The sequence below is a fragment of the Daphnia pulex genome, chromosome 3 (assembly GCF_021134715.1).
Source record: "Daphnia pulex isolate KAP4 chromosome 3, ASM2113471v1".
In the NCBI taxonomy this organism is placed as follows: Eukaryota; Metazoa; Arthropoda; class Branchiopoda; order Diplostraca; family Daphniidae; genus Daphnia; species Daphnia pulex.
Window position 1 is genome coordinate 8,024,310 of NC_060019.1, and position 122,794 is coordinate 8,147,103.

The window sequence follows — 122,794 nt, forward strand, 5'->3', positions numbered from 1 at the left end:
CCCTCAAAAACAATTTAATTGATGCGTGCAAAAGAAAAAAGCCAGTTAAAAATCTTTCTGCTGCAGCGATTGACGTGATGCGCGCCCAGTGCGTTGATATAATCCCGCGTGACTGCCATATGCACTGATCCGCTCATTACGCACGCCTTATCATGGAAAGAGATATAAAGGGGAGGAGGGGGGATTTATTAACTAACATTGGTTCGATGACGCAACCCACTTCATCCGGCCACTGTTTAAAATAACGTAAGATGAGCGAGAGCCAATGGTTATATGGACAAGGCAACATCGGACGTCCTAAGAAAAAAACAAAAATACAGTCCCCTCCATAAGTATGGGATCACCCCGCGCCGTTCCATAAGGCGGCGTGTATTTTTCATATGGGTTTTTCGGTTGGCAAAAATCGAAAAAATGACATAAATTCACCAAACTTGGGATTTATGTCATATTACGTCTTTTCTATTGTCTGAATTTTTTTCAGATTTTTTCCCCTATTTTTTATGCCTAGAAAAGTGGCGCACAAAGTATCAGATCACTCCGACGCCGCCCGTGTTGTCTTATGGCGCAAATGGGCTTTTCATATTGCTTTTTATATATTTAATTTTCTAGAAGGAATTTTTATTTTCAAACCGTGTATACAATACCCTTTCGTCAATTAACTGTCAGTTTTTCATGATGATCTGAATTATTTTCGAATTTTCCCAGATTTATTCGTTTCCCGAGTTTCTGAAATAAGAGACTGCAGAAGACTTCATTTGCGGTTTACAACCTCTATCAGCTGGCGTAGGCCGGAAAATTAGTTTCGTTTCTATACACCACTGGCGCTCTTCTTCCTTTTTTACTTAAGGGGCGTATATAAACGACACTAATTTTCCGGCCTACGCCAGCTGATAGAGGTTGTAAACCATAAATGAAGTCTTCTGCAGTCTCTTATTTCAGAAACTCGGGAAACGAATAAATCTGGGAAAATTCGAAAATAATTCAGATCATCATGAAAAACTGACAGTTAATTGACGAAAGGGTATTGTATACACGGTTTGAAAATAAAAATTCCTTCTAGAAAATTAAATATATAAAAAGCAATATGAAAAGCCCATTTGCGCCATAAGACAACACGGGCGGCGTCGGAGTGATCCGATACTTTGTGTGCCAATTTTCTAGGCATAAAAAATAGGGGAAAAAATCTGAAAAAAATTCAGACCATAGAAAAGACGTAATATGACATAAATCTTAAGTTTAGTGAATTTATGTTATTTTTTCGATTTTTGCCAACCGAAAAACCCATATGAAAAATACACGCCGCCTTATGGAACGGCGTGGGGTGATCCCATACTTATGGAGGGGACTGTATGTGCTGTCATAATGGCTTTTTTGCAGGATCAACGTTTTAAGAAAAACTGCACGGAAGCATTTCCCAGTAGTTCTCCTCCTTCAGGACCGCCCCTACCGCCAAGTAAGGCAAAGCTTCCGGAGCTCGCCGAAAGGAGCAGCGCAGTCGAATTCGCCGTCTGAGGAGGGGGAGGGGGCAAAATGTCGACTGCTGGACTTTACACAGAGTGGCCCATCTCCTTATCTCTGCGTAGTCCTGCCAATCCCAGATTATTTCAGTGGTTTAAAACCTTGCCCACGCTAAACTTTTAAAATTTTAGATTCAATTTGAAATGCTTATGTAGCTGGGGCTTTTCTTTAGTCTGAAAATTTGTTTTTAATCTTTTCGTATCTTTATAATTTGGAGCGTCCGCCGTCCGGAAGCGAATAAAATTGTGTTATAACCTATTTAAGTTATTACTGTTAAATCTAAAGCTGAAATATTAATATTAAAAAATCAGTAACATTATTTAAAGCATACTGATATCGTTAGTTCGTTACTCTTTGAAAAGGATATTTGAAAAATTCCTAACTCGCAAAGAAACGGCTTCGCTCTGTCATGTTATTATGGGCGTTAAGGGGCGGGGCCTATTCTAGAGTGTCAGATGTCTTTCTGAATTTCAGCAGAAGAAAAATAATAACTGTGAGCAGTCATACCGAAAAAAGTAACCCAAATTTTTCATTAAATTGCCCCGTTGGCTTGTATATTTTGTCAGCCCAACGGGTTGCGAAGGAAATCTCCCCTATAACTTGAAAAATGGGAACAGTCATTCCAGAAAATCAAGAGATATCTAGTTTTTTAGTGACAAAGCTTTCAAACTGGCGAGGAAAGTATAAACGAATCTTTACGATCGGCACTCACGCTATTACTACTTACAATCCGAATAATTTAGAAGTGACCAATCAATGGCCATACGCTGAAGTCATTGGAATTAAAGCCGTCGAAAAATCAGAGTTCATTCTCAACATTATTAGAAAGAAGAAACGAGATTCTATGAGATTCACTTGTGATCATCGTTCAGAATTTTTATTTGAATTTCTACGTGTCAAGTTGAATTGTGATCAGCAGCGTAAAGAGTGCTGTAAGTATGATGCTTACAAGCATCATTGGTCAGGTATTAAACTTCCAGTGATTTTGGAAGTCAATCCGTATGGAGTTCTTCAGCTTGAACCAACCACAAAACAACAACTTGCAGTCTATCCCTTTTATGAAATTGAAGGCATTGCACTAATAGAAGATAGTCCACAAGCAATTGTTTTTAGAAGAGTAGGTTTTAGTAGGCTTCATATTTTTGAAATTCCTGGACGCAGTGATATCCTCTCAAAAATCCAAGAAACCGCACTTGCCAATGTTGTCATTCCAATTAAGCAACTGAAATCATTCAATACTTTAAATCAAGCAGTTTTGGAGAGGCTTGGTAACTATAGCTCAGATGAGCATTTAACTTCTCTTATTGAATTTCCCGTCCACAAAATCACTCCTCGCCATCCTGATGCTGTCCGGAGACTACTGTGTTTATCAGAAACTTGCCTTCTCGAACGAGATCCCGATACCTACAGGTAATAAGGAATAAAACGAGTTAAATGCTCAAACAACTTGACAATTAATTTAAATTTTGTTTTTAGCGTTTGCACTCTCAAGCCGTTGGAAGATGTTTTTGCCATGGTCCGTAATCCGGATGATCAACAAAGCTTCTCTGTTGAATTTCTTCGTGGAGGAACACGTAGCTACCGCGCCACGGAGCGGGATGCTCTCTTGGCCACTTTATTAGATGGTGTAAGGTCATCAGGCAATCGAGATATTCACGTTCGATCAACGTTAACGAATAGAGCTCTGAGGCTTACTCCTTTACGTCAACCACCAGATGAAGAGGCAAGTAAAATATCTAAACGAAAGTTTATTCAGTTTTTTATTCTCTTAATTTTTGTTTTTAGATTGAGTCGATGCATTTGCGTTGGCTGGTCCAACCTCCACCTTCCGTTCCTCTTTCATTGGCTACGCTCCGCTTTAATTGTAGTGTAAACTATGGTGGACTTCAATTTGCTAATACCCAAGAAGGTATTTTCTTTACGGAAAACAAAGAAAAATCCATTCATGCTGCCCTTTCAGCTTTGGTGGAAGAGGATTCACCAGGAAATCAGGTTTGTTAACTAAATTAATTTCTCGTCGATGTCTACTGTTGTTCATGTATTTTTATTGTTTTTCTAGGATAAAGCTGATACTGAACAAGAATTTTTGGCGTTACGTCGCTTAGTGGCGTCCAGAGCAGGCTTCGCCGCATTCACTCATTTGGTTGGGTTTCGAGAAAAACTTGGGCTTAAAGTAGTGAGAGCTTTGCAGCGGGACCGTGACCATGTTACCCAAGCGGCTATCGACGTCCTTTGTGCGCTAATGGAGCCCATGTATGATGAGAGCGATTTACGTCAAGAACAACTCAATAAAAGCTCCCTGCTTTCTTCACCTAAATTTCTTGAAGGTACTTGTATAGCTCAGTTGAACAATTTAAAAAATCTTATTTCACGCTGTTGTATGAATAGGTATTTTGGAGCGGTGGACGCAGCATGTGCTTCGTGGAACTGGGGCATTAGTGGTGATATCTGTTCTAGATTTTCTCACGTTTGCTCTTTGTGCACCGTATAGCGAAACAACTGATGGAGCTCATTTTGACGCTCTGTTGGCTATTATCGCAAAACGGGGCAAGGAACTCTTCCGTCTTTTACAACACCCATCTCTTTCAGTCGTTAAAGGTTTGAATCTACTTTACCTCGTACATGATAGCTGCAATTTAAATAACTCGTCATTTTTATTTTCACGCTTCCAGGAGCAGGATTGCTTATGAAAGCTGTAGTTGAAGAGGGGGACGAAACCTTGGCTGCTCGAATGCAACATTTGGCCCTCTCCGAAGCTGCCTTGCCACGCCACTTACTAACAGCATTTTACACAAAGAAACCAGCGGGTCTGAAATTAATATATGTTTCTCCTTATTTGAACACTTTCGAAATATTTATAATTATTATACAGGATCTGTTGGAGATGGCCGTCTTTTACTTAACCGCCAACTGTCACGGAAGTTGGTTGCATTATGGACATCCAACAACCCAGAAGCGTTGAAACTTTTCCAAAGAATCCTTCCGGCAGGACTTTTAAGTTTTTTAGAATCCACTGAAAGTGTCCCCGAAACAGCCGATGAAGAATTAGGCGAGGGCGTTCCAAACCGTGATAATCTAAAAGTAACACCATTACATTTAAGAACTATATTAGAATCAATTTCCTAACTTGGTATATAATAAACTTTCACACAGATTGCTAGCGATGAGTACGGCCGCAAGCAGAATCCTCAATGGCAGAAGTCAGTAGAGCGCCATGTTAAGACAGCACACAAGATGTTGGCCAAACATGTGGAAGGAGCTTTACAGCACTGGAGATCTAGAGATCATGCAACCAGACGTCAAGAAAAACCAAAAGAACGCCCTGTTGTCCTTAGAAGAAGAAGGCAACGAGTAAAAGCAGAGGGAAATTGGGAACTATTGTGTTACCAGTTCTGGAAAGAACACGCCCTTCCCAACTTGATATGGAACGCTAAAACGAGAGAAGAACTTAGAGAAGCATTGGAAAATCAGCTTCGAACATGCATTCAAGATCGAGAACTATCTGGTAATTTCATACAAAATATTTTACTCTTATTGTCTTTATTTTTATTGCCGATTTTTATGATTCGATAGGAATGGAATCCATCGCTTGGAACCATTCGGAATTTGAAGTAAGCTATCCGTCCCTAGTGGATGAGGTCCGAGTTGGTGACTACTATTTAAGAGTCTTACTGCAACATAACCAACCTACGGGATGCCTAGCAATTGACATTAAAGATCCTGTTGCTTTTTTTGATGAGCTCTATCGCCGTTTCTTAACTGCTCCCAAACCAGCATTACGGTTAGAACATTTTATCATTTATTCGTAACTCGATATACAAATGATTTTTCTTTTATCAGCTTACCCTGCTTACAAGCTATGGCACTGGTTTACGGCCGTCATCGGGACGTCATCGGGTCTTTTCCAGATACGGGTTACCTAGTAACACTGTTGGAGCGTTGTATCGACTACGAAGAACGTGACCGGTTGGTCTGCCTTTTGGCACAGTTGGTCAACGAGCCACTCAACGTCAAGGGCCTGCTCGACGCTGATGGCCTTCGCTATCTTATTGATCTTCTTCCGTTGGCGCACCTTCACACTCGTCGAGCTGTGCTAGTCAGTCAGAGTAACGTGATTGAAGCTGGAAACGACATGCAGCAACCCGGAGAAAAAGAGAAAGAATGGTACTATGGTAATGCAGCGGGGGAGCGCCTAGGGCCCTTCAGCTTTGTCGAAATGAAAGAGTTGTTCAAAAAGGTTTGTGATTTGTCAAATCTATACAGGAAAATATCTTAAACTTTTTGTTGCTATTTCTAGGGTAATTTGAATGCAAAAAGTCGTTGCTGGGCGCAAGGACTGGATGGCTGGAAATCGCTACAAAACGTGGCCGTATTTAAATGGAGTATTTTGGCTACGGGTTCGCCTTTACTCAACGAAAGCGATTTGGCTGCTTTGATTCTCAATCTTCTTATTCGCATCTGCGAATACTTTCCTAGTCGTGATAACGAAGGATCTGTAATTCGGCCCCTACCAAGGGTAAAGCGGATTCTGAGTGATGCGCTTTCTTTGCCACATGTGGTCCAGTTACTTTTAACATTCGATCCTATCTTGGTTGAAAAAGTTGCCACTCTTCTCAGCCTCGTAATGAGCGACAATCCAATACTCTCTCGCCTATTCAACAGCGGAGTTTTCTTCTTTGTCATGATGTATACAGGTCTGTTTTCTTAAAAATGTTCAACATTCTGCCGAATTTCTTAACAAAGCTACTTTAACCTTTAAAGGCTCCAATGTTCTCCCCATTGCAAAGTTCTTGAAGATGACCCATACGACCCAAGCACTCAGCTTAGAGGATAGTACGGATCAGCTACCACGGAGCGTACTCTCACCTCTTTTACCGGAAGCTATGATTCGCTATTTGGATACCTACGGACCAGAAGAGTTTTCCCAAGTTTTCTTGGGCGAATTCGATACTCCGGAGGTGATCTGGGGATCCGAAATGAGGCGTTTGCTGATCGAAAAAATTGCTGCTCATTTGGCCGATTTCAGTCCTCGCTTACAAAGCAATCCACGTGCCTTGTACCAGTTCTGTCCTATTCCTGCCATTGCCTACCCACAACTGGAAGCAGAATTGTTTTGCCATGCCTACTACCTCCGTCACCTGTGTGACACGCTTCGGTTCCCTAACTGGCCCATCAAAGAACCAGTTAACTTGCTGCGGGAGTTATTGGAGTCTTGGAGAAGGGAAGTGGAAAAGAAACCTTCGGGAATGACAGAAGATGACGCCTTAACAACTCTCGGCCTTCCCACGTCAACACCTTTCAACGATGCCACCATACGCAAAGCCTATTTCAAACTTGCTCAGCAGTTTCATCCAGATAAAAATCCTGAAGGTCGTTATTTCCATTTTTGTCTTTAATCGAATGTTTCTAATTTCTCTCCTTTTCTTGGAACAGGTCGTGTTATGTTTGAAAAAGTTGCTGTTGCTTACCAGTGGCTTTGTAATCGCAATCTTCGCGCAACAGACGGACCGGATGCGCATAATATGTTGCTACTTTTACAAGCCCAAACTATCGTCTTTGATCGGTACGGTGTTGAACTCGAGCCCTTCAAGTACCCTGGCTACCCACAGTTACTCCAAACGGTTCGGCTCGAAACAGAAGATAGTCAGCTATTTAGCAAGTAATAGTCAACACAAAATGTTCCTAGGAGATATATTTCAATTAATCGTTCGGCTAATTCTTACAGAACGACTTCACTTTTGGGCGCCGGAGTGGCTTTGGCTTACCAAACAGTACGTTGTTCCGCTCTGAATGCAGAAGAGTTGAGAAGGGAAGGAGGGCTGGAATCACTTTTAGAGGCCATTACTCGATGCATACCAATGATTGGATCATCCTCAAAAACTGAGGATGTAGCGGTCCAGGTAAAATTTTACTAGTTTTTTTGGTTTGCTTTTGTTTTGTTAGTTTACCGTTTTACTTATTATTATAATTATTATTTTTTGTGTATTTCAGGTTTGCATGCATGCTTCCAGATGTCTGGCGGTAGCTGGTCGTTTCCAAGCATGTCGCGATCGATTAGCTGAACTGAAAATGTTGACTCCGGAAATTTGCCGTTTACTAAGTCATCGTCATTTACCTAAGTTGTGCCAAGCAGCTTGTGAGTGTGTGGCTTCTTTGGCTCAAGATTCGGTGCTGCAGCTCCAACTTCTTCAAGCCGGAGCTCTGTGGCATTTATTAATCATGCTCTTTGATTATGACTTCACTCTGGATGAGGGTGGAGTTCAGCGGTCTGAGTCCTCGAACAAGCAAGAGGTAATGAACTAAAAGTTGTAATAACATATCGAGTGATTTCATTTCGATTTTCTGCAGGTTTCGAACACTTTGGCTAAAGCGGCTTTGTTCGCTTGCGCTAGACTCGGCGGTTACCTAAAAGGCCCCGAAGCTTCACCTCCCAACACCGCAGTCCAAGAAGCTCTCTGTGCCATGTTAACACCTTATCTGGTCGGTCGGCTAGGTGTTTGGACTGCAGAAGAATTTCTTAAAGTCCTGACCAACAACACAGAAAATCCTGTCCTAATTTGGGATAATAGTACACGCTCTCAACTGTTGGAGTTTCTATTGGAGCAGCAACGAACTCATATTCGGTCGGGCGAAAGTGATTTAACGTATGGTGCAACCTACTTGCACGAAACTTACACCAAAGAGTTGATTATTGGCGGCATTTTCGCTCGTGTTTATAACCGCCAGCCTGATTTTCAACTGGAAAATCCAGCTAACTTTGTTGTTCATCTCCTCAATTATTTGACGCAACACTCCCAGCAGGTACTGTGCCATCATTAGTATTTCAGTGACAAAAAAATGTCAACTACTTTTTATAATTAAAGGTCGACCTGGAGAATACCAACTCAGCTTTGCAAGCGTTGTTTAATGTGATGAAAGCAGCGCCAGTCGTAGCTTTGCAGTGCCTTGGACGTTTTCAATGTCTTTTCCAACTAGCAATAAATTCACCTACTACTGGGCACTTAGCTCTACAGGTAACAATTTTTTGTTCCATTCGGAAAGAGAAGTTCATTGCAAGTAAAATATTTATATGACGCAGGTAATTCATCTAGCATCCCAACAAAACGAATGCGTTGTTGACATAGGCTCGTCTCAACTTATTAATTACCTGCTATGTGTTCTTCGATCGCCGAACTCCAACAGTGTGGGGTTGTGTCTCGACACAATCTACACACTTTTGTCACACACTCCCATTGTTAAAGAAGCCTTAGCGAAAGGAGGTAATATTTAAAAAACATAATTAATTCTGGGCTTCTGGCGATATTGATTATTATTTTGATTCTTTTTTTCTTTTTTATAGGTGTTGTGTTTGTATTGGACGTCTTTTGCAATGAAACCAACATGGAACTGAGAATTCGATCTGCCGAACTTTTGGCCCGGATGGCAGCCGATCGTCTTGTGGGTGGCAGAGTTCGCATCCAGATGGGCAAATTTCTGCCGGTTCTTTTCGCTGATGCCATGCGAGATGCTCCGGCAACGGCGGTTCAACTTTTTGAATCGAGTTCAGAAAATCCAGAAATTATTTGGACCGAGGATATGCGACTGAGACTGTCAGCTGTAAGTACTTAACTCGATTTTGACTGTTGCCTACGTTCAACTATTATTACAAGGAATTTGTATTATTCAAAGGTTCTTCGACAAATAATCAAGCGTCAATTGGCTGTGATAAACCAAGATTCAAATGCAGAATGGCCAGGCATTGACCCTCACGACGAATCAGAGCTGCCCAATTTGGATTCTGAAATATGCGTTGGTGGCATTTATCTGCGACTATTGGTGGCGAATCCCGGTTGGGTTCTACGAAAGCCAAAGGAAATTCTTGGCGAATTACTGGAAGCTGGACTTCAAGGCTTGCAAAAAGAAGGAGTAAGGGAAATCATTTCTCCGCGTTATTGACTTCATTTCTCGACAGTTAGATAGGAATTTGCTGATTGAAAATGTTCCTTTTCTACGTGTGCAACAGTGGAGATTGGTATCAACTGGAAATAATTTATTGTATTTCTTTTTTTTAACAGGAAACGGAGAAAACCAAGCTTATCATTTCGTCCATCTCAGGACTATTGCATAGTCAACCCGTTCTATCGGAACACATTCCGGCGCTGGGTCCGCTACCTCGGTTGTTACGTCTTTTGTCATCTTCCAGCAGTTCGAGTGCAGTGACTGCTCGATTGCTTAGGCTCTTGAATCCGATGGCGAGTAGTAGTACTTGCGTGGAGGCGTTTTCTAGGTTAGAATGCATTGCACCGATTGCCTCTGCTATGCAACATCACCCAGAGCACGTAACCATTGCGTTGGAAACTCTTGAGAAGCTTACAACATCGTTCTCAGGAGCAGAAGAATTTGCGCAGCAAGCAATCAATGCTGAACTGGTGCCGCAATTGTTGAAATTATTGGAAGAGTCTGTCAATCCACATTTGTCGTCTTCTGGACGAGCTCTAGTGGTTTCCATTTTAAAAGCTCTTGCCGGAAGCCGCTTACATGGAAGTCGGATAACCTCTCTCCTAGATCAGTCATCTTGCTGGGCTTCCTATCGGGATCAGCGACACGATCTTTTCCTACAAGCCTCCGGTTCTGCATTGCCAATTGCTGCCGGAGCTGGGGTTGCCGGTTACATCACTCATCATAATCGCGGTACTGTGGGAGGGCAGCATCAATCGCCTCCGCCTCCTCCGTCATTCGACCCTCTACAGTCACGTGATTAAATTTCTCGAAAACCCCACAAGTGCCAATTGTTTAATTGTATTATTCTTGTTTAGCGTTTGCACAGCGATGCACGCATATATAATTCTTCTTCCCTATCCGTTGTACTAATACGTGTAGGTCATACTTTCACCCTACATAAATTTCATTCTTCTTCTTACTGCCAGTGATGCCAGATGTTTGGAAATACAATGGAAAAATTCATGATTACACTAGTTCCATTAAACCTTAACTGGCGTTCAACTGGGAATGCGTATCATGACTTTGCATAGGGCGGAGTCTCTTTTAAGAGAGGCCATCGCCCTTTCATATGTATATATGTCGGTTCATAAGGCGCTTTAAGCGAGATGGATTTAGACTGATGAATTTTCCAGCCCATCGCCGTAAGCGCTAAACAGTAATAATTAATAGGGAAGATATATGTTTTAAAATTGTGATCGTCAAAGATGAAATTACTGTAGGTGAATTCGGCAGAGGTTCCAGCGCTCAAGTTAAGTCCTGAACGTTAAGGGCGGTTCTTTAATGAGCCTCCTATTTTACGGTATAACTAATCGGCGTCGGAGGGGTTAAACCTTTGGAAGGTGGGGAAGAGGGATGGAGGAAAATTAGGAAGAGGAGTGGGGTGAATGATGAAAAGCGGAAGAAAAAGGGAACGGAGAATGAGGTCACGTGATCAGTTTCGATTGGCCGGCCCATAGACAATCGTAGATATGACACGCACATTACGAATTTCGACGGCAACGTCATCTCTGAATTAGGGGCCGCACTAGATATTTTATAGATGCTCCACACTATGAAACCTCCAGCCTAGATTTCAAAAGAAATAGTAAAAAACCACTCTTTTTAACGTAAATAACATGAAAATAAAATCAAGCTCTATCATTTGGATCAACACCTAACTCGAACGTAGACATTAATTCTCTATGGTGTAATATAATAAAGCATTACGTATGACAAAATTCGGGATTCCCAAATGTTGCAAGCTGTTACATTTGGATGCCTAAGCAAAGCTTCAACCTTTAATCACGTGGGGCGCCACTTGAGATCAGGGAATCGTAACTCCATAAAGAAGTCGAACCTAATGTTGTCTAGGGGTTGTCCGTACTCCCTTAACTACAAGCTACACTTTACACTAAAAAGAGACCTTAAGCGTGGTCGCCATTTTCAGGCTTCGAATTTCCACTCCACTCAGCTGGTATTTCCATGGATTAAACTTGTGCATATGCAAACTATTTTTTGCAGTCCTCCATGGGAAAATTGAACCAATTCCGCAATTGATTTTCATTTTAAACGGTGAGGAGTTAATTATCAACCTTTCGTAAACTACAGCTAGCCCTCTGCTGTTTGACAATCGTGGCGGGAATGAATTCGTCTGGGCTTTTGTACATGTAAAATGTGAAAATGGTTACTTTGCTGTATTACTTTTAGTTTCCTTGTACTGCTCTCTCACTAGATGGATAATTTCTTATCCAAATTAACATCAAATGAAACAATTTTTAGTGTTTGTTTATGTTTGGTAGTTCATTCAAAATCTGCTTGGTTGATAGTTGTTGTCATTTGAACTTGGTTGTCTAACCTATTCTTTTATATTAGGCTTTCAATATGAATTCTGACCCAGAGGATTGCAGCAAAACCAATGATATCCCAGAAGATGAAGAAATGAAAGTGGAAGTTAATGGTGAAGTGAACATCCCACAAGAAAATGGAAAACATTCGGTTGTTGTGCCAGATGACTCCTCGCTTCTGGATGAGCAGACTGCTGGCAAATCTAAAAGTGAAACATCCTGTGAACATCCCAAATCTGTGATTAAAGTTAACACAGGAGAGCTAAACCAAGATGGCCAGGAAAAAGAACTTGTCTGTGAGGAAGTTGATTCTACTCAATCATCGCAGAAAGCAGAACCTGTAGATGAGACAAAGGTTGATGCAAATGGGGAAGCCAAGAGTGTTCCGGCCCTTGCGAAAGACGGGAAGCCTGTTATTCAAAGGAGAATGTCCTTAAGACACCGAGCTGCACCAAAGAAATATGCTGAGGCAGATAAAAGCAGTGATGATGACATAAAAGATTCAACAGCTCCTGCAAAAGACCCTTTGGAAATACCTCTAGGAAAAAATTCATCAACAGTGCTCATTAGGAAATCGCCCGTTGCAGCAGTAGTAGTGAAATCCCCACCCAAATCCGTCTCTCCTGTCAAAATGACCAAAGTGACGAGACCTCCACCAGAGCTTATCAAAGCTCCGATTCTGTCCAAAATTTCCATCTCTTCAGCCACAAGTGTGACCGTGGTGCCACGGTCTAAAGAGAACAATTCCAACTCAGGATTTGTTGTTGTTGACACACAATCCATTTTGAAAGGAAAAAATGCTGCACCAGTCAGCAATGTTCCTGCATCTGTGACAGTTTCTGCTGTTCCTCCCACCCCAAAAGCAATGCCCAAGCCTATTCCCCCGCCTGTTACTTCGAGTGCAAGCCGAAAGAGCACCAACTCCTCCATTTCTAACTCAACCAGTCTTCCAGATCCATTTGAATCATTAGGTATATACGCTTTATTTATTTCGTCGATCTTTGATGTGTTTGGTATCTATAGTGTTTTTTATTTGAACAGGTTTGGCAGATGACTCCTTCATCGTCGAAGCCCCGTCGTTTGTCGTCCCGTACCTGATAGAGAAATCGGCTTCTCAGAATTTGAAAAAGACAGTCCAATCAATGGATCCCCATCCCGCTTCTGAAAAGAAAGAAGACGTCGTAGTTCTGAGCGAAGAAGATTCGAACGATTCGGAAAAGAAAGAGAAAGATGACGTCAAATCTACTAGTGCAACAGCTACGTTAGGAGCAACTCCGCTCGATAAGTCGTCGATGAAATCGGAAATGGAAAAATCAATAAGGCTGAAGAAGGAAGAAGATGAATATTTTTCAGGGCCAATCGGGCGCTTTTTTCTTGATATTGGACTGTCACTAGTTCAGGAATATGTTCAAGGAGATCTCCTCCGAGTCCAGAAGAGGAAAGTCCACAAGGGAACAAAGATAACTGACCCCAGCCTGTCCGTAAACGCCTTGACCAAAGGTAAAATATCCTACTACACCATTCAATCGTATGTGATATAATATTCTGTATGTGATTTTGTTATAGGGCTTGATGTTACTCGCGCTAAAAATGATCCTTATCGATTGCCTTGGCGCTCTTGCAACCAGTGCAGTTTCAAGAGCGAATCATCATTAATGATGGCTCACCACAAGAGCCTTCCTTTAGCCCTTGGATCTGGGTCATCGGCACGATATGGATGCCATTGGTGTTCGTTCGAAGCCAAAGAATCACATTTGGTATCGTTGCACATCGAAACAGATCACGGTGTGAAGACGCGGACAGGACCTGATCTGCCGTCGCACCAGTGCCCACTTTGTCCATTTGAAGATAACGTCAAGTCCAAAGTAACACGTCATATGATGAGCTGCCAGAAAAGATTCGTCGCCGACCGCAATCTAGAACCTCCACTAGACTGGGAACCACCAGCTAAAATACCGAGGATGCCCACGCGTTACATGCGAGCGTACACTCCTGGCATGAATGCGGGAACAGGGTTGCATGGCTACTCTCTTACGTCGACCAAAGGACTAAATCTGCCTTACCACCCACTTCTACCCAAATCGGCCTTGATGAATTCTCTGGGATATAACAGTGGTTTGTCGTCAACCGGAACCGGTAATATATTGTCGATCCATTACTCTCTTGACAAGTGTTGCTCCCTACTGCGAATCAGTGTTTTTTATTCGCGGTTGTCTAAAAATCTTTTTTTTTTTATTCCTAGGTCAAAACACTTACTTGGGCAATATGGCTGCAGCAGTTCAAGGCAAAGGAGGCAAGGGAGGCAGCCCTTCACAGGCAGCTCTTGCTGGTTTGCGTTTGCCGGCTGAATTGCATGTTGTATCCGGTGCATCTCAACGTGTTTCAGGAACGCCATCAGGGTCAACACCTCAACCTAAGGGGCGTGACTATCGTCAGCAGGCCTCTAATCAGTCGTCTTCTTATTTAAATCCTTCCTCGTATGGTGTTCCCAACAATCAAATTTATCAGGTAATGGTTTATCTTCAATTTTCCCAATTATCATCAATTTCATAGACGTCTATTTCTTTTTTGCAGGCTATTGCCAAGTCCTTTCAACTGTTACAAGGACATGGGTCTTCAATGTCGGTCTTACCGTCAAATGTGTCCAAGAATCAGTCGGCAGGTGCTAGCGCAATTGATAAGTTGAAGAAAAATACCAGCTCCATTAGTTTACTGCCTGGCTTAGTGAACACGAGCGGATTGACAATTCAAAGCTCAACTACTCCCACGACCAATAAGGCCAAGACCAACCAGCAGCCAAGCATCTCCATTACTCCTCTGCCACGTACGAGCACGTCGACACTTTCAAACAAACCCTCTCTATCCGTCAGCCCGGTCACTCCTGCGGCCACGAATGCAATGGCGGCAATTGGTAACAATACCTTGGCAGCAAAAGCTGGACAACCGGCAACACCAGGGCAGAAAGGGGCGGTTGTCTGTGAAATATGTGACAGTTCCATTAAGGTTAGAAATATTTTTTTTTTTTTATTTTTTTTACGGTTTCTCTAATTTACCGAACATCTGAATTAGGATTTGGAGCAATTGCGTCATCATATGCAGTGGATTCATAAAGTGAAGATTCACCCCAAAATGATTCACAATCGACCGCCGCTGAACTGCCAGAAATGCCAGTGTCGTTTTTTTACAGACCAAGGCCTTGAGAGACATTTGTTGGGATCCCATGGGTTGGTTACATCATCCATGCAGGAAGCGGCCAACCGAGGACAAGATGGTGGTCGTTGCCCCATATGCGGAAAGGTACTGAGTTACACCTTTCATAGGACCTTTGCAACCTAGGTGTAAGTTGTTTTATAATTTCAATTGAATATTTTTTTTTTAAATATTAGGTTCATCAGTGGAAACTGCTCAGTCACGTGGTGAAGGATCACGGTCTGAGTTTGAAACCTGCTCATCTCTCGTACAAGTGTACGGTTTGCACAGCCACCTTCACTATGTACAAACTGTTTGAGAACCATGTGTATACAGCTCATTCGGTGGTAGCTAGAAAAGTTCTGGACAAGGACAAGGCAGACACCAAGAAAGGAAGTTCGGGCTCGACCAATACCAGCACAACTGGGGCCTTGAGAATCAATGACGAGATCACCATCATACCACAAACGACTCGTCACGATTCATCTGATCAGAATGTGTGCCGGCCCTCCAGGGGCGAGAAAAGGAGTCGGGTTGACATCATTGACTTGTCTGATGACGAACAAGACAACAAAGACGGTCTAACTCTTCCCAAATCCCAAGTGACGATTACGAAAGTGCCCGCCCCTAAAGGCTACCTAAGCAGAAATAGTAGAGAGTCCATGTCCAAGCGCAGCAGGACGGACGACAACGATACCGAGTGAATTATTTTTTTTTTTTGGAGGGAGCTTTCGTTTCAAATGTGCTCCCTAGCATCTTTTCCCTTCCCTACAATTTCGTTTGAGGCAATCCAATTGAACATTGGATGGTATGAATGTGAAGCGAATATTCTTATGAAACAAAATTCAGAAACAATACAGGATTATTTACTTTTACACATTTGGATTAGTGTTTACCATGTCGTGTCTGGAAAAAAAAACTGAGCCATGTTTAGGTGCATTACGAACATAAAAGATGTTGATACTCGAGATCATGTTCTCAGCCCGCCATGTCTTGATATCGCAAATCTGCCAGCCCCCCTCTACTTTTCTTTCTTTATTTCCCGGAAAATTTAAAATACGTTTAGTTTTCGCTGTTGACTAATTGTTATTTGTTTCTTTTACCAAACCATCCGCTCCCAACACCTCCTTCAATTAAGAAAGTTTATTCTGTATATTTTCTTCCCTACTCAAACCCTGGTTATTCGCCGTTCACACCGATACCTCTTTTTATTTCCTTTCCACTCCATCTCACGAGGAATGTCTAAATGGTCATATCGACATGACCACGTTTTCATGTCGCCATCTGTTAAAAATATAACAATAATAAACTGCGTTTAGTACCTCCATACAGAATTGGGCTACCATCATTGATTTGTAATGTTTTAACTGGAAAAATTGTTTATTGACGGATAAAGACATCCTCATTTGTAGAAAGAAACATAACATAAGAAAACAACTGAACTGTATAATTGGCTTACAAGTCTGACAGCTCGGAAGGGAGCATACCATTATGATCTCGGATGTTTTGGTTTGCGTGAAGTTGTTCCAAAAATCGAATGCACTCATCGTGGCCACAAGCGAAAGCATAATGCAAGGGGGTTTGTCCATCACCGTCTGTAACGTTCACGTCCGCACCTTTCTTCGCGAGCAGATTGATCATTGACGTATCGCCTCTATCCGCCGCCCAATGAATCAATGCCATTTCGTTTTCGTCCCGTTGATCTATAAGTGATGGATTTACACTTAACATGGATGAAACGTGTTCGATTTTTCCCTCTTTCAACCAATCAAAAATTGTCTTGTCACTGTCGTCCAGCTCTTGATCCATTTTGGCCATACAGCTGACTGTTACTCCGAAAGCTGATGTTTTTTTAACACTTGACGTTCCTTTCTTATGGTTCGATGCCAAACTATCCACTAGTTCGATATACTGGGATTTGGCATCATTGAGGCTGGTGGTTCCAAGAGCATTCCACGCTTCCCATTTCTGACGTGCTGTGTAGTTAAATATTCCTGGTTTGGAAATATTACATGTTCCTAGCGTTGCTTGTTTGTATAGTCCATAGAGCCGCAGCATGGTGGTTGTATCAATGTTCACAAATTCCTTCACTGTCTCTGAAGCTTCACTGAAAGCAGAATCCAGATCCATTATTGATTCCATATTGCAGAACTGGAACAACTAGGAAGCACGATGAATTTCGAAGAGTTGTATAGTATTATCCTGAGTGAGTTCAGCGACATCAACAACTGAGCTTGAAATAATGCTTGCCACTTCAAGAGTCTTGCAGCATAATTTCCACTTTGACAAGTAAGGTTCAAAACTCCAATCTGAACTCCTTTCCTTGTAGGAGCACACAAAACTTGCAGATGGATTCTTTTCCAGCAGATAGGATACAGTCATGAGAATTGGTTCAAAAACAGTTGGGTCATAGAAGCAGTCTGAACTTATGATGAGGTCAACTGGTTCAAGTTTTAAAAGTTGTGGTTCAAATGTACCCCATGTGAGTCCAATTATTTTTACCTTTCAAATAATAAATAAAATATTACTAAAAATTAAAATTTGTCTCACATTTATAAAAGCAATACATTGAAGGGATAAATTATTTTTACCTTATCGCCCACACCATTAGTTACAGCACTTGTTCTACAGTTTTCTAAACATTTAGTGAAGCGAGAACAATCACTTAGTGTAACATTAGCTCCACATTTAGCAGCAACCACTCCTGGAAGTGAAGTTCCAGCACCCAATTCAATTACGTGCTTCCCGATTAATTCAGGTCTCTGACTCCATAAATACCATGCTAGGACTGGAGCACAGGGCCACGTATACATGCCATAGCTTGCATGAAGTTGCTATGTGTAAGTTGAAAATCGTACAGTTTATTGAAATTCAATTTTTAAAAAACCAAACTCACCTCAGGTATAATAACGGCTAAGGTTTCAGCTGGATTATCAGGACACGAGAAAAAGAAATGCTTATGAGTCGGTTTTGATGAATCTGTACCAATTGAATTAATGTCCATTCCACATTACAATGTGGATTTTTTACACTTTACGAATTCTGGAACGCTAAATATATCAAGTTACAATTTTTAAACAGAATATGTTTTATATGAATTCTACGTGAAGCAGAAACACAGTTGATAACACGAAAAATGCAACGATGATCAAACCAACGGTCTGTCAGATGAGGTAGGTAGACAAACAGATAAGCATTACTAGCAGAATGATAAGCGAACAGCCGGAGGACCTAGAAGGTTCCCCCCAATTCCGCTATGATCGCTAGTACGGAATTGTGTATGGCGGGAATACGAATTATGAACTATGATGATAAAACTGATAATGTGTGTGCGCCAGTGTGCATAAGTGCATTTCCAATCTCAAATACAACGTCATTACCTCAAAATTATTTTATTTCTTTTTTTTACACTGTATTCTACTTTTCATGTCCCGAAACAATTTACATGGCACATAAATAAGTAGTTGGAAGAAAAATAAATCCCTCCCTCCTTCGGCTGCCGGTTACGCTCTGCTCAAGTTGTAGTCTCACTTAAGTGCTAGAGTTTCTGTCCAGCAGATGTTATTAGCAAGAAAGGTTAGACAGTTATAAGTTGTTGGGTAAAATTAAGTTAACCAGGATATTTCATAACTTTTCAGGCATGGCGCGTCCCAGACATGCAGGCAGCCAAGGTCAATTGACAATTTTGACACCAATGCCCCTGGTAGCCGAGGGAAATAGGTGTGGCGGTGGCCGGCCGCCAAGCAAATAAATGTTTGACAGAATTGTTAAAAGAACTTGACCAACTAAGAATATATTGTACATATTTAAATATTCTAGCAGCCTATAGGTTGCACTTACTACAGTGTTTACAACACGATACCCCCTTCAAAACGTCCAACTGTCAGTTTTGTAAAAATTATTTCCTGTTCTTAGTAGGTAGGATTTGCCTTTCTTTTTCAATGTTAGCCGACAGCAACACAAAGGTGGCCATAAAATTGACGTAATACCTGTCTCAACAAGTGAAAGGTATGAATTATTCATACAACCGCACAGCTGGCTGATAAAGTGATAAATTTCTAAAATAAATAATACAAAAGGAATTCGGAAAACTGGTATAGATAGAATGTTTTTTTTAGAAATTGGTTGCCCATATTTTAAGACCTTGTACTTGTTTAACACATTTAGACCGAGCGATGATATTGGATAATGTAGGCTACAACCCGTTGCATAACAGTATAAAAAGCCTGCCGTTATTCGTTTTAGCTTTCATGTTCAACAAATAAATTCCATAGAATTTCCAACTCATCAGCTGCTTATAACTACTGCTTAACACAAAGAAAAAAATATGTATGCACGGCTTCTGCGGTTACATATCTCATCTTAAAAGAAAGACTACAGCAATCACTTTCTTATTTTATGCCAATTTTGGTATAAATATTTGAAAACTGGTTGTGTGTAATGTTTATACTTGCATCACTTAAAATATTTTCTATAATTTGAAAGCGGTATTCTGGAAAGTTCTAAACAATTGTTTAAAAAAAATCAAAAGACAAGCATGCGGTATGCTGTCTTTAATCGAATTTCGGTGAATGTCTAATAATTGGGTATAGAACGGGTTCTGTGTCTTTGGCTAGGGAGGAGGAGCTAATAAGGAAATTTAAGGTCGTTTGGTATGTGTATCTTTGATAATGACTTTTTAACCAGGAACTCGATTTTACCAGTTTGAACTAGTTTGATGCGTGTACCTTGATGGTCGACTTGAACTACACCCCACCCATGCAATTATTTGACTTCTCGGTACGCGACTATAAAAGATATTGACGAGGGATTGTACGGCGTTCAGTGCGTTCAAATACCTTTATGCATACGGGCCGTGTGTTAAGACTGTGTAGTTTCGAGCGTTTCATTTCCCTGCGAGTATTTCATTTTAGATGGTTAGATTTCAAGAATTTGAATTGTGTAACATTATTTAGTTCAGTCTGAATAGTCTTATACACCTGACCAACCAAAAATGGATAGTAAATTTGCAGGTCGCTTTTCCGTCGTCGTTTTCATTTTGATAACCTTGACAACCGGGCTAATGAAAGCCCTTTTCCCTGCGGTGTACGATTTAATCGGATCTTCCTGTTTGGTGCTGGCAGGGTTGTCTGTGATAGCAATTTGCATTATTTACTGTGTGATCCCCAATATTCACTCCAACTCTCGTGAGTATATATCGTTCACTTTCTTATATGTCTTCTGTTGTCAAATAATTCTTTATTAATTGATTTTCACAGTTTCCAACAAGTCAAAGGCTGATTCTACACCAAGAACCAGTAAAGAAAGTCACACATACAATAATTGTAAGCCATCTCTTTATCTGCTATTTCCTAGTAAGAACTGTTCCTACCTGCTAAAAATCGGATCACACGGTACAAAGCGCGAGTCATGCTCGAAAGTCGCGCAATTTTACCCAACTGTTAACTTCATTTTTCTTTGACGTATAATAACCTTGAAAAGTAAGTTATACTATCTGCAATTCTTAAGTCAGCAACACGCGATGGACATGATAGAAAGGGCGGGAAGGGCTATTTTGCGGCTATTTTTTTGTTTCATCAGTAAACAAACCTTCGTGAAAACAACCAATGAAACCATGCAGCAACGAGAGATATAATTTCACCTATGGCCTGCGACTGATGCATTTAAAAAAAATTAGGTTAGGCATACTGCTGTCTGTTGTTTTTTAACCTTCTCTCTACTTCTGAGAATGTTTTCTTTCAATGTTGCTTCAACGTATTGTGTGATACGTATGTCAACGTTTGTTCTCCCCCCCTTTTCTTGAGTCGAGACTAGTGTCGTCTTGCTTGCTACTCACTCACTCTCTTTTGTCTCAACAAAGAATGCAGTTCATTCTTTCTTAGCACCAAAGTGTTTCAACTAAACTAAAAGGTATTGCACCATAGTTTCTAATCTCAACAGGTTATGGGCCCAGAGATTGACGTTTATTTACCACTGTCGTATTTATAATCTGTACAAGTTCCCCAGTTGAACGGAATACTCAATGACACCATTGAATGCCCAAGTTGGACGGAATACTCAATGCACCATTGAATGCCCAGTACACATTCTGGATGACAACAAATGCCCCTACATTTAATGTCGAGGGAAGATCAACAGAGCAAACACACCCACACTTGCTGTGCTATATGGTGACCGAAAAAGAGTCAAACGTCCCAAGTTGAAGAAAAAGCTAAACGAATTAAAAACAGAGTCAACGTGTACGCACTTTTACAATCTACTGAACAAACAAGAAAGAAAAATGATAGCCAAAATTTTACTTGCTGAATCCATGTTTGATCATCGCGAATCTCAAGAGTAGGCCTAATGAGGACGTGAAATGGCTCTGTTTATTGCAGCACAAACGTCGACGTCCTCACAACTCACATTCGCAAGACTTAGCCTATGTTCTTTCTCTGGTTTAAATAATCATGTTCTTGCCAATTGTCACGAGCGTAAACGCGAACAAGGTGAATCTCACGAATCTCAGCATGTAACAAACGCAAACCAAGTTCAAAAACCAAGAAATCTAAAGTAAAAATTGGATTTAGTCTAAATCAAACATTGAATTATCGTTTCTCACGCTCCGTTCAGTTTAAGGGGTTGTGTTGTTTTTTAACCTTCTCTCTACTTCTGAGAATGTTTTCTTTCAATGTTGCTTCAACGTATTGTGTGATACGTATGTCAACGTTTGTTCTCCCCCCCTTTTCTTGAGTCGAGACTAGTGTCGTCTTGCTTGCTACTCACTCACTCTCTTTTGTCTCAACAAAGAATGCAGTTCATTCTTTCTTAGCACCAAAGTGTTTCAACTAAACTAAAAGGTATTGCACCATAGTTTCTAATCTCAACACTGTCCTTGTCTTTGTTGTTTAACCGTCTGGAGCCGATTTTCCCTATCCAGAATAATAAATTAGAATTAAATACTAGCAAATATAATTCAGAATGTGCGATAAATGGAAATATCAAATATAACTTAATAACTAACGCACCCACTAAGGCTCGCACGCCCTTATTATTCAGTCATATTTAATAACCGTCACCGCATAATTACGCATGTTTTTACTCTCCTGTCAGCACCCACCGCCTGAACCTATCACCATTGTGAGCGTATAAACGAAGTCGCAGAGTCAAGTAATTAACTTGTTTATCTTTTTTTACTTGCAGCTACGACGGTGTTGATGGAAGAGAAACCGCAATTGTTGGTGATTAACGGCGCAACATGTTTACACATGTAAATAGCTTACTAGCTCACTCTTGATAGCCCTCACCTATGGACAAATACCAACGTTTTGTTAAGCGCGTTAGGTCGGTACCTCGCTAAAATTGTTAAACTGTATAAAACTGAAATACTGAAATATAGGCTACTCTTTTTGGATTTCTCGACTGCTCCATCAATTGTTTTTTTTTCAAAGAATTTTTGTTGCAGAATGTTGTTGTTGTTGTTGATGTTGTTGGCCAATGTGGGCCTTTCATTCGAGTACAAATAAAAATACATATGGAAGTAATGGGACATCGTTAGTTCACGTTATTTTAAAATTTGGTACTGTATAGATGGGGTAGTTCGGGACAAAGAATAAGGCGGAGCAGTAGGGGTAATGACCGGAGTCAACTTGAACACTCGAGTGACTGGAAAAGCAGAAAATCCCCAAAGATAAGTGCTGTCAAAAACTCAAAATAATAATTTAAAATAAGGAGCCATTGGGTGCCCACAAAGATTTTGTAATTTTTTTGTTTGTGAAAAGGTTTTTATCCCCGGGTCTTACCTACCTTCAGGTGAGAAGCGAGGGCTTCCACGGATTTATCGGTCCGTCGAATCAAAATAGAAGGAAACAAAACCTTGGATATTGCGGAAACTATTTCTTTAGCTTTTATTTTTATTTTTTTGTTCTCCCACTAGATGGCGTTGGGGGAAAAATGAGCGGTAGAATAGTTACATATGGGGAATAGTAAAATACAAAACAAATAAATATTAGCCCTCCCCCTAAATCGTTTTTAAAATGTTATGCAACACATCACGATCACTTCAATTTGGTTTATTTTATTCCTTCATTTTTTTCCATATTTGGAAGACATACACACTATGAAATAATCGATATTTACTTTTAATTTTTAATATGCTTGAATGCTTCAACTAATAAAGGCTACACAGCCGTGGTTGTTTTAAATATTTAGAAATTCGTACTTTTCAATGTTTTCCATTTACATGTTGTTCATTTCTCTTAAGCACGCTCCTCTTCTGACTCATTGTTATACGATTGAGCGGTAGTTTTATAACCTTGATGACGGCCAGCTTTCACAGGGCCGTATCCATCATGTCCGTCATGTCCGACAGATTCATATGTTTCAGGAACACCTGATGGGGATCCAGTTGGCCCTTTCGGGCCAATGGGACCTCTTGCTCCTGGAGCACCAGTTTCCCCCTGTTTTCCAGAAGGTCCAATAGGGCCAATTGGTCCCGCTGGCCCCTTAGCTCCGGTTGCACCAGTTTCACCATCACGGCCAGTTTCTCCTTGTGGCCCAACAGGGCCGACAGGGCCTACTTCTCCGATGGGGCCAGGAAGCCCTTGTGGGCCAGCAATCCCGGATTCGCCTTGCGGTCCTTGAGGTCCTGTTTCGCCTTTTTCACCAATTGGACCCGGTGAACCATTCTCCCCAGATTTGCCATCATCTCCCTTAGGACCTGATTAATATTGACATTTATCAAATAAGATATTTTTAAAAAATGGTGCCATTGTTTGATATGTTGGACAAATGGACAGTCTTCAAATTAAACAAAATTTTACAAACCTGGAGATCCTGGAGCACCATCCTTTCCGTTTTTGCCTGGAGCACCTGGTAAGCCGTTGAGACCATCTTTCCCAGGTAAACCAGCTTCACCGTTAACTCCATTGGGGCCAATTGGTCCCTGTGGCCCAGCTTGTTTGCTCGGAGCACCGGGAAGACCGTCCTTGCCAGGAGTTCCCGGGGATCCAGAAATTCCATTTTCTCCTTTAGCACCTTTAGCGCCGTTGAATCCTGGAGACCCGTTTTTACCAGATAAACCTTGAGGACCCACTGGACCGATTGGGCCGACTTCACCAACGGGACCTGGAGCGCCTGGAGCGCCATCTTTTCCAGGAGCACCTGGAGCACCTGCTGGCCCAGGAATCTTGGACGGTATGCTTTGACCTGGTGCACCCGTTTCACCCTTCTCTCCTTGCGGACCAGTCAATCCTGGTTTTCCGTCATTTCCAGGAGCACCTGGAGCACCTACAAAGCCTGGTTGTCCGTTTATTCCTGGTTCTCCTTTACTTCCATTAGATCCTGGTAGACCGCGGGCTCCTGGAGCTCCATCGTTTCCTCGGGCACCTGTCAAACCCTGACTTCCAGGGGTTCCATTAGAACCGGGCTGGCCTTTAGGTCCAGTAGAACCAGGAGCTCCGGGTGATCCCTGATCTCCAGTGTCTCCCTTCTGTCCGGCTGGACCTACTGCTCCAATTGGGCCTGGAGCTCCTGGGACTGGGACAAATTTTGCATCTGCGCCTGGGGCACCAGCCGGTCCTTGTTTTCCAGAAGGTCCGATAGGTCCCGTTAACCAAGGAAGGTAACTGAAAGAAGTACATTTTTCTTTAGTTGGGTTTGTTGTCTTTTAATGATGTGTTTATTAATACTTACCGCAGAAAACTGGCCCATTGTCTTTGGATTTCGTCATTTTCATATTTGTTTGCAGATATAATAGGATTCAAAGCTGCCCATTGTTCATCGGTATATTGGGCAACTACTTGTGAACGCTGTTCAAAAATGCCATATTGAGGTGGAGCAGCTAGTGCCGCTGCCAAGAGGATAGATAAAATAGCCTAAAAATAGGGAAATGGTTTGGGTATAAATGTTGCAAATTAGTCGTCTACCTCCAAGTAAAATAAAACGTTTGTTAATTAAGTTACCGTTGTTTTCATTGCGCTTTCTTATGAAATCTGCCGTTTCCGTTGATGCAGCTGTTTATCTTTAAATTCAAAATGATTTTGTTTTAGCAAACAATCACGTTCGTAAGAGTTTATTAAATAAGGATATTTAATAAATTTTACCTTTTTTATTTTCTGTAGAACCTACGTTGTTCCCTAATCCACCTCTTAATGGTGAATGGTGAACATCGACTGCTGATCTTTTCTTTTTAAACTGTAGCTCGCCTCTCAAAGAATTTCAACAATCACTTCAAATTCCAGTAAAACCTGTCTATAAGTAGTAAAGGTTATAGATCATTTATACTTCTGTAGCGATATACTGTACAGTCAACCACAATTTTCGTCGGACCCGGCCAGACGTTCTCTTATTCTCCCCATCAAGTGAAAGGAGGGCCGGTACCTCGCCACCCCAGTTTCGTGGGACAATAACACGATAAAATATACATGTGGATAAAGCTGACAAACCCGATCAACCACACCCGATGTTATCCTGGCAGCTTTCATCATACCTAGTTTTTTAAGCGATGGGTTGGCAATTTCAGACGACGCTGTGAGAGATTACCAATTTAAACTTCCCAGAAACATTCAAATTTTTCAGTAAATTGATGGTATTTCATTAAACCTCTAAAAGCAATGACATCCCTAGCTCTCCATATCATATACTTGATACAGTTTTAGCCATATCAACAATGGCTTCTTTACCATTTAAATTGACAACTTTAACCTAATTTACATTTTACGCTGATGTCACTCTCCCATGCACATCAAGGATCAAGGACATTAGAGAGATCAAACATGTTTATTTTCTCTAAAACTAAACCAAATTGAACTTTTTTTTTGAGGGGGGACTAATTCCTTCAACTTATTCGGTTATTCCTTTATCGTTTTTCAGCGGTTTGGATTTTGAGGGAAGAATTTAATTTTTTTTTCATTTATAATTTCTATCGATATCGTATCGTATCGTAAGCATGCTGATTCGCTGATTAGAAGAAAATTGGACAAGTGTCGTCTGCTGCTTTCGTTTAGTTTAAAATTTCGAAAAAGTCAGAGACAAAGAACAAGATTTGTTTTTGATAACCGTCATACTCCATGCTGTTTAGCGGGTAAATATATTAAACTAAGAATAGAAATAGAATGATTCTAAGAGTTATAGGAAGAGTTGTTTAAAAATAGTGAAATGTTAGTTCCTGACTAGCATTTATCATGTGATTGGCTGATTGCCCTGTCGATGCATGGCAGTTTGTTTGTAGGCTACTATGTAACATTTTTCTTTTCTGCAGATTTGAGGCCAGAGCCAGCCATCATAACCACACAATGTGAAAGCTTTTATTTTGCAGGTGTTAACCTGTCACCAGCAAAAATCTCATGATCATCGCTTGGGTATAATGATTTCTTTTACTTTAATTGAACTGTGACCTGCTAGATATTTAATGCTGCATTGCTGCATTATCTGCATCAATGCATTGTATTACTAGTAAACCTTTCATTCTCTCATTTGTTAAAAATTAGGGATTACCCAGTGTCTCATTTTCAACTTTTCTTGACTTTTGTTTCTGTCAATGATATTTTTTCGTAACCCATTTTCTATTTTTTTTTTAGATAAAAAGCATCCCATTGCATTGGAATGCATTATCAATCGAGTTACGGATATCTCTTTTCCCCCTTTCTTGAAATGTCCTCGTGTACGTCCATGTGAATGTGGGTGTATTTTCACACCCTTTTGCCTTTTACCCTATCCTGTCTGGTGTAATTGAACTCTTCAGCGGATGGATGGAGCAACTGGAGATGCCTGGCTGTATTTCCCAGGCACAAAGGTAGGATCAAATTGAACTTCCTTTTTGACAATTTTTGGTGGCGTGTTGATTATAAATCGTTACGTAGTCATGGGGGGGGGGGTATGTTTATTCCTGAGCTAGGCGACTGTTTTCTCTCTCCGTTTTTGTTTTTTCTCAGTAAGGGTAAATTCACTAAAAATCCCATTTGTCGAACGACTGCAGATCATGCTCGGTTTTGTAGAATCTCACAACTTTTTAACCATCACATTTTGAAAATATTTGAAGTTCTTTAAACACTTTAAGCAAAATGCAACAAGAACATTTTTGACTAAGAGGGACCTGCCACCACACAGGCAATTTTTCCTCGTTACCTATATGGAACTGCTCCAGGTGAATTTGATGCTAAAGTGAAATTGATGCTGCAGCATCAATCGGTATTATTCCGGCATGCCCATGCCATTGCGGCGCATTGCGGCTGCCCGACTCGGAAAATCTCGGCACCGTTGAGCATTTACTGTAAATGATGTCAAGCTTAATTTTATATTTTATCGTCAATTATTACGTAACAATTGAGGGCAAGATATAGCCCTAAAAAGAAATCAGTTATATGTCCTATGTATTCGTTCTTTTCTGTTTCCTCTTAGGATAAGACAATCAAAAGAAAGCACGAATTTTTAACAGAAAACTTAAAATTTTTAACAATAAAGGCTTATGTATAAAAATAGTTCTTACTTTTACCCGAAATTAAATGCAAAAGAAATTCAATTCTTTTAAATTTTAACTAATAAGCGATTTTTTTTATGAGGATATATATAATTTTGTATAGGAATGCAGGGAAAACAGAACAACACAATGGTGCTGAAAAAAATCTGCAACTCAAGTGGAAAAACGACTAAAGCCATGTCTTGTACAGCAGTTTGTGTCATGCAAATTTAACTGGAAGGGAATGTGTAGCTGTCATATCTGTTAAAATCCATTAAGCGTTTACGCTTGAGTGCAAATTTCCATCATACTTTTCATCCGGGTATTTCCACTTGAGCGCCGTATTCACAAAAAAACCTATGCATAACACAATCATAATTTTAAATTGCTGCATTGAAAGAGAATCTCATTTCAATTTCAAGCTCAACAAGTCTACGCATTTAAATACGCACAAATAGATTATTCTATATGGTCAGAGATAGCTGAATAACCGGATATCACTTTTGTACAAGTAAAACTGGATTTCCACATTTTTCCTTCCAAATTTGGTAATCACCAAGTGATCCATTCTTTGAAATCGCGCCTCTTTTAGAAGTAGTACAAGTCTAAAGATCATTGCGTCATACGGCGCCATATTCGCACATAAATTGTGCCATTTATATGAAAATCTTTTTTAATGCTGTGATGAGACCCGTCTGTATGTAAGAGATATAAGATTAATAATAATCCAAATATCTACTTGGCTTGTTAAGAATCTATCCATTTACGCGTAAACCGCGTCGAAAAAATCGCGTCTTAAAATTGAGTTAATACCTAATTTATTTGTATAAAAGTAACTGAACAAGAAAGCGCAAAAAAAATTTATAAATATAAACAAATAAGGAGAAATTTTTTATCGCCAGCAGATGCTGGAAAATCCAAATTTCAAGAAGTTTGGGTGTTTTACTTAAAGTTCAGATGCTTGAAGGCCCGTGTCCGTAGGGACCGTTTTCAGGTGTCTTTCATCTACTACAGACCATAGCAGTTCACAGCCCAGCAAGACTGCGACCAAGAGTGAGCCTATCAAATAGCCTGTGCTGTGTCCTGGGTGTCCTTATCATCATTCTTCTTTTTGTTTGACTGCAAATCCGTGCTAATCCCACAAGCAGCATTAAACTTAGAAACTCGTAATGTATTAAAGATATTTTCATTTTTCAAATCGTCTCTTTATAGAATTATAAAACGAGCTCTGCTGGTTGCTGGCTCATTTTTTAAAATATAGCTTAGAATATTCCTACTGATTCTTTTGCGATATTACTGATCAAAGGTGAAAATGAAGTTCTCTAGAATTGGTGAATTTTTTGTAGGGCCAAAATTGACTTGAACGCACGCATACCGTGGTAATTTATTTTATAGCTAATAATTTGAATCAGCACATTTCTTTTTTTTTTCTTTTTTTCTTTTTGCTTTTCTTTCTTTCATGTGATGTTGAAAAGAAATTTGATGTACCAGTACCACAACAATTCGTGATTGAAACAAGTGAAATGCTACTAATCAAAATTTTCTGTTTCGTGATGATCGGTGATGATAATATGACCCAATTAAAAAATGACGAGAAATCACTATTTGTTCGTGGTTTCTCGTCTCATCTCTTTTGGAACTTTCACAAATGTCAGATCTAACGAGAAAAGCCAGTAAGTTGTTATCATCGGGTGTTTTACTTTCGTTTTAATTGGTCTGTCGGGTTTACCGTATTCTTATTATGTTTCCGATCTTGATATTCATTTATTGAAAAGTATCAATAATGATGACGCATACGGTGAAGCATAACGTTACACAATATTGACATAGGACCAAACGGTCCAAATATGGTCATCTCGAAAATTATAGGTTACAATGTGAAATGAGAGCTTCTATAAAATTTAGGCGCGGCACAGTGTAGGGCACACTTATATCCTTGAAATTAGAAACAGCAATATGTTTACAAACAACCGACTGTGTATAAATGTGGTCACGCCACTCCACGTTGAATTGGCTCCTCCCACATTTGCACTCCTTTCAATTTTTGGGTTCTTTGGCAAAGCAAAAGTATACGGTGCATACATTTGTCTGTGTGACAACAATTCTTAACTTGGAAATAGCCATTGTAAATTGCCGGGATCTTGTATGCGTCACACGTGTTATTTTCCGGTTCTTGTTCAGAGCAGCCATTCAAGTTTTAAAAATAATCCAGACTGCTAAATACTTTTTGAATCTAAAATACAGAAAATGCAATACGAAATACAATTTTGCTATAAAAAAAAACAGACAGTGAATGGTGTAAACGAGTTTCTTCGGACTGATATGGCAAGCCGCGTTCGTGCCACTTTTCTTACGTTTAAAAAAAAAGTGTCTAGGACGGCTTGTCAAAATTCCACCTTTACGAAATGCAATAAAATTAAACTCAATTCTAGAAAATGAAACCTTGCTACGTGTGACAAACAATAACCCGAATTGGTGTTATATGGCGGATGCAAATTAGTGTGATATAGTGTGATATAAAGAATATCGTTCGTGTCAAAAAAGAGTTTCGCTGTTTTATTATCCGAACTTATATAATTATAACAATAGGATGCAAATGATTGAATAACGTAAACGAATTGATCGCTTATTTCAGTTTCAGTTTCATTTCAAAGATTAAGCAAAAGGTCATTTTGCTTTGGAAAAGACTACAAAATCGGTGGAATGACGTTAATTTGTTAATTTGTTGTCTGCTGAGCCAGTCTGAACTTTCACGTGCAGCGGTGATGTCGTTGGGTCCACTTAGGAAAAAAAAAAGTTGTGCGTCATAGTGGCCAAAGTGAGAGTCCAGTGACCGCTATCAATGCTTGTGTTTTTGTTTTTGGAAAACAACTTAACATGCAGATTTATGCAGACATTTAAGCTTGACGATATATGGATAGTTAGGCTAATTGTTTGTGAAACCAGTTAGTTATAAATGGCATTTGTTTGTTTCTTTTTTTTTCTTTTTTTAATTACACTTTTTGGAACTTTACTTACTAAAATCTTGCAGAACGTATTATTTGTGTTTATGGGTCTACAATAGGCCCATATAAGTTTTCTAAATTCAAAGAGCCTGTGCCTATCTATCTAATTTATATGATGTAGTGCTCTTGTTGAAATCCTAGTTCTAATTGTCATTCTAGTTTCTATTTCTTTAAGGATTGCACACAGGATGTCTCTTTTAATTTGCTGAAGTATCTGCCTTGATAACATTGAAGATTTCCTCTCCGATTTATCTGATAATAACACAACACTTCTTGAATAAAAGCGTCTGTTGTGTTCAAAATAAATTCCGCAAATTTGCTGAATTTCGATCGAAACAAATTGAATCTCCTCATTTTGTACCAACGAAAAAATTGCGATAGATACGTGTGAATTGCCATCTATCCCCTACTTCTTTCTTTTTTCTCGGTGCCAAATTAAATCATTTAAGATTTAAAAAAAAAAGCCGTAAACCTGAAGGATTGTACTATATTTTGTATAAGGTAGCAGTATGGACAAGCCAATCGTTTTTAATGTACGGGAGAATAGAGCACAGACGCGCGTCTTCGAGAGCTTCAACTCACGCTATCCCAGCAATATAAGACTGTAGCAGGAAACACGCCTCATGTAGCCTGGCCTATATGTTCTAACGTCAATGAAGAATGCGAAGCCGGGGCAGGACGGATAGGAGGAGTAGCCAAGGAAAAAATAAAGGAGCTCTATACACACAGAGGCTGGTCCTTGTAGAGGAAACTCTACGAGTAAAATAGAAAAGGACGTTGAAGCAGTCACGATTTGTTTTGAGTCTTAGCAGTTCGCTTACTCAACGAGACTTGTTCGGCAGTGGCGCAATATAGTGTTCAAGTTAACTTAATATGTGCAGTTCGGGCTTCATGTAGACTTACTGTTCGAATAAAGGATTTTCTAATGACGGTGATTCCTACAGACGTTTAGCGACGTTCGAAAAGCAAAGAAGACTGAGAAGTCGTTGTAGAGTGACCAGCAGCAGTTAAAAGTTAATTGAGTTCAATTTAGTTTTGGTCTATTAGTAAACAGCATCCACGGAAATCGTAGTGTAACCTACTCAAAGTGATCTACTGACATTCATGAATTAATGACCGAAATTATGAAACGTCTAACTTGTAAGGTAAAATTTAATTCACTTGTGTACCGTCCAAAATTATTTCAAAGTCCTCCATGCGTTATTTTTTTTCCTGAATTAAAAGATGAAATATGCGGAAGTATTTCATGTATAAGTGTATAACTGCTGTGTGTGCATGTTAATTTAATAATAACTTCCTTGCTATTGATTTGGTATAGTCCTAAATGTGTTCCTGCGTGCATGATTAAGTAAAATTTGCAGTACGCAATGTGTATAGAAAGTATTTTAAGTACGATGATTTTTTTTTCTCAGTACAGTTACGTTAATAGTTTTGCATTCTATAATTTGTTTTGCACGGTATTATCTCGTTGCTATTAATTTAGAAATAAAATACGTAATAGATACAACAACATGTACCGGCCGGGTATTCCAACATTACGCGATGATGCTGCATTGAGCAACGCAATAAACTGGAAATAAATCAACGAGAAATGGGAGGTTGCACAAAGGAAGTGGTGATCATAGCCCAATTTATGACTGGATGGGAAAGAAAACTTAACGAAGCCTTCTCATCTTAAGTGGCCCGTTGATGTCTGTGATGGGATCAATCTATGCGGGAAACAGCTGATCACTCGAGATCTACTATGACTCCTATATAGCTTTCCAGCCCACCTACTTATAGGCCAGCAGTGGTTACTTTTTTTTGTGTGTTTGCTAGTAAACAACAACCAATTCAATCCGCGAAGGCTATACACAATTTGTTTCACTATTTTCAAATGCGGGTTTAGGTTTCCCAACTAGCCTTTAGTTAAAAACATGCTGTCTCGATTTATTTAACTACAACAATCGCTTATTTTCGTTATCTTTTGGAATTCTAGATTTACTTACTCCGAATGACGTAATCCGCTGAGGCGCGAATAATTCTGTTTTTGAATTTCTACACATACATACACACAATCATCGCTTACAAAAAAAAATACTTCAATCTCAGGTAATATACTTATTCTTGTCTCCGTGTTTAAACGAGTCCTCTATCTGTAAACGAATCTACCCAATCCTATCCTGGAAACCAATCCATCACTTTGACCATTTGACTGTCTTGGCGGAACTCGGATGACGCAATGATTTGACAGGATATAATACTGTTTTGTACTATTATAGCTGGGCCAAAATAACATGATTTAATTACCAATTAACTTTTAATTATCTTTCAAAATGATTGATGTAGGGCATAGGTACTACTGAGCGACAATGGCTTCAATTGACTTCGATTCTGTCTTGGAGTATTTGGGAGCCGAGGGTCGATATCAAACAGTTCTCTACTATTTGCTGTGCATTCCGGCCACGGTACCAGCGGCCTTCCTCGCGTTCAATCAAGTCTTTTTATCGGCGACTCCCGGTCATTGGTGCCAAATCCCAGAGCTGGCAAATCTGACGGTTGACTACCGCAAGTCCTTGGGAATCCCGCACGATGGCACCAAATATTCCTCGTGCTCCATGTATCACGTTGATTTCAGTCAAGTACTGCCGGAAGTCATTTTGGCTGGTAATTGGCCATCCAACACGACGCTCCCGCTGCTGCCAGTGGCCAACTCCGCATGGCCAGTCACCAACTGCCTTCACGGCTGGGAATATGACAAAACCCAGTATGATGCCACCCTAGTTACAGAGGTCAGTTGAAACACAACTTTATTTAGACTATAATTACCATCAGTGTTCATCATGTTTTTTTTTTTTATGTTGAAAATTAATTTGCAAATGATAGGAGTGTTAGAAAATATGTCCCTGAGCTCTTATTATTATATTCCACCAAATAATAAGAAATGTAAAAAAAAAATGTATATTATGGCGAATTTATTCAGTTGAATTTAGTATGCGACAACAAGTGGTTACCATCTTTTTCCACAACCCTTTTTTATGTGGGGTCTCTTTTTGGAAATCTTCTCTTCGGCTGGATCGCTGACAAGTAAAGACATTTCTGATCACAACATTTTAAAAATTATTATTTTATTTATTTATTTATTTTTTGGCTTATTGTTCCAATTAAAATTTTCAGATGGGGACGTCGAATTTCTTTCCTGTTAATGATCTATATGGCTGTAACCCTCTCAATTGCTACAGCCTTTTCACCAAATTACACAGTATACATGGTTTTTCGGGCAGTCAATGGATTGACCTTCCCAGCTCTATTTCAGATACCCTATATTTTAGGTAATTCAAAAACATTTTATACTTTAAATTTACTGAAAGATTAAATATTCACGCGATATTGATTTGCCATGAATGCGCATAATCGTATACAGGCAAAATACCATTAACATGAATTCTTCTTTAAATGCACATAGTGATGGAGTTAGTGGGCCCCGAATTCAGGACTTTTGCTGGGAACGGAATCAGCATGTTCTTTGGCTTGTCACTTGCTCTACTGGCCGGGCTGGCTCATTTCCTGCGCCATTGGTTTCATCTCGCATTAGCGACATCGGTTCCATTTCTCCCCTTGTTTGGGTGGGTATTTCAGTCCTATCGATTTCTGGCTAGAATTATTTTTGTTTAACTTTTTCCTTTTTATGATTCAAAGATATTACTGGGTGGTACCCGAATCTCCACGGTGGCTCCTTAGCAGAGATCGAATCGACGAAGCAGAGGCCATCGTTCAGCGGATCGCTCGCATCAATAAGCGGAGCATACCAGCAAATTATTTGCGAAGCTTAAAGCAGGTATAACATTGTTGATGCCTTGGCGCATAGTTAATGGGTTGTACTAAGTTTACCGACTCTTTTGGTGTTGTAACTGTATTAAACTTTTTTTGTTGTATTATGCGCCCTCAATTTGATAGGAGAATACCAACGTGAAGCTATCGATGGAAGAACAACAGGAAGTGACACAATCTACTCATCCATCTCAGCAGCCCAGTAAAGGAACAATGCTGGAACTGTTACGCTATCCCAACATGCGCCGCAAATTTTACATTTTGACTTTCTTGTGGCTGGCCAATTCAGTGGCGTATAACGGCCTCTCGTACAACTCGTCGAATCTTGGCGTTTCCGACACGCTCGCCTTTTTCATCAATGCAATTGTTGAAGCCCCGGCCTACGTCCTGACGTGGTGGGCTATGGGGAGATGGGGTCGTCGGTGGGTCACCTGTTTAACTATGCTGCTGGGCGGCCTAGCCTGTTGCTGCTGCATGCTGGTTCCAGAAGGTAAAAAGAACAAGTTTCTATTTCGAAGACTAAATTCTAAAGAGATTTGATTTTACTTTTGCGGAGTACAGATCCGCTGTGGATTTCGGTAACGTTGGCGATGATTGGCAAGTTCGGGATCGCCGCCTCGTTTGGAATCATTTTCCTTTACGCCAGTGAATTATTGCCAACTGTTGTTCGAAGCCAAGCAATGGCGATCGCCTCCTTTGTGGCTGGAATAGGACTTATTGCGTTTCCCTACATAGTTTTCTTGGTAAGCATAAATCTTCTCATATCATTCGCAAAAGTTTAGTCATTTTGGATAAAAGATTCCTGTCTGAAATCAAATAATTTCTTAATTTTATAGGCAGTTTATTCTCGTCTGTTACCCTTGCTGATCATGGGTTTGTTAGCCACAGCCGGAGCTCTTTGCTCGGTTTTATTGCCAGAGACGTTGGGAGTAAGCCTGCCGCAAACTTTGGAAGAAGGAGAAGCTTTTGGCTTGCGGTCTCGGATTTGGAGTTGTCCTGCAGAAAGCAGAAAGTAATCAGCCATTTATACGCCTACATAATAATAATAATGCGCATTTTTCATTTGCCAAGACATTCAAAAACACGAAACGAAATCAATAGTTCCTCAACAATAAATTAAAACTAAATAACTTTAATTTTCTTATAGATGTCGAACAGTCGATGATACTAAGACGAGTGTCATCGAAAGTGGAGTCGAATCCCTAGTTCTTCTTGAGCCAAACGGTGCGGCAATTAAGTCGACGGAGTTTTTGCAACCGACCCTGTAATCTACGTCGTGTAGTGTGTAAAGTTTCCCTTCATTATCACTAAACATGCGCATAACTCAGATGTATTGGTTACTCTATTCTATTCTTACATTTTTTTATGACATCCAATCACAACGGGAAATATTCTTTATCGATGAATCTGAAATATATAAGACATATTTTCTTTCCTATCTCATGAATCGTTTAAGACGATTCAAAAACTGATTTCAAATACCGATTTGGCAGAGTTTTTCGATACATTGGAGCCATCTTAAAAAGGGAGAAAAATAGTTTTGCTAATTGTTTTTAGACTTGTGAATGAACTTGCAGGACAGAAATCGTGTAAGTTTACAGCAAACGTTTCATGTATTTGGTTTGCGGTTTAGAAAATATTAGATGTACAAGTTTCCAGTCTTTGCGCTCTGAATACGAATTGGGAAACGTCCAGTCCGGCTGACTGGCAGTTGACGGGTAGATTCAACCGAGCCTAAAAATTTTGTGAATCCCTCCACCATATCTGCTTCTAGGTTAAGAGTGGAGGAGAAAACAACACAGGCTATGGCTGGAACTTCTTTTATATCGCACACCGTCAATACTGGAAACAATTTTTTTTTAAACGTTAAGGTTTGCTTCTTTCAAAACACCGAAAATTATTTAATACTTCCTGCTGCAACTCCTCCTAAGATATTGGGCTGCTCGAGTCTGGTACCTTTCAAAAAGTCAGAGCAACTGTAGTTTGAAGTTGCTAATGTTCTCATCAATGGTGTCTCCATGAAAGTTGGATGGTCATCACTTTTGAAATTTGAGCTGGCAGATACTGTTAATATCAGCACTGTTGTGGTGCTCTTGAAGCTATTTATAACCTGATGCAATGAACAGCAAAGATTGCAATCTCACAATACAAGACCATCATTGGAGAAATTATTATACTACTTACAGTTTGGGAAAACAGATAAAAATCTTCAGAGGACATTGTTGAACTACAAGTGCAGAGTAAAATGTCCTGACTTATTTGGAAAAACAAGGACGGCTCAGGCTCCTTGTACTGCAAGCCCCAAATCTCAATATCAGATTTATCCAACTGTGTTTGTTTAATCAGTTTCCCAATAGGATCAGGGCTAACAAGAGGAAGGTGATTCTTAGCAAACTCTAAAATACAAAATATTAAATAGATTTGAATGTGAAAAAATAGCTCAACTTTCTCACCTGTCGCCTGTAATCCTTCAGAGAGGATAACTGTTTTACATTTTTCACGTATGTTTTCATCTAATTGAATTGTGTAAGTTGGTATTCTAAAATTGAGAAATAATGTCATGAGAATAACACAACCACTGATAAAGAATCAAAGCAATATTCTATTACTAAATCAATATTACTTTGTAGTGGCAAATGAAATGAAACCTTCATCATCATCGTCTTCAGGAATTTCTTCGGTTTTGGGATCCTCAAGGATTCGAAGTGATGTTGATTCCATCTCAAAAACTTCTGAAAAGTAAGCAAATCACAGCTGAATTTCAGTGAATTGCGTGAAATTAACGTTTACACTATTTATAACGCTTTAAGCTTAAGGCGTTTAAAAATTCAATAATTTTCAACCTACAATTCAAACTTCTCACGACTTACGTCACTTTCAAAGCAGACGACTTTACATTACTCGACATCTTTCAAGTTATGTTTTGCCAATTTTTATTTTATTTTACGAATTGCATATTTTCCCGATAAAATCCATACAATTAATATTGAAAACGTTAACTAAGCTTATTTCTGATTTTCCAACACATTTGTTTATTATTTATTTGGTATTATGTTGAAATTTGGCGTCGTTGATTGCTATGGTAACAACGTCAATCGATTGAGAAAAAATTGTCAAATTTTATCGTCATACGGTCATTCTCGTGCAGTTCGGCCCACTGATAAATTGTGTGTGTAGTCTAATTTTGAGTTATGTTGGAGTAAGAATCTGAATTATTCAATGTTCAATAACTGCTAAAGTCCTTTAAGGTCACAGAGTGTATTACGATTTGCATAGTGTCAAAACCTGTGTTGCCGAACATGGATCCGTTCGTCATTTTACCACAAGAAAAAGCTCGTTATGTAGAACAATTCAACTCATTGAAACCGGCTGGTGGATTTGTTAGCGGCGACCAAGCCAAAGGGTTTCTTTTGCAATCTCAACTCCCACCTGTAATCCTGGGACATATTTGGTACAATGTTAAAGACATTGATGATAAAAACCAACAACTAATCCATTTGTTTTCATGTTCAGGGAACTTGCTGACATAAATTCTGATGGCAAGCTTGATTTCACTGAATTTAGCATTGCTTGCAAGTTGATAAATGCTAAACTTCGAGGATTTGATATTCCAAAAGTCTTGCCACCCAATTTGAAAAATTCTGCTTCTGCTGGTGTTGGTTAGTGGAACATCCCTACTCTCTATTTGTATTTACCTGGGTATTTCATTCTGATTTTTTTTTTGTTTTCTTTATTGTAAGCTTCATCTGCTGGAACTCCTCCTTCATCTATGATGGGTGCTCCACTAGTCCCACTTGGAATGGTTTCAACTGGAGCAGTCCCTCCCATGACCATGCATTCAGCTGCACCAGTTCTGGCTGCAGGGCCCCAGCCAACCAATCAACCTTTGGTTCAGCCTATGATGCAGCCATTGATGCAACCAATGATGCAGCCAGTAATGCAGCCAGTAATGCAGCCCATGATGCAGAATATGATGCAGCCAACGATGCAGCCCGCTATGCAGCCCTCTATGCAACCCACGATGCAACCCACGATGCAGCCCATGATGCAGCCCATGATGCAGCCTATGATGCAGCCTATGATGCAACCCATGGTGCAGCCAATAATATCATCAAATCTTCCACTACTTATGCAAGGCGCAGGGTCTCCTGTTGGTTTACCTTTAATGGCAACCAATATGCAAAGTCCAACTGGAATGATTTCACCTCCTTCGGCTAATGCCGCTGCTGTTATTGGATCAGGATTTCCCACTTCGGCAGCAAGTTTCGACGGTTCGAAGCCAAGTACTCCTGACTCGTCAAAAACAGTGGTTCGGGCTCCATCAGTCGCTAGCAGAGAGTCGTAAGATCAATTCGACAACTATTTCAGTAATTTCACTTTAAATTTTTATTTTTATCTGAAAAATCCGAAGGTCAACTGAATGGGCAGTTCCGCATTCCTCAAAGTTGAAGTATGCCCAAGTTTTTAATAGTCATGATCGAGGAAAAACGGGCTTCTTGACAGGTGTTCAAGCTCGTGGAATTCTAGTTCAAACTCAGCTGCCACAGCATTTATTGGCCCGCATCTGGTAATAATACTTTTGATATGTTACAACTTGCAATCACAAATTTGACGCGCTTTCAAACAGGGGATTGTCGGACATTGATATGGATGGGCGCTTGTCGTGCGACGAGTTCGTATTAGCTATGCATTTATGCGACGTTGTACGAGCTGGAGATAAATTGCCAGATACATTACCGCAAGAACTCGTGCCGCCAACGTTTCGTCGTCCTAGTTTAGTGAATGCGGCATCCGGTTCGCTAACCAGTCCAAAAGGACCATCAACACCCGAGTCCAATGTACAAGGTTTGATCGCCACGTCACCACCACCTACCGACGACATGAAAATGATGTCTCCAGTTTCTTTCGAAGACAAGCGAAAAGAGAATTTCGATAAAGGTGTGTTTTTCCATTAACTTTGGCACGTAGCAAGACTTAAAAATTGTGGAATATCTGGTTGGTTTTAGGGCAAGCTGAGCTTGATAAAAGAAGAAAAGCTTTGGCTGAACAGCAGCGTCGTGAGCAAGAAGAAAGAGAGAGAAAGGAGCGCGAAGAATATGAAAGAAAAGAGAAGTTGCGGCTGGAACAAGAACGCCGCCAACAAGCCGAACTGGAGAAGAAGTTGGCCAAACAACGCGAAATAGAAATGGTGAGTTGGTTGTTTTTCAAAGAAGAAAAAAGCATTTGATTTGATTGGTCATCACCGACTGCTGTAACAGGAAAAAGAAGAGCAGCGTCGTAAAATGTTGGAGCAGCGCGAAGCCGCAAGAAAAGAGATGGAAAGGCAAAGGCAGTTGGAGTGGCAGAAACAGAGACTTCAAGAACTTCTACAGCAGAGGCAAAAAGAGCAGGAAAAAGTGGCGCTACTTCGGGCGAACCACCAACGTCTTCAGACGGAACTCTCTGTTCTGGTAATAACTGGCCTTCTGATTGTTTTCTTTTGGCTTTAACTCAAATACATTTATTTTTTTCAGGATGACAGAGTAATGGAATTATCTTCCAAGATAATTGAAACTCGAACAGGCGTTGCCGAGACTAAGAATACAATCGACGGGATGCGTACTACTCGTGACACACAAATGGCTCAACTTTCGACACTAAAGACGCAGCTTCGTGAGCAAAATCAACGTCTTCTTACTGTTAGCCAAGAGAAAGTAAGGTTGGAAGCTAAAAATCGAATGAATGCAGCCACTACACCTAACGCCAGTACGAACAAGCATTGCCATTATAATTTTTCTCTCTTAAAAGTTTAGTTACTAAGCGTTTACCTTTGGTTTATGCTAGATGAAGCTGAAACGATACAGAATACTACTGCTCGTCAAATTGCGTTGAATCAGACAAAAGAGAAGCTCGATGCATTAACAGAAGAGGTTTGTTTCTGGGAAAATAATTTTCAAAACGATCAAAATAACAATGTTTCACGTTGTTCGATTATACAGCTGAATAGTAAGCTTGAAGATTCTGAAAATAACAACGCCCAATTAAGCAGTTTGAGAACGGAGATGTCCATGCTAGCTCGTACCTGCCAAGAAACTCACAAGTCATATCTTAAGAAGCGAGAGGAAGTTCTACTATTGCGTGCCACGGGTGGCAAGCAACAGTCTTGGAGTAACGATTCCTGGTCTGATTCAACTAATAGTTGGCCAGTTAGTGCAGGAACAACTCCTGCCATAGTAGACAACAGTTCCAAGTCAGGTCTCACTCGTTATCGGGCATTGTATGAGTTCGTGGCCCGTAATGGAGACGAAATCTCTTTCCAACCGGGCGATATAATCATGGTAATCGTTCAATTTCATTCATTTTCTTCGTTTAACTAAGAGTTTTATCAAAATCAGGTAACGGAGTCACTTTCAAACGAACCTGGTTGGCTGAGCGGTGAAGTGCGAGGCCATGTCGGTTGGTTCCCAGAGGCCTATGTGGAGAAAATGGATCAAGCAGGATGGTCAGATGCTGGTGGTACTGTAGCTGTCAGTAGTATTGATAGTCCCATGGCTGGAGCAAAACGACATCCCCTGGAAGGTATTCAGGAACTGCCAGAAAATGTCAGTGACAACGGATCCATCGCGGATGCGGGTGCAGCTGTATCTTTGGCATTAGAGGCGGCTCATTCCGCTTTTATGCCAGTTACAACTAAAGTATCGGAAGAATCATCTTCTCCCATCCTTGGCCAAGTATGCGATTGTTCATTTTTTGGTTTTTTGCAAACGAATACTAATGCAGTTTGAGAAACTCTTTAGGGAGAAATCGTCGATAATTTGAAAGCGGAAGCCATTTACGTTTGGCAAGGCAAAAAGGACAACCATCTCTCCTTCAACAAAGGAGACGTTATTCTTGTTCGCGAACAGCAAGACCTTTGGTGGTTTGGCCAGTGTAATGACCGAAGTGGTTGGTTCCCCAAGTCATTTGTTTCACTCTTCCACACCGATACTGCCCCACAATCTCCAAAGGCAGTTATTTCTGCGCAAAATAGCAAAGGTATAGTTGGAAAATTTCAAATGATTGAAATTTAAATAATTAACCATATTTGTAATGCATTATTCAGGTTTAGAAGAAAATTACTACATTGCTATGTACCCATACGAATCGAACGAGCCTGGAGATTTATCTTTCGTGGCTGGCGAAATGGTGACCATCATTAAAAAGGACGGAGACTGGTGGACTGGAACTATTGGAGCTCGAACCGGTGTGTTCCCTTCCAACTACGTGCAAAAAGCTGAGCTTCAATATGAAGCGGCAGCTGATTCCGAAGTTGAAGCTGCCTCAGCCGCTGCTGATGCTGCCGCGGCCGCTGCTGTTGCCAAAACAGTTGCTCCGGCAGTGAAGACAACGACTCAAGCAGATTCCAAGCGGCCTAATACTGCTCCAATCGATAGCGAATTTGAGGTATTTCATTATTGATATTTGTACCTTTAGCCACGTAAAGTATCAAACTGCTAGCGCTAATGCTCCCTTCGACCCATCTCCCCTGCAAATGTCAATGTGCATATGTCAAGAAGTCGTTTTTTGTGTGTTGTTTCCATGTATTCCCGGATGAAATAGTCGTCTGTTAGTGGAATTCCTCGAGCCGCTTCCGCAGCTTCTAGCGGTGCACCTTCACCTTCTAATATGGTATTCTTTCATCAAGCCAATTTACCAACCCATATCTCTTTAATGAGATTTCTTGCCATGAATGTATTTACTGATAAGTTACTACTTCAACAGGGACGGGGAAGCAAAAAGCCTGAAATTGCCACAGTAATAGCCCCTTACTCGGCAACTAGTAGTGAGCAGCTATCGCTACAACGAGGACAACTTATCATGATCCGGAAAAAATCTGCTTCTGGTTGGTGGGAAGGTGAACTTCAGGTACTACAATGTTATTTCTGAATGTCAACGCGGCTTACGCTTAACTCATTAAATCGTCATCCTAGGCAAAAGGTCGAAAACGTCAGTTAGGATGGTTCCCAGCGTCGTACGTTAAAGTATTGAGTAGTTCGGGAGGCAGTAGCCGCACTACACCTGTGCCCGCCGAAATGGAGGATGAAATGCCGCAAATCCCTCCTGCCGCTCCAACTGAAACTGAAATTAGCGCAGCGTTTGAAGTCAATAATGGTTCTGCGTTAGGTACAACCTCGTGCAACAACTATAGATAACATCCCATTTGTATTAATATTTCTTTTTCTCGCATTGCAGATCAAGTAGTAGCTCTGTTTCCATATACTGCCCAAAACGAAGATGAACTGAGCTTCCTTCAAGGCGATGTCCTGATTATAATTGATCGTGAAGACCCGGCTTGGTGGCGTGGGGAATTAAAGGGCCAGGTATTATTTACAGAAAGTTGCATGGACAAATTTAGCCTTTTCATCATATATGTTTTATCGCAACAGACCGGACTCTTCCCGTCTAACTATGTGGAAGTCATGGGTAGTTTGGCTGCCTCAGCAGCTCTTGGAGCAGCAGCTAGTTCTGCTAGTTCCAACATCACTTCCACCTCTACTTCTCAGTGTAAGTGAGAGCTTCAGAGCTCGGACGCTTCAATTCTATTCCTTTCTATAGTGGGAAACTTGTTCTTCCATTTTCTCATTACTAGTTGTCCTTTTTTGTCCTTGATGCTTTCATATCACCTCTCTTGTTATCTGTCTATTCCTGAGACTATGGGTAGAGCTTTCACAGGAACGGCAAATCAATTCACCCTTCTTTTCTCTTCTCTACACTGAAACATTTAAACATTGCATTGATGGATAATGTTACTCTATTTTATGGTCGTTTTTGTTTCTCTTGATTTCATTAATTTTCTAATGAAATTTTCATCTTTTACTTACATTCTTGCCTTTTCTTTCTTTATTTATTGTTTTGTTGTCGTTTACTTTATACAAAACTTTACTTTTTGTGGTGTGGGCGGCTTTTTAAGTAGAGTGTATTTGTCCTTATTGTAGGAAAGAGAAAGGACTGACGCGATGAGCCATCCATCCGGGGGGAAAGGGCAGCCGCACACCACGCCGTGCTTCCGTGTTAAAGGAAACTTAGGAAAGAAAATCAGCCAGAAACGCTTCTGTTTTTTTTTCCCCCTTTTTCTAAATTCTGTTTCTTTCTCAATTAATTTCTTACCACTTAATCAACATCAAACTTCAGTTTTGTAGGTGTGCACTCCTTAAAACTAGTTCTGACGACGTGCCTTTCTTTTTTCCCCCTCTTCAATAAGTCTTTGAGTCCATTTCACAATTCATTCAGTTCTCGTCGATGCAGTCTGCCCTCATGGACTATATTCAATTTCTTGAGTTGCGTTTCGACTTTCTGATTTTTAAGTTTGACTCGGCTTTGAATGGCACGGTGTGGTAGCGAGTCAATATTCCTTTTGTCGTCGTAAGAAACCCTCGTGATGTTACATCTTACCTGGGATCATGGATTCCATGCTAGCGATTCTTACTAGCGTCTTGTACTCATCCTCCGATTGATGTGCACTTTAGGTTCGTTGTTTTTCTACACTGCAGAAGGAAAAAGAGATAGCTCTGTACAGCATTTTGCTTGCTCCTTCCTTATTTCCGACTTGTGTCGAATTATCATTAGTAGTAGCTTGTCTGTCCTTTTTTTTTTGGCTAGTATCTGTCATACTCATCCGTAACCCATATAAAATCGCCGCACACTCTACGTGTGCATCTTTACTCTTATTCTTGTAACTTGAATCCATTCGATGCTGCTTTATGGCCATCGAGCGATTCAGCAAGAATAAGCTGTTTGAGCGAATCATCGTTCATCGTCTTCTTAGTGACCCGAAAAAGCATAAGAGCAAGCATTATTTCCCACAGTCTCCTAGTCTCTCTGTGCTAAAAAGACATAATCGATCGTCAGTTGCACTGAGCCGAGGAACGACGTTTCTCGCGCCTTAGTTTTGTTGTGTTTTCGATAGAGAGAGAGCGTCTAGTGTCGTTGTTACCTTTAATCTCCTTTCTCGGTAGTTGGACTACGCAACAGAATCTCTTTTTAAAATTAGTTTATTTCACTCGTTTGTGTCACCTTTATTTTCCGTTTAAAGTAATTTGAATACTCGTCGGTGGTTTGTGTCATCTATTTCCCCCCCTGATCGCTGGGTGTCCTCCGTTTCCAGTGCTCTTTTGGATTTTCATAATACTTTAAAAAAGTCTTAGAAAACGATTAGCTTTTCATCTGATCCGTGTGTGTTTTACTTGTTCATCATTGCAGTGCAGTTTTCCTTACTGTTAGTCTGTAATGAACATCTGGCAAGGTCGAATGTTTTTCTCTTTACTTATTATCATTCTTCGCTATGGATTCCAGTAGCTGAAATACATCGTTTGTCTTTGTGAAACACGAAACAGTTTTCTACGGATACATTTCTTGGTACCTTATACAACAGTTCTTGTGCTGTTTTGATCACCACACTTGTTTTTAGACACACATTCTTTTAAATAGTGCACTCAACGCAACTTCCGATGAATGTCCTTCTTATGTCGATACAAGATTATCTAATATGTCAGAAAATAGCTCGATTTTGTTTGTATGGTCGAGATTATTTCTGAGCTGCTGCTGCTTCATCTTAGGGGCGACAATGAGGAAGGCCGAAACTGCAGACCTTTCCAGTCTTTCTCCTACTGAGCAAAAGCGACAGATTGTCATTCAAGAACTAATGAACACAGAGGAAAACTATATGGAGGACATGTCAATCGTCAATGAAGTAATGCACTTTCCTTCAAAGTCCCAATTTGTTTTGCTAATTCATTCTCTTGTTTTATTAGGTGTTCCAAAAACCGATGGTAGAATCGGGTGTCGTCAAGTTGGAAGACGTTGAAACAATTTTCGTTAACTGGAAGGATATTATCGCTTGTAATAATACTTTCTTAAGGTATAGTATTAAGCAAATGTGTCTCACAAAGTCACAATAATTTTAATCAACTCATTGAGATGGAAATATTTTGTGTAGGGCACTTCGTATCAGGAAGAAAATGAGTCCTGGCGGAATAGTTCAAGCCGTCGGTGATATTCTGGTCGATTGTGTAAGTGTCAAACGCTTTAAATAGTCTTCATTTTATGCTGTACCATCTCATTTAGATTTTTTGTATTTATGATTTTCTAAACTTCGGACCCGCATGATCATTCGAAAGCTTCCGCACATGTCGCCTTACATTCGTTTCTGCAGTAGGCAGCTTAACGCTGCCGCTCTAATTCAGCGACGCCACGAAAGTGTTCCAGAATTTCGCGCTCTATTGAAAAAATGCCAACTGCATCCAAAAGTGAAAGGGATGCCGTTAACATCGTTTTTGCTAAAGCCCATGCAGAGGATTACCAAATATCCCCTGTTGATCAAAAAGGTAGACTTTGGTTTCTTCATCACTAAATTTCATCATTTGAATCACATTTTGGCTAATTTCAATTTGCGATAGATTTTAGAATCGACAGATGAAAGTCATCCTGATAGATTGTTGTTGGATGAAGCTCTTGTAAAGGCCGAAGAACTTTGTAATCAGGTATTAAACATTATTTAGTGCTGGCTAGGTAAATAACTTATGATCCCGGAAGTTAAATTCAAATTTTGCTTTCACTATTAGGTAAACGAAGGCGTAAGGGAGCAAGAAAATTCAGATCGACTGGAATGGTTACAGCGAAGGGTTCAAATTGAAGGGTTAGACGAACAGCTTGTTTTTAACTCCATTACAAACATGCTGGGTCCTCGCAAACTCATCCATTTTGGTCCTTTAAAAAAAGTAAGGCATTGAAACGCATCTCATAGATTTTGTACTTTTATGAAAAATGATTTTCTCATTGAAACTAATTCAGATCAAAAGCAACAAGGAACTGCTGGCCTTCGTGTTCAATGATTTTCTAATGTTCACTACCGTCAACAAACCTTTAGCATCCATCAATCTTCAGTTTCTTTTTGATAAGAAATCGAGTGTGGCGTTGAAGATGTACAGAAAGGTTAGCAAATCTTTTCTTTCGTCAAAGATAATGAAATTCATTTTCTTTCTGTTTTGTCATGAGTAGCCTATATTTCTCAGAGAAATGACAGTGGTGCCAGGGGAAAACCATCCCGCCGATGGTGGTAATGAAAATGACACAGTGCCGACGCGCTTCACCATTCAAGACACGAATTGTAAGTTGTTGCTGACGTCCACCAGTTCGGCCGAACGGATTCTGTGGTTGCGGAAACTAGAGGAAGCACGAAAACACTGCTTGCTGACGGAGCGAGCTGTCCTACAACGCCAAAGATCAAGTAGTCAAAGTTTTCTGTTTTTAATTAATTTTTGGGTTTCAATACCGCCTAAGATATACTGGTGCTTAATGTTTAATTATAACTGTCGCGCTTGCTTATTGCACAAGTGCATTAGTATGTCTGACAAAATCTATAAGATTTAATATGATAATCAAATAGTTAAAAATTTTAAATGGACATTGCCGCGTTATGCGTGGCCAATTCGCTCGTCTAACTCAAAATCCTTTAGAACAAAATGAAGGCAATGTTTGCGGACGATTGCTGGTTTTGGTCATGGAAGCTGAAAATCTACAGGCCAGTTCGGAAACGGGTAAGATGTACATTGAATTGAGAATAGTGGACTTCTGGATACGCATGCTCGGACGCACACAAACTTCACTACGAAAAGCTTTCCCCGCTTCTCTATCGTTTATTTGAACCTATACTAACGATTCAATCTTCAATTGCACATATTTATTTGGCTAATAGGCTTTGATTGAATTACGATTCTCCTTAGTTACCATCGTTTTTCGGCAAAGTATTTTGTTGCTCTTATCTTTATCCTTCTTCCTTACTATAATGAATGCTAGTTTGGTGTTGTAACGAAACTCCTTTCATAATAATCTAACACGCATGATACTATTGATGATTTCTTGGCTTTCTCTGCCGTTTTCTCTTCACTTGCACACAGTAAGGCAAAGGCCCCCAGTAGGCAAGTTGCGAGTCGTCGTCGCCGAAGGCCTCGCTCTTACTTCACGGGGTAACTTAAAAGGTACAACCGTTTCTATGAATGATGTGCTTTCTGATGTAGCACCATTAAATTCACATTTGAATGGCGTACCTGTTTTCTCATTTGAATTGGAACCACCTGCTCAGCACAACTAACTCACGCTTTCTCTGACTTGAAAAACTGTTTTGTCACAAATGGATGTTTGCCTCGACGTGGCATTGAAATTAAATTTCTACAGGAAAAAGCGACACTTTCTGTGAAGTCTATCTTGGATCGCAAGAACATCGAACCAAAGTGGTGCCTAAATCTCTCAACCCCAAGTGGAATGCGTCGATGCAGTTTTTAGTGAAAGACCTTCAGCAGGATGTCCTTTGTGTCACCGTGTTAGACCGCGATTACTTCTCACCAAACGGTATGCTAAAATATAATCATGCGTCTATAATCTAATATCTCCAAAATAACTATTCTGTTTCACGCATTTAACTGGGACAGAATTTCTGGGACGAACCGAGATTCGCATTGCTGATGTGCTGCAGGATTCAAAAATATATCGCGGCCCGCTCATCAAGCGGCTGCCTTTGTATGAGGTGGAATCGGGAGAAATCGTCCTCAAACTCGACCTTCAACTATTTAACCGCCGTTGATCGTAGTCTTTCAATATTAGTGATGCATTTTCTCATCGATTTACATTTAATCTGTGTATAACTGCCAAGACAAAATGAATTTTCATAATCCTGTATATAACTGTATGTTTTCAGTCTATTGGTTATTGGTTTTTGTTGTCTGTTTTAGTCTTCGAACGTATAAATGTAGGAAAACCGTTACTCCCTACGTGGTCGAAACAAAAGCAGTGGGTTGGAGACTGGGAGGCTTTCAACGAAGGCTTGAGTTAATTGGCGACAACGCCAAGGTTTCGCGTGTCATTTATAAATAGTAGTAGCCTTCCCCGATTGGTAAGTTCAAATAAAATTAATTACCGTACACGGAATGTCGATACCGAAAAAAGATCGCAACTTTTTTTTATTGAAGCCACTTAGATTTCTTATGGCCTTTGCCATGTAAACGGAAAAAACTACAAAACGCATGCGTGCCAGATTTCTGGAAGTCAGATTTTCGCGATCTAAAAAAGCCCTATATCTGTGAACTCCACGAAATATGGGGAAAAAATGAAAGCTTTTTTATTAAAACCTAAATTTTGCCAAAATCGTAAAGTTTCCTGAACTAGACTTCGCGTTATTTTTCAAATTTCAGTGATGTTTCGATATTTCTCAAGGACACATCAAATCGAACATAAATTTGATGAGGATCACGAAATGTAGGTTCATTTTTGCGTCATAGTAAGATTTACCAAGCTCGGAACTAAATTAGAAACCGAAAATAATAAAATGGCTATATTGGCACCCGGAATCCGGGATTTTTTCCTCTGTTGACAATTGTCAGGAATCTAAATTTTCAAATAAAATTGCCGCAATCAAAGTCTTTGCAGAATTTCAGCTCTAGGAAATCTGCGAAATAGAAATTATCTTTCCAACCCCCAAAACGGACAATTCCCCGAATAACTCCCGTCAAATATGCTAGAATTCACAAGTTTGAAAAAACAAACCATATCCGAGTCCATAGTTATTTACGAGTATTATAGCGGTATTAGTGAAAAGGACGATAAATAAACAAAACTTTCAGCGAATTATCAATGCTGGCCGGTCGGATTTGAATAGTCAGAATCATAAAGTATTAGGGCCTATATAATGCATGATTGCATTTGCCACATGCAATTGAAAAGTGAAACAACTTCAACATGATATCACTTAAAACGGGCACACTTAAATATTACTACTCAACAAAAACACCAGAGATATTTAACAATATTGTCTTGTCCTCTTCAGCTGATGTCAGGCAGCAAACACTGAGCAAACATAAGCACATAACAGCAACACCAAACTGCTTGCTTGAATACCACGTACCTGGAATAATCACTGAAAGAAAATTAATAAATTATCATGCACAAGTTAGTCAGCAGGTGAAAAGCAAGCAAACAGGAAAAGAGCTGAACAGAATTACTTCAATAAGTCGTTAGAATATACTAAACCAAAAGTGTGTAAATTAAGTTCAGGAATCAGAGCGAATGCGGAGTATTGTAACAAAAAATAACTTTTTTAAGGTAGACGAATGAAGCAATAAGGATACCCTCAAAAGCTAAAACATTCTAGAGTTTCCTGAAGACAAATAAAATTATAATTTACCTCTGTTCCAGGAGTCTTCTCATAGTAATGGATGTCGATTCTAAATTAGAAGTAACCAGACGTGCAGATATTCCAACTTAAAGATGTCGAAACATTAGGAACAACTTCACCTACTTCTGATTTGATAATGTGCGCCGAAATTTGTTGTTTGTGATGGATTCGGCTTGCCATATGACGCGCAGACGAACTCAGTTTAGGAACAATAACGTTGGAAACTTTCCAACGGAAAGAAAGAATTAAATCTGTTTTTCTATGTCTCAAACCAGTAAACAAGAAGTCTTTGAAAAATTACAAATCCAAAAAAGAAAAAGAATAAGGGTAAAAAAAAATTAACCACATATTTAAACACCATATTCTGGAGGAAACAGAGGTTGATGCGGGTTGATGATGAGGTTGAAGATGAAGAGGAATGGAGATGAGAAGAATGGAGCTGAGAACTATGGTCTAGTAGGAAATGATGTTGACGAAATGGGGCTCACAGCCAGAACAATTGATGGGAGATTCAGACAGCAGCAAATATGGGAAGAAACAGTAGATATGTACACAAGCTTTTAACACATTTTATCCAAGGTATTAACCATTATTTCCTCTCTACAGTAGTTTTAAAGAAGAAGTTGAGGAATAGAGGTTCAAAAGAAATAGCAGATGATACTTGTTACTAGAAACTTTGGAGCTGGAAAGATTTACTTTGGTCATTCGTATCTTGAAAAGTATGAAGACTGATTTTATGCTTGGGTTCAGATGCAAGAACTACGCATTTAACCAGAAGTGTAGTTGGGTGTATTACGACTACTCACTTCGACTTTGGTAACGTCTTCTGCGCCACCATGGTTACAGTTGTCAAAACACTCCTTTCCGCTGATACCGAAGTTCCGGCGCGGAGACGATTGAGCGCATCACGAACTTCTGGAGGTGCAGAAAAAACCAAGAGTCGGTTGGCCTCGGAATGGTCAATTTCGTCATAAACACCTTGAGGAAAGAAAACTTGTCTGATTGCGTTCTTCTCTGCATATTCCAAATTAACGAGCAGCAATATCAATCGTTGTTGACTTTCGTCTTCGCTAGCAGAATCCCAATATGGACCACTTTTGGTTAACCCCAATTTTGACGAAAGCTGGCGACAAAATTTTGGAAGACAGTTTAAGAAGATGACTTTAAGCTGTTGGCTGAAATGAGCATCCACTTTCATTAGTTGCTGAGTTGGGATAGCTACATTGACCCATACAGCACTCTTTTCTGATGACTCGTTATGGTTGTGAAAAACTGGAGCTTGTAGCATAATTCCTTTGGACGAGAATAACACCTGTCCCACTGGAATAAACTTATATGATCCTATACGAACAAACCGGCAGTTTACGGCAACGAAAGGTCCCTTCAATCCACTTTCCTTCCAACGGAGAAACTCATTTGATCCAATTTTCTCTTCTGCATCAATAGGTAAATCTATCAAACAGCATTAGGGGTAAACAAAGAATTGAAAATAAAAGTAATAAGATAAATCCGGATATACAAACAACAACAAAAAACAGCAATGGAAACAAATGTGTTTACATTCTTTAATATTTGGCTCACCTTTAATAGCATCTTCTTTGTCACCAATCACATCTGGCGAATCTATCGACGAAACACTCGTTTCTGCTGGTACCGAAGTTCCTGCGTGGAGACGATTAAGCGCATCACGAACTTCTGGAGATGCAGAAAAAACCAAGAGTCGGTTGGCCTCGGCATGATTAATTTCATGATAGACACCTCGAGGAACGAAGACTTTTTTTATAGCGTTCTTCGTTGCATAGTTCAAATTGCCGGGAAAAAGGGTTAATCGTTTTTTACTTTCGTCTTCGCTAGCAGAATCCCAGTATGGACCACTTTTGGGTAACCCCAATTTTGACGAAAGCTGTCGACACAAGCTTGGAAGACAATTTAAGAAGATGACTTTAAGCTGTTGGCTGAAATGAGCATCCACTTTCATTAGTTGCTGAGTTGGGATAGCTACATTGACCCATACTGCACTCTTTTCTGATGACTCGTTATGGTTGTGAAAAACTGGAGCTTGTAGCATAATTCCTTTGGATGAGAATAAAACCTGGCCCACTGGAGTAAACCTGTATGATCCAATTCGAATAGACTTGCAGTGTATGGGAAAGAAAGGTTCCTTCAATCCAGCAACTCCATTCCAATGGAGAAAATCATTTGATCCAAGCCTTTCTTCTGCATCAATACCAGGTAAATCCATTGAAACAGCATTTGACGCTGCACCTACAGGTAAACAAAGAATTGAAAATAAAAAGTAAGACAAATCAACAAGAAAAACCAGCAGCTGAAGCAAATGTGTTAAACTGACATTCTTGAATGTTTGGCTGTTCTTTGTTCAAAGAGTTGCCATCCAATTTTTCAGAGGATTTGTGGATACCATCAGATTTGAGTTTTTTGGTTTCGTGAAAGGAATCATCATCTTCATTGCTACTCAGTGTTACACCACAGACTACAAAGTGTGGCTCTTCTAACTTGGCTGTAGTCCTAGTCTGTCTAGAAGGTTGAGCTTTTTTTGCCTTTTTGAGTCCGAGGGCGTCGGTTGCCATATGATGAATATGACATCTGAGATTCCTGATGATTTGTTTCCAGGTAATGACCTGAGATTTGAAGTGAGATGTACCGTTTTTTTTTCTTTCAAGGACGTGCAGGCCCCTCAAACATGTATATTGTTGGGGCAATGATAGCTAATATTCTAATTTGGTGATGCAATATCAACAGATGAACAACTTCAGGCTGACGTTGCTCTAACCTCTAAGCCTCCAAGGGGTATTTTGGCTATGACAACGTCGAACCGCTAGGTGCGCTACAGTCTGACGTTGCGCTATCCTAGTTCCCAGCGTACCCGAGTCCCGCGCGGAGAAGTTGGTCAATGGCATAATTAAAATAACACGACTTAAACTCTTAATTATTTGAAGTATTGACACAGAAACATTAGAAATGAGTTTGAACTCTTCGGAAAACGTGGCGGTGAAGTAAAACAACCACAAACAAAAAAAAAGACAAAACTTCTCTTCTCAACTTTAGTGGACAAAAGCATAAGGCAAAAGATAAAACAGGCCAGCAATTATATATTAAACACACAAATTTGTTTCTGCTTTCTTAATATGAACACAAAATTTTAATCGCTTTCTGTTTGAGTAAATTGGAAATGCACTGACATAATGTCGTAATCGTTGCACAATTCACCCCAAGCGGCCATATTACGCACTATAACGATCGGCGCGAATTAACTGAACGAATCTTGAATCGAAACGATAATCAAATAAAATTTTATTACTCTGCCTTAAATAAAACAACTGATTAATATTTGAATAATTCAAACGGAATCACTGCAACAAAATTCAAGTTAATTGGTTGACACAATTTCGAGATATAGTCGTAATTGTAGGAGGAAGTCGACTTGCAAACAAAGATTTGCCCTTCTTTTTCATAAATAAGGGATCGCCACCGCATATGATCCCATTGTACACCATCTGTAAGGTACGCCTTCTAGATAAAGTTACTGTGATTAAAACCAGCAAGCAAAATGGAAGCGAATGTTGAAATGGTAGTGAGAAAGGTTTGGAAAAGATTCTGGTACGACGACGATGATATGGGAGTGGTCAAGAAATGGAGAAGAGTGTTGACACAAGTTCCGAAAAATTATTCGCCACCATCCTCGTACCCGCACCCCGCGACGAATCCTCAGCTGATAACTTACGCGGACTGCGAGGCATTTTTCGAATCTGTAACCAGAGGCTCCAGGGAGGATTTGATTAAAACTCTCAACATCCACGGACCGAAAGTGACTACCGAATTGTCAAAATCGTACAACGAACATGGGCAGACCCCTCTTCTGGTGGCCATCCGCCGAGGAAACTTGGACATGGTCAAATTCTTGGTCGGCAAACTGGGCGTTCCCATCGAGCAAATTGGACGAATGGTGTGGAATGGTGTCGAATACCTGGACGTTCCAGCACTGTACGCGGCTATCGTTTGCGGAGAATTGGACATTGCCGCCTATCTTCTTTCCATGGAAGTGGAATCGGATCAGCAAACCGCCCAAATGATCGAATCCATCGTCTCAAGTCCCAACGGCCGACAGGAAAAGATCAACATTCTGGAACTGATGGGTGCAGTCAATTTTTACTTTTACGAAACGCATCCAGCCCCGCAAAACGGCCTCATGTACTGGAGGGCAGCCACGCATCTTCGCCAGTCGACGGTCGATGGTGAACCGGACCTAATACCTAAAACGATTCTTCCATCGGACGCTTATGGCACGGCTTTCGGCTTGACTTCCGAGTTTACCACATTAGAACAACTGGAGCAGCTGTCTAGACTCGAGCTCTTCACCCAAGCAGTTTTGGTCAGCCAGCGAGTCCTGGACATGGTCCGTCCTGGTGTCCATATCTTCAATCTCACCTTCTTGTCCCAATGGGCTTCGATGTGTTCCTTCCGCCAAGGGCAGAGCGGCCGCGCCATCCACATACTGACGCTCGTTCTGCAGCAATCGCAATCACTTGAGTGGAAGGGATTAAAGACGAGTCGAATCATCAACTGGGCCCTGGACATCATGTTGTCGAGCATCACCAATCTGCAAGAGGATCCGGAACAAGACGAGTTTCCGTTTGTCAATCTGATGGCCACCTTCGATTTTGCCACTCAGTACATGGCGCATCTCCAAGAAAATCCCCGACAGCAAAAGATTGACCCAAGCACTCGGCTCGGTCTGGCAAGTTTCATCGTGGGATTGATTTATTGGGCCCACCAGCTGGTGCCACAATGGAGTGTCGTGGATCGTCAACAGTTCCAGCGCAGCCTGTCCCTTTTCATAGCCAAAGATCACCGATGGGGAAACGCCAATCAGAATCTTCTCCACGCGATTTGCCATCTGGAGAGTACGAGTCACGCGTTCGCTGAAATTCACGAGTTGATGTTCAGAGACAGCGACTCTGTGACTAGCGACGACATGGGCAGCAGTGACCTGGATGAAACAAGCGACTTGGATCATGGCGAATTTGAAAACAACAGCGACACGGTGAACGATCTGCTGGACAGCAATGACGACTTGATTGATGACCCTGCCGGCGAGAGCCAATTTGACTTTGACATCATTTGTGCGTCGAAGGATGAAGATTGCTTCAGTGATTACAGTGACGACAGTAGCGTGTGGGGATGTCCGTCGTGTGGACACGGCGAAGACGAAGTGATGTCTGCGGACGAAATGGACGACGTGGACTTTGAACTGATTCGAGATTATCGCGACGAAGACGACGAAAGCGACGATGATTCAGACGAGGATTTCCAGCTGTCTGTGACCGAGTGGATCCTTCGACTCGGAGCCGATCCTAACGCGGCCGACTCGCACGGAGCGACTCCTCTCCACTTGGTGGCCTTAAATCGTGGCAGCGTTGCTCAAGCTCGGCTGTTGCTGGAATACGGGGCTCACATAGACCAGACGGACAACAGAAGTACGACCCCCTTGATGACCTTCCAGGAATGGCAAAGCCTGCTCTCCCAGGAACGGCCAGACCGAATAATCGACCGTGATGAGGATAACGAGCTTAACCTTCATTCGCTCATCAGAGACGCTCTGCCACTGCCTCTGAGCTTCTTGGCTGCTCGAGTCGTACGCCAAAGTGGAATTCCATTCGACGATGCAGAGAAGGTTCCACCGACTCTACAAACCTTCATTCGGCGACATTAATAAGATATTTCCGATGGAAGATGAAATTTCATGTGTTTGATTCTTTTGTTTCACTTTTGATACTTGTCGCCACTGTTCTGTCAGTTGATTTCAATAAATTTCATTAAAATAAAAAAAATTGTTTCGCCTATTCATTTGTTTGATTGTTTAAGGGCTTTTTTTGCCAAGTACCAAGTTGATTTTAGGTTGTAGGACCAAGCTGTTGAGCTAAAGCAAGGTTCAAATTCGCTGCTTTGGAACGCTGTTGGCTAAACAGAGTGCCAGCAACTTCATTTTGATCATCACTCACCAGATGTCTTTTTCTTTTTCATAGCTTCAGCCTTCATGACGTCATAAATTAGAGATACTCTGTCTGATAATAAAATCACTTTTTTTAAAATCAATTAGCAATATGACGATCCGTTTTACTTTTAACCCAATAAAAAAAAATGTTGTCTGCTCCATGTCAGCTCTCCCTTTTTCTTGTGTCTCGGATTCATTACACGAATTTTGTATTTTTACCGTTTTAACTTGATTTGGATGCGGTTTACAATTTACATACGTAGACGTAGACAGACGTGTTCTCAGACCCTCGACTAGACGAGTCTCAGACTGACAGACGTAGACACGAGACTGTCCTACCCGGAAAATAAGGGCGAATTTTCTCCCAGCATATCCCAGCATCTCGCGTTTGTTGACTGTTTCCTTTCTTATTTCCTTGTAGAGATTTTGATTAATTATTCGATCGTGTCGGCCACTGCAACGATCATACCACGCACCAGGCGGTAGTTTATCGCAATCAAGATACGCGGAAATATGAAATCGTATGAAATAAAAAACAGTTACAACAGATTTTAAAAAAGAATTCTCTTAACTTAACAGGTTCTAAAAAATTTAAATTTAGTTACAACATCCTAGTTTAACCAAATAATTATTCTCATCAAGCAAGTTGTAATCGCAAATTAGCTTACATGCTATTTAAAACGAAGCATAGTAATGTTTTCTGAATGTTACCTATTTGACATTTACTTAACGACGAGACCAGCCACGTAATACAGTCACTTTTGTTACATATTTTTTGTGGGAGTGGTTTCGGAGTACGAAGCGGGGAGAATAATTTGTTTTTGACAGTCGGCACCGAAAACATTAAACAAGCGGCTCATACTCATCGATCACGCTAAAAAAGAAAACGATACGGGTCGGAATGTGTCGTCGTTAAAGAGCCGTTGCATACGCGCCGACAAGAAATAGTCACATCGTTTTGGCTCTAGCTTATGGACTCTTTTTCGCCTTATCGGCGGTGGGGAACAAACAAGTGTCTCCCCACCCCTGCACCAAAACGTTTTTAAAGGATTGGCTTTGACAATTCGTGTGAAAACCAATAGCTACCGAAGAAGATAATATATGTGACTGATAGCTGATGCATACGTCATTACTCTTACGAGAGGATTTGAAAAGAAAAGAAAAGGGACCGACTGATGCACATCAAACTGAGAACTGTTCTTCGCATCACCGACAGTTGTCAGTGCTGACGCGTGCCTAAAATAGGTGGTTCTAAAAAGAAGTCTAGACCAACAAAGATTTACAATCGTATTACGAGGCAAATCGAAATTGTTTAAAGTGAAAAAAACTAAATTTTACGCCTCACAGGTGATGTCTAGTGGTGATCTGTCTGTTCGAGCTCGGGCCTTCTCCGTGTCAAGCTTAATAGGTTCTACTCAGCACTCGGACGACGAATCCAGCCCGAATACAGATGCAACCAAATTGCAATCGTTCGCTTGCCCCCCGACGAATAAAACTGATGGGGAACCTACGTCGATCCAAAACGCAGCAGCTGACCTTCTTTGTCGCGAATTGTGGTTAGAGTTTCACGCCCTTGGAACTGAAATGATCATCACGAAAGCTGGAAGGTAATAAGCCATTACAGAATTTTTCTATCATTTTGGAAGTAGATGAAAAGAAGACTGCCGTTATCGTTAAACATTTTATAAAGACTTGTTTGTTGTAACCCCTAATAAATATAAAGGAGAATGTTCCCGTCGCTCAAGGTTCGACTAAGCGGTTTGGAAGACGATGTATTGTACATCGTATACGTTGACATGGATTTAGTTGATGACAAGAGGCACAGATACATCTATCAAAGGTATCTATAATAATTTTAATAATCTATACTCTGCTTCTACTTGTGTGAGGAACGATAGAACAAATGCGTGTTGCAGAAGAAATAGAAATTCGAGTTATTAGTTTTGTATGTCGTTGCTATTTCTCTATAGTTCAAAATGGGTTCCTGGAGGTCCAGGTGATGTTCCTCACCAGGAACGACACTTTTTACATCCGGACGGCCCACAGCTTGGAAAATTCTGGAACAAGCAAAGCTGTGTGGCATTCGATAAACTTAAATTGACTAACAGCCGTAAGCCTTCTCAACGTGACCAGGTATTTTCTATTTTTGAATCAACCTTAACACTATATATACCATAGCGACGTAACAAAGGAATTGGGTTGTAATAAAAAGAGGGTCGATTAAATTTGAATTCATTGAATTTCGTCAGATACCCCTGCATTCCATGCATCGTTACCAACCAACATTATACATCCAACCGATTCCTAACGACTGCCGAGAAGCTCTAAGCAATTGCTCTGAATGGTGGAAGACTTTCTGTTGGAAATCCAGTTCAGCCGCATCGTTCACCTTTCCGGAAACCCAGTTCATCACTGTTACTGCCTACCAGAACCAACAGGTAAATCAATTGTGAAGCTTTTCGTGTTTTTGAAGAAAAAAAAAATAAATATTGTACATTTTTAATTCATTCAAATCAGATTACTAGACTGAAAATCGCCAGTAACCCCTTCGCTAAAGGTTTTCGTGATTCTAACCGTGAGCCAAGGTAAGGATTTTTTTTTTACTGTTTAGATGCAAATAGACGAGTTAATGTTAGGTTTAAAAAATCATTCATCTTATTTGATTGATATTTCTGTTGAACCCTTATTGGCGATTATAAAAACCAAAAGGAAGCTAATCAGGTTTCGGTGAGACTACAGTTTTCAACAGTGTCTTTCGAGAGTGGTGCATGGAGTACTCATCATATTAGCATATTTTTGGGCTTGAACGCACGTCGGTACAAATTCTACCGTCACGTTCAGGCGCCTTAGCCCACGTACTGTTTGGGTGACGATTTTGATGGGGTTATTTATTAGGAATAAACAGAACAGCTGGAAGGACCATCCAGACATGAATTCTATGTGAATTCAAATATCAAAAATTAAGCTGATCAGGGTTTGGTGAGACTACAGTTTTCAACAGTGTCATTCATGAGTGGTGCATGGAGTACTCATCATTTCAGCTTTTTATAAGACTTGAACATTTAAGGGCTATCGTCACTATCTAGTGCTATGACCACTATACCGATTGGTTGTTAATATTTACGCCCAACAATAGTAGTGCTGGATCCTTGGGTATACTAGATATTGCCTATAGTATTAATTAGCAAAGTTATATCCTCATCCTGAATCCTGAACACATAAATTATAGGGAGGCTATATCTATACTACTTGCAAGTGTCCTCTGTTATTTTTCCTTAGTCATAGCAAATAGCCGCAAATAGCGGTGTCTCTTTGACAGTCGTCGCCGATAGGCTCCGAAAGCTTGTCTTGGCTCCTACCTCGAAATCTGCCGATTGACTTAAGCTAACTGAAGACAGACGTTGGAACAGGGAGCATGTTGCCGTGGGACAGATCAAAGGCGCAAACGTACATTTTTTGTCCCAGACTGGCGCCATCGGGAACTTTTATTCCAAACTGTCTGGCGGCGATAACAGCACGTGTGACTATGTAAACACGAGCTGCTACTTGCAGGTTTTCTTTTCGTCCAAGTTTTTCGTGTTCGGCAAACGCGGCAACTGCCGAATTGGCAAATATGTATAGTATAGTTATATAGGCCAACGACAAACTTGTGTCCACACTAAAGATCCGGTAGATCTATACAAAATTTAATCTTTGCTTAACAAACAAAACTAAACTTCCGGGAAGAGTTTCTCAAGTCAAACAAGCACTATTTAAGACTATTTGACTCTATTATTTGTCAATCATTTTGAAAACAAATTTTCCATTAAATATTTAATTAGTCATTTTGGTTGAATTTTCACAGAAATTTTGAAGCGAGTGAGGATGAAGAAGGAGCGCATCGGAATCACAAGAAAATCCGGAATTCATTGAGTAACAAAGACAACAACGCAGGAAGTTTTCCGTTAGTGGACATCAGTGCATGGAATGCATTTCATCACGCAACTTTCCAACCAGTTCACCACTGGTGGATCCAACAATATTCCATACTACACCCTTTCCTGCCTGCAGTTCAATCATCGACTCACGAATAAACCGGAGAGGCCTATAATAACAATATTGTCATCTATTCTCCGACTCAACATTCGTTTAATAATAAATTCGGTTGTATTTTTGGTATATACAAATAAAAATGTATGTTGGCATTCTGTTAAGATTTACGATAACTATTATTATATAGTGTTGTAGACTGTGTGTGCACTCAATAAACTGTAAAAAAAATTGAATGTTTCAACAGTGACACAAAGGGGAGATAAATTTAATTTCAAAACCTTTCTTCGGTTCCTGTCCTCGCGATGAAAAAAGTCTGTAAAATTGCTATACATTAAATGCGGTTCGAATTCCGATAAAACAGCTTAGATGTTTTCAAAGCCGCTGTGTTATCAATCGACGCCGGCAGGGAAATATCTTTGTCGGCTCATGTACTATATCTATCTAGACACATAAATAATCAGTAGAAAAAGAAAAAAAGAAAACATAAGAGTCTTCCCTATTCTAATAAGGCGGTTCACTTCAAAAGGCCATGCAATATGCCACGTTACATTTTTCAGCTAAAACGCCGATGCGCGTTAAAGTAGTCGGCACCCGGCCATTGAAGTTCACACGTTCGTGCTTTGGCTATCTATATACCAGCATATTTGTCAATGCTGTCGTCGGACAACGCCACTACCTTAAGTGTGACACAATAGTTCCGCACTTTCAATGCAATAACTGAAATCCGTGAGAGGACGATTTAGAATAGAAAAAAAAAGAAAAAAAACCTGTGCATCGATAAAAAAGAAATATTGACATACATGATTGCGCATGTTGGTCCGTCCAACATATGGCGTTGCACCATCATCGCGTAGAAACCACATCGCGATATAATAATATTGCAAATAAACCAACAAATGTCTTATCGTTTAATTGAAATGTCATTTGATCAACATCGCAAGGGATTGTTTATACGCTGATGCGTATTTAAAAAAAAAGTTGCACACATTGCCGATCCTCATTACTAATGCAACGGGCACGCGCCCCCTTTACGACGCGTGCGTATAGAAAAGCGATCGATTATACCAAGCCCAGTAAAACCTGGTTGAATATACGTTTTTTTTGTCACGTTGAGCCAACGTCAGATCACGTAGAGAATCCTTGTAGGAAAGCAGGATCGCTTTTTAGTCAACAACAAGTGCCTGAGATGGATTCTTTGTATTTGTTGCCATCTGAAATGGGTGGCGAAAATGTGACGGAAAAAACTGATTTTGACATCATACCCGTTTTCAAGACAGTCTTGGCTTATCCTCACAATGACAGTTTACAGTTCAACGACATATTCAACATGTCATGGGGACGTAAGTTTGAAACCTGTATTAGTTAGATTTTAACAAATATTTCATGCAAATTGATTTTTACGCAATTGTGTACACAACAGGTTTCTTCATGCCTTGCGAAAATTGGCATGAACCGCAACACATCCTTTTCCAGTTGGCCTACGGTTGCTTCTTCATCTCGTGCTTGACTCCAGATAATTCGATTGGCATCCTTGTTATGCACGCCGTTCTTCTATTAGGTAAAACCTTTTTTAAAATATTGGATGAATCTTATTTATTTCTCCTATAATAATAATAATAATAACTGGTTTGATGATAACAGGTGGACTGTTGTATTCTACATGGGCTTGGAACATGATGTGTGCCCCTGACATATTCTCTTGGACTTTTGGGTTTGTCTTCCTTAACTTTTGCCAACTACTCTACGATCTCTACCGTATAAGGCCTGTTCGACTGGACCCGGAAGTGGAAGCAGTTTTTGCTCTTCTCTTCCAACCTCTTGGGGTAAAATAGAATTGAAAAGAAAAAGAAACAAAGATTTTTACTCAAGAGATTTCGTAATTAGATTAGCCGAACTACATTCAAGAAGTTGGTGGGTCCTGAGTATGCAGAGATTTTTACTCTACACCCTGGTAAATAATTTGAGACTTAAAAAAAAAATTAATTTAATTTTGTTTTTAACTTCTTAGGGGATTTTTATGCTCTGCAAAATCTCACACGCATTGACCGGCTATCGATCGTTCTTTCCGGAAAAGTATAACATATTCTCTTTTTATTTATGTCAAGACAATTTTTTAATCTGATTTAATCACTTGAATTTTAAAAAAATACAGGTTCAAGTAGTATCAGATGGAACGACACTACACACGATAGACGCAAATGAATTTCTTGACTCTCCTGAATTTGAATCCAGCCGCGCTTCCGTTGAAGATAAATTTCGGGTAACATTAAAAATTCAAATTCTAATTTTATCCGTTGTAAAAATATTTTCACGCCCACGTATAGGTATCAATTATCGCTACCGGAACGAGTCGTTACATCAGTTGGCAGAGATCGACCCTCGAGTACCTTTTTGTAAAAGAAACTGTATTGGCCAACGTTTTTTGCGTTCTCGTAGCTAGAGACGTAATCAACAAAGTATTTGCGATGAACAAAAAGGTCCGTCATTTTATCTCAATTATTATATAACTAACGATTTGTTATCATCTCAAATTTATTATAGTTAGCATCTCAGAGAGGTCATCTATTGGACATTCGCCTACCGGGAATCGCCAGCTGTCTCTATGATTCATCTCGAGAAACATCCCCGACTAATATTTCGTCTGACTTAAGTAATTAAATCTTTCGGAACTTCAATCTCATCTTGTAATCGGATTTTTTTATCCAACAGGTCCTCCATTAAAATCTCATCAAAATGGAGGGATGAGCATTCTATCTGCTGAATCGCACCAAACTTTCTGGAATTAAAATCAAAGCACAATATTTTTTAGGTTTATGTATGATTTTTAATTGATTTAACGGACGCATTGATTGCACATGTATATAAAATATGAAATTAAACTAAATTTAAATCCAAAAATAAATTTATAGACACGTTAAAATGCCCTTTTTAAATGTAAAATGCGTAAAATGCGGTAAAATGCGAAAGCGGACAAAAATTTCTCCAAATTAATTCAAACACGACATTTGACAACACTGCTTGTAGTTTCGTCTGCTCTAGTTTGTGGGAATCTGAAAGCCCGGTTCTGTTTGTAAACTTTACAGATATTCAATTTTGCCCAAATTTATTCTGGCAGTACAGAATGAAAATTCCCTGGCAAATAGACTTCAACGTACCGCCTTACTGTCTCAAGTGATAAAAACAGTTGTTTTCTTACTTTTTTGCAAAAAATTTTTCACCATGAACACATCGGTAAAAACTGATAAAGAATCAGTTCCTGTTGTTTCTGTACGTTTAGTTAGTGCTGATTATTACATGAGCAGTCCCATTCCTGGATTGGATTTTGGATACTCAACATATAGGGGGTTAGAAATAAAAAAAGTCCCAGTTATTAGGATATTTGGTTCAACATCAACAGGTACGTAAATTTACCTAAAATGAAACTGGATTATTATGCATAGATATATTTTTTTTGCATATAGGGTATAAAGTATGCCTGCATGTACATGGGGTGTTTCCATATTTATATGTCCCTTATGATGGATCAGCTCCACCTGATAAAATGGGCCATCAGATTGTTATAGCTCTTGATAGAGCTGTAAATATTTTACAAGGCCAGGTTAACTCATCGTCTCATCATATTTTCAAGGCTGTACTTGTTAGTGGTATTCCAATTTATGGATATCATGGGAAAGAACATCAACTTTTCAAATTATATTTTTACAACCCCAACACAAGAAAGCATTCATATGACCTTTTGTTGGTAAGTTATACTGTCATTCATCCTTTCATCATTTTCAAAATTAATCATTCTCAATTACACTCATCAGAATGGAGTTGTACTGAAAAAAATTCTCCAACCTTGTGAAGGTCACATACCTTACATTCTTCAGTTTCTCATGGACTTTAATTTGCAAGGAATGAATTTCATCCACTTGAAAAAAGCATTCGCACGGCGGAAACCTGGTGAGCCTGAATCGTGTTTCATGTGGCATTATAATGTGTTTCATCAATTCTACTGTGTATTTTGTTTTTACGGATAGATGACAGTGTCGAGAATTTATGTCCAAGTACGGCAGAGCCCGTGAGTTCGTGTGAAATGGAACTCGATTGTTTTGCCGGCGATATTCTGAATTCTTTAGATGTTCAAGGTAAATCAGTCCTATATTTACTTTGCTGTTGTTTTACTTTATTTCCCTTACTTGCTAGACGGAATCCAAATGAATCCCGGGCTGGCCGCCTTGTGGGAAGAAGAAATAGAGCGTCGAAAGATAAAGAATATCAATTTAGAAAACATACATCCACCTGCTTCACCACCCAGATCACGTGCTGTGCCAACCTCTAGTCATGTCTTTTACAAAACAAACTTAAGCAAGCAGTTGCGTGAATGCGCTAGTGAAGCGGTAACTTCAATTCAAAACCAAATGCAGATTCGTTTAAAAATAGAAAACTATTTTCGTCTGTCACAATTATAGGGAGATGTATCGTTGTCATTTTGCGAAGTAAATGAGCAGATGGAAACAAGCTTAGCAATTGAAACACCAGAAGGAGTTGAAAAGACGTTGCTGTCAGCTTCGAGTATTGATTTCCACGATTCAGCAGATAGAAGGAAACCGATGGCGACTCCTATCGAAGAAGAATCTGATCTGTTGGATGTTCTCTGCGATTTAGCTGACGAACACGGATCATTTATCAGTTCACCATCCAGAATTCCAAGTTCCAGCATTGAGGATAGAGCTGTAGGATCACAAAATTCCAGATCTTCAAGGCTTACTGTTACAACCCCAATATTGGATATTATTTCCAGTAGTGATTCGGTTGAGGATTTACCTTTTGATGACGATAGTATCTTAGGGACCCAGCATTCCAGAACTTCTCCGGATGATGCGGATGCAAGGAATACTGGCATAAATGATCCTACAAGTGATAGTGACGAAGAACGCGAGACTTTGGAAATGTCACAGATATTTGAAGAATCAGATCACGCTGTTGATTCTTTTCACTGTAAGTTTTTTTTTTTTCAGTAAATATCTAATTCAATTACCCAATTTTTTTAAATAATGTAAGGCGGACAGAGTCGGACAAAAGACATTCGATTTTCTTCAGCTTCTCACACTCTCGATCAAATAATTGAGCAAGAAGAGCTTGACGAAGAGAGTTCTAGTTCGTCGTTTACTGAACATTTTCTACCAAATGTCGATGGAGCCAATGATGACAGTTCGGATGATGAATCGAGTGATTGCGGAGCTTCTAAAAGGAGTAAAAAGGATACCAAATATAAACCTTTGGTATTTCGGTCGACGAATTCAACAGCTGGTAGTGTGCAAAATAAGGCCGGCACCACCCTCAAACTGACGTCACCTTCCTCTAGCTCTCAACGTTTTCCTAGTGCTTCATTTTCTACATCGACAATGCCTCAAGTGAATAATTCGATAAGTAGCGATACGCAATCAGAAACCCGTAATGTGTGCAGCAAATCAGCTTCGACTACAAGTCCACAAACGGAATCCATTGCAATGCCAAACAACTGTGAATATGCGGATGCCTTATACGCAATGAGCTACTTAAGCCCTCTTCCCCTCGATGCGCCGGAATCGCCTCCAAAGCCTGGAACTCCAATCAAAGATGCGCGAGTAGCAATAGGCCCACTGTTGGAAGATATTTCAGCTTACGAATGCGCAAGCGGTGGTAAAATCAAGTTCAATTCCAAACGGGTTTTATTAAAAAGTCTAGAAGAAGAAATTAGCACTTACCAAAGCAAAAACAATCGAAAGCTGCGACTGCCACCAAGTATTTCTTATCAACCGACTGTCAAGAAACAAACTGGTAGAAAACGTAAGAAAAAATCGGATGCGGATGTGGAAGAGAAAAGGGTGCCACAAATGGAAGGAGCATATCAAGATGTGAAAAGTTCTTTGATAGATACCACCCTATTGCTTTCACAGAAACTGAAATCGAGCCAGAATATGAGCCAAATAGAAAGCTCGATGACAGTTCTAAAGGAGAGAATAGTATCAGAAATCCAATCGCAAGAATCTGAACAAATTTCAGATGGAGAACCAACTGAATGTGTATTGCAAGAAATCGGGAAAGAAAACGAAGATGTTAAAGAAGATGAAATGGCCAGTGAAAAAGTTTATAGCAGCTGTTCAATGACTGAGGAAGACGATCAAAAAGTAATAGCAGATTCCCAATGTAAAAACATGACGAATGAAACAAAAAAGGACGAAGATGACATAAAAGATGAGGCATCCGTAAGCGACGCTGAACTAAATTTCTCCTCTCAAACTCCCAATAATTTACAGATGTCCCAAATTCCTCCGCCATCAAGTGCCGACAGTTCTGGGAATTGTGAAAGATTATCTGAGTCTATTTTTGAAATCAAATCTTCTCATTCGACAACAGCGAATCCCTCGCGTGCTTCGAGCAGTCTCATCTATTCTACAGATCACTGTGATTCGTCCAATTCGACTTGGGACGGTGACAATAGTGACGTTCTTCAAGACAATGATGAAATTGACCGACCAGAGACGCCACCTACCCCGCTGACAGAATGTTCAGAGATCCCACCGCAAGTGCTAAATCCAGCAACAGCTTATACTACCGCCACTGACGGCCCAAGTTTGGAGCGGGTGACGTCAACCATGTCGATTTACGACATTCCATCAAAAGACAATTGCAAAGCGTTTTGGGGCGATGCAAATGACCTGCCGTCCATAATCAAATCAAAAGACATTCGCCGCCAGTCCGTACTGATTGGCTCCAATTTAATTTGCCACTTACCAGAATTCGGAACGACTTCACAACAGGTAGGCGTATCGTGAAATAGCTAGATTTTGTCCAAAAGTGTTTTAATTGATATTAACTATGACTGTTACCATAGATTGATGAGGTGAATTTAAATGAGGCAAATCTTCCGGTCGTTCTGACGTCACTTACCGACCCTCCAAGTAGACAATCCGTCGTTCAATGGTTAAAAGAAAAAAATGCCCGGGAATCTTCTGACGTGGCCAGCTCATCGGAAGTCACAACGAAAAAACGTGAAAGAGCAGAAAAACAAAAAAATGCTTGTGATCGATCTCAGTTAGAAGCGGCATCTTTAAACAATAGTTTCGGCTTTCGAGTATCCTTTGGAAATTGCCTCGAAGCAAAAGCTGTCCATCAAGTATTAAATTTTCTTTTATATTTATTGGTCTTAATGACTGTGATGTGAGCAAAATTTTATTCATTTTAGTACCAATATTTGACCATTTTGAGCGTGGAACTTCACATTGAAACGCGGCAAAATTTGCGACCCGACCCAGAATTTGACGCTGTTATGGCTTTGTTCTACACTATTACAAACGACGTGCCTTTGGAGAGTCCAACACCTGAGATGGTGACTGGCGTGATTATTGTTGACCCCGAAGACGTTCCAGGACCAAACCAGAGGAGCAGGCTTTTGAATCGCACAGCTATTGTTAACTTTGAAGTCATCTCGGTCACTAGCGAATTTGACTTGTTTCAGGAACTAGCAAAGCTCGTCAACTTTTGGAATCCCGATATCGTGGTTGGCTATGAGGTTAGTTGTTGTAATGTTTGTTTAACTAGTATCTGGAGACTCATTTCACATTGGAATTCATGCAGATTGAAATGCTGTCTTGGGGCTATTTACTGCAGCGTGGAACCGTTCTCGGAATACACGTTCAGAATCAACTCTCTCGAATACCGGGAGCATTTCCAGACCGCCATGGGGGAATTCCCGAAGATATAATTGAAGGAGATTATATGGTAGAGAAAAATTCTGACATCACTATAGGTGGCCGCATCGTTCTTAACTTGTGGCGGATTCTTCGAGTCGAGGTTTGAAGTCTCTTACAATAACCAACATGAAATGTTCAATGTCACATTTTCTCTTTTGGTAGATTGCACTCCAAAGTTATACGTTTGAAAACATGGTTTTTCATATTCTTCATCGTCGAGTGTCCACTTTTCCATTTGAAAAACTGACTCGCTGGTGGAAAAGCAATCATGACCGGTAAGTAAATTGGGCTGACAGCTTTTAGGTAGAATTATGCTAAATATTCCACTTGCACAGATGGCAAGTAGTTGAGCACTATGTCTCTCGTGTCCGGGGCAATATGGAGCTTATGGAACAATTAGATGTTATCGGCAGAACCAGTGAACTTGCACGTCTCTTCGGCATTCAGTTTTACGAAGTTTTTACTCGTGGATCTCAAGTAGGAACGTTTAGTAATTTAATTGAGAATATTAGTCTAACTTAAATTTTTAATAATTCTTTAAAGTATCGTGTTGAATCTATGATGCTTAGATTAGCTAAGCCGAAAAATTTCATCGCAGTTTCTCCATCGGTTGTACAGCGTTCAAGAATGAAAGCGCCTGAATGGCTTCCGCTGATCCTGGAACCCGAATCCAAGTACGATTTTTTATATTTTATTTCTTTCGAGAATGGCTTATTTTAATCTGACTGGTTTGTGTAATGTCAAACAGATTTTATACGGATCCGGTGCTGGTTTTAGATTTTCAGTCGCTGTACCCGTCGATGATTATTGCATACAATTACTGTTATTCCACATGTCTGGGCCGAACTCAACTACTGGGCAAGTACGCTTCGAATTTTGTATCATATCATTTCACAACTGAAAACTTGACGAGATTTTCTTGTTAGAAACGAACCGTTTGAATTCGGATGCACTCAGTTACTCATTCCACCCGCCGTAGTCCGAAAATTGGTTAAACAAGATTTAGTAAATATATCACCGGCCGGAGCAGTTTTCGTTAAACCGGAGGTTAGAACAGGCATCATACCTCAGATGTTAAGCGAGATTCTCAATACGCGTATAATGGTATGTCCAATTAAACGTTTCTAAAATTTCCTTAAATTAGTAAAAAATAATTTCAAATTTCCCACCAAATTTTTATCCGTTCCCATTTTATAGGTTAAACAATCTATGAAAGAATATGAAGGCGATACAACCCTACGTCGAGTCTTTGAGTCACGCCAATTGGGGCTCAAGCTGATTGCCAACGTTACCTACGGGTACACTTCAGCCAACTTTTCGGGTCGCATGCCGTGCGTGGAACTGGGTGACAGTGTAGTCAGTAAAGGTCGTGAAACCCTGGAACGGGCGATTCATTTAATCGAGGAGCGATCGGAATGGAAAGCGCGTGTGGTTTACGGTGACACGGATTCCGTCTTTGTTTTACTGCCCGGCCGAAGTCGGGAAGAAGCATTTAAAATCGGGGACGAAATTGCTACTTTAGTTACTCAAGCCAATCCTCAACCAGTCAAACTTAAGTTTGAGAAAGTTTATCAGCCCTGCATTCTTCAGGTAAAGAAACAAAAATTCATGAAACGTTTGCGTCAAATTATTTCGAAAATTCACAAAACATTTTCTGTTTGGCATCCCGCAGACTAAGAAGAGATACGTCGGTTACAAATACGAATCAGTCAATCAGAAAGAACCGGTATATGAAGCGAAAGGCATCGAGACTGTGCGTCGTGACGGCTGCCCTGCTGTCGTCAAGGTAAAATAGTAACGCTTTTGTCTGTTCTGCTGATTAATAAGTAGGACTGACATTTTTTTGTTAACGAAACAGCTACTGGAACGTTCATTGCGTGTGCTCTTTGAATCGTGCGACGTCAGTAAAGTGAAAGTTTATGTGCAGCGCCAATTCACCAAGATTCTGCAAAACCGCAACAGCTTGCAAGATTTCATTTTTGCTAAAGAATTTCGCGGACGTGAAGGCTATAAACCAGGAGCGTGTGTTCCAGCACTGGAGATTTCCAAGTCAGTAATTTGTGATGGATTCATTCATTTTCAAAATTCATCTTTTAATTTCTTGTTTTAGACAGCAGTCGAGGATTGATCGGCGCTCCGAACCGCGGATCGGCGAGCGTGTTCCATATATTGTTGTTTACGGATCACCTGGAGTCCCTCTTATTCGTTTGGTAGTTCCAGCCAATCAGTTACTGATTGACACTTCCCTTCGATTGAACGCCCATTATTACATCACTCGAGCTATTATCCCTGCGCTGCAGAGATGCCTGGGACTTTTGGGTGTGGACGTCCTTTCGTGGTAAGTTGATGGAATTCTAGAAATACAATTTTTTATCAATCACGAGACCTTGTCGAAATCGCAGGTACCAAAGTCTTCCGCGAGCGTGTGCACCGCCAACTTCCGCTGTGCCAAGTGAACACAATAACTCGCGAAAAGCCACAATTTCCCAGTATTTTGGCTCGTCAGTTTGTCTCCTGTGCGACGATCCCATCCTGACGAATGGCCTGTGCGCCGCGTGTGGTTCCAGTCGCCAGACTAGCGCCTTCTCGCTGTCAGCTATGCAGCGTCTCAGGGAGAAGGATTACACCGAATTAATCAGCCTTTGCCAGAGCTGCACAGGCAACACTCGCATCGAGCGAGATTGCATCTCCATGGACTGTCCAGTACTTTACAGACGCGTCAAGGCCTTCCAAAATCTACAACTTGTGTCCAAGTGGCGTGACGCCTTGTCCCTCCTGTAATTATACGACTGGTAGGAGCCGACTGGAACTCTCGACGCAATAAAAGCAATCATCAGTTACCCTGGATTCAGACCACAGAGAATATTTGTTGGTAATTGATATGGAAGGGGGGCCATAAAGCGAGACGGAGAAAAATATTATCGGGCTGTTGAGCTGTTTGGTTTGGCCTTGATGTGCTTCAAATGAGGTTTCAGATGATTGCTTTGGGTCACCTTGGATGATGCAGCACATCTCGTAACCAAATAATGCGTCTATTCTTCGATCTTCCAGGTATGAAAGGACTATTGATGTTGTGGTAATCCTCTTTGCTCCAATCCCCACTTCCTCATAGAGAAAGAAAAATCCGATTCTCCGAATTCCAAGAAGCCAATTTTGAAGAAAAAAAAGTTCTCCTTCACGTCCAATTATTGACCAAAATTGCGCATTAACTTTGGAGGTTTTCCTTTCTTTACACTTAGAAAAACCACATTGGGTCTTTGGGGACGGAATAAACCTGTTGGTAATCTTCAGTCTACACTTGATACCATCAAATATGCAAATCAGCTTTCTCAATGACACATCGTGGGAAAACTGAAGAGCACCTGGCGAGCCTCATTGGACTATAGCAAACAAGGAAACGGAAAAGACTCCTCCGTGGCCGATGACTATGTGTAAACTGAAGACGAGCAGACCAATCTTCCGTCAAGGTCGAAACGGCTGGATTTTCCGAACCGTGACACATCAGAAAACCGAAACACCTTTCGCACCTCGATGCTTCCGGCCATGACCTCGTTCTGTTTCTGGTTCTTTTGACCGTAGAGCCGACTTGTTATTTGTCGCACAGGTTGTTTTTTTTTTCGCCGAGAAAACTTTCTCAAATTCAATGGATGAGTGTCTTATTCAGTTAGAAAAGTGGGGAAATTTCAGCGACACGATGATTGCGCATATTTTTCTAAATTCTAGAATTTTGTAGTCCAATGTATAATGGTCGATCAAGGACACCTTGCCCGTTTAATTGAATCGAGTCGTGCTATCGTCGACAAAACTGGTTAGGCAGCATCTAAAATAGCCGCTATTTTAACGTGTCAACTTGTATACGCGAGAACTGGAAAGTCTTTACCCTCACCGAATTTGGGGTCTTATTCATTTCGGTTTTGGAGGATTACATTTTTACCAGTTAAATTGAAAGGGATTTTGGTCAATTAAGGAACCGGTTATTTCCATCCTCCGCGGGGGGGAACTTTTCGAGAGGGAGGTGACCAAGAAAAAAGGGGGAGGGAAAAGAAATTGGTATATTTTGTCCTCTGGGTTGGTGAGTTAAAACATCAGTCTTGTGGACGTTGGCAACCGAGTAAGACAGAAAATTAAAAAGTGTTCAACATGTGGACGTCGGCCGCTATTCTTTTCGCTTCTCTTTTCGTATCAATCTCTGCTGGAAAATTCGGTAAGTTAAATTTTTCAAATCATTTGTATTCGGCCTTGTACTTATGTCACATTATCTGCATAGCAATTATAGTCTTAACTAGCTAAAACACCTGTGGTAGAGTAATTTGTTCGTTTATTGTTTACCTTGTTACCAGACTGTCATAACATTTGTGTTAAACAATTATCCCCGAATAATTTCAAAAGATAACAGAACATTTAAAAAACTACCAAGTGATAGAAGGTTTTGCATTAGGTACTAAACTCAAAGGAAAATCCAGTCTATCGAAATATTAAACACTGAATTAAAAATTAGTAATAATAATTTTTTTATGAGAGTCGAGAGTGAAAGAAAGTGAGTGGTAATTTCCAGAATGAAGTTATATAACAGATTCGCGTAATAAAATAGTCCGACTTTCTCAAAAAAAAAAAAACAAGCAAAAAACGGAGCGAATGGAACAGGACAATGCAGACAGTTTTTAATTTACGCAATAAAATTACTTAAAATATTTTGTCCCCCTTCTGTGGAATGATGATATTAATACATTTATTTGTTTTTTACTTTGAAGGTGATTCTCTGAAACAATGCGATTCCAATAACCGGAATGCGCTCAACACTTGCCTTTTTAAGATCGTCGAAGACTTGAGACCTTTTATGCCCACAGGTAAAACTTATTTTTGTAAAGTAAATTTCCAACCAATTTTCTTTAGCCTTTCACTGAGAGTGGGGTGATTTTTAACAAAGAAATTGCATATACTGTTTCTCCTCTGTGCTTTCCCAGTGTGGAAAGGGAGTAGAAGAAAAGTTTCGCATTTGGCATGGAGAATGAATATTGGGGATGAAAGTGAAAGTTGTTTTGTCAGCTGCCACGTACTGTTGTAGTAGAAGTCAGCATTGTTGACTGGTTGTAATGAATCATCCGTTTTCCATTTCTAAACTTTTTCTCTTCATTTTCTCGCTAGCGTCTTCACTTTTTCCTTACTTATACTAATAGCTATTTTCTTTTTTTTATTCTGACGATATGTAGGCATTCCTGAAATTAATGTTCCCGTTCTGGTAAGTCCGCAAAAAATTTGTATTCTCAACGTTCATTTATTGATTCTCGATTTATAAAATGATTAAATTTTTTTCTGAAAATCAGGACCCAATGTTTATCCAAAGCGTCAACTTAGTGCAAGGCGAATTCAGGTCAACTTTCTCCCAGATCCAGGTCCGTGGATTGTCCAAGTTCACCACCATCAGTGTGACGTAGGTGGCTTGAAGTGAAAACCGCTTCATACCGGTGTTCATTTCTCTAGATACAAATGTAAACTATGTGTCATCCATTCTAATATCGATGTTTTATAGGGCCGATCCAGATACCATGGTCATGAAACTTCGACTTTCGATCCCTGAGCTCCGCATCACAGGTCAATACAAAATATCGGGTCGGATCTTTGTTCTAGCTGTCGAAGGAACTGGCACATTTTGGAATATTCTGAGTATGAAACATTCTTTTCCCCCTGGCATTATTATTGCTTATACAGAAGATAGAAATCTAATTCACTGAAATGTTTTGTTCAGATAACGTCACCGTCGATGCGACGAGCAATTTGGTGTTGAAAGGAAACGCACCGAACCAAAACCTCCAGGTGGCAAACAACGTCCTTGATTTGAATGTTAGCAAAATGCGCATGAGGTTGAATAACCTTTTCAATGGTGATCCCATTCTCGGTAATAATCGTATTTTATTATTTTTTACGTAAGCGCAGTTAATTGCGCGTTTTAAATTGCGCAAAATGTTTAATCGGCTCAACCCGTTGAAACTCTATTGGTCTATTATTAACGTTTGATTTTGCTGAATGGCCGAAATTTAGGTGAAACGGTCAACAACTTTTTGAATGAAAATTCACAAGAGGTTTTCGCTGAAGTCAAACCAGAAATGGCTAAACAAGTCGGCGAACTTGTCATCAAGGTTATGAACGACGCTCTTGGTGCCCTCCCAGCCGACAAATTTGTCTCGACCAGAACGCGATCATGAGAAGTGCTCGTCAGCACTCACATCTTACATTACTCCCATAAAACTCCGTCCGTGACAAGAGATTCTTGATCGACCTCAATTCGGAGGATTTTATATACAAGTTTCAATTTCAGACAATATTTTTTTTTCTTCTTTTTTAAAAATAGAAGTATTTCTTTTTGCTCGTGTTTTCGATGTTCTGGTTCATTTTATCGCGTCGCACAAAAAGTTGTGAAATGTCCTTCTTTTGATAAATAAAAATCGTCCCCGGAATATGCTTTAAACAAATACAACGTCAAAGAAAATATCTACATGGAACGATTTAATTAGCAGTGTTAAGTAATTACCCGCATTAACCTTCTATTCCACTTTCTTCGCTATCTAAACTAATTTTTTTTAAATAACAATATGGGGTTTCCCCTCAGGTGGCAATCATTTCAGAATAACGTATACTTATTTCTTCCTAGAAAAATTACAGACGAATGTTTTTTTTTTTTCAAGTTTTTTATTGTAATGTTTCCTTCAACTTCAATCCACTTCTCTTATCTACTCATGGTTTGACGGTTAATATATATGTAGAACAACAGAGGGGAAAGTACGGATAAAACATTTAGTGATAGGCTCCATCTAAGCACAAAAAGAAGAAACCATGAAACATTGCCAGCGCTGTAACACAGGTTCGGAAGGAGAAAAAGAAAAAAAAAAATAGTCAACACAGAAAGGACAGAAAGAGAGAGAGTGAAGGAAAGAAATATACAACACTCAGAATGGTAGGTTATGAAAAATACTGCGGGAAAAAACGAAGAAAGAAGGGAAAATCTGAATAAGATGGAAGTCTTTCCTAAACATAGCTGGGAGATAATTGTGATAATGTTTAACAGTAAGAGAGAAAAGGACACAGAGGGAGGTTTGGAAGAGAAAGTGTATAACTACATAGTACGCACCGTCATGACCGACACGCTGAGATTTTAGACAAATTGAAAAGCTCTGCTTGAAGCATTTCATTTACAGTAAAAGGATATTTAGGTATCGGGAGCTAGATAAGGTGTATCAATCAATGTACAGGAAAGCAGATCCAACACTCTCTGGCGGTTATTGCTTTGTTAAAACGGGATTTCAGAGAAGATAATTATCCACTGACATCACACGCAGAAGAAAAAAAAGTGGGGCAAACGCAGAATCTATCAAAACCCATGATTTGATAGGTCAAGACGGAAAAGACAAAGGAATAAAGAATGAAAAGATGAAAAAAAAAGACTCCCGATATGGAATCGTAATAAGCCCACAGGCAACCAGTCCACCGAATGAATGAAAAATTCACAATTATTTAACCAGAGAACGAGAGATAGTAGGATACGACGACTTTGTTTTCCCCCTTCAAAGTAGAAACCAAATGTGTGGCCATTCAGAACATCGACGATCGTCATATCAGCCCAAAAAAAAAATTAATAATAAGGAACCAAAACCAGTGAGAGAATCACAACTATCTTTCATAGGTGGAAATAACAACTCTGGATGTACAAACCACTGATCACATGTGATAGGGGCAGTGTTCACGTTGAATTTCCACAAAGAACCGCGTCGAGTGGATCTCACTTTCTTCTTCATCTCCTTTTTTCTTTGTTACATAAAAACAGAGAGAAACACACACAAAAGACAGGGGGAAGGAGAAAACCCACCGAAAAATAAGACGTAGTGATAACAGTGACAGCAAATCGTACGCAAAGAGACGAAGCAAATAGAAGGCAAACATACACAAAGACCACCATTTATCAAATGTTTTTTTTTGTTTTTCGTAAATTCTCTTCATCAGCACACGCCATCCATTTCCCGGCGTCAAGAGTCGTCGACAAAAGTCTCAGCTGTTTAGAGGTGCGTCTGTAAACGGTTCAATGTACAAAGTCCGAAATCAACACAACTATTTTTAGTAGCTAGTAGAAACATTGAGAACTGCGGGGGACAACCATTCTCTAGAGTGGAAGGATCTTTTCTTAGCTACTTGACGCGAGGGGCAAGAAGATATCCATCGATATGCAAATTACTAACGAAGGGAGGGTCGAGGAAATTGTTTTCTCTCGTCCGAATGCCATAAACTATTAGAGGAACAGTAGCAGTAGCAAGCAAAGTGGAGGCTTGTGATATATATGAGGTTGCAGACCAAGATGGAAAATTAGGCTTTAAAAATCTGAAAAAAGGGGTTTTGGGGGTCCAGGAAGACGTATTGAAATTCGCAAGGACGATCCGTTTGATCGGAACGTGCAGTCTTTCTTTAAGGTTCGTTGTTTTTTTTTTAGCTGGTTCTGATGCTGGTCCGTTTTTATTTTGCCGGCGGAAAAGCGTTCACGGAATGCGAGCGGAACTCACCATTTCATGATCCTGATGAAACTCGGAGGATGTTTCTTCGTGGACGACTCTCGCGCGGGAGCGGACAGAGCTGCTAGACGCTTGGTTCATTTTCGGCGATCCTGAAAACCCTTCAAAAGCAATGACGACACAACCATACATACGGGTTCCGATGCTAAACCAATAAAAATCGATTTTCATTACCTAGTTCACCCGAGGAAGACGATTCAGTGAACGAAGGCGTTCCTTCGGTCCATGTCGGAGTTGGTGTGTGGCCTCCGGAAATGACACCGCTGGCCATTCGTAGTATTTCCCCGCTTCCCAGCGATGACGCTTTGCTATTCGACCGTACCTCCAGCTGGACTTCCGACATGCTGCTTATGTAACCAGGCGCGCCGAGCACAGGCATTGAAGTGGAAAAATCGCCAATACAAAAATTAGATTAGAGACAACACGCAAGGAGTCAGCGAGCACAACTTGAAAGCCTTTGGTTCACTTTCTGAGCTATTATTAGACATCGTTAGTAAAATTATGACCAGTACCTCAATACTTTGCCAGTTCGTGCACACAATCCACCAAAACCCTCAAGACGAATCCCCAAAAAATTTTCCACGTATATGCACAACATATCGATTCGTGTTAATAACATGCAAATGCCAAGGGATTCCGGAGTACTGTTAGCCTTTTCCTCAATGAGCTAAGAGAAAATCGGAACTTGGCGCTTCGATTTCTAACCTGAAGACATGATGACTTGTCAAACAAACAAGCTCTTGGGTATGACTGATAACTGAAGTTTCGATTTCTTTTCCGGAACGTTCACCTTGCGGATTCCTAACCAAAGATGTCTTCGGTGTCTTTTAAATTGATCGCCCTCTACTTTTGAGGAATATAAAAACAAAACCATTTCAAGATGGAGATCTCACCTGATGGCTTCGGCGTGGGAATTCCAAGTTCTAGTTACAGTTGTCTCGGTGCTCCTCTTCGCTGGAGCACTAACAGATTTGCTGCCGGTTCGTCCCTGAACGATGGATGGCTGATCTCGGGATCTTTCCGCCGGCCCGGAACGAAGAACTTCCTCAAAGGCGGGAGGGGGAGTCGATGACGAAGAAGAAGATGAAGGGAGGCTTCGAGATTCTCCATCTTCGTTGCTGGCTCGTGGTCGAAAAGACACTGGTTGAGACAGAATTATGGCACGTTAGAGAAGTTAAGTAGCGACTCACGACGAGGTCGACATTTGGAAAACCGCAAACTACATGCAAATATAGCAGAACAGCAAACTACGTGTCGCTGCATCGTAAGGGCATACCAACAAGTTTCAATGTTAGGCACAACAAACCGAACAAAAACAAAACCAAATGAAAAACACAATTTCACGGCAAACGCAGCAGTCAAAAAAAAATATTCAGGGTATCAACGATTAATTCTGGAAACGCGGTGGGAAATCAACGATACAATACACGCGGGTTGGCACGACCCACGTGTAATAAAACGAAAAGAAAACTGGGGGGGGGGGGAGTGAGAAGGGATTGGATAAAACGCCGAAACGAACTGAGCGACACTAACATTTACCGAACAAAATAACGTCATGCTCAACTCGCAAAAATGGATCAAACCAAAGAAGAAGAAGAAAAAAAAATTCCATCGATGCGTGATGGTGTATAAATACAGGAGCCGATGCTTTTTTTTTTTTTTTGTCACCTTTAGTCGGACCAGCCGACACACCTCCTTGAGACGTTGGCACGGCAATGTTAACTCGCTTAGGCGAACGCGGAGGAACAGGTGGAGGTGGACCCCTGGAGCCTGCTCCGGCCCCCGAACCCAACCTCAAGTTGCTTGGCACACGATCTTTAAGGACAGCTGGCAAATTGACGGGCGTACTGGAACTTCCGCCAGCGCCAGCGCCACCCCCGACACTATTTCCGGCAGCGCTGGAACCACCGGATCCGCCCACTGAATTGTTGAACGTAACTGCAGGTGCTGGTCCTGACAATGAATTCGCTCCTGTCGGATGTGGCAAAGCTGAACCAGTATCCGACGCTGGGCGATTCGAAAGCAGACAACAATAACAGCAAACTTTCTCTGAAGTTTTTTTTTTTTTTTTTAACTATAACTCTGAAAGCGCCTACGCTGTTCACTAAGGCTGGAGAGAGAAAGCACTCGGGACAAAGTGAAATCCACGGCAAATTCGCGTGGGCATCAGTAAAGTACAACACAGCCATATTTGGAATAGAGGCAGATTTCGCTAAGTTTGGATTGTGTGGGCTGGTTTGCAATGACGATGTAGGTTACCTGATTCCTGGCTGATGGCGAGCTGGTCGTAATTCGCCGGAGCTGCACTATCCGTGACGGAGGTTGCTCGTGTCCGAGCTGTCAGTTTCTTCTTAGAAGGTGAGTGTTTCAAAGCTGAGATCGCAGACAGACAAAAACAAAAAAATGAGGAAAATTCAAATGCATCAGTCGTTCGAAAATATTCAATCGTCGCTATGATGACTCAGAAGTAAGAGAGAGAGAGAGAAAAAAAGGTCACTGAAACCAACCGAAATCAGAGTTCAACAAGGAAAATATAAAGATAATAATAAAGAAAAATAAAATTGTTGCGGGAACGATTTTTAGACTCTATGTTCAAAGTACGTAAATTCGACTTTAGAAATCAAAAGTCTACTAATAATAAGCAGGATATCGTAATATCAAAAACTACTGAAGGGACTAAGAAATCGAGTTCGACTAAAAACTTAGGAATCGCTTAGGAATCGAAATCAAGACCTTTCGCCTCGGATACAATACGAAAAAAAACGAAAGGAGGGAGGAAAAAATCAAGAAACGAATGCTCGTCGATAACGTAACGTAAAAAATTATCAGTAACTGACACATCGAAGTGAAAAAAAAATGGAATGTTGTCGAAATCGGCATATTCATAACACGAACGCGATCGAGAACAAAGTGCAAGAAGTTGAATGTTCGGGTTCCATCGAACGGCAAACGAAACGAAAAAGAAAAAAATTACATGCGAAGTGCACTGTGCGACGAATCTGGGAACACTAACCATGAACGCCAAACGAAAACGAAAATATTTTTTGATAGATTTTGAAAAAAAAAATAAGTGCGGAATAGATGAGTAGAAAACTTCATAACGCTGGAATTTTTCTGAACGGAGCATTTACCTAAGTAGCTGGATACCAAGTTGCGGAATTTACGATGTTTGCCTTTAAATTCTGGCAAATCCACTGCGAGCCGATTTTTGTAAATTGATTCGGTATTTTTTCGAGCAATAAGTTAGAGGGGCAGAAAACGAGAAAAGAGTATGAAAGACATAAAGTTGAGAAAGGCCGTGAAAACGTAAGAGCAGACGGAATGCCACACATTTAGGCAAGGAGGAGGATAACGATACAGTTCCAAAACCCATCACGGAAACTTGAATAGGACCGAGAAAATCAAAGAGACAGGAGGACAAATCGAGAACGACACAGAGAAATCCCGATCGACAGAAATATTTTCATAAAAGGAATAAGCTGCTTCGTTTTTACGTTTGCTAATTAAAATTGTCTCTCAAAGACAACTGGAAACCCCATCTTTCATTTGGAGTTAATATCGTTACATTAGAATAAAAGATAGGTAAAGAATTCCAAACATCACATTCGAGGTATGAAATCTTTGGATGAGGTTCTGTTACTGACATTTAATAGCAATTTCGACTTACGCGAGGGCACCTTTCTGAAGACCTGTTTGGCCATGAAGTTTTGAAAACGCTGCGAATAAAAGCCAGGACGGTGAACTGAAACTGTGTCCTATGAAAATGGAAGACAAAATAAAGTTTGAAATAAAAAAAATGTTTTGTTCACAAGAAAACTTTATAATGAGAAAATCAAAAGTCAGAACATACCCCGTCATGAATCATAGCCTTGAGTGTATGTTCAAGCTTTTTCTTCAGTCGATAGCTCTGCAAAATATCGATAATACCTAGAAATACGAGAAGCCTTTCACCTTTGGCGTTACGAGCTGGGATGCCTCCGGGTCTGTTTTATTTTAAAATAGAATGTTAAATAAACTACTGATAAATTATATAATGAGCTCTGAAATATTTACGGAACATCATCTTCCTCATCAATGGGTTCACTTTCTGCCTGGATACTTTCTAAAGCAGTGGAATGAGCCACCAATTTTTGACGATTGATGGAACGGCTACGAACTAGAGGTGGTGGATGAGCCGTCGCTCCAGAGGATGTCCCAGCCACAGCTCCATTCTCTTCTCCACTATCTTCCTCGCCAATTGAATTGTTGCGACGGCGCTCGGCTTCTTCTTTAGCCGCCAGATCCAGATTGTGAATTGCAACCAAAAGACTGTAGTCCATAATTTTAAAGCTTTCCAGAACACGACAGTCTCGTTGAATGGTCTTAATCAGTGCGGTGTATGTATCTGCTTCTAACATAATTCCGTCGGGATGCAATTCCAGAAAATCCAAATCCTTATAAGTTGGAACTGTTTTACTTCTTTCCGATTTCGAGGCCTGCAAAAGGGAGAAAATTGTCATTATAAAAAATAGATTTAAAACTATTTATCAAAGGTCAAAATTCGTACTTTTCTCTTGTAGGTAGAACCCTTGAGATCGTATTTTTCATGTAGTTTAATAGAAGACGGTAGTAAATTGTTCATTACTACCATCCGCACGTTTTTCGAGTTACATATGTAGCAATATAAACCGAAAAATTTTGGCAGTAGCGTCCGAGGATTCTGATTGAGGTTCTAGAAAAATAAAATAAGAAGAGATAAAAGATTTTGCACTGATATATATAATGAAGATGTATATATTACCATGTAGTAACCAAGTAGAAGTTTCATAAGAAATTCTCCTTCTTTATGTTGTACAGTTTTTATGATAAACTCATCGTCGGCGGACAGATAGAAAATAGATCCACTAGCTCCCGGATTAGTCAATTCTCTTAACGGCTCGTTACAGAGCGATAACTGTAAAAAAAATCACAATAAGTATCAGGGCAATTAATAATAACCAATTGCATCATTTTAACTCACCAGAAAGTCATCGGGCTGAATACCGAAGAGATCACGAAAATATCGGAAGGCGATGGGAGCGAATGACTTGAAACGAAAATCTGAGTAATGATGTGCTGGAGTCAGTTGTGATCCTTGGGAATAAAAGTTTGTTGTTTCAATGGTCATGAAATCTTGCATCAAGAGATCTCTTTCAGGTTTCGATGCCAGGCCTCCAACTGCATGACTGATACCCAATTGGATGGAGCCCATAATTTGTGAAGTGTGTATCTAAATAATTAATAAGTAGCATGTAGTTATATTATTGTAGGCAATACAATTGTGGTCACTTACTTTTTTGTAGGTGACTTCACCACCCTCTCCTACTCTCCGATGGCCAAGTTTCTTTTCTCGATCTGTTTTTAATGTACCAGCAGATCTAGCTCGTGGAGATAGGGGAGTTTTAGGACCATCCCCTGCTGCGAGGCTAGGATCTTGGGCCATCTAAGTATTTTAATGAATAAAATATGTTATTTTAAAGATTCCATGTATACATGAAGGGACAGTTAGTATCTATGTCAGACCAAGGACATTGCAACACCCTGACTGTGTGTTCATTAATACTGGTATTGCACAATTACCCAGATCCAAAAATTTGCAGATCTCAACAATTTGAAGGTATAAATATGTAACATACCTCAAGAGGAGGTGGTCTCTTATCCTTATTACTAATGCCTGCAGCAACATCTTCAGAACCGAGTTCATCATCCTCAGGAACACAATCGTTTGGATCAGATGATTGATTAGGCTTGTTCACAGGAGTTGAACTGCTGGCAGATTCCTTGATATGATTGTTCTCCATGAGAGAAGAGCCTTCTTGCTGTATTGATGTATCATGTTCTGAAGGTGTGTGTTTATTTTCTTTTCTTTCACCAATCTCCAAGATTGAATGTGGGCCTGACATGGACGAAACGGCACCCAGTTGTACGACGGATGAACTTGTGCTCATTCCACTAAGAATGGGTTTGAGGATTTAAAGACTATAAAGTTAAGTTACATGGAATACTTGTGAATTTCTCTTAAACAAGTTCACTGTGGTCTTCAATAACCGAATAGAAGTCTTCGACTCAACGCCTCACACACAAACTAGGACAAATTAATGTACAAGTCGGATCAGCTGCTTTTCTACGAGAGGTTGCCGAGGCAACGTTCGTTGTTATTTAGCCTAAATATGTTTTCTGCTCTCATTTTATATCAGATATTAGAAATTCTCTGCATCTTTCTTTTTAGTTAGTTTGTACTTGCAGATAATTTTGAGTTTTTTTTTTATCTCCAATCCCTCGTAATTTATAAAGAAGTAAGAAATTTACGTGAAAATGCCATTATTACGAAACAAACCACTTGCAGACTGTGCTGATTTCGAAGCGAGCATCCGACACTACCAAAACCTTAGTACGCTTGTTAAATGTTAACTAATATAAATTAATTATGATCTCAGTGGTTTCTGTGTGATATTAAATCTTTCCTTTATCCAGATCAGCAGATAGAACAAAAAACGAGTGCAGTGTTCGACTTAGTGAACAAACTAAATAATTCAAAAAATTCCGAAAGCGTATGTAAATTTTGTTATCGAGTATTTAATTGATTCTCTTGATCAATTACACAATTTAAAGTTTTTTTTATTTTTGTCGCATAGTATTTTTAAGAATAAAATGTGAATCCCTTATTAGATTTTTTGCATATTTACATGAGAATTTAATATTTCGATAATTTTTTTTTTCTTTTGTACGATTGTAATGATGCCAGTTCACAGAAAAATCCCAAACAGATGCATCGTATCAACTACATGATCGCAATAAGAACACATCACAGGACGCATCAGTCTCATTGGCGCGATCCGAGCCTCGGGAAAAATCTGCAGTAAACAAACATCAAATCATAGTAGATTTAACTCAACGTTTGCGCGACATTCAAAATGAACTGGAATCAGCAAGGGTTCAACAAAGAAAAGCGGTTCGTTTATTAATTATTTGTTAGTATATTTTTTTTTTTTTTTTGTGTGTAATTTTGTGACAACGGTCTATCTACAGGAAGAAGAACGAGATCAACAGAAACAAGAATTGAGTCAACTCAGGGAAAATTCGAAAAAAATGAAAAGTGCAATTCAATCGAAGCAATTGCTTCATGAAGCTCACAAGAAAGAAATGGCCGCTGTATTGGAGAAGCTGAAATCTGAAGAGCAATCGCGGAAATCTTTCCAAAAGGTACCGTGTAATAGGCTTGTTAAAGAAAAAGTAATAAATTATAACTATTCCGTCTATTAGGAAATCGAGAGAATCTCGAAACAGCTGAGCGTTGTTACATCGGATAAGGAGAAACTGGCGGAAAAGTTAGAACATTCCAAGACGGACCTGCTGCTATTAAAACAACATAAATTAGATGACCACCCTAGCAATAAAGTCCCTATAATGCTTAAATGTATTAGAAAACAGTCACTTTTAATCGAAAACTTACTGAAACAGATTGCGTGTTTGGAGCAACTAAAGAACTGATACAGCGATCGATAGCGATGGTCCACATTCCTAAATATAACTTTGTTTTGTCCTAAAACTTTAATCCGTGTCAATTTTATTAGGCCGAAGTACATATCTCTTATCTGCCGGGTTAGAAAGATGACTACATCCTATCCCAATATCGTTATTATTTCTTTCGATTTCTTTCATCTTTCGTATTTTTTTTACCGTAAGAATTGCTCAACCAGCAAGGGAGCTTTAGGTTGGAATGTTCGAAAACAGATGAAACAAGGATGAAAATACTGCGAAAATAACCGAAATGTTAGGCCTACATTTCACAACGCAGACAATAAATTCAAAGGAATACTTCTATCGAAAAATTTATTTGGGGATTCCCCTGTGGCAGAGTTATTGGACTTTCTCGACGCCAAACTAGGAAAAATATGTCAATCCGGCTTGATTTTCAATTCACCTTTTTATAAAAATGTGCACTACCCGCATACGGCATTACTAAACGTATTAGCCTAAGTAGATAAGAAACCGTTACCCTTCAACACGAATGTTGCTTCACCGCAAATCCGCAATGATCAGGACGTAGTTAAGCAAAAGTCGGAAATGATTTCGATATATAGAATTTAGATTGCCTGCTTTACTCCGTTTTTTTCTATGGCGATTTGTTTTTCTTTTCTCCTTTGTGATATTTGCAAAGTGACAACGCTGTATGTAATAATTGAGGAAGAGGCTGAAAACTCGTCAAGTTGGGAACAATCAGCGTAGATCACTTGCAGCTAATTATTTTCAATTTAACGTAAGTTATAACATATCGATAATATTAAATAAACAATAGCAAATGCAGGTAGTTATGATTTATGTTGATGTACGAATTAGTGACCAGTTGTATAACTGAAGTTCCATGGTGAAAGCCTGATGCTTTGCCATGAGTTTCTAAGGGAATTTCTGCTGCTAGAAACTTGAACGACTGTTTTTTTTTTATCTTTTAAAAATCGTCAACTGTTTGAATTCAAATCCTTTGTCAAATTTTTAAATTATACTTTTTAATTTCTGGAATAAAATTCTGAGAAAGTCAAGTTATATTCATATGTAAACATTACTTAATGATACCAGTTGTTAGTTTCTCCTAAATACAATTTGTTGCATTTAAGAAATGGGTAGAGTTTCAGTTAATAAATTACATTGTACTCCTTTCTGTAGGTGCAATCATGTCCAGTCAACGTGGCCAAAGTAGTCATGGGTCTAAAGCACCTATTGATCTGGATCAAATTTGGTCGGACCTCTTACAAGGCATTGAAAAAGTTTACAATAAACAGGCGATGTCTAAAAAGCAATATATGGACCTTTACACGTAATATTACTTTTTTCACTTTTAAATCTGTTGTCTAATGTAGGTTCTAATCCTCCAGGCATGTATATGATTATTGTACCAACGTAAATAATCAGGGGGGTAGAGGAAATTCAGTTTCTATCCCATCTGCAGCTACCAGTAAAGCCAAAAAGAGTCAGGCTTCTGGTGGAGCTCAATTTGTGGGCCATGAGCTGTATAAGAGATTAAAAGACTACCTCAAGTCTCACTTAATCAATGTTCTTAAGGTAAGACCCAATGAAAATCTTCTAAACTGAAATGGGTGAATGTTTCTTTAATAATATGTTTTTATCCTTTTGGTAGAATGGAGTTGACTACATGGATGAGCCTGTTCTCAAGTTTTATACACAGCAATGGGAGGAGTATCAGTTTAGTTCAAAGGTTTTAAATGGAGTTTGTGCCTATTTGAACCGGTAAACACATCTAGTGAAGTTTAAGCATAACTATTTCTGATGCCAATTTTTATTGCAATAGACACTGGGTGAAGCGAGAATGTGAAGAAGGACAGAAAGGAATTTACGAAATTTATCAGTTGGCGCTTGTGACATGGAGAGAGAATTTGTTTCGTCATCTTCACAAACAGGTATAACACGAAAAGCACAATTTTCTTTCTTTACAGAATAATAAAATCACCTAACTTGTGAATTTAAAGGTTACGAATGCTGTGCTGAAACTAATTGAACGAGAACGAAACGGTGAACCTATCAATACCCGTTTAGTTAGTGGTGTGATGAACTGCTACGTTGAACTTGGTATTGTGATAGCTTTAATTCCTTGAACGAGAATTTCGGAACTTTAATTAAAATCGACATTTCATTAGGTTTGAACGAAGAGGATCAGACGGCAAAGGGGCAGAATTTATCGGTGTATAAAGATTCATTCGAGAATTCATTCTTAGAGGATACAGAGCGCTTCTATACCCGGGAAAGCGCTGAATTTCTACGGCACAACCCAGTGACTGAGTACATGAAACGTGCCGAACAGCGGTTAGCTGAGGAGCAAAAACGAGTGCAGACTTATTTGCATGAAGCCACCCTTGACAAGCTGAGCAAAACTTGTGAAAAAGTCCTTATAGAAAAACATTTAGAGATCTTTCAGGTATATTGTGATATTTAATTTTAATTTATTTTGTCTTCTGTGTTGATTACCTAATTATTCCTTCTCTTTTAAAAGGCGGAATTTCAACACCTCCTTGCAGACGACAAGCATGATGATCTCGGAAGAATGTACCAGTTGGTCTCACGCATATCAGATGGATTAACAGAATTGCGAACACTTCTTGAAGATCACATAACCCAGCAAGGTTTGTCTGCCATCGAACGCGAAGGAGAAGCCGCCCACAATGATCCTAAGGTACGGTGTACATTTTTAGACATAGAACATAGACATAAAGAATTGTAATAAATTTTACGAATGTTTTCTAAAGGTTTACGTTACTACCATACTGGATGTCCACCGGAAATATAACGCCCTCGTTATGTCGGCGTTCCATAATGATGCCGGATTTGTGGCTGCATTGGACAAAGCTTGCGGAAAGTTCATCAATAGCAATGCCGTGACAAAGGCCGCCAACTCCTCGTCGAAATCGCCAGAACTACTGGCCAAATACTGTGATCTTTTGCTGAAAAAGAGCGCGAAAAATCCCGAAGAGGCCGAGTTAGAGGATACGCTAAATCAAGTGGTCAGTTTTTACATTTTCTGTTATTTACTTTTTTAAACTCAATCAAATTCTGTACACAGATGGTGGTCTTCAAGTATATTGAAGACAAAGACGTATTCCAAAGGTTCTACTCCAAAATGCTGGCTAAGCGTTTGGTGCAGCATATGTCGGCTTCAGACGACGCTGAAGCATCAATGATCTCCAAATTAAAGCAAGCCTGTGGCTTCGAGTATACTTCGAAGCTTCAGCGTATGTTTCAAGACATTGGAGTCAGTAAAGATCTCAACGAACAATTTAAGCGACATCTGGCCAACTCTGCTGAACCACTCGACATCGATTTCAGTATTCAGGTTTGTTTGGTGTCAAAAATAGATTTGAGAATCCCTTAATCGTTACATTTATATTTTTCTAAATATAATTCCGTCGCATGTGCAACAGGTCCTGTCATCTGGTTCTTGGCCGTTTCAGCAATCAGTCAATTTTTCTCTTCCATCCGAACTCGAGCGCTCCGTCCAACGTTTTACTACTTTTTACAGCAGCCAGCACAGTGGGCGCAAACTGCACTGGCTCTATCAAATGTCTAAAGGCGAATTAGTCACCAACTGTTTCAAAAATAGATACACACTTCAGGTTTCTGATAATTTGGTTTAGTTAACTGTTATTAACAAAATTTTTAACACCATTTATTCTTATAGGCATCAACTTTACAAATGGCTGTACTTTTGCAATACAATGTTTCAACATCTTGGACAGCCAATCAGTTAAGTGATGCAACTGGAATCAAAATGGATTTACTACTGCAGGTAACTTCTACTGAACAAATATTAGAGAATTTTTTTTATTCACAGATTTTTTAAACAGGTGGCGCAGATTCTCTTAAAATCGAAGCTCTTGTCGTCCGAAGACGACGAAAATGATTTGCAACAAACTTCTCAGCTCTCTCTCTTTGTTGGATACAAAAAGTAAGTACCAATTCTTTTCCGATGTGTTTATCAACGAGAAAGCGTTGTATTTTTTCTCAATGTCTCACAAAATTGTGATTAACACTTTTTTATTTTTACTGTTCTCTCTCATAGCAAAAAGTTGCGTGTTAACATCAACATTCCAATGAAGGCTGAATTGAAACAAGAGCAAGAAGCCACGCAACGGCATTTAGAAGAGGATCGAAAGCTACTGATCCAAGCGGCAATTGTACGCATCATGAAGATGCGCAAAGTACTTAAACATCAACAGTTACTGGCTGAGGTCCTTAATCAGCTATCGTCTCGCTTCAAGCCAAGAGTGCACATAATTAAGGTAATATCTTTGTGTACGCTGTCGGTCATTTTTCATTTCTATTAACTTGAGTTTTTATTGTTATTATACAGAAATGTATTGACATTCTGATCGAAAAGGAATATTTGGAGAGAACCGAAGGACAGAAAGATACTTATTCCTATCTCGCATGACTTCTCAGTCCTGTGAGCTTTTCCTTAACTTTTGCCATTTTTTGCGTGTTACTTATACACTAGAAAAATGGAAGTAGAGGAGAGAGACAGAGTTTTCACGGTTGTTGCCGCTGGTCAACAGCGATTTTTGTACAAAGGATAAGAACCGTGACCAATTCTAGGAACAAAAGACGCTCACAGAGTTGATCATATGACTCTTGTTTAGCATACCCATTTCTGTCTTGACTCCCCATCTTATATTTACTTTTTCTCGTTTTCTGTTCTACTGCACTTTAAAATTCGGCATTTTTTTTTCTCTCAGCTGCTCATCTTGTCCATCTGGCTAAAAACTCTCTTTGTATATATATATACTCCTCCGATCTGAGCGATAGAAAGAGAAGAGACCCTATGGGAAGCGGAATTGTTGCCTTTGCTGATGGGGTCTCCTGTCAAAAGGCTGTGCTGTACTAAATGATTGAAACCTTGTGAAGCTGCCGCAACACTTTTCTTTCTTTCTTCCGCAATGAATGATAAGTGTGTTTCGAGTCCAGAGGTACATACTTTTATCGCTCTCCGGAGGTTATCATTTTTTCGATTGTTAGTGGGTGCGAATGGGTCTATGTGTGAAGTCCTGCTAATTATCACAAATAAAAATGAAGTTATTTCATACTGGAATTTCCGAGCAAACGAATGCCATTACCTTTAGTCCTTTACGCTTTTTTAGAATGTTACACATAACATCGATGCATAATTTACAATTCAATAAGCTTTTGCCTAAAAATCAGAGTGTTTAAATTCATTAGCTATCATCACTCTATAAGTCATTACCTAGCCTAAAGTAGTAAAAGCTAAAACATAAGTCAAAAATAAAAACCAACTTGAAATAAAAGTAGCGGCAACACTTTAGCAGACAACTTTAGTTTCGTAAACATCTCGGACTTCATAGTTCGGACTTTTTGATTGCGATTGTGACTAACATTTTTCTAGCTTCTAGGTGAAGTTAGAAACATTACTGCAATAGAAATTTAAACAAGGAAATATTGAGACAAGGAAGATGATATTGAGATCTCAACTATCGAGGATTTTTATTCGTTTCGGAAATGGGGCTAGAATGCAAAGCGTTAAAGCAAGTAATTTTCAGTTTCCATTACTTCGAGCCAAACTAGAAACGAATTTTTTAAAGAAATTAATTACCCGCCGAATCCTCACATCACGTCAGTTATTAGAAATAAAGACAATCCAATCTCCCAATTTTGGTAAAGCTGTGGATGAGACCTATTTTGACTTCAAAGAATTGGAATGGAATGGAAGGTAAAATATGTGGGTTTATTTATTTTTTTAAGTTCATGTATGTGCAAATGATATTCATTGCAGATCAAGATTTGTATAAATAACTAGGTATTTTTTGTATCAGTTACCAGCAACGGGTTCAACATTTCATGGCATTAATGTGTGAAATATTTAAGCTTTCTGAGCAAGAGGCAGAGCATATTGTAGAGTACTACCCATTTTTGTGGAAAGAATTTTTTCACAAAACATTTGCATATTTAAAATCTAAAGGGTTGGAAAAGGAAACATTTATGCAATACCCATGGCTTATATCCATATCTCCTGGTAAGTGTTAAAATCAAGAATAAAACAACACATTTTTTTTTAACTTTTTTTTATATGCAGAGGAAATAAATTCAAAGATAGACATCATCTCAAAGACCTTCAATGACTTACAAAATGTCAATGCTTGTGCATGCTTGTTGAAGTTTCCAAATGTAAAAATTGAGAAACTTGTGTCTAATTGGAAAGTGGAAGCTATGGAGTGTGAACATCCATCAAAATTTCATTTCTTGGCACATGCTTTGAAGGTTGAGTAATTCAAAATTTCATTCACAATTATATTCTATCAACAATTATATATATATGTCCTTTAGGTTCCAATTGGGGAAATTATGAATCAACTAGAAACTAAAAGCTTCCTTATGAGTATGTCTTACTTGAGAATTCAGGAAGGAGTAAATATTTGTCTGGGTGGGTTACAGAGAAAAACAATTAATTTCCAAAGACTTTGTAATGAGGTCAATTTCAAACTAAATTTTTAGAAGCTGGAGTGGAGAAAGAGGATCTTTTAAATGATTTGTGGGTACTGCGAAACCGCCCTGTTAAATTACGAAACCGTATCGAGACTCTACAGCAATCCAAGATACCCGTAAAACCGTGGGTTCTTAGAGCGCGCATCGAGTCTTTTAAAACGTAAAGCATATGCTAAATAATTTTTCATAATAAAAATATATTGAAACCCAAATTCTTGTAGTCATATTCAGGAATATTGGAAAGAGAGGAAGGAAATTGAGCTTGATCACAACTTATCTTCATACTTGGTCACCCGACTTAAGTGTGACCCTTCGGTTGTTGCAAGAATGATGAAAGTTTTCCCTAACTTACAGAGAGCTACAATAAGAAAGGTTAAACCTAATATGGACTTTCTTTTGATAGGTAAGAAAATAGAGTTCGATTTAAAGCAAAAACCACGAAAAAAATAAGTAAAAATGTTGATGTTAAATAGTAACTTTTTTCTTCATTTCATAGATAAATGTGTAGATCCAAGCCTCATTATTATGACCCCGCGACTGCTGTGTATAAAACTTGATACCTTGAAAGACCGCTTGGAGCAGTTAGAAAAAAATAACATCCAATATTCTTCACTATGGATGATTGTTAGATGTCAGCGTCACTTCGATGATTATATAAAAAGATGGGAACCAAAGCGAAATTAAAAAGAATATTGAAAAAAAAAATCAGAATTCGTTTATTCAATATACATCAAATACCGTGGCAATAGACATCAACTGGTTATTTAAGGCTCTTCAAAATGGTTACCTTGGAGAAAGAAACCGTTTTGCGATACATTTCTAATGATAGAAAGTAAGCGGATGGTTCTGTTGATAGCTGGGGAGATGATCTCTTGTGTTAATTGAATTTTTGTCAAATTGGAATTGTTATTGGCCGCATTTAACACAGATATCACGTAGTCGAAACAATTGTTGTTAACTTCATCATATCTAGGTGCACATAAATGGCGGATTGATAAATTAAATGTTTGTAAGAAATCCCTTTTTTACACGGCATTGTATAAATAAAATATTACCTTTCTGCCGCCCAAGTATCCATTGTAATGGTATTTTCCAAAACTTTATCTAATTCCGAAAATGTGTAAGGTAATGTGGCAAGGCTGACAGAAAGAAAATTTGTCCAGTTCAAATAGGAACCAAAACTAGAGGAGCTTATTCCATTTTCATTGAATTCAAATATTTTGCTCTCTGAATTAGAAAGAGCAATATGCAGCACATCACCTCTTTTGAAATCTCTGCAATAAAATGTAAATAGTGAGAATTTTGTAGCAGTAGAAACAATGCAGTGTCTTAAAAATGTAATTCTGCCTTATTGCCTCAGAGGCTCAGAAATAAATATTTATCATTTGTAGGGCATATTATACATGCAATTTTGAAGTCATTAAACAAACCTGATGAAATTTCCAAATGTTGGCTTTATCAAAAGACTGCAATTTTTAGCTTCTGATGTTAGAGGACTTGGAACTCTACATTAACACAGAAAAACAATAAAATTTTTTGAATTATTAATAATTGCACTGTTTTTACTAGCATAATGAAACTAATTATTATTCTTTTACAATATTCTTAGTATTATTCATTTTATATTCAAGTAAATTTTAACTTACTTAAGGAAACAAAGAATTCACTTTACCGAAAAGGTGGTATGGTCAAATCTGTATTAGACAACTCATTTTCACATGCTGGACAGTTGTTGGGTATGGTAAAACAGAACACATTAATTTTACTGCAATGCTGAAAACACAGTAAAGAATCTGAAAGTGTTGACATGGCATGCAAAATATCACTCTCACGACGCCAAAGAATAACAAAATATGAGCACGTCGCAGGTCTTTTCGCAAATTCACTCGTTTATTCCAAAATCGACTATACCGCCAACGCCAAGTACAAAAACATAAACATAAAAAATGGCGGATCACCAAATTAGGCAAATAGTTGACATATGATTTTGCTTCACATATTTGCCGATAGATGTCGCGGATTGTGTCAAGGAATAAATATCATGAAATCCAAGAACTGTCAACGTAAGCGAATGGCAACGTCTGGCGTACAGACGTCAGTAGAGAAGTCATCAGAACAGCTGCTTTCCAATCCTTCCAACTTTCACAATCATTTCTAAAGTGACTCAAAGAGTTGAGCTAGGTAATTGTAAGTTGTTTTTTCATACACTGTATAAAGGAAATGGCAAAATAGATATAGTTGTATGTTCTTGTTATGTTGCTTTGAGTAAATCAGATTGGAAAGTACTATAGAATAAGAAAAGCAAAATCTTTATTGTAGTAAACAGAAGATTAATGTAACTAATAAAGTAATAAGGTTAACGAAAAGTCATCGCGACTTTTTGAGAAGACACACTTACTTTTATTAAGTTTTTAAAGGTTTAAAAACATGTCACTGTTATTGATTTTAATTGTAAAATTTAAATTGTTATGACTAATATTGTCCCAATAAGGTGCAAGTGTGACTCGAGTTTGACTTATGAATCTGTTGATAAGACAGTTGAGTAATCACTACAAAATTTAGCATTGTGTACATATAGGATAGGATAGATAACAAAACTGATAAACCTAGTGTAAGTTCTTTAATCAATACCTTTGTTTCACCATTCAGGAAGTGAGTCAAGTGACTGCTAGTCGTGTGCAGAGTTAATTCAGAAATTTCCTCAACAATTTCATAAAAATGTGTGGTGGATTTAAGTTCTCCAAAAATGCACTTATTGCTCTCAATATCCTCTACATTGTAAGTTTTATTACATCATCATGTTATGTTCAAATGGTAAAACTTTTCTTTTTTTAGTTAGTTGGGTTTATCCTAATTGGAGTAGCTACCTATGGGAAAGCTGCCAATTTGGTAACTAGCTTACCTATTATTGGTGGGATAGTAGCATGTGGCATATTTCTCTTGGTAATTGCCATAATGGGTTTGATTGGAGCTGTAAAACATCATCAAGTGCTTCTTTTCTTCGTAAGTTTATAAATTTGTTAGTATTGGTGTCTTTTGGGTATGTATAATTTTATATTATTTATACTTTTCAGTATATGGTGGTCCTTTTCATCTTGTTTGTCATCCAATTTGCCATAGCCTGTGCTTGCCTTGCTGTGAATTCAGATACTCAGGTAAATTGTAAATATCTTGTTTTCATTAACAACATATGTTAGCCTTTTTTCTCTCCCCACAGAAAACTTTAGCTGTAGCAGGTTGGAATAGTGCTGACAATGCCACTAAAACAGATGTTCAGAACGCTTTTAATTGTTGTGGATTCCACAATACCACTGATTCGGGTACCGAATGCGCGGATAAATGCCCTACTTGTCTAACGTGTGAGAGTGCACTTGAAAATATGATCAATTATGGTTTCCGTGTGTCAGGTGGAATTGGTCTATTCTTCAGCTTCACTGAGGTATTTTGAATTATGAATTATAATATTGCCTTTTCTTTTAGTTTATATATAAGTAACTCCTACATGTTTACTAACACTTAACTCAGATCTCAACATTGCTTATGTGATATGTAAATAGCATTAAGTATTCAAACGTAATATTGTAAGGAGAAACATGCTTATTTTTCACAAACGAAGGCTCCCAATGAAATTCCTTCTGAAATCGTAGTTATCATTACTTAATTGATATCGAATTAGAGGCATCATAGCTTAATTAAAATTGCATGAACTGTCGCAATACTTTGTACACCCTATTTTATTTGGGGGCTGCACATTAAACTGTTGCCGAAGTCTTAACGTAAAATAATTTTCGGCCTTCGATAGGTGGAATTAAATCTTTTTTCTTGTGTGTCATTGTCTCCATGTTGCGTTCTACAGTTCGTTGGAGTGTGGTTGACCGTACGCTATCGCAATCAGAAAGACCCAAAGGGCCACCCCGGTGCTTTTCTCTAAATTCTTCCTACGAATCCATCTGCCGTTGATCCCCCGTTTGTTCTATTCCATTTTACCGTACCCTTTTTTCTCCTTCACACTTACCATCTTTGCATAACACTCATTCCTAGGACTCAAGGTACTGGTCTCCTCCATAACTAACATGTTCATCATTTTATGGCTTATGTGTTGTTTTGCTTTGAGCTTATTGGACACGGTTCTTTGAATTCATTTTTTGTAGGTGCTTTACCGTAGCTAGGCCTAAATTTAGCGTTATTATTATTGCCTTTGTTTTCTTAAGTTTTATCTAAATTGTTAAATTTAAATAATTTTTGTTTTATTTTCTGCAGCTTGTGGGATTCTCAGTCGCATATCGCTTCAGACACATGGCTGCTGGAATGAACGAGGTGCAGTGATTTTCGAAGACATGATTGGAAACTGTGTCAAAGCGCTCCCTACACTAGAATTTTCATCAGCTCCCATTCCACAATTAATTTTTTTTTATTATTTCGTCATGTGTGCTCATCGTCCTTATTGGACTTCAGTTAGCAAAAGTTTTATGTTTTCCTTTTTTCTCGGAATGATGCAATGCCGAAGTGGTGCGGGATATGCGTAATATAATTGATGTGGCAATAGATGTTGTTCAGTTAACTGAAATACATTATAAATCTAACTATCAAATCGTGCTTTCCGGTATATTTAACATCAACATTTTGCAGGACGTTTGTGGACAAATGATCATGTAGCCTTCGATCGCCAATCAAAGAATTTGTCCATTTCAGCGTCGTCCTCGTCGCTTGAACTTGTCTCTTTCTCCTCTACCATCGATTCACGAATAGCTCGAACACGCTGGCCATACAATTCTTTCTTTTGTTCCAGCTCAAGAACTCTCCCCCACTTTATCATTTGCTCTTCAATTTCTTCCAGCTGTCTTTCAGCTGTAGATTCTTCCTGATCTTCCTCTTGGATGGCAACTGATGCTGTAACTTCATCACCAATTTCTTTCTGGAACTTGTTCCACTCTTCTTCTACAGGGTCTTTGAATTCAATTTGGCGAACCTATAAACAAATATCAAGATATTAGGTTAAATAATAAGTAGAAATAACATTAAAGTCTTTGGCATTGAACCTTGGCATCCATCTTAGGGTCATCAAAAAATCCTTCAGGTATGGCATTAGAAGAAATAGCATCTCCTGGCTGTGAAGTGGATATTTCAGTTCCACTTGGTGTTTGAGAGGACACTTCAGGTGCATCGTCAGTTTCCATGTCCTCAATTAAGGTAGGTGTTTCAATTTTGACTACATTAGAATCATACTTGGGTTTTGTTGAGTTTTTTAGGATGCTTTTTATTGGCATTGGGGCAATGAAATTAGGAGGTTGGTTATCAAAAAAATCTTTCGGAACTCCTTTCTTGGATGGTGAAGCTGAGGAACCATTAGTAGTTATTGAGTCTGCTTTCCGTTTGACAGCAGGAATAATTTGAGGCTTGGTGAACTGTGCTTCAACTTTGGGATTTTTCAAAGAAAGCACTTTTTCTCGGTGTAGTCTTCCATTGACGTGGGCAGTCCAGACCAATTCATTTTTGACAACGCTATTACACACGATGCAAGTCAGCTGTCCAGCACTGTTGTACTTAGCTAGCGGTGAATCTATTTTCTTAGCAGATCCCATTAGCTTTAAGGACGATTTTGATGAACTCGATGCCATTTCAATCTTATGTAGAGCAACAACAAAGTTTAAAAAATTCGGTTGTACAGTTATTAATTTCGTCCAATTTTGCTCTTTCAAGTTTTAATCAAAACAACAGTTGTCGACAACTGCAGAAGCACCACCTGGTGAAGGAACTTGAGCCTATCGACCTGTCATCTGGTAACCAAAAGTTGCAAATAAATTTGAAAATAATTTATCAATTTCACACTTGAGCTCAAACACGGCTATTGTTTTATTCTTCAATGCATGCCTAATCATTGTCTCCGTGTCTCTATCCTACCACATATGCAAAAAGAAAAAAACTCAAACAGACTGACAATCCAAAAATTAAGACAGCCATTGGGTAGTGTTCATGCTTCGTGGTTTGACAAGAACACTTGTCTGAGAACGAAAATATGATCAAGAATGTTACGCCAGCCAATCGCTTGAAAAAATTTTCAAATTAAAAAAGAACTATTTGATATACGTGTTTGCTCTAGATTTCCCTGTTCCACTTTCCCCGACTCACTCTTTATTAGTCCACTCAACCTTTATTACCTCTGTCCCAAAAATCCCACTTTTTTCGCCCTGTGAATAAATTTAGGAATAAATCACGAGGAATAAAGTCTTTTTACCCAAAATATAAACATATTAATTAATTTTTGATCCATATAAAAAATATTATTATTCAGCCATTTTCAGTTTTCAAGCATCAAGTTTTCAAAACATATTATTTGAGCGGTATCTGGAATGCCCATGTGCCATTCAGTAAATTAATTAATCCCAATAGCTTTATTAACATGCAAGTGTCCAGTCTGTATCTAGTTATACCTTCACCAAGCCTTTCACTTTTGTACGAGATCGTTTAACTACTGATGTTTCGATTAAATAACACACTAATGTACAGAATTCCATAAGATTTAAAATTCTTATAGATTGAGATTTCTGAATTTGGCTCGGAAAAATTGGATTGCATTTTTTACTTGAATTTGAATGGCTCAAACGTTAACGCGCATGTAAATTTTTCTTAAATCCATGAAGTCCTGTAAACAGAAAATAGTTACCAACTCCCCGACAAAATGTCGTGACCCGTGTGTCATGCTTTGTTCATTATTTAGTCGCTTACTTACGGACGTTATCAACGGTTTTCATGTCCGGTTCAGAATTTCGATGAGAATAATAGAAATGTAAAGAGAACCTTCTCCTTCTTTCTCTAACGTCCCATTTCACTAGAACTTAACTTGCCATTTTTTCATTCACATTTTCAATGAACGAGCTCAACGCTCCAGCTCATCCTCAGTCCTTTACTTTAAAGAATGGAAAAGGGACAGCTTAAGTAATCGTTTGCCACTTCCGGCATGTTGAAATCGGATATCTCGTTTGATTTCCTTATCACTCGTGGTAGATATAGTAGTCGTACGTAGATATCGCTGTATGAAGTGTACACAGGGATATTTCTCGACGTGAGGGACCTTTACTAGACCCAACGGTCATGACCTCAGAGAGGGGAAGAGATTGTTGTTATCTACGAAGATCGGGTTTCCAAATGTTCAGGAGATCGTTTATATAGAAAGCGCCTTTTGTGAACAGGCCTTTTAGCCGCACAGCTCCATCGAGCGCATCAGGTTGCTGTGCTTTTGCCGTGAGAGTAAAAAAGACGTACGTACTATATACTGCGCGAGAGAAACCTGAATAGCGAGCATCTATTTCCTCGTTCCTTACTAGGCTACTTCCATTTCCATTCTTTCATTTAAAGCAATGGTAGTGTTTAGGAGAATTATGGTTTTTCGAGAGTTGAGCACCAGAGTTATTTTAAAAATATGTTTAAAAAAATTAAGCATTAAAAGTGAATGCCAAAGGATGATTACCGTAGGCAGGAGAGTTATGTCATATATTATGTAGAAACTTCTAGTGATAACACGCTGGCCTTTTTTGTTATTTAAAGAAAAAGTCAAAATTATTCAGTACGTAAGAAAACTTGATTGTGACCTACGAATGTTATACACATTACGATTACGTTTCCTTGGCTCACTACAGAATGAATTCTGTAGATTAGATTTATTGTACAGAGTAAAGATCGACATCGTTAACCCGAGAAAGCTCAGTGCGCATTTAATAAATTCAGCTGAAATTTCTATATACAGCATCATAACTTGTTCTCCCTTATATGCGAATGTATAAGCCAGTGTAATGCCAGCGCTGACTATATAATTGAATTGTATCAATATTAATATTAGCTGTTGGCTAAGTTAGCGTAAATTAGGTTTGACTGTGCCGTCTTTCCCAGCACATCCAGCGTAAACACCATTCATGCGGAACTGCAGCTATCATTATATATCAAAATGTCCCGGAAAATTGAAAAATCACTGTTGACAGTATATCACTGCATTTCAAACTAGGACGGAATAACATGAAACTTCGTTTGAATAACATGGCATATTATTTATTATCCTCATTTATGTACAATTCATGAATCACGATTATGAGTTATTTTTGTTCGGTAAGAAAGTAAACATACAATTAAATCAAAATCAAATCAAGACACCCATTATCACGTAGTTTTACCGAGTTTTACCAAGGTCTCCATACTTTCATACGATCCGCATCCGATTTCAAGGAAGGTGATGAAATATGATCGTCATACAGGCTGATTTGATGTCGATAAATAACTTCGGGTGAATGTTGGTAGTGTTGGTTGGAAGTCAAAGAGCTGGAAGAACAATCTGATGGAAAAGCGCTGGTTGATGGGACACCACATGCAAAAAGTTCCACGATATTGGCATCGCTCGTCTTCCATTTTCTCTCGCATGACATTGAAGAAGGGACCACCTGATGATTTTCCCACTTGTTGCCTTGATTCAAGTTCTCAGCTGACAAATCAGGAGATCCGAAGAATGGAACGGACTTGAAACCGCAAGTCCAGCGAGACGGTATCACGTTGAGCGCATTGCTCGGTGAAGAATTCGGCGTTGATGTTAAATCAGCAAAGCTGTTGATTTCGTTTGAAAATGACCGTCGAGAGCACGAGTCCCGACTTTCCTCCGATGTTGAAGGTGATGAACAAATACGATTTGCAGGTGAAGAGCTGTCCATGACAAATTCGGAAGGGTCCATGTATTTTTCTTCAAACGATGTGCATGAGTCGCTTCCGAGCGAAGGTGAAAGCGATTTTCGGTTGGTCAGTAGTTCGGGAACTAAATTAGTTAAGCATCGGTCAAGATATTGGCCGACTCTTTTTTGCAGGTCTCCTTCCATTGCTTGCTGGGGTTGATTGTGTAAAACTTCTCGAACGATGCGAGCGCACTCGATGAACCCATCTTTAAACCTTGACGATTGATTAGATCTTGGCGAAAAACCATTAGGGATCGGGCAGCTAGTGCTTCCATCATTTGAATTGTCCCGCATGTTATTACGTCGTTCCTTGTGAAGCTTCTGGACGTAGTTTACAGTTAGTTCTAAAACGTCGGCCTTCTCCAGTTTAGCCGGTCGGGAACCCTGAAATTTAAAATTTTTATTTAGTTCCAGCTTCGTTTTTAATAACACTTTAAACAGTTAAAATATAATGTAAACGAATGCAATATGTATAATACACACCTCTTTTTTTACGCTGTCCGTTTCCATGAGAAGATCTTTCAAATCATTTAGGCTCTGGTTGATGCGTGCTCGACGCTTCTTTTCCATTAAAGGTTTGCGCACCTATAATTCAATTTTTTTTAAAGGCCAAAGTTAACAACTATTTTATTTGCGAAATTCAAATGTCCATTTCTTTTACCTTTCTGCTTTCGGAGCCACGAGCTTCAAAACATTTACGATCTGTTAAACACGAATCACTTTTTCGGTTCATTTTTATTTGTTAAGTGCAATCAGGGAACAGAAGTGTAAGACTTGTTAGCTCAAAAACCTACAGACGAGTACTGCGCAAGTTTAAAGAGTAAACGGATCGTTACAGTTGAGGTGTATGCGTTACAACAGTTTGAATCCAACTGAACTGGATGATCACGAGGCTTACTAGGATAGGATGGTCTAAATATTCCGTGGTACACCCTGGGAACCTACGAAAAGAACAGGTTCGCAGGCCTTTAAATGCCGACAAACTGCCATTGAAAAACTGTTGAATGAAGGACAGTGGCAACCGTAAACCAAGCACCTCCCATTTCTTCCCCCCGCCCTCAATATAATCGTATACGCTTAAAGCTCGATGAATGTAATTTTCAAGCCCTCTTTTCACTTTTCCTCTCAACCGCCCCTCAGAAAAAGAACAACTTAGTCTCTGCAGAAGAAAAAAACACTTTCGCCCCGTGGTAAGCGTGCCGCAACGTTTCCCATGATTGGTTCCTTCCCTGTGAAATTTATTATCCGTTGTCCGTACTGACGAGACACTATACTGTTACATAACACAATAACAAATATGAAATAAAAATCGAAAATATCGAATGTTTTTTGTGAAGGCTTTGCCAGCGAATTAACAAAGGTGCAGAAAAAAGAACCAAAATGTTTAACGGATTATTAAACATTTCAAATGAAGTGCGGCCATAGCATTTGTTAGTCTCACATTATCGTGAACTCTTCTAAATATATGATGATTATTTGATTAGTAAATTAGCCTATGGGTAAATTATTTGGGGTACTACAGTATTAGGTTAAATTTAATAAAAATTAATTGACATTAAACTACAATTGTTACCGCGTTTCGTCTTTCTCAATTTTATTTTATTTTTTATTGTATTATTCAAATTCTATAGCCTACATATAACATTATGATTTACAGTCCCTCTGATAGTCTGATTGCAGATTCCCGTATTGACTACCATGCTCCGTGCTTGATGCTTCTGATCTGAGCCTGAGCGATCATTTTTCTACTCTTTTGGTGAACTGTATGCAAAACATTCCATTTTGTGTTGCTTAGTAACCAAAATATTCAAAATTTAGTTTCATTACATTTCGTACTCGTTAAAGCGTGAAAAGCCGGGGAATGCAAATTTCTAAACGATTTTGTATTTTTTACTGTTAATCTCCGTAAGATGGTGTTTACTGTTTACTGCTGGGCTGTCAATGGGCGTCTGCTGGGCTTGAGTCATACCCATAAAGTAATTACTGATGATTCAGTGAATTCTGTGACTGATTTCTTCACTCCCATGTCAAGAAGAACTCACTTTAATCTACCATGGACATTAACAAAGCAAAAAGCATTGTTCTAGCTACGTTATTTGTGGTTACACTATTATCATGTTTACTGCCATTAAAGCTAATGGATACAATCCGAAATGTCGCAGATCCTGTTCGGAAACTAAGGTCGCATATTTTTTTTCTTTCTTCTAAGCAAAAATTGATGTTTACGTGTACGTTTTTCTCTCTTTTCTTAAGGTACTCACGAGTAATCAGTTTGTTGAACTGTTTTGCTGGAGGAGTTTTTCTTGGGACCTGTCTACTAGATTTGTTTCCTGAAGTGCAAGACAACATTGATGAGGTCATGGTTGCGTTGAAAATCAACAGTTCATTTCCATTTGCCGAATTCCTAGTTGTTCTAGGACTCTTCACCGTTTTAATTGTGGAACAAATATCTCTTGATTGCAAACATGAACCTTCACAGTAAAATGATAACAACAGTATGTTAAGTGCAAAACGACTCATTGCTTCAACTTTGTTTTTTAGACAAGAAATTGGTGAAAGAGAACCTTTACTTCAAGGTTCCACAAGGGAAGTAAATGCAACAAATGCTGATCCTGAGGTGTCCTTTCTTTATGGAAGTGGACAGCCTATCAATGAAGCATCTCATCATAGTCATAGTGGTCATAGCCATGATTCTCATCATTCAGCCAATTCATCTCTACGATCTCTCTTATTATCAGTGGCTCTATCTCTACATTCCATTTTTGAGGGATTAGCAATAGGTAATATTGAATTTCTAATCCTCTCTTCATATAAAGTTATACTAATCTCTTTTTTTGTTTCTCAAAACATCACAGGATTGCAAAAAAATGTAGAAGAGGTTCTGCAAATTTTTGCGGCTGTAGTGCTCCATAAATGTGTAATTGCATTTGGTCTTAGCCTCAATCTTGTTCAGAGTAATCTTCGGACCAGAGTGATAATTCAGTTGACTCTAATATTTTGTCTCGCTGCTCCGATTGGTTTGGGAATCGGAATGGGCGTTGAGTTAATTAGTAACTCTCTTGAGGCAACAATATTGAGTGGTATTTTGCAAGGTATGGCTTGCGGAACGTTCCTTTATGTGACCTTTTTCGAAGTGCTGCCGCACGAGTTGAATAGCAATGATCTGAGAACGCCAAAAATGCTCTTCATCATTCTCGGCTTTGCCGCGTCTTGTGCTATCGTCTTTCTGGATCCTGACACTGCAAAACCAAGATGTCCTTAGTTTATAAAAGTCCAATTTTATATCTCTGGAGAGGCATTCTCAACTCAATATGAATGCCAAGGTCTATTAAAACATTATTTCTGTGTTTATTGAAAACTTGACATTTAAACTGTTTTGCAAACAATGAGGCGCGTTAATTTCGAATATGATCATATAACACTTTCATAAATAAAAATGTGTACATAATTTGTACTTTGATACTGTAAGCTTGGATTTTCATAAATATAATGAAGCAATAGTGCGTATAATCATGGTGACTAATCATAATTTCAAACATCTTGGGGAAAGAGGAGTTCGAACTAAAAGCTTTGGACGACAACCGCTAGGCAGCGCACTGGCGGACGTCAGCGTTTACCCTTACTCTCGAATGTGGTAATCAAGAAGACGACAGAAACTTTCGAACAAGTTCTGGAATCTGAAGTTGTATTGTTCTATAATTATTTTGGAATACATACGAGTGTTCGTTGAATTTCTAAAACATGGCTGAGTCGAGTGAGCCACAAAAAATAAAATTGACCGTTAAAACCCCGAAGGATAAGAAAGATGTAGAGGTACCGGAAGAGGCCTCAATCAAAGAGGTAATGCTCAAATGAACAATATGTAACAAATTTGTTTTTCTAATGAACTCTATTTTAATCCTGATTCTTGGTCTGCATTCTAATGTATATTTCCATTTTAGCTGAAAGAAATTGTAGCTGAAAAGTTTGGGGCAACTGCTGAACAGGTGTGCCTTATCTTCGCTGGCAAAATTCTTAAAGATCAAGAGACATTGAAAGGGCACAACCTGAAGGATGGACTCACAGTACACCTTGTCATCAAATCTGGCAATGCCATCAGAACCACACAGGAATCACCAAGCAATGTTTCATCCAACACGATTCCACAGCCGTCTGTAACTCCTAGCAGACCGGCAGAGCCGAGTCCCTCATCTCCCTTTGGAATTGGTGGATTGGGTGGTCTTGCAGGTTTGTAAAAAAAAAAAAAAAAATTTGAAAAGTGTTATGTTATAAAATTGTGTTTTTGTTTATTTAGGTTTATCAAATATGGGATTGGGCTCAGGGAACTTCATGGAGATGCAGCAAAATATGCAAAGGGAAATACTTTCAAATCCTGAAACACTACGCAATATGATGGACAATCCTCTTGTTCAATCACTTATGAGTAACCCTGACTATATGAGACAAATTTTGACTTCTAACCCACAAATGCAGCAGTTGCTGGAGGTAGGCAATCTGTGTTATAAAAGTATGGAACTCTGACTAAAATAGAATTTGAAATTTTGCAGCGTCATCCAGAAATCAATCATGTAATGAACAATCCAGAACTGTTGAGACAAACGATGGAAATTGCAAGGAATCCTGCCATGTTGCAGGAACTTATGCGCAGTCAGGATCGGGCTCTTTCTAATTTGGAATCAATTCCAGGAGGTTACAGTGCCCTTCAACGAATGTATCGCGACATTCAGGTTTTAAAGAAATGGAAATCTTTCAAGAAGCTTTGCTCACTGATGGATGTTGATTGATTCTTTAGGAGCCAATGTTCAATGCTGCTCAAGAACAGTTTGGTGGCAATCCTTTTGCCGCTTTGGTTAATAACGCCGGGCCTCTTGCTGGGTCGGCTAATCCTCAAGCAGGACAAGAAAACCGTGCTCCTTTACCAAATCCCTGGTCTGGACCATCTTCGACTCAGTTTGTTTATTGTCAAGTATGCTTATTATAGTAAATGAAACAAAACACCGTTTATATTTTTAGGTCGCCTGGAAGCAATTCTGAGACTAGAACTGGTGGTGAAAATCGAAGCCCATCCAGTTCAGCTGCCCAAGGTGTAACAGGCATGCCAGGCATGCCCGGCATGATTAATTCACCAGGAATGCAGTCTTTGATGCAGCAGATTGTCGATAATCCGCAACTTATGCAGAGTATGATGAATGCCCCTTATGTCCAAAGTATGTTCCAACAAATGGGTTCAAATCCACAACTAGCCGAACAGATGATCCTCAACAATCCTCTATTTGCCAGTACGTTTAGTTAATTGTTTCATTTCGTGTTATTTTGTTTTTCAATTATTTATTTTATAATATCACCGTCAATCAGGCAACCCAGCTATGCAAGAACAAATGAGGACAATGCTACCAACATTCATGGCTCAGCTCAATAATCCGGAAATTCAGAATTTGGTCACAAACCCACAAGCTATGTCGGCGATGATGCAGATTCAACAAGGAATGGAGCAACTCCGACAAGTCGCACCATCGTTTGCTACTACGTATGACAACTTCTCATTCTATAATAATCGGCAGCGAATGTAAATGTAATTCTTGTTCGATTGATTTTGCAGGCTTGGTCTCGGTTCTCTTCCTCCGCCTTTGAATCCTGCTGCAAGCACTACACCCGCTGCGTCGGATACGACGACAACAGCTCCTCCACCGACGACTACCCGGCCTGGATCTGACGCTTTTAGCAACATGATGGCAAGCATGGTAGAAGCGCAATAATTGATTTTTACACACAAATTCAGTAAAACAACTATTTATTTTTCGAACGGATAGCTAACTTCCCTAGCAGGTCAAGGTGGAATTGGAAGCGGAATTGGCGGTGGTTCCACCCAACCACCGGAAGAAAGATACCGTTCACAGTTAGAACAATTAACAGCTATGGGATTTATTAACAGAGAGGCCAACCTCCAAGGTAATTTTTAAGAAAATATTCAAAACAGACAAGTTTCTTAAAATTTTATTTTTGTTTTTAGCCTTGATCGCAACCTTTGGCGATGTGAATGCTGCTGTGGAAAGATTACTGCAGAATCGCCCTATGATTTAAATGTTGTCTGAAGATTTTTTGTGTTCTTTTATTTTCATAATTACCTTTCCTTCTTACCACTCTCTTGCCATTCTTTTCTTATCACCTAGTAATTCCTTTCTAACTCTTCTCGGTTGAGTATCTTGAAAATGATCAGTTGATTTCGATATCGAGCGCTAACTTTTCAAGACTGTTTACAAGGTACTTTTTCTTGTAGTCAGACGGGTTGTAACATTGATTTCTTTGTCTAACATCTCTTGTCCTATTACCCTCCTTTAAGTTTTTTTTTCCAGGTCTTTCCAGACACATTTCCAAGCCTATCACTTCTCCCTTCCTTTGGTTGTATAATCTGATGTTAGAATCCATCCAATATATAAATGATCAGAACGTTTTGTTGGTGAAGTCTTATGTAATTCAATATTTAATCTTGGATAGAATTTCAAGTACCCACACGTGCATTATTCCCATTCCAAAAGCAAAAAAAAAACAAAGATAGGTATAGAAAGCACGTCGGCAAAAACAGGATCCTTGAGGTACTTGGGTTAACATGTGTACAAAGACCCAAATAAAAGCGGATTAATTGGCTAGCGGAGTGGAGCAGACGAAGAGGAAGACATGCTGCCCAAGCTGCTAGGAGGCGAAGTGGTTCCGGCCAACTGCGAAATGCTGCTGCCGATTCCCAGGCTACTACTGGCAGGTCCACTGCCAAGGCTACTGCTTCCTACTCCGAAATTCATTTTTTCCATGTCTTCATCCAGCTGATTTTGATGCAACTCTTGAAGTGTATGAACCAACCGCGTCCATTCGTCTGCTCTTGGAACAGCCAATTGCTGAAAATTTACAATTCATTTAAAAGTTAAACATTAAACATTAGAAGTCAACAGTACGAAAGATATACAAGATAAGTTCATACCTCTCCAACTTCATAAACCCAAATTCGCCCATTATCATCGCCCACAGTGAGATTCATTCCAGATTGGGTCCACTTGACACGATTTAAGGCAGGATTGCCGTCAACATTAATACTAGTAACTGGTACCTAAATAATATTCGAGGTTAAAACCAAATTTTAGAGGTATGAAAAATCACAAGACCAACCTCTGTGTCTTGATTAAGATTCCAAACATCAAGACGGCCCATGCCGTCCACTGTGGCGAACACAGCTGGATGAATTGGAGACCAAGCTACGTCATAGACATAATCACCATTGTCTTCAAATGAATACAATGGTTTGTTCTCCTGCAACATCGAATAAAAGAAATGGATTAGTAACTTGATCCGTAAAAATAAAAAAATAAAACTATTCTCACCTTGAGACTCCAAAGTTTGACGGTCCAGTCGACAGAGGACGTAAGAAAGAGGTGTGAAAAATCAATAGGTCCTTGAGAGTTGTGACAGTCCATGCCACGAATTGGTCCTTGGTGTCCCTCGTAGGTATCGATAATTCCGGCACGCGGTCCGTGACGACCAGCTATTTCGATTGATAGTCGTGTTACTTCGACAGGATGCAACGAATTATTTGAATAAAAATACCGGAGTAGATTGTGCCTTCCTCGCTGCCAACGATGAAATTGTTGATGTCGGATTGGGGCTGGGGGAAGGCCATGCACGTCGCGGCAACGGCACGACTTTGGCGCTGTTGCAAGTCCAGCGTCTCCTGCGGTTGTGCCAGCATATCTAAACTCCACGAGCACATTTTCCCGTCAGTTGAAATCGAAATCAAACTGTGCGAATTTTGCGTTCCGACTACACTTAGGCAGTAGACCGGGTGCTGCAAAATAATTTAAAAAAAAAAGTTGAATTAAGATTGAATGCTATAGGGATCAAACGAATTCAAATGTTTTACCGTGTGAGCCATTGCGGATAGGGGACTACGTTGGACGGGTGTCCTCTTGGGACTGCGATTATCCCACAGGACAATTTTTCCGGAATAGGTGCCACCCAAGATCAAGTTCGGGTGGAATCGAGCAAAACAGCAGGAGAGAACGGGGGATTGACAGTGGAAGATATACTCGGGTGTCGATTTCTTAAAGCGAGTATTCCAGACAAGACAAACGCCATCGGGATCATGTGGTGAATCCTGCAACAATTCAACAACAAAAATCATCATTTATCAATACAAAATACTGGAAAATAAAAAATGAGTGGGACATACTTCGTTGTTATGATACGATGCAACCAACAACTCTGGAAATTGTGGCGACCAATCCATGCACGTCACACAGCGATTGCGCGACCAGCGTTCGTCATAGAAGCAGCGGTTCAAATGAATCTTGTAGCCAGAACGGTCATCTCTGAAAAGAAAAATCTTTGAATGCAAACCACACATTTGAGTGATGGGAAAAAATAAAAATAAAGAAATTTACACATTATTGTCGGTTTCAGAAGCCCCCGTGTAGTCTGTAAAGATGTCGACGTGTTCGCTAAGAGCACGTTCGATGATGCGAGAGGATTGACCAAAGAATCGCTGGAAATCTTCCGTCATCAGAATCATTTGCTTCTCTTCTTCGCTTAGTTCTCGAGGTGGTTTACTCTGCGGCTGCGACTCCTGTTTGAAAGCTGCCTCTTCCACCGACGTCATGGCCGGCTTGACATCTAAAAAAAAAAAAAAAAACGATGTTGAGAGTTAAAAATATTAATTATTATTCACTTTTCACTTGATTGTTGATCATCACCTTTAACTTGGGGCATTCCGTGCGGAAGGATGCCAGGTGGCAAAACAGAGTTGCGCGAGGCGTAGCTGCCGTCGAGATTAGGTAGTGAACTGTCATCTTCCTCCGTCCTGTCGTAGGTGAGAACTGAAAGACAGAAATCAAGAACAAGATGAGGGATTAAATTAAATGGCGACGATTTTTCGTGTCTATCAATAAGGTGCAAAAATAAAACTGAATACGTCAAAGCCACGAAATAGGCATGCACTGCGAAGAAAGGGTCCATCTTGCGATTGTGACGACGGATCGTGAAGAGGTTACAGTACGAGTTACGAGGGTAACGACAGGCGAATGTTGTGAGGCAAAAGAGAATGAAACGAGAAAAAGTCTTGGGCAGCATCAATCAACAAGGAGGGTATTAAAGCACTTCAAGCAACTGATCATTCAACGGTACGCTAATATCTGGCAATAGCCAATTAAAAAAATGTTTTTTTTTTTTTGGTGTGTTGTTGCTGTTGATTGTTAGAACGTCCGACTTTTAAAAACTACACGATAGCCTCGATCAGGGGGATACCAATCACCAGATGCTGGTCGAAACCAACAACCAACTTTTTCCGAACTAAAATCGATGGAAATAACCGAAATTAAGAAAAAAAAATAGTCTGGTTCGAAAAAGACGATGGCGTACACAAGAAAAAAAAAAATCAGATAGTTTGATTTGAATTGGTCGAGGGACCCGTGTCACCTACCTGGGAACTCATCATCCCACTCTAAAGCCGGATTGAGGTTATATTCATCTGAAGATACAAAAGTTCAAAAAAGAAATGGTGTGTCAAAGGTCGGAGAAGGGGGAGGCCCACCAATCGAGAGACGAGAGAAATATAAAAAAACGGAGAAAAATGGTATTAGGTAAGATCCAATTCAGTTCGTTTCAACACGAAAAGCTCTGATGTTGAACAGATACTACGTCAATGAAAGTCATCTGCCGATGAAATATTTCCACCTCAGTCATTCAAAAGATCATTAAGCTATTGAATACGGCAATAAGGCATGCAGATGGCTACCAGGTTAGGACACGTGACCCTCAGACTTTTGGATCGTATGGGGAGAGCTCAAATGAACTGTGAAGGGTTTTTGTTTGTTGTTGTTTGTTTGTTTTTTCAAATTACGTTTAAAAAAAAAAAACAAGTCATGGCGGGTGGGAGATATGACGGCGTCGGAATGTGGAAGTAAGAAGCCCGTTATTTCATTACATACGTAAACAAATGTTAAGCATCACAAGAAAAACGAAATCAAAACTCACCGTAGTAGTCGACTTGGTGGGCTGCTCAAAGAATTACATGGAACCAAAAAGATACAAACAATATGTCACACATAGTTATTGAAATGGAAAGAAATCTAGTTGCTTAAGTCTAGATATAGCCAAGCGAAATTGAATACTGCTTAAAAAAAAAAAAAATAATTGCGTTTCACGTATGGGTATTGTTCTTTTTTTGTTCGTTTGTTTTTAAGGAAGAGAATAGGTTAATTGGAGATGTGTTGTTATTACCTTTGCGCGCTCTCCATAAATCATGGTAGTATCCTTGACAATGGGAGCAGCAGCAAAGAATGGATAGGGTTACTTAAAGTTAACATTTACCCGTTATTTGTTTCTAGCCAACATTCGAGTCATTATAGGCCGTTTAGCTGTACGCGGTTCCCAATTCACAAATTACTGATCTTGAATTATTAAGGAACAAGTTTGACATACCTCCTCTTTCCGGGCTAGCAACTGTTTGAGTCTGCTTGGCATAGGTAACAGTTTCTTTTGGCGGAATGTCGGTGGTTTGGACACTCACTTTGGTCAACTGGGGTTTCTTTCTGTAATCGTAAAATAAAGACAAGAATAAGATGGTGTGTGAAATCAATCAAGAAGAATGAACCTACCGCATTTTGCGTGTCATAAGTGGTGATTGGACTAGACTGGAATCAGGTGTTGATTGATTACTTGGTTCTTGTGTTGACGGCACATAAGTTGATAGCACATCTAAGAAAATTTAAATTTTAGAATAATAATATCATAGTAGAGAGAAATTCCTATCAACTTACCAGACACTGGTTTCAAACCTTCACGCTTCAAAAGATCATCCATTGTGACATTCTGGTCACCTTCTCTAAGAACTCGATGGGAGTTTTCCACCTTAAAATAGTTAAGGCAGGTTAAACTGTGTCAATAAAAATTAAGTGCAGAAATGTATTTAGCAGTACCTCTTGCCTTTCTCTTTCTTGTTGCCTCCTTTGCTTCTCTTTTCGTAGCTCTTCCAACTTGGCCTTCTTTCTCTCTAGCTCTGCTTTTCGGTCAGCCATTGTGATACCTACACAGAATAAGATGTTCAAATACCGTTCACCTTAAAATGTAACAGCCAATATATCTATCGTATTTCTACACTGCGTCTTCGAGATTATATTTGTTACATCAGTTTACTAGCCTATCTATGACACATTCATAGGTGTGTCTCATCATGAATAAGAAATGTTGTCTACATTATGACGCTGATGTATTATAAGTTTACCGCCATTACTTACTAGTATATGTTTCTCACAACAACTTTAAAGAAGGAACCACAAACAAATAAATACAATAACTTTTTTCAATCAAAAATCTTCTTTTTCTCAGCTGTCACTTGTAAAATGGCCGGACAGTCACGAATCCGACATTGACAGTTCGAGTCAGAAACTTAGCCGATTAATTTATATTTAGTTTATTTACTGATTTTGATTTGAAATAAACCAACAATCCAATAAATAAAAAGCTAATATAAATTATTTCAGTTATACAGTCAAGGTTCTTTTTAAAAAAATAGTTGACGCTGTAAAAATTAAAATTTACTGTAAAGGCGCCGAATGATGCAATTTCAAAAACACATTGGAAATGTTATTTTTTAACAAACACAACTTGACTGATAACAACAAATACATTGCACTAGATTGCATGAGACCGCTCGCATTATATCATGAAATGATGTTATGCATGAAAATGTATTGAAATTCAAATCATTTAAAATGAGCTCATTAAAATAATCAAAGCGTTGGCTGAAATCATGTCATAAAGTAATTTCTCCACACATGCATTAAAAAGAAAATAAGCTTTCAAAATATTTAAAGAAAATGGAGTTTCAAAAACAACAGTATTGAAATGCCAATGTAATCCTGACAGATCGGGCTACGCCATAAACCGTAACAAGATAAAAAAATAAAAGCGAAGCCTTTTTGACGAGAAAGGCAACAACTCCGATAACTATGTACACATACCAAAGTGAGTAAATTGGAAAAACAGATGTGCTGCTGCTGCCTGCTGCCTGGCCTGCTCACATGGCCAAACGAGAGGAAGTAACAACTGGCCCAGTAGATCCCAGGCATTCCTGACAAAAAAGAAATGAGCACTCTCGGGAAAGAAACGTTAAAGTTAAAGAGAAACACAAAAAAAACATTTATGGAATGCCTGGAACGCATTCTGATCACTTTTCTGTGATCAGCGATGGCGACTTTGATGCATCGGGACTTTTTTTAAAAAAAAGGGAAATATTTCGAAACTTTAACGAAGGGTGTAGTACACCGGCAAGTTCCCACCGCGTTATTGCGTATATAGACGAGAGAAGGGTGTATACATGTATATACTGGAGATGGTGGGAAATAAAGCTCTTCCGTTTGTCTCTGACATATCTTCTTCTTTCTCCCCCCATGTTTTTTTTTCGTTACTCGTTATTGGTCAAAGTCGTGCAGCATGACTTTTTTCTTTTCCTTTCGTCCCGTCTGCTGCTGGCAATGTTTTCAAATGCTTCGTATCATCAGCACACCGCCCAGGCCTTATTTCCCGACTAAAAATAAACGCAAAGGAAAAAAAAAGAAAGAAAAAAAAGGCGGATAGGCCTAAGGTATGTTTACATACGATATATAGCCTAACGCTGTACACACACAAGCCCACAACCCCTCTGCGCAACATTTACAGAGGCTGCGTGGGAGAAAAATCCCGGGCGCGCGTATACTGGCTAAGTCTATGCCTGGTTAATTACCTTCGCTTCAAAACATTCTCAAACGCCGGATCGCCCTTTTTCTCTCGTTATTCATTTGTCTTTTCCCTTTTTTGAGCATTGAATTTCACGCTCGGGAAAGACTAAAGAAAAAAACATCAATGAGGAAATGCGCTCACGATCTTCTTTGATATTTATAGTGAAATTAATGGAAGTTTTGGCTGGCGCGCGTGTTAACCAGCCATTTCCCAATTTGTCCAACTGTTTTATTTGAGCTCTTATTATTTATTTGGAGGCCAAAAATCAGCAATAAGGATAATGCCGAATAAACGAATCCCAGCAGTTTTGGTTTATTCTCACCAGAGAATAATATCTACAACCGTGTCATACCAATGCAAATGAGGCGGAAGCGGAACACTTCCGGTATATATAGAGAGCACCAGCAGTCCGTCTATATACAAGACGACACGGATAGAGAGGGAGAAGGAGGAAACTGTTGAGCGCTCGACTGGTTTCTATACGGAAGAAGAAGATTAGAAGAGACGAGGGAGAGAATGAAGCGAAAGAACTGATGAAATGTCGTCGGGGAATGCGGTCTGTTTCTTCTTCTTCTTCACCCCACCACCACCCCCATATTCTTCTTCTTCCTCCTCCACAGCCATCGTCGGAAACATTTGAATGAATCTAAAGTTAGCCGGGGTTGTTTTAGTGACTTGTTCCCGTTTCCAGCCAACGACGCCCAGCAGCAGCAGCCAACAGTCGTCACGACGTCGCCGACCAGTCGGGTTGATCCTCCACCGCGTCAACCGTCGTCGTCGGCCCCGATGACTTTGCGTCATCCGTGCGCGGGGTGTGTGTTTTGCTTATGACCGTGCATCAGTGACATATCGTGCCGCAAAGAACTCGATTATATCCCTCGAATTATATTTATCTATTCCAGCGACCAGAGATCGACTGTAGATCTTTGACGAACGAATCGCCCGCTTCTTGAGTGTTTGAATTCTATTTGGATTGTCGGTAAGTTTTCCAGCAATTATTATCCAATCTAATCTGTTGCATGGATCTGTGTACCCAATAACATTGAACCCCCTAAAAATAATTGTGGGAAATAATAACTGGTCAGGCGACTTTGTTATCGGCTATTCGGTTGCGGGAGCACGTGGACCTCCAATTGAACTCGTGAGAGTTCCTCATCAGATGAACCGTCTTAGTTGGAATGCTACAACGATCGTTGCGTGATCAATTCCATGTTACGAATGTGACTATAAATCAGTTGAAAATGGAGGACAGCAGCACCATATCAAAAAGTGAGGGCATACCCATTCATTTTTTCGGGTCCCGTGACTCACTCTCTTATATACATATCTCTTAAGCCCATTGCACCACGCCCAAAAGGTCGGCTCCCAGCAAAAGTCTTTGGGGAAACAATTCCACATTCGTCTACATAAGAACCTGGAGCCTCTCAGTTCGTACGGTACATTTGTTGCTCTGCTGGGTTGCAGCACACAGTGTGCGTGAAATGGTTGGTAGAACTCGCTAGATGTCGTGACCGTGGCGCTTCGTAAATCACGCCCGCCAAGCACCGCCCGCGACGTCTTTATGGCCTTTGGGTTAGTTGTCGAGGGGTTATATGCATGCAGCCAGCCATACACGCAGTCGAGCGTGCTCGTGGTGGGACCTCGCCAATTAAGCGTGAAAACCAAATGAATAGTCGGGCCCATCACACACAGCAACAGCACACACAGCACACATCTGCTGAACGACATGATTTATCACCTCGCACAAGAGTTGCTGCTGCAGGGTCTCTGTTGCACATGCCAGCCTAATATTGCGTGTGTTATGTTGCCCAGCAGTATCTTATACCTGCAACTGTCAGTCACGTCGCCGCGGGATTATATTATTACATCAGATTTATCTATTTTCTCTCCATGTTTTTCTATTTGAAATTATTCACGAAATAAAAATAGGAGGACAAGAATTTGGCCTGCGCAATTTTTTAGTTTTTGCGTAATATACATATACGCCGGCTTCGTTCAATGATGGATGGGCAGCGGCAGCACAAACCAATCCGACCGCATATATCCGATTTGGTTCTTTATAGTATCTAACCCACCGCGTCTGCTATATATTACATATAAGATGTGAGCTTGCCAGATGCTGTGTTTTATGGCGTCTATAGTCTATCCACGCACAGCAGCAGCAGCAGCCATAGCGACACAATGTCACGTGAGAAATATATGCGAGCGAGTGTATGCCATGCCCTTATTGTGTACACAGCACAGCGGGAATGTGTGTCTAAAAATGGACGGGAATTTTTTAAGGGGCGCAAGTGAGCGCGCTTTTTTGACCAGTAGTGACGAAAGCCATCTTTGAAAACCGTCCAGCACCACCAGCACTATACGAGTACGAGACTAACGATAAGTGCTGCTCGGATATACCATTTGTCCATCCACCCCCCATCGTGACTCACGAATCAAATAAGGGTATAGTATACATCGGATATAGCGGAATGAAGACCAACCGAATTTTGTTTTCCCTGGTTCAAATAAAATTAAAGTCAATAATTTAAATTTTCGAAAGAGAAATCTGCCATAAATAGTCATTAGATCGTCTTTTGATGTCACTTTTCTTTCTTCTTTTGGGAACCTTCGTGTGTGTGTGATGTGATGTTGCGCCGTTGTGGGCGTTTGATGGCTGGGCGGGCGGGCGGCGTGACTTTCATCTTCTCCGGATGGATGAAGCTTGACCAATTAGCGCGCGAGCGGGCCATGTCTAGTATAGGTATATAACTGCAGTCTATACAAAGTCGTGTCGGCGCGCACAATCACGCAGCTGTTGTATGTATAGAAGGAGGATATATCAGTGGCGCGGGAAAAAGAAAAAGAAAAAATGAAACGCACTGCTGCTGGTTCAAACAAGAAATGTGAAATTGCGCCGCGCGGTCGGATTGAGAGTTGATGACGGGCAGCTCATCCGTGAAACGAAAAGGAGCGCGTCTCTCTCTTATATTATATCGATCACGGCCATCTTCTCTGCTGTTATACAAGAGAGCGGCAAAGCGACTTTGTGTGTGAGCCCTAGACACTTTTTTGTGTGTGTATTTTATTTGGTTGTTTCTCATTTTCTTTTGTTTTCTGGTTTCTGCTCTCCAGTGAACCTCATCCAATAATCCGACCTCACGACGAGAGGATAACGAACGAACGGTGCAACAACCGCGCGTCTTATTTCCCTTATTGTTAGACACAGACTAGTTCTTCTACTATATTATATTCCCGCGCTGCTCCTTGTGTTAAAATGTGAACTCACGGCCGTCCCTCTGCCGGGCCCAGGAGGCAGTTGAGCCAAAGTTGCTCCTATATAGACAATAGACTCCCGGTGATAATCAAACGGAGGGGACGCCCACCAATCGAGTCCTAGAATCTGTGGGACTATTTGGGCTCTCTTCGGCAGCCATCTCAGCGACACACATCGTGAGTGGCTGCTGCTGTTTTGTTGGTCGCTGCTGCGCAATCGGTTACCTACAGAATGAGTCATGATGGAAACCGGTTCGGCGGTTCGCCTTGAAAGGAATAGAGCTCTATAACAGAACAGAACAGCGCCGACGTCCTTTTTCAGTTCTTCTGTGTCTCCTTCGTTCACTTCTTCTTCTTCTTTTTTGGGGGGAGAATAAGAAAACGACGAGACATATTATTTCTCTTTTCTTTATTCTCTTTTGGTTGCTGATCGGGAGAGAGAGTGGCCCAGAGTATTTCCATGTGCTGGGCTTTAATTATCTCAAACGAAAGGGAAAAGAATAAGAAAGAAAAAAGAAAAACGTCTAACTGACAGGTCGACGTGAGATTGACAGAGACGAATTTTGTGTGTGCTGTGTGTACGTCTTTTTCCCTCGACCATATCATCCGAAAAGGAATCAGAAAGAGAAACGTCCGTTAGATATGACCGCAGCAGCACGGCGGTGCAAAAAGTCTCCTCAAAAGACAAACAAAAAAGAAAGAAACTAATATGCAATATCGATTGCTGACCGTGACTTCTATTATATAGCCGAGGAGAAAAAGAAACTAAAGAATAACGCGCTGTAAACGGATAGGCCCGATGGGTATATATAAATGGAAAACAATTTTCTCTTATACAAGAAATAATCTGCGTGTGCAGCCATTTTTGATACATTGTGCTGGCAGGTGGCTAACGAGGTGTGTGCTGGTGCCATCCCACCAACCGCCAACGAATCGGCCACACCCCGCGCGTTGGATGAAATTCTAGACATTCCAGATTGACGGGTAAATCAACTGCGCTTCACCAAATCGCCAGCAAATTTATACCTTTTTTTGCTCTCTGCGCTGTTGACTTGTGTATGAGATGTAATCGTCTATCCATCTATCCGTTTGATTTTTCTCACGGCACCAAGATGGATGGAAAATGAACACAGAGTTTGTCTAAATTCCCTACATAGGAAAAAGTCGAGTGGTGAAACCGGAGCCGATAATCGGATACGGATAATCAGGTGCGCACTATAATATAATATTCAAGTTCTCCAATCGCAAAAAAGGAAATTGGAGATTATCTCTCTGCTCGTCTGGTGCTGGTGCTGGGAAATAAGAAAATGAGCTGTAATAAGCTCAATATATACTATTAGATTGCCGACAGGAGGGTCATCGCTATATATATAAATAATGTCGGCCCATTTCAAAGTTGCTCATGACCATTCATCACGCCAGTTTGGATAGGCGCAGATCAAACTCTAAAGAGGAACAGGGGGGAGTCGCTCAGCCTTGGTGATGGATAGAAAGGAGGGGGGTCCTTTTGATATATGTTGTATTATATTACTGCGTGGCTGAAAATGAAATATTACGTAACATCAGGAGGATTGATAATTTATAAAAGGTAGCCCAGCACAACATGTATATAATAAAATGTATTTTAGAAAGGGGAAAACTCTAGCTCCAGGTGATGTGACATTTTCGCGGTCCAGCGACTCCAGCTCACGGGTGAGTCATCGTGAAGGTGTTTCACGTCCAGTTCTCACACATACACCGAGGTCAGCAGCAGCAGCAGCTCGGGATGTGTATACATTCAAAAACGTTCATTATATAGAAATAATAAAATACGAGAGCAAGCCAGTTTTTTTGTTTGTCTATTTTATATCGAATAAATATTATAAAAAAGAGATTCGGGAAGGAAGAAGAAGAAAAACCAGCTCAACTGGATCGAGCCAGCACATTTGACGTTCTCTTTGACATATAAAAATATAATATACACGTCCACCATTTTATATAAACGAGAAAATTCTCAACTGCTGGACTGTAAGTTTGTCTTGTTCTTCTTCTTTTTTCTGCCCCCGTATATTTTTTGTATAGCGTCGCCATCCGCGCAGGTGTTCCGGTTAGGGGAGAGAGTCTTTTTGGTTGTTGGTTGAATGAAGCCATTCAAACGCGACTATATTTTATTTTTTTGGTTCTCCCTTTTGTTTTCTTGTATATATACGGAAGGAGAGAAATGGACGACGCCATATATATATACAATAAGAAACTAAATATCTGATGGTCCATTGGTGATGACCGAATATAATCAAAGAATATTCATTTATTCTTCCACAGTCACACAACAAATAACATAGACAAGAGAAGATGGGAAGAATTCATACGAGTCATAAAAGTTGGCATCGGTTGAGACTGGCCACTATTTCAAGAAATGAATATTAGATACAAAAACAACCGTTTCTCTCTGGTGGTGGTGGTGGCATTTCATGTGGATACACAGACGAGGCCGACATCAGCCCAGCAGCGCGCGTTCCAGCACAACCTTATATCCAAAATAAGCGAAAAAAGGAGGAGTTGCTCCTCTTAAGTGATTGGGTCTGAATGGGTTGGCAGGTAGCCGACAATTGCCCTTTTTTTTCCCCTATAGTAATAGTATAGTGTCGGTTCGCCAACTTTGATATAAATTCCCCAACTCTCCAGATTCTTTTGCTGGACAAGATTTTTTTTTTACGATCACAGCAGCACACAGCCAGCGCGCGGCTATGATTCTCTCTCTCTTTATATTTTCCCTGTGAATTTATACTCGGCTATATATTGACTAGAATTTTTCTTGTCTCTTTTTTTTTCCCTGTGTGACCTCAATGAACCGCCCGTCTCGGCAATCTGTCCGTTTTTTTTTCCTTATCTCACTCCCCACATCTCTACACATCCATGAAACACACACACACCAGCATGCAGCAGTGTCCGTTATATACCTTTTTCTCTTATATTTTTCCTTATAGATGTATACGTGTTTGGCCTTTTTCTCACCGTAAAAATAATTTTATTATCATTTCCTTTTTCGCAAATATTTGAAAAAAAAATACTGCTGTGTGTAGGCTATTTACAACTATTTCTTTTTTTCTTGTTTATACTTTTAGAGGGGATAGAACAAATTGGACGCGGTGTGTGTAAGAGATATATATACAAAAGGGAATTCCTTTTTCTTTGGCAGGAGTTAAAGTTTTCCTATGATACTTGTCCTATACAACTTGTTGGGAATGTTTGGCATTTGATTATTATTTAGATATACGCGGCGTGTTGTATAACGTGTATGAAATACTCGTCCGAAAAAAGGGTCAAACGTACTCAAAAGAAAAAGATAACTTTTCTCCTGCTGGTGTTTGTTGTGTGTGTTTTATTATTATTTTTCTGGGTTGAAGACGAGCGTCTTGTTTTCTCCCATTTTCCCTTTTGTTTGACTTGCAAAGTAGGTCGGGTGGTTGGGGGGGGGATATGGTCGCCAGTCACGCGGGAGTTTTGTATATGTAGCTGGGAAGGCGTACACCATCATCTCCCATTGGCGCACAACAACAACCAAAACGGGGGAGATAATATAGAAATAAAAATAAAACAGGAGGAGAAATGAATAAAAAAGATGCCATCAAAATGGCTGTATATAGTAGCCTATTACGTCCATGTCGTCGTACCTATACTCACACAACATTTATCTGTCCCTTTTCTATATTCTATCTAGATGCGAAAAGATCGTGCGAGTTGGTCTCTCGTTCGGCTCTCGATCGTACCTCACTGCTCCCATGTATCCCTCTCTCTCGCTGCTCGGTAACCTGACTCTCCCGCCATTTGTTGTCGTGTGTGCACCACAGCACGATGACCAAATATCGCTGTCCAAATGGCCTCCCTCCTTCTCTATACGTTTATTTAGTTAAGCGAAAGAGAGAGAGAGAGTGCAACCCTTGTATTTTTCAGAAGGTCTTGACACGCGTGTAAAAGTTGTGTGCTGCTGCGCGCGCCCGTTTCGGGACAAATTTGGTCATCTCCGCTCGGCAGGTTCTTTTTTCTTTATTCTTGTGTTGGGGCCAGCAGCACTTGATTTGGTCGGGTCTTCTCGCCGGACAGACTGGACTGGACTATAAGGCGAGGCAAATTCAAAAAAGAAAAAGATAAGAGAGACGAAACAAAAAACAACGTTTGAACAATAGAAGAAAAGATTTCAGAAAATCAAATAGAAAACAATCGACAACCAAGGAAAAATAAAGAAAAATAAAAACCCCCACAAGGTGTTGAGAAAAGTGACGGACCGGATGATCATGACGTCATTTCTTATACACATCCGATGATGATGATGATGATTTTCTCTCGTCTATTCATCGGTAATTCTTTCTTCTCCTCTTTTTTCCATAGCTCCATCTTCATCTTCACCTTTTTGTGTGGGGGCCTCTGCAGGTTTTTCGGCTGCCAGCGCCCTGGGGGGGACTATAGTCGCTCATTTGAAATTCATGAATGGTTGATTTTTTTCTGATTTTTTCGGGTCTCGCGATTGATTCCCACAGCTTAGCCTTATACACACACACGGACGCTATAATACTCACAGCATTTGAAAAAACGTCTAGATGTCCGTTCAGATTTGAAAAATCCTTTGGCAGCGGCACTGCTGAGCGCGTCGGATTTGAACGTCTAATATAAATATCAAAAGGATCGAGCCATCATCAGATAGGCGAAGATGAAAGTGATAAACTTCACTGATATGATGGGCCACAATCGACGCTGAAGTTGATGGAGCGTTGCCGCAAGGATCTTTCCTCTTACCTATTCCCAGCAGCAGGAAAACGGAAAGGCAAAATGTTCAACCGCGTCACCCGCCGAGCGTTGAATCACTTGGCAGCCCGTGAAAAACGCAAAGTGCTGCTGCCCGTATGACTATGATATCTCACACGATTAGAACTATACGTATATAATAGTTATATAGTGTGTGTGTGTGCTGTCTTCCATCTCGCGCCTTTAGCTGATGGAACGAGCTGCAACCATTTTACATGTACCGTTCATCTCTCCTATTATATAATAACCGGCCATCTTTTTTTTAAGTCTGGTCAGAGTCTTTCTATTCATATTTCTTTTGGCTTGTAAATATATACCGTGACAAGGTGGAATTCTTCTTCTTCTTTGCATGGGACGCTATAGCAGATGTGTGTGTGTGCTGCTCACGCCAGGTGAATGCTGTGAGTGCTGTTTGTTCCGCGTGTGATTGCGGGGTTTTCACATAGAATCTATCCCGCGAGCTCTGGTAATGTGAGCGCCGGTCATTTATTCTCTCACCGTTCCCGCCTCTCTCTATCTATTCTCTCTCCCGAGCGTTTTGTATCTTTTTATACATGTTGATGACGCTAATGGTGATCATCATCATTACACCACAGTCATCAGGAGTCATTCGCTCGGCAAAAAAGAATAGAATAGACGTTATTATTACATAACGAATGGGCAAAGGGCAACAAAACGCGCTAGACGTTTTTCGCACTTTTCTTTTCTTATCGTTTACAACCAGCGGAAAGAATAAATCAAAGAAACAAATCATCGAGAAGAAGTTGAAGATATATGTAACTTCCATAAAAAGAAGTTTTTCGCTTGATGACGAGAGTGAAACTGCTACAGCTGACGTGAGAGATGACGCGGTGGAGAGAGAGAAAAGTCTTTTTGGGTGTGGCCAAAATAGCGACTGTATATAGCTTGCTATAGTTTATTATTCTTCCGCCTGATTATTAATTCTGCCGCTCACAACAGACGCGGCTCTCATCCATCCCGATAGAACCAAAAAATAATATTGGGATAGAAAAAATCTGTATAGAAAAAGGGCGTCTCGGCTAAGTTTTGGTGAGCCTCCAGTTCAAAATCTGACAACATGTGTAAAAGCCAGGGCCTTATTCTCTCCTGTCTCCACTGATAAAGAATAAAATCAATAACACTGTGTATGATGCATCTAGATTTCAGAAAGCCCAAAATGTCTAACAGGCGTATATAGGAGTTTATCGTGATATCGACGAGCCCCAATATATCAGATATTTCTATACGCGGTCCCCGGTCTGTGTTATCCTCTAAATATCTGTTATTATTACACACAAGTGGGAGAAAAAAAGAACAAAAAAAAAGCTTGGTTGTACACGAGAGGTGTGTGTAACGTTCGTGTAAAGAAATGGGATGATTAGAAATGGAAAAGAAATGTATGTGTATTCTATATATGATGGCGCCACCATATTAGATGCAACTGGAAATATCCGAGATAAGAGCACTGGAACGGAAAGAAACTCTGTACAACATTACAAAGTGAGATAACGGGTACGTGGTGGTGGCGTTCGTGAATGAACATTTTTTGTGTGTCTGTTGGTTTTCGTGAATCCGGTTGTTGTTGGCGAAAGGGTTGATGATGGCGATCTAATGAATCGACGCTTCACTCTATTATAGAGAGACCCACACAACTTATATGCAACTGGGTCGGAATACATTAATATACGGCGACAAAATGCACACACATATCAGGAAAAGAAATAATAATAATATAGAATATCGTGTTCTTTTATTTCTATAAAACTTTTTTTTGGGGGGGATTATTACATATGACGGGAGAAACGATCCCGCCGGTCGACGTCCGATTTGACGAGACGATTGTATTGTTATAGACGTTGGAAACATGTGAATAACCCGCGTTCAATTAGAAACGAAAAGTCGTCGTCTTATATCAAACTGGTTTTTTCTTTTTTCCCGTTTATAATCTTTGGCTGTGCTGGACTCGTTTTTTTCTTTCCCCTTCCTTCTTATATTATATTCCCCACATTATCTGTCGCTGCTAACGGACTTGTTGATTTGAAATCCCATTCCGTCCGCACGTCATGCGTGTGTGTTTAGACGTGGCTGGGGCTCGGGAAAAGTAAAAAAATAAAAAATAACAAAAATCGGGACCGACTCTTACCGCCGGCCCGACTTTCCCGTCTCTCGATCTCCTTGTCAACCGCCAGATTTCCATTTTCTGATATTTCATAACGTAAATGCTATGGGATGTATATAATAGTACCAGTTATGTGTGTGTGTGTGTGTGTATGTGAGCTACAGGACTAAAGTATAAGAAGTGGATATCTCATCATTTTACAGACAAATAAAATTTGGAATTATTTTTTCTTCTGCTGCCGGCCCAACGTGTACGTATTTTCTTCATAAAGGCCGCCCGTTTTCTCCCAAGCAGCATGTTTGATCGCTTGATTATACTTGTCATGGCCGGCAGGGCGGCATTTAGAAGATAATCCCCCCATGCCCACAAGGTGAATTTCCTATATCTATCTACATACACATGCAGCTGGGCGGAGGAGGATCTATAGGGAAGAGGTCCGTCCTGATGCTGGGGCTCTTTTGGTCCGTCCAACAAAGAGTCAGAAAGGACGGACGGACGGTGCTGTGTGACGGAAAGAAGGTATATAATGCATCGTGTGAAACAATCTGGCCCGCCGCTCACGGCCGTCCGTACATACATCGCGCCAAGATGACGCACCACTTCTTCTTCTTCCTCCACCCACCTTGTCCGCCCACTTTCCTCCCACCTTCCCCAAAGGATTTGACGTCACGCGATATTTGCACAACTCAATTCATCCATGTTTTTTTCTTCTTCTGTACTATACTAAACCCCAAAAAATTAGACCCTGGCCAGCAGCGATCAATTCGACACGAGTGCCAAGGTGGAGCGCAAAAATGTTTGACACGCCAATTATTAATAAATGCTGTAATCTCGTTCGTGATGCTGCAGTTGAGATTTATAAACGAAAAGGAGTGCCGGCCATTGGTATCTATAAATCAAAAATCTTCTGTCGATGATTTATTTAAAACAAGAAATAGAATAAGAAAATTGAACGTTTTAAAAGTTACATTATATTTGGCCCTCCCGAAATGTTTCAACTTGTATATTTCGGGAGCGGCCGGTATTTTTTTGTGTGTGTTTTATTTGCGTTACGTTGCTGGCGCAAAGGCCGTGCTCAAGTGGCTGCTGTGCCGTATCACGAACGATCGCCGGGCCCTGCTGCTGCTGTGTGTATGCCCGCGCATATTTAGCCGACCGAGCGGCCGAGAGTCAAGAAGCACATTCTGACATGAAACATTGACATGAAACATGGAACAAACAGGCTCGTGCTGTCGTCCTTTTGTGTGTTGCCTTTTGAGGTTGTTGTTGTTGTTGTTGGACTCTTGAATCAATGGCAGCGGCCGCCCAATATAGGATACCCAGGGACCCTGGGCCTTCCATCTTTTTTCTTTCCTGGGCTCGTGATTTCTTTTTCTTTC

At 39.8% G+C, this 122,794-nt stretch overlaps 25 protein-coding genes across 68 annotated transcripts; 15 read left to right on the forward strand and 10 right to left on the reverse strand.

Moving 5' to 3' along the window:
- Positions 1–1,962: 1,962 nt before the first annotated feature.
- LOC124190542 (dnaJ homolog subfamily C member 13-like) lies at positions 1,963–10,464 on the forward strand. The gene is made up of 21 exons (XM_046583256.1): positions 1,963–2,928; positions 2,995–3,241; positions 3,304–3,510; positions 3,578–3,845; positions 3,907–4,116; positions 4,191–4,325; positions 4,391–4,599; positions 4,672–5,023; positions 5,092–5,299; positions 5,359–5,755; positions 5,816–6,212; positions 6,280–6,888; positions 6,952–7,177; positions 7,244–7,418; positions 7,510–7,809; positions 7,867–8,319; positions 8,382–8,531; positions 8,597–8,777; positions 8,858–9,114; positions 9,187–9,423; positions 9,573–10,464. Exons 1-21 carry the CDS (start codon positions 2,126–2,128, stop codon positions 10,257–10,259), a joined length of 6,708 nt encoding a protein of 2,235 aa, XP_046439212.1. The 5' UTR covers positions 1,963–2,125; the 3' UTR covers positions 10,260–10,464.
- Positions 10,465–11,309: 845 nt separating this feature from the next.
- LOC124190543 lies at positions 11,310–16,338 on the forward strand. The gene is made up of 8 exons (XM_046583257.1): positions 11,310–11,550; positions 11,851–12,793; positions 12,864–13,322; positions 13,389–13,958; positions 14,065–14,330; positions 14,397–14,825; positions 14,892–15,119; positions 15,209–16,338. The coding sequence occupies exons 2-8, from the start codon at positions 11,860–11,862 to the stop codon at positions 15,713–15,715; spliced, it is 3,393 nt and encodes a 1,130-aa protein (XP_046439213.1). The 5' UTR covers positions 11,310–11,550; positions 11,851–11,859; the 3' UTR covers positions 15,716–16,338.
- A 34-nt stretch (positions 16,339–16,372) lies between these two features.
- On the reverse strand, positions 16,373–18,259 carry LOC124190544 (probable methyltransferase-like protein 23). Its single transcript, XM_046583258.1, has 3 exons — positions 17,908–18,259; positions 17,603–17,845; positions 16,373–17,513 (listed from the first exon to the last, which is right to left on the reverse strand). Exons 1-3 carry the CDS (start codon positions 18,013–18,015, stop codon positions 17,172–17,174), a joined length of 693 nt encoding a protein of 230 aa, XP_046439214.1. The 5' UTR covers positions 18,016–18,259; the 3' UTR covers positions 16,373–17,171.
- LOC124190317 (acyl-CoA-binding domain-containing protein 6-like) lies at positions 16,467–17,141 on the reverse strand. The gene has a single exon (XM_046582942.1). The coding sequence runs from the start codon at positions 17,139–17,141 to the stop codon at positions 16,467–16,469; it is 675 nt and encodes a 224-aa protein (XP_046438898.1).
- A 1,524-nt stretch (positions 18,260–19,783) lies between the features above and the next one.
- Positions 19,784–22,410, forward strand: LOC124190547. 3 transcript variants are annotated; one of them, XM_046583262.1, is made up of 4 exons: positions 19,784–19,927; positions 19,981–20,197; positions 20,270–20,335; positions 22,194–22,410. In XM_046583262.1, exons 1-4 carry the CDS (start codon positions 19,925–19,927, stop codon positions 22,262–22,264), a joined length of 357 nt encoding a protein of 118 aa, XP_046439218.1. In that variant the 5' UTR covers positions 19,784–19,924; the 3' UTR covers positions 22,265–22,410. The 3 variants fall into 3 exon arrangements, with proteins under 3 accessions (XP_046439218.1, XP_046439219.1, XP_046439217.1); XM_046583261.1 differs by having other exon boundaries at positions 19,791–19,927; positions 20,013–20,197; XM_046583263.1 differs by having other exon boundaries at positions 19,785–20,197.
- Positions 22,411–23,046: 636 nt separating this feature from the next.
- Positions 23,047–25,238, reverse strand: LOC124190545 (collagen alpha-1(I) chain-like). Of its 2 annotated transcripts, none has more exons than XM_046583259.1 (5): positions 25,094–25,238; positions 24,953–25,011; positions 24,684–24,865; positions 23,817–24,616; positions 23,047–23,709 (listed from the first exon to the last, which is right to left on the reverse strand). In XM_046583259.1, the coding sequence occupies exons 2-5, from the start codon at positions 24,962–24,964 to the stop codon at positions 23,249–23,251; spliced, it is 1,455 nt and encodes a 484-aa protein (XP_046439215.1). In that variant the 5' UTR covers positions 24,965–25,011; positions 25,094–25,238; the 3' UTR covers positions 23,047–23,248. The 2 variants fall into 2 exon arrangements, with proteins under 2 accessions (XP_046439215.1, XP_046439216.1); XM_046583260.1 differs by having other exon boundaries at positions 24,953–25,015; positions 25,097–25,230.
- A 778-nt stretch (positions 25,239–26,016) lies between these two features.
- LOC124190548 (organic cation transporter 1-like) lies at positions 26,017–35,700 on the forward strand. Of its 3 annotated transcripts, XM_046583266.1 has the most exons (13): positions 26,017–26,073; positions 26,251–26,350; positions 26,570–26,784; positions 32,431–32,543; positions 32,781–33,223; positions 33,415–33,518; positions 33,609–33,763; positions 33,898–34,057; positions 34,131–34,269; positions 34,389–34,752; positions 34,824–35,005; positions 35,099–35,274; positions 35,410–35,700. In XM_046583266.1, the coding sequence occupies exons 5-13, from the start codon at positions 32,804–32,806 to the stop codon at positions 35,528–35,530; spliced, it is 1,821 nt and encodes a 606-aa protein (XP_046439222.1). In that variant the 5' UTR covers positions 26,017–26,073; positions 26,251–26,350; positions 26,570–26,784; positions 32,431–32,543; positions 32,781–32,803; the 3' UTR covers positions 35,531–35,700. The 3 variants fall into 3 exon arrangements, with proteins under 3 accessions (XP_046439222.1, XP_046439223.1, XP_046439220.1); XM_046583267.1 differs by lacking the exons at positions 26,017–26,073; positions 26,251–26,350; positions 26,570–26,784 and adding an exon at positions 28,348–28,613; XM_046583264.1 differs by lacking the exons at positions 26,017–26,073; positions 26,251–26,350; positions 26,570–26,784 and adding an exon at positions 30,195–31,597.
- A 152-nt stretch (positions 35,701–35,852) lies between these two features.
- LOC124190549 (proteasome assembly chaperone 1-like) lies at positions 35,853–37,169 on the reverse strand. 3 transcript variants are annotated; one of them, XM_046583268.1, is made up of 6 exons: positions 37,110–37,169; positions 36,886–36,994; positions 36,716–36,801; positions 36,447–36,658; positions 36,171–36,372; positions 35,853–36,104 (listed from the first exon to the last, which is right to left on the reverse strand). In XM_046583268.1, the coding sequence occupies exons 2-6, from the start codon at positions 36,981–36,983 to the stop codon at positions 35,902–35,904; spliced, it is 801 nt and encodes a 266-aa protein (XP_046439224.1). In that variant the 5' UTR covers positions 36,984–36,994; positions 37,110–37,169; the 3' UTR covers positions 35,853–35,901. The 3 variants fall into 3 exon arrangements, with proteins under 3 accessions (XP_046439224.1, XP_046439225.1, XP_046439226.1); XM_046583269.1 differs by having other exon boundaries at positions 37,133–37,151; XM_046583270.1 differs by having other exon boundaries at positions 37,106–37,134.
- Positions 37,170–37,360: 191 nt separating this feature from the next.
- LOC124190550 (intersectin-1-like) lies at positions 37,361–47,954 on the forward strand. Of its 6 annotated transcripts, XM_046583273.1 has the most exons (32): positions 37,363–37,461; positions 37,539–37,713; positions 37,776–37,921; positions 38,003–38,163; positions 38,200–38,603; positions 38,674–38,829; positions 38,890–39,200; positions 39,269–39,450; positions 39,521–39,712; positions 39,776–40,007; positions 40,086–40,171; positions 40,241–40,579; positions 40,637–40,972; positions 41,039–41,276; positions 41,344–41,684; positions 41,841–41,909; positions 42,003–42,146; positions 42,212–42,404; positions 42,474–42,601; positions 42,668–42,785; positions 44,837–44,970; positions 45,032–45,138; positions 45,217–45,289; positions 45,398–45,604; positions 45,677–45,760; positions 45,842–45,997; positions 46,071–46,211; positions 46,278–46,506; positions 46,736–46,816; positions 47,177–47,257; positions 47,454–47,627; positions 47,708–47,954. In XM_046583273.1, coding segments are annotated over exons 1-32 (5,571 nt in total). In that variant the 5' UTR covers positions 37,363–37,460; the 3' UTR covers positions 47,860–47,954. The 6 variants fall into 6 exon arrangements, with proteins under 6 accessions (XP_046439228.1, XP_046439233.1, XP_046439229.1 ...); XM_046583271.1 differs by having other exon boundaries at positions 38,003–38,603; XM_046583272.1 differs by having other exon boundaries at positions 37,361–37,713; positions 38,003–38,603.
- A 360-nt stretch (positions 47,955–48,314) lies between these two features.
- LOC124190551 lies at positions 48,315–52,270 on the reverse strand. Of its 6 annotated transcripts, none has more exons than XR_006872998.1 (6): positions 51,797–52,238; positions 51,028–51,711; positions 50,253–50,898; positions 49,570–49,670; positions 49,456–49,495; positions 48,315–49,176 (listed from the first exon to the last, which is right to left on the reverse strand). XR_006872998.1 is itself a non-coding variant. In XM_046583279.1 (4 exons), exons 1-4 carry the CDS (start codon positions 52,032–52,034, stop codon positions 49,095–49,097), a joined length of 1,650 nt encoding a protein of 549 aa, XP_046439235.1. In that variant the 5' UTR covers positions 52,035–52,238; the 3' UTR covers positions 48,316–49,094. The 6 variants fall into 6 exon arrangements, 2 of the variants coding, with proteins under 2 accessions (XP_046439235.1, XP_046439234.1); XR_006872997.1 differs by having other exon boundaries at positions 48,316–49,188; XR_006872996.1 differs by having other exon boundaries at positions 48,316–49,176; positions 49,456–49,670.
- A 4,367-nt stretch (positions 52,271–56,637) lies between these two features.
- Positions 56,638–59,647, forward strand: LOC124190552 (T-box transcription factor TBX18-like). Its single transcript, XM_046583280.1, has 6 exons — positions 56,638–57,066; positions 57,183–57,299; positions 57,430–57,592; positions 57,709–57,897; positions 57,977–58,044; positions 59,304–59,647. The coding sequence occupies exons 1-6, from the start codon at positions 56,810–56,812 to the stop codon at positions 59,530–59,532; spliced, it is 1,023 nt and encodes a 340-aa protein (XP_046439236.1). The 5' UTR covers positions 56,638–56,809; the 3' UTR covers positions 59,533–59,647.
- A 931-nt stretch (positions 59,648–60,578) lies between these two features.
- LOC124190553 (popeye domain-containing protein 3-like) lies at positions 60,579–62,411 on the forward strand. The gene is made up of 9 exons (XM_046583281.1): positions 60,579–60,831; positions 60,912–61,049; positions 61,133–61,314; positions 61,376–61,442; positions 61,500–61,564; positions 61,644–61,751; positions 61,816–61,968; positions 62,033–62,141; positions 62,201–62,411. The coding sequence occupies exons 1-9, from the start codon at positions 60,678–60,680 to the stop codon at positions 62,275–62,277; spliced, it is 1,053 nt and encodes a 350-aa protein (XP_046439237.1). The 5' UTR covers positions 60,579–60,677; the 3' UTR covers positions 62,278–62,411.
- An 87-nt stretch (positions 62,412–62,498) lies between these two features.
- Positions 62,499–70,502, forward strand: LOC124190554 (DNA polymerase zeta catalytic subunit-like). The gene is made up of 20 exons (XM_046583283.1): positions 62,499–62,888; positions 62,953–63,233; positions 63,301–63,436; positions 63,514–63,621; positions 63,680–63,873; positions 63,946–64,474; positions 64,538–66,279; positions 66,354–66,635; positions 66,705–67,031; positions 67,097–67,312; positions 67,375–67,487; positions 67,548–67,689; positions 67,756–67,886; positions 67,961–68,074; positions 68,139–68,316; positions 68,410–68,802; positions 68,885–68,998; positions 69,071–69,261; positions 69,323–69,550; positions 69,615–70,502. The coding sequence occupies exons 1-20, from the start codon at positions 62,711–62,713 to the stop codon at positions 69,991–69,993; spliced, it is 5,976 nt and encodes a 1,991-aa protein (XP_046439239.1). The 5' UTR covers positions 62,499–62,710; the 3' UTR covers positions 69,994–70,502.
- Positions 70,503–71,259: 757 nt separating this feature from the next.
- LOC124190559 (protein takeout-like) lies at positions 71,260–73,701 on the forward strand. The gene is made up of 7 exons (XM_046583303.1): positions 71,260–71,416; positions 71,964–72,059; positions 72,423–72,451; positions 72,537–72,643; positions 72,743–72,876; positions 72,959–73,108; positions 73,252–73,701. Exons 1-7 carry the CDS (start codon positions 71,353–71,355, stop codon positions 73,413–73,415), a joined length of 744 nt encoding a protein of 247 aa, XP_046439259.1. The 5' UTR covers positions 71,260–71,352; the 3' UTR covers positions 73,416–73,701.
- A 1,162-nt stretch (positions 73,702–74,863) lies between these two features.
- Positions 74,864–82,299, reverse strand: LOC124190555 (phosphatidylinositol 4-phosphate 5-kinase type-1 alpha-like). 17 transcript variants are annotated; one of them, XM_046583285.1, is made up of 15 exons: positions 81,422–81,916; positions 81,079–81,228; positions 80,767–81,015; positions 80,548–80,700; positions 80,314–80,478; positions 79,821–80,242; positions 79,618–79,750; positions 79,435–79,522; positions 78,027–78,140; positions 77,436–77,774; positions 76,661–76,907; positions 76,473–76,568; positions 75,942–76,111; positions 75,759–75,868; positions 74,864–75,272 (listed from the first exon to the last, which is right to left on the reverse strand). In XM_046583285.1, the coding sequence occupies exons 1-15, from the start codon at positions 81,731–81,733 to the stop codon at positions 75,261–75,263; spliced, it is 2,760 nt and encodes a 919-aa protein (XP_046439241.1). In that variant the 5' UTR covers positions 81,734–81,916; the 3' UTR covers positions 74,864–75,260. The 17 variants fall into 17 exon arrangements, with proteins under 17 accessions (XP_046439241.1, XP_046439247.1, XP_046439244.1 ...); XM_046583291.1 differs by lacking the exon at positions 77,436–77,774; XM_046583288.1 differs by lacking the exon at positions 76,473–76,568.
- Positions 82,032–83,334, forward strand: LOC124190558. Its single transcript, XM_046583302.1, has 5 exons — positions 82,032–82,176; positions 82,260–82,336; positions 82,531–82,737; positions 82,815–82,988; positions 83,049–83,334. The coding sequence occupies exons 1-5, from the start codon at positions 82,101–82,103 to the stop codon at positions 83,274–83,276; spliced, it is 762 nt and encodes a 253-aa protein (XP_046439258.1). The 5' UTR covers positions 82,032–82,100; the 3' UTR covers positions 83,277–83,334.
- Positions 83,335–83,936: 602 nt separating this feature from the next.
- LOC124190560 (cullin-1-like) lies at positions 83,937–88,380 on the forward strand. Its single transcript, XM_046583304.1, has 15 exons — positions 83,937–84,045; positions 84,450–84,600; positions 84,659–84,845; positions 84,922–85,031; positions 85,093–85,201; positions 85,271–85,370; positions 85,439–85,716; positions 85,792–85,971; positions 86,045–86,299; positions 86,359–86,628; positions 86,717–86,908; positions 86,974–87,081; positions 87,140–87,240; positions 87,355–87,574; positions 87,646–88,380. Exons 2-15 carry the CDS (start codon positions 84,458–84,460, stop codon positions 87,724–87,726), a joined length of 2,334 nt encoding a protein of 777 aa, XP_046439260.1. The 5' UTR covers positions 83,937–84,045; positions 84,450–84,457; the 3' UTR covers positions 87,727–88,380.
- A 126-nt stretch (positions 88,381–88,506) lies between these two features.
- On the forward strand, positions 88,507–90,859 carry LOC124190561 (transcription termination factor, mitochondrial-like). 2 transcript variants are annotated; one of them, XM_046583306.1, is made up of 7 exons: positions 88,507–89,016; positions 89,104–89,319; positions 89,380–89,564; positions 89,631–89,727; positions 89,799–89,949; positions 90,011–90,192; positions 90,286–90,859. In XM_046583306.1, exons 1-7 carry the CDS (start codon positions 88,974–88,976, stop codon positions 90,471–90,473), a joined length of 1,062 nt encoding a protein of 353 aa, XP_046439262.1. In that variant the 5' UTR covers positions 88,507–88,973; the 3' UTR covers positions 90,474–90,859. The 2 variants fall into 2 exon arrangements, with proteins under 2 accessions (XP_046439262.1, XP_046439261.1); XM_046583305.1 differs by having other exon boundaries at positions 89,120–89,319.
- Positions 90,482–91,785, reverse strand: LOC124190564 (MKRN2 opposite strand protein-like). Of its 2 annotated transcripts, none has more exons than XR_006872999.1 (4): positions 91,436–91,785; positions 91,220–91,294; positions 90,845–91,063; positions 90,482–90,758 (listed from the first exon to the last, which is right to left on the reverse strand). XR_006872999.1 is itself a non-coding variant. In XM_046583308.1 (4 exons), exons 1-4 carry the CDS (start codon positions 91,596–91,598, stop codon positions 90,554–90,556), a joined length of 636 nt encoding a protein of 211 aa, XP_046439264.1. In that variant the 5' UTR covers positions 91,599–91,785; the 3' UTR covers positions 90,482–90,553. The 2 variants fall into 2 exon arrangements, 1 of the variants encoding a protein (XP_046439264.1); XM_046583308.1 differs by having other exon boundaries at positions 91,462–91,785.
- A 61-nt stretch (positions 91,786–91,846) lies between these two features.
- On the forward strand, positions 91,847–94,380 carry LOC124190565 (tetraspanin-31-like). Of its 4 annotated transcripts, none has more exons than XR_006873000.1 (7): positions 91,847–91,970; positions 92,439–92,567; positions 92,625–92,792; positions 92,864–92,944; positions 93,007–93,228; positions 93,646–93,838; positions 94,050–94,380. XR_006873000.1 is itself a non-coding variant. In XM_046583310.1 (6 exons), the coding sequence occupies exons 2-6, from the start codon at positions 92,508–92,510 to the stop codon at positions 94,113–94,115; spliced, it is 597 nt and encodes a 198-aa protein (XP_046439266.1). In that variant the 5' UTR covers positions 91,847–91,970; positions 92,439–92,507; the 3' UTR covers positions 94,116–94,380. The 4 variants fall into 4 exon arrangements, 2 of the variants coding, with proteins under 2 accessions (XP_046439266.1, XP_046439267.1); XR_006873001.1 differs by having other exon boundaries at positions 91,876–91,976; XM_046583310.1 differs by lacking the exon at positions 93,646–93,838.
- Positions 94,206–96,702, reverse strand: LOC124190563 (zinc finger protein 830-like). The gene is made up of 3 exons (XM_046583307.1): positions 96,520–96,702; positions 94,829–95,566; positions 94,206–94,758 (listed from the first exon to the last, which is right to left on the reverse strand). The coding sequence occupies exons 2-3, from the start codon at positions 95,405–95,407 to the stop codon at positions 94,438–94,440; spliced, it is 900 nt and encodes a 299-aa protein (XP_046439263.1). The 5' UTR covers positions 95,408–95,566; positions 96,520–96,702; the 3' UTR covers positions 94,206–94,437.
- Positions 96,703–97,816: 1,114 nt separating this feature from the next.
- On the reverse strand, positions 97,817–99,450 carry LOC124190566 (protein hairy-like). The gene is made up of 3 exons (XM_046583312.1): positions 99,162–99,450; positions 98,984–99,085; positions 97,817–98,884 (listed from the first exon to the last, which is right to left on the reverse strand). Exons 1-3 carry the CDS (start codon positions 99,231–99,233, stop codon positions 97,961–97,963), a joined length of 1,098 nt encoding a protein of 365 aa, XP_046439268.1. The 5' UTR covers positions 99,234–99,450; the 3' UTR covers positions 97,817–97,960.
- A 987-nt stretch (positions 99,451–100,437) lies between these two features.
- Positions 100,438–102,010, forward strand: LOC124190570 (zinc transporter ZIP1-like). Its single transcript, XM_046583320.1, has 4 exons — positions 100,438–100,681; positions 100,754–100,978; positions 101,042–101,280; positions 101,356–102,010. The coding sequence occupies exons 1-4, from the start codon at positions 100,554–100,556 to the stop codon at positions 101,760–101,762; spliced, it is 999 nt and encodes a 332-aa protein (XP_046439276.1). The 5' UTR covers positions 100,438–100,553; the 3' UTR covers positions 101,763–102,010.
- Positions 102,011–102,077: 67 nt separating this feature from the next.
- Positions 102,078–104,947, forward strand: LOC124190569 (ubiquilin-1-like). Of its 2 annotated transcripts, none has more exons than XM_046583318.1 (10): positions 102,078–102,340; positions 102,442–102,727; positions 102,795–102,985; positions 103,048–103,227; positions 103,293–103,450; positions 103,514–103,779; positions 103,856–104,027; positions 104,100–104,241; positions 104,311–104,449; positions 104,511–104,947. In XM_046583318.1, the coding sequence occupies exons 1-10, from the start codon at positions 102,242–102,244 to the stop codon at positions 104,579–104,581; spliced, it is 1,704 nt and encodes a 567-aa protein (XP_046439274.1). In that variant the 5' UTR covers positions 102,078–102,241; the 3' UTR covers positions 104,582–104,947. The 2 variants fall into 2 exon arrangements, with proteins under 2 accessions (XP_046439274.1, XP_046439275.1); XM_046583319.1 differs by having other exon boundaries at positions 102,096–102,340; positions 103,293–103,429.
- Positions 104,948–104,949: 2 nt separating this feature from the next.
- On the reverse strand, positions 104,950–109,936 carry LOC124190567 (cytoplasmic dynein 1 intermediate chain-like). Of its 5 annotated transcripts, XM_046583313.1 has the most exons (17): positions 109,777–109,936; positions 109,459–109,565; positions 109,300–109,390; positions 109,138–109,237; positions 108,962–109,071; positions 108,761–108,793; positions 108,515–108,535; positions 107,961–108,008; positions 107,236–107,358; positions 106,927–107,155; positions 106,716–106,854; positions 106,407–106,640; positions 106,094–106,331; positions 105,871–106,031; positions 105,659–105,799; positions 105,474–105,599; positions 104,950–105,390 (listed from the first exon to the last, which is right to left on the reverse strand). In XM_046583313.1, the coding sequence occupies exons 2-17, from the start codon at positions 109,555–109,557 to the stop codon at positions 105,145–105,147; spliced, it is 2,139 nt and encodes a 712-aa protein (XP_046439269.1). In that variant the 5' UTR covers positions 109,558–109,565; positions 109,777–109,936; the 3' UTR covers positions 104,950–105,144. The 5 variants fall into 5 exon arrangements, with proteins under 5 accessions (XP_046439269.1, XP_046439270.1, XP_046439271.1 ...); XM_046583314.1 differs by lacking the exon at positions 108,761–108,793 and having other exon boundaries at positions 109,777–109,935; XM_046583315.1 differs by lacking the exon at positions 107,961–108,008 and having other exon boundaries at positions 109,777–109,935.
- Between the last annotated feature and the right edge of the window lie 12,858 nt (positions 109,937–122,794).

Bases quoted from the DNA above. Each gene is read 5' to 3' on its own strand.
- LOC124190542 (XM_046583256.1), top strand. From the start codon at position 2,126: ATGGGAACAGTCATTCCAGAAAATCAAGAGATATCTAGTTTTTTAGTG. The intron at 4,117-4,190 runs GTTTGAATCTAC...TCACGCTTCCAG, and splicing joins ATCTCTTTCAGTCGTTAAAG to GAGCAGGATTGCTTATGAAA. The intron at 5,300-5,358 runs GTTAGAACATTT...TTCTTTTATCAG, and splicing joins GCTCCCAAACCAGCATTACG to CTTACCCTGCTTACAAGCTA.
- LOC124190543 (XM_046583257.1), top strand. From the start codon at position 11,860: ATGAATTCTGACCCAGAGGATTGCAGCAAAACCAATGATATCCCAGAA. The intron at 12,794-12,863 runs GTATATACGCTT...TTATTTGAACAG, and splicing joins AGATCCATTTGAATCATTAG to GTTTGGCAGATGACTCCTTC. The intron at 14,331-14,396 runs GTAATGGTTTAT...TCTTTTTTGCAG, and splicing joins CCAACAATCAAATTTATCAG to GCTATTGCCAAGTCCTTTCA.
- LOC124190317 (XM_046582942.1), bottom strand. From the start codon at position 17,141: ATGGATCTGGATTCTGCTTTCAGTGAAGCTTCAGAGACAGTGAAGGAA.
- LOC124190544 (XM_046583258.1), bottom strand. From the start codon at position 18,015: ATGGACATTAATTCAATTGGTACAGATTCATCAAAACCGACTCATAAG. The intron at 17,846-17,907 runs GTGAGTTTGGTT...ACTTACACATAG, and splicing joins TAGCCGTTATTATACCTGAG to CAACTTCATGCAAGCTATGG. The intron at 17,514-17,602 runs GTAAAAATAATT...ATTATTTGAAAG, and splicing joins CTAATGGTGTGGGCGATAAG to GTAAAAATAATTGGACTCAC.
- LOC124190547 (XM_046583261.1), top strand. From the start codon at position 19,854: ATGCATACGGGCCGTGTGTTAAGACTGTGTAGTTTCGAGCGTTTCATT. The intron at 20,198-20,269 runs GTGAGTATATAT...TGATTTTCACAG, and splicing joins CAATATTCACTCCAACTCTC to TTTCCAACAAGTCAAAGGCT. The intron at 20,336-22,193 runs GTAAGCCATCTC...TTTTACTTGCAG, and splicing joins AAGTCACACATACAATAATT to CTACGACGGTGTTGATGGAA.
- LOC124190545 (XM_046583259.1), bottom strand. The intron at 24,617-24,683 runs GTAAGTATTAAT...TACTTCTTTCAG, and splicing joins CAATGGGCCAGTTTTCTGCG to TTACCTTCCTTGGTTAACGG. The intron at 23,710-23,816 runs GTTTGTAAAATT...AATATTAATCAG, and splicing joins TGGTGCTCCAGGATCTCCAG to GTCCTAAGGGAGATGATGGC.
- LOC124190548 (XM_046583266.1), top strand. From the start codon at position 32,804: ATGGCTTCAATTGACTTCGATTCTGTCTTGGAGTATTTGGGAGCCGAG. The intron at 33,519-33,608 runs GTAAAGACATTT...TAAAATTTTCAG, and splicing joins TTCGGCTGGATCGCTGACAA to ATGGGGACGTCGAATTTCTT. The intron at 35,275-35,409 runs GTAATCAGCCAT...ATTTTCTTATAG, and splicing joins TGTCCTGCAGAAAGCAGAAA to ATGTCGAACAGTCGATGATA.
- LOC124190549 (XM_046583268.1), bottom strand. From the start codon at position 36,983: ATGGAATCAACATCACTTCGAATCCTTGAGGATCCCAAAACCGAAGAA. The intron at 36,659-36,715 runs GTGAGAAAGTTG...TTTGTATTTTAG, and splicing joins TGAAGGATTACAGGCGACAG to AGTTTGCTAAGAATCACCTT. The intron at 36,373-36,446 runs GTAAGTAGTATA...TCATTGCATCAG, and splicing joins TTTATCTGTTTTCCCAAACT to GTTATAAATAGCTTCAAGAG.
- LOC124190550 (XM_046583271.1), top strand. The intron at 39,451-39,520 runs GTGAGTTGGTTG...CTGCTGTAACAG, and splicing joins AACAACGCGAAATAGAAATG to GAAAAAGAAGAGCAGCGTCG. The intron at 40,008-40,085 runs GTACGAACAAGC...GGTTTATGCTAG, and splicing joins AGCCACTACACCTAACGCCA to ATGAAGCTGAAACGATACAG.
- LOC124190551 (XM_046583278.1), bottom strand. From the start codon at position 52,034: ATGGCAACCGACGCCCTCGGACTCAAAAAGGCAAAAAAAGCTCAACCT. The intron at 50,899-51,027 runs GTGAGCCAAATA...GCTGTTTGATAG, and splicing joins CAAAGAAGATGCTATTAAAG to ATTTACCTATTGATGCAGAA. The intron at 49,189-50,252 runs GTGAGTAGTCGT...ATTTTCTTTCAG, and splicing joins AAGACGTTACCAAAGTCGAA to TGATTATTCCAGGTACGTGG.
- LOC124190552 (XM_046583280.1), top strand. From the start codon at position 56,810: ATGTCTAGTGGTGATCTGTCTGTTCGAGCTCGGGCCTTCTCCGTGTCA. The intron at 57,067-57,182 runs GTAATAAGCCAT...ATAAATATAAAG, and splicing joins ATCATCACGAAAGCTGGAAG to GAGAATGTTCCCGTCGCTCA. The intron at 57,898-57,976 runs GTAAATCAATTG...CATTCAAATCAG, and splicing joins CTGCCTACCAGAACCAACAG to ATTACTAGACTGAAAATCGC.
- LOC124190553 (XM_046583281.1), top strand. From the start codon at position 60,678: ATGGATTCTTTGTATTTGTTGCCATCTGAAATGGGTGGCGAAAATGTG. The intron at 60,832-60,911 runs GTAAGTTTGAAA...TGTACACAACAG, and splicing joins ATTCAACATGTCATGGGGAC to GTTTCTTCATGCCTTGCGAA. The intron at 61,752-61,815 runs GTAACATTAAAA...GCCCACGTATAG, and splicing joins CCGTTGAAGATAAATTTCGG to GTATCAATTATCGCTACCGG.
- LOC124190554 (XM_046583283.1), top strand. From the start codon at position 62,711: ATGAACACATCGGTAAAAACTGATAAAGAATCAGTTCCTGTTGTTTCT. The intron at 63,234-63,300 runs GTAAGTTATACT...TACACTCATCAG, and splicing joins ATTCATATGACCTTTTGTTG to AATGGAGTTGTACTGAAAAA. The intron at 69,262-69,322 runs GTCAGTAATTTG...TTCTTGTTTTAG, and splicing joins CCAGCACTGGAGATTTCCAA to ACAGCAGTCGAGGATTGATC.
- LOC124190559 (XM_046583303.1), top strand. From the start codon at position 71,353: ATGTGGACGTCGGCCGCTATTCTTTTCGCTTCTCTTTTCGTATCAATC. The intron at 72,060-72,422 runs GTAAAACTTATT...GACGATATGTAG, and splicing joins GAGACCTTTTATGCCCACAG to GCATTCCTGAAATTAATGTT. The intron at 73,109-73,251 runs GTAATAATCGTA...GCCGAAATTTAG, and splicing joins CAATGGTGATCCCATTCTCG to GTGAAACGGTCAACAACTTT.
- LOC124190555 (XM_046583284.1), bottom strand. From the start codon at position 81,733: ATGAGCACAAGTTCATCCGTCGTACAACTGGGTGCCGTTTCGTCCATG. The intron at 80,243-80,313 runs GTACGAATTTTG...TCCCTTTTGCAG, and splicing joins GTTCTACCTACAAGAGAAAA to GCCTCGAAATCGGAAAGAAG. The intron at 76,112-76,472 runs GTTAGAAATCGA...TTACATAAGCAG, and splicing joins ACAAGTCATCATGTCTTCAG to CATGTCGGAAGTCCAGCTGG.
- LOC124190558 (XM_046583302.1), top strand. From the start codon at position 82,101: ATGCCATTATTACGAAACAAACCACTTGCAGACTGTGCTGATTTCGAA. The intron at 82,337-82,530 runs GTATGTAAATTT...TAATGATGCCAG, and splicing joins ATTCAAAAAATTCCGAAAGC to TTCACAGAAAAATCCCAAAC. The intron at 82,738-82,814 runs GTTCGTTTATTA...GTCTATCTACAG, and splicing joins GGGTTCAACAAAGAAAAGCG to GAAGAAGAACGAGATCAACA.
- LOC124190560 (XM_046583304.1), top strand. From the start codon at position 84,458: ATGTCCAGTCAACGTGGCCAAAGTAGTCATGGGTCTAAAGCACCTATT. The intron at 85,202-85,270 runs GTATAACACGAA...GTGAATTTAAAG, and splicing joins TTCGTCATCTTCACAAACAG to GTTACGAATGCTGTGCTGAA. The intron at 85,717-85,791 runs GTATATTGTGAT...CTCTTTTAAAAG, and splicing joins AACATTTAGAGATCTTTCAG to GCGGAATTTCAACACCTCCT.
- LOC124190561 (XM_046583305.1), top strand. From the start codon at position 88,760: ATGATATTGAGATCTCAACTATCGAGGATTTTTATTCGTTTCGGAAAT. The intron at 89,320-89,379 runs GTAAGTGTTAAA...TTTTATATGCAG, and splicing joins GCTTATATCCATATCTCCTG to AGGAAATAAATTCAAAGATA. The intron at 89,565-89,630 runs GTTGAGTAATTC...TATGTCCTTTAG, and splicing joins TCTTGGCACATGCTTTGAAG to GTTCCAATTGGGGAAATTAT.
- LOC124190564 (XM_046583308.1), bottom strand. From the start codon at position 91,598: ATGTCAACACTTTCAGATTCTTTACTGTGTTTTCAGCATTGCAGTAAA. The intron at 91,295-91,461 runs GTAAAGTGAATT...GTGTTAATGTAG, and splicing joins TTGACCATACCACCTTTTCG to AGTTCCAAGTCCTCTAACAT. The intron at 91,064-91,219 runs GTTTGTTTAATG...ATTTTATTGCAG, and splicing joins ACATTTGGAAATTTCATCAG to AGATTTCAAAAGAGGTGATG.
- LOC124190565 (XM_046583310.1), top strand. From the start codon at position 92,508: ATGTGTGGTGGATTTAAGTTCTCCAAAAATGCACTTATTGCTCTCAAT. The intron at 92,568-92,624 runs GTAAGTTTTATT...TTCTTTTTTTAG, and splicing joins CTCTCAATATCCTCTACATT to TTAGTTGGGTTTATCCTAAT. The intron at 92,945-93,006 runs GTAAATTGTAAA...CTCTCCCCACAG, and splicing joins CTGTGAATTCAGATACTCAG to AAAACTTTAGCTGTAGCAGG.
- LOC124190563 (XM_046583307.1), bottom strand. From the start codon at position 95,407: ATGGCATCGAGTTCATCAAAATCGTCCTTAAAGCTAATGGGATCTGCT. The intron at 94,759-94,828 runs GTTCAATGCCAA...ATTTGTTTATAG, and splicing joins ACCCTAAGATGGATGCCAAG to GTTCGCCAAATTGAATTCAA.
- LOC124190566 (XM_046583312.1), bottom strand. From the start codon at position 99,233: ATGAACCGAAAAAGTGATTCGTGTTTAACAGATCGTAAATGTTTTGAA. The intron at 99,086-99,161 runs GTAAAAGAAATG...ATTGAATTATAG, and splicing joins GTGGCTCCGAAAGCAGAAAG to GTGCGCAAACCTTTAATGGA. The intron at 98,885-98,983 runs GTGTGTATTATA...TTTAAATTTCAG, and splicing joins CGGACAGCGTAAAAAAAGAG to GGTTCCCGACCGGCTAAACT.
- LOC124190570 (XM_046583320.1), top strand. From the start codon at position 100,554: ATGGACATTAACAAAGCAAAAAGCATTGTTCTAGCTACGTTATTTGTG. The intron at 100,682-100,753 runs GTCGCATATTTT...TCTTTTCTTAAG, and splicing joins GATCCTGTTCGGAAACTAAG to GTACTCACGAGTAATCAGTT. The intron at 101,281-101,355 runs GTAATATTGAAT...AAAACATCACAG, and splicing joins TTTTGAGGGATTAGCAATAG to GATTGCAAAAAAATGTAGAA.
- LOC124190569 (XM_046583318.1), top strand. From the start codon at position 102,242: ATGGCTGAGTCGAGTGAGCCACAAAAAATAAAATTGACCGTTAAAACC. The intron at 102,341-102,441 runs GTAATGCTCAAA...TTTCCATTTTAG, and splicing joins AAGAGGCCTCAATCAAAGAG to CTGAAAGAAATTGTAGCTGA. The intron at 104,450-104,510 runs GTAATTTTTAAG...TTTTGTTTTTAG, and splicing joins CAGAGAGGCCAACCTCCAAG to CCTTGATCGCAACCTTTGGC.
- LOC124190567 (XM_046583313.1), bottom strand. From the start codon at position 109,557: ATGGCTGACCGAAAAGCAGAGCTAGAGAGAAAGAAGGCCAAGTTGGAA. The intron at 108,536-108,760 runs GTAATAACAACA...TTCTTTGAGCAG, and splicing joins TTTATGGAGAGCGCGCAAAG to CCCACCAAGTCGACTACTAC. The intron at 107,359-107,960 runs GTAGGTGACACG...TCTGTCTTTCAG, and splicing joins GTGGGATGATGAGTTCCCAG to TTCTCACCTACGACAGGACG.